The sequence below is a fragment of the Capra hircus genome, chromosome 10 (assembly GCF_001704415.2).
Source record: "Capra hircus breed San Clemente chromosome 10, ASM170441v1, whole genome shotgun sequence".
NCBI classification, from domain to species: Eukaryota; Metazoa; Chordata; class Mammalia; order Artiodactyla; family Bovidae; genus Capra; species Capra hircus.
This window is the reverse complement of record NC_030817.1, coordinates 76,287,732-76,429,159: the sequence shown is the minus strand read 5'-3', so window position 1 is coordinate 76,429,159 and position 141,428 is coordinate 76,287,732. Positions and strand designations below refer to the sequence as shown.

General features: G+C 43.7%; 7 protein-coding genes and 1 long non-coding RNA gene across 23 annotated transcripts; 3 read left to right on the top strand and 5 right to left on the bottom strand.

Moving 5' to 3' along the window:
- On the bottom strand, nt 32,418–33,145 carry RNASE10 (ribonuclease A family member 10 (inactive)). The gene has a single exon (XM_018053809.1). The coding sequence runs from the start codon at nt 33,143–33,145 to the stop codon at nt 32,504–32,506; it is 642 nt and encodes a 213-aa protein (XP_017909298.1). The 3' UTR covers nt 32,418–32,503.
- On the bottom strand, nt 66,845–73,164 carry LOC102176691 (purine nucleoside phosphorylase-like). The gene is made up of 6 exons (XM_005685401.3): nt 73,036–73,164; nt 70,971–71,140; nt 68,878–68,981; nt 68,499–68,674; nt 68,217–68,407; nt 66,845–67,481 (listed from the first exon to the last, which is right to left on the bottom strand). Exons 1-6 carry the CDS (start codon nt 73,089–73,091, stop codon nt 67,264–67,266), a joined length of 915 nt encoding a protein of 304 aa, XP_005685458.2. The 5' UTR covers nt 73,092–73,164; the 3' UTR covers nt 66,845–67,263.
- Nucleotides 81,834–88,207, bottom strand: PNP (purine nucleoside phosphorylase). Its single transcript, XM_005685402.3, has 6 exons — nt 88,027–88,207; nt 85,965–86,134; nt 83,650–83,753; nt 83,271–83,446; nt 82,989–83,179; nt 81,834–82,257 (listed from the first exon to the last, which is right to left on the bottom strand). The coding sequence occupies exons 1-6, from the start codon at nt 88,035–88,037 to the stop codon at nt 82,040–82,042; spliced, it is 870 nt and encodes a 289-aa protein (XP_005685459.2). The 5' UTR covers nt 88,038–88,207; the 3' UTR covers nt 81,834–82,039.
- TMEM55B (transmembrane protein 55B) lies at nt 104,921–108,629 on the top strand. 2 transcript variants are annotated; one of them, XM_018054514.1, is made up of 7 exons: nt 104,921–105,328; nt 105,660–105,850; nt 106,214–106,320; nt 106,756–106,861; nt 107,068–107,120; nt 107,218–107,308; nt 107,787–108,629. In XM_018054514.1, the coding sequence occupies exons 1-7, from the start codon at nt 105,187–105,189 to the stop codon at nt 107,928–107,930; spliced, it is 834 nt and encodes a 277-aa protein (XP_017910003.1). In that variant the 5' UTR covers nt 104,921–105,186; the 3' UTR covers nt 107,931–108,629. The 2 variants fall into 2 exon arrangements, with proteins under 2 accessions (XP_017910003.1, XP_005685460.1); XM_005685403.3 differs by having other exon boundaries at nt 104,921–105,349.
- Nucleotides 108,708–111,290, bottom strand: APEX1 (apurinic/apyrimidinic endodeoxyribonuclease 1). Of its 4 annotated transcripts, none has more exons than XM_005685405.2 (5): nt 111,191–111,290; nt 110,762–110,887; nt 110,341–110,528; nt 109,657–109,849; nt 108,708–109,511 (listed from the first exon to the last, which is right to left on the bottom strand). In XM_005685405.2, the coding sequence occupies exons 2-5, from the start codon at nt 110,817–110,819 to the stop codon at nt 108,994–108,996; spliced, it is 957 nt and encodes a 318-aa protein (XP_005685462.2). In that variant the 5' UTR covers nt 110,820–110,887; nt 111,191–111,290; the 3' UTR covers nt 108,708–108,993. The 4 variants fall into 4 exon arrangements, with proteins under 4 accessions (XP_005685462.2, XP_005685465.2, XP_005685463.2 ...); XM_005685408.3 differs by having other exon boundaries at nt 111,179–111,280; XM_005685406.3 differs by having other exon boundaries at nt 111,121–111,246.
- OSGEP (O-sialoglycoprotein endopeptidase) lies at nt 111,431–118,160 on the top strand. Of its 2 annotated transcripts, none has more exons than XM_005685409.3 (11): nt 111,431–111,908; nt 113,318–113,437; nt 113,618–113,793; nt 116,014–116,109; nt 116,220–116,269; nt 116,415–116,493; nt 117,070–117,135; nt 117,228–117,318; nt 117,543–117,618; nt 117,719–117,817; nt 117,970–118,158. In XM_005685409.3, exons 1-11 carry the CDS (start codon nt 111,794–111,796, stop codon nt 118,007–118,009), a joined length of 1,008 nt encoding a protein of 335 aa, XP_005685466.1. In that variant the 5' UTR covers nt 111,431–111,793; the 3' UTR covers nt 118,010–118,158. The 2 variants fall into 2 exon arrangements, with proteins under 2 accessions (XP_005685466.1, XP_005685467.1); XM_005685410.3 differs by having other exon boundaries at nt 111,432–111,908; nt 113,717–113,793; nt 117,970–118,160.
- Nucleotides 118,233–131,096, bottom strand: LOC106502531. Of its 10 annotated transcripts, none has more exons than XR_001918725.1 (4): nt 130,425–130,528; nt 129,871–130,085; nt 123,395–123,535; nt 118,233–119,592 (listed from the first exon to the last, which is right to left on the bottom strand). It is a non-coding gene; the product is annotated as an uncharacterized LOC106502531 (long non-coding RNA). The 10 variants fall into 10 exon arrangements; XR_001918721.1 differs by lacking the exons at nt 118,233–119,592; nt 123,395–123,535 and adding exons at nt 128,388–129,074; nt 129,336–129,407 and having other exon boundaries at nt 129,570–130,085; XR_001918717.1 differs by lacking the exon at nt 118,233–119,592 and having other exon boundaries at nt 122,847–123,535; nt 130,425–130,560.
- KLHL33 (kelch like family member 33) lies at nt 130,668–140,212 on the top strand. 2 transcript variants are annotated; one of them, XM_005685411.3, is made up of 5 exons: nt 130,668–130,761; nt 131,037–131,813; nt 136,387–137,311; nt 137,430–137,597; nt 137,692–140,212. In XM_005685411.3, exons 1-5 carry the CDS (start codon nt 130,677–130,679, stop codon nt 138,242–138,244), a joined length of 2,508 nt encoding a protein of 835 aa, XP_005685468.2. In that variant the 5' UTR covers nt 130,668–130,676; the 3' UTR covers nt 138,245–140,212. The 2 variants fall into 2 exon arrangements, with proteins under 2 accessions (XP_005685468.2, XP_017910002.1); XM_018054513.1 differs by having other exon boundaries at nt 130,752–130,797.

Genomic DNA, 141,428 nt, shown 5'->3' with positions numbered 1-141,428 from the left:
AGGATTGAAGAGGGGAATGGGAGCGGGAGTGCCTGTCACTCTTGCACACTTCATTTCAATCCAGTCCATGCGTGTCTTCCATCCCCTTCCTTGTCTTCAGACTCAGAGCTAGGTCCTCACTTATCAATATGGCCCTGGGCCCAGGGCTGCCAGAACCCATTCAGTGACTAAGAAAATCAAGCCTTTAGAAACCCTTCTTCACATGGAAACTCCTGGCAGTCAAAATTGTAATATCTGAGTGAATGAGGATTCCATCAGACTTTTGAGAATCACCATGACTTCCTCTAAAAGCCAACCATCTAAACATCAGCTGAAGAAGTTCTCCACATAGACTAGCTTAGGCATGTGCTCTGGACCATCTCATCTGGGCCCTGTTCATCTCGAGTATATTAGAGTTCTACAACATACAATAAATATATTTATGATAGTATAGTATAGGAATTAAGGCCTGAAATCACCATAATGTATTCATATCTCCTTTTCTCCAGATAAATGATAATATCCATATGTATTCCATAAATAGAGCCACGGAACTAGAACAATGATTATTTACACAAATTGTTCCTCTTACCTATTATTGCATAAGAAATCCAGATCCGGCCACTATCCAGTGACTTCCCTAAAATAAGTCAAAACGGTAATTTCTAGCTTTATGCATATTAAGGTTGTAAAAGATTATTGTCCTCTGCCCATTAATACTCTCTCTTTAATAAAACCAAACTAATAAGGTGAGCATTATCGATTCCTAAATTCCCATTGCAATTTATTCTTTATGTAGGTGTCCCTTGAGATCATGCACATTCATTTTGTTTAAGTATGGTAACAATTATTTATCCTTTTGTGCTAGATTATTTCCGTTAGAGTAATGTCTTCAAGTTTCACCCATACCGTAGCATATGTTAGAATTTCCTTGCTTTTGAAGGCTGACTAATATGCCATTAAAGGTACATACCACGTGTTGTTTATTCTTCCATTCACTGGTGAACACATCCACCATTTGTGAATAGCGCTGCTTTGAACATGGATGTGCAAGTATCTATGTACAAAATTTATACAAATAAATTTTAATTTGTTAGCTGTTTGAAATGTGAGAATCAAACAACACTATTTTCAATATTCAGATAAATTATAACAGGGTTAGAAACTGTGATGATGCCAATCAGGGTGCACACACACAGAAAGAAACTGAACTTTCTGTTTTACTAGGACAAATTCTGATCATTTGAGTTTTCTAATTATGTAAAAGAGCTGGAAGACACCTAAAATAAGACCTGAGGGAAGTTTTGCTGCACGCTTGAGAGCTGGAATTTTGATGGAGACACTTGAATTTAGAAAAAAAAAAAATCACACTTTTCTTGTACCTGAGTTTGAAATGCATTTTCACATTGCACATATTTTTAAACTTATTTTTATAAGAAGTTGCTGGTTTTTTAAAAATTTGTGGTGTCTTTTGCCATTAGGAATTATTATTTTGTGATTTGTTTTAGGTAAGATTTTCTTTGTAGTCATGTATATGAGTATGCAATTCAGTCTCTGTGTGTAAGCAACTCTTTCCATCATTTACTTTATGTCTGTGCTCCTCTTCTGTGTAATAAAGACATTCCTGGAAGTTTTCTGGTAGTCAAGTGGTTAGGATTCCATGTTTTCACTGCTATGTACCAAACTCAATCCCTGGTTGGGAAAATGAGATCCTGGCTGGACATGACTGAAGAAAGAATCTCTGAGCTTGAGCATATCTCAATAGAAGCATTCAAAACTGAAAAGCAAAAAGAACAGACGGAAAGAGGAACAGTAGTTACCAGGCACTTGGGGAAAAGGGAGGATGTGAAGTTATTGTTTAATCAGTACAGAGCTTCAGTATGGGATGATCATAAAGATTTGAGAGATGGATAGTGGTGACAGTTATACAGTAATGTGAGTGTCCTCAATGCCACTAAACTGTATAGTTATACAGACTCTTAAAATGTTAAGTTTTATTATGTATATTTTACCACAATAAAAATAATGGGAAAAATTTAGTATAAAAGACAAGGCAGGGACTTCCCTGGTGGTCCAGTCATCAAAAATCTGCCTGCCAATGCAGGGCACAAAGATTTGATCTCTGGTTGGATTCAAAAAACAAAGATCACAGCATCCAGTCCCATCACTTAACAGCAAGCAGATGGGGAAACAATGGAAACAGTGACAGATTTTATTTTCTTGGGCTCCAAAATCACTGCAGATGGTGACTGCAGCCATGAAATTAAAAGATGCCTGCTCCTTGGAAGAAAAGCTACGACCAACCTGAAAGTGAAAGTGAAGTCGCTCAGTCGTGTCCGGCTCTTTGCGACCCCGTGGACTGTAGCCTACCAGGCTCCCCTGTCCATGGGATTTTCCAAGCAACAGTACTGGAGTGGATTGCCATTTCCTTCTCCAGGGGATCTTCCCAACCCAGGGATTGAACCCGGGTCTTCTACATTGTAGACAGACACTTTACCGTCTGAGCCACCAGGGAAGTCTATGGCCAACCTAGACAGCATATTAAAAAGCAGAGACACTACTTTGCCAACAAAGGTCCGTCTAGTCGAAGCTATGGTTTTTTCAGTAGTCATGTATGGACGTGAGAGATGAACTGTAAAGAAAGCTGAGTGCTGAAGAATTTTTTTGAACTGTGGTGTTGGAGAAGACTCTTGAGAGTCCCTTAGACTGCAAGGAGATCAAACAGTCAATCCTGAAGGAAATCAGTCCTGAATGTTCATTGGGTGGACTGATGCTGAAGCTGAAACTCCAATACTTTGACCACCTGATGCAAAGAACTGACTCATTGGGAAAGATCCTGATGCTGGGAAAGATTGAAGGCAAGAGAAGAAGGGGACAACAGAGGACGAGATGGTTGGATGGCATCACCGACTCAATGGACATGAGTTTGAGCAAGTTGCTGAGTCGGACACGACGGAGCAACTGAACTGAACTGAACTGAACTAGGCTTCCCTGGTGACTCAGATGGTAAAGAATCTGCCTGAAACAGAGAGAACAAGGTTCGATCCCTAGGTGGGGAAGATCTCCTGGAGAAGGAAATGGCAACCCACTCCAGTATTCTTGCCTGGAGAATTCCATGGGCAGAGGAGCCTGACGGGCTACAATTCATAGGGTCACAAAGAGTCAGAGACGACTGAGCAACTAACACTTTCCCTTTTTCCATTGGGAACTAAGATCCTACATGCTACACCGGAGCAACTACGCCCACACGCCACAACTACCAAGCTGGCGCTCTAGAGCCCGTAAGCCGCCCAGTGCCCTAGAGTCTGTACTATTACACATCAAGAGAAGCTAACGCAATGAGACATCTGTGCACAGCAACTAGAATAGTTTGCTTGCTACAACTAGAGAAAGCCCGCAGGTAGCAACGAAGACCCAGTGCAGCCAAAAATAAATAAACATTTTAAAATACATGTATATTAAAAAAGAAAAAGGAAGAGATCTTTTTTATTTTTAAAGGAAGATATATCCTCTGCCTCACCATGATGTAATGGGTAAAAGCAAAACTCCTGGTATGAATCTAGCCTCTCTTGGCACTCTAGGACTGTTAGGTAGCCAGTCAGATGAGTAGGTCCCACCCTATCCTGGACAGTTTGTCTTTCACTCTCCCACCTGGACACTGGTGCTTGGAACATGCCTAGAGATCCTCCCTCTTGTGGTCAAGGAACACAACAAGATTTCCAGCCACATCAGGACTAAGCAAGATAAAACCACCAGCACAAGTTGGTGCAAGTGGACCAAGACTTAAAAGATGATTCAAGGTAATCTGAGATTCATTATGTCATATCTGTAGTAAATTAGCTTTGTGGTTTTTGCCCCCCGCCCAACCCCCTTGGTTTTGCTTGAGTGCTTATGGGTAAGGACCTGCACACGAGGAGAAAATTATATAACCTAAAGCTGTCAAAAAAATTGTCAATGCAGGACACAATGAGGAACCACCACTCTAAAACACTCAACCCTACCCTATTGCAAGCCTGCTTCTGGTTTCCAAACAACCTGCTCTCATCCTTTCTTCAGAGTGTGCTTTCCCTCTGCTTAATGAAACTCTTGCTACTTAAAACTGCTGTATACCTCTAGACTGAATTCTTTTCTTTTGAGAAGGGCAAAAACTGAGGAAATCCCCATTTTGCCAGTGACAGGACTACATTCAGATCAGCCCTCATAATCCTGTATCTCTGAGCCTTTGGCAGCTTTCCTGGTAGCACCTTCCCACCCTCAGTGATCAATAGAAAGAAGAGTTAGGATCCTCTCTTCCCATGCACTGCCTACACTGTACTAGGCAAGAACTTTCAAGTGACTACCATTGGTCCCAGTTAATGCATCCACTCCCTGTATACTTCCTAAAGCTAGAATAGCAGTGAACACCTCAGAGTTAATGTCAAAACATCAGACCCATATTGCTGATTTTTCTACAGGAAAAATTACATCGATTTATATTGTTATCAATAGTATATAAGCCTCTTTTTTCAAGAATGCCTTAAAAACTGGTTTTGTTCTTTGTTTGTTTAAATCTCTGTTAATTTGACAAGTGACACATTGTGCCTCCTTCGTTGATTTTATCTACACACATAGGATTTTTGACCCAATGACTACAGCTCTTTCAGCCAACCCTAAATGGCTTCACTTCAAAGTGATTGTAAGGCCTTGATCCCTTAAAGTTAGGTCTTTCTCTTTCAATTCTGTGAGGAAGGGGGAAGAGGACACATATTTCAGAAATTTAACAATAGGACGTAGGAGGGTTTGACCCAGTTCTGAATATCCACATCTTCCAGCCTCTACAAACTACTTTCCATGATAATTTCACAGTTGTTTCTATTTTCTCCTATGGTGTTATGAGTTCCTAATCTTCCCAAGATAGATTGGAAAATGGGGTCCTCCTGATAGCTGCTAATCTCAGTACACTTAGGCACACTGTAGTTTCAAAATGATCCTTATTTTCTCCCCCATGAAATGTTACATCATTCTAACTCTCTGAATTTCACAGGAATTTTTCTGAATTTAGATCATGAAAAATTTTTAGATTTTTCTCTGAATTTCAGAGGAAGGTTAACACCTCATTCCTTGTGGCTCCAAAACTTCACAGACCTGGCTCAGAGATTGCAATCTGGTTGGAAAGAAGAACTAGAGCATTTGAATTAAAGTTAAATTTACATAGTATGAAAGAATTCTCAATGAATTTATAGTCAGCATACATCAAAGTTTATTTTACTTTTTAAAAAAACTTTTCTTTTTTGGCTGCACTGGGTTTTTGTTGCTGCATGTGGGCTTTCTCTGGTTGTGGTGCTTGGGCTTCTCATTGCAGTGGTCTCTCTCTCAGGCTTTAGATCATGCAGGCTTTGATAGTTGAGGTGCATGGGCTTAGTTGCCCCTTGATATGTGGCATTTTCCTGGACCAGGGATTGAACTCATGTCCCCTGCATTGACAGGTGTATTCTTAATGACTGGGCCACCAGGGAAGCACGATTTTTTAAAATTCTTCAATAAGAAGCATATTATTCTGCTTTGTTCTTTACCTTAGAGTGTACGTCTATTTGGAGATGGCAGTAGTGCTCTGACTGAGATTATGAGGGCACTATCCAAGGCATTGCAAGTAAGATCTGCTGATCCTACTTAATCATATGTTCATTCATTTACTCAATAAGTATTTATTTAGTGTCTATGTATGCTGGTTACTTTAACAGCTATTGGGCACACAAAGTGAAATATGAGTGTGTGGTTATAAGTTTTCAATTATTTCTAAAACCAGAATTCAAACAGATTCAGGCATACGTGATTAACTGCTAAGGCAGTGTTTGAAAGGTTCTAGCTACAAGAGGAGAATTGCTGGAGAGAAAGGATTCACGATAGAAAAGAAAATGAAAATTGGAGTAGAGAAGCAAGAATGGTCTTTCACCTTCATCCACCTCCCCATCCCACACTTCATATCAGTTCAGTTCAGTTCAGTCGCTCAGTCGTGTCCGACTCTTTGCCACCCCATGAATTGCAGCACACCAGGCCTCCCTGTCCATCACCAACTCCCAGAGTTCACTCAGACTCACGTCCATCGAGTCAGTGATGCCATCCAGCCATCTCATCCTCTGTCGTCCCCTTCTCCTCCTGCCTCCAATCCCTCCCAGCATCAGAGTCTTTTCCAATGAGTCAACTCTTCGCAGGAGGTGGCCAAAGTACTGGAGTTTCAGCTTTAGCATCATTCCTTCCAAAGAACACCCAGGGTTGATCTCCTTCAGAATGGACTGGTTGGATCTCCTTGCAGTCCAAGGGACTCTCAAGAGTCTTCTCCAACACCACAGTTCAAAAGCATCAATTCTTTGGCACTCAGCTTTCTTTATAGTCCAATTCTCACTTCCATACATGACTACTGGAAAAACCATAGCTTTGACTAGACAGACCTTTGTTGGCAAAGTAATGTCTCTGCTTTTTAATATGCTGTCTAGGTTGGTCATAGACTTCCTTGGTGGCTCAGATGGTAAAGTGTCTGTCTACAATGTGGGAGACCCGGGTTCAATCCCTGGGTTGGGAAGATCCCCTGAAGAAGGAAATAGCAATCTACTCTGTATTCTTGCCTGGAAAATCCCATGGACAGAGGAGCCTGACAGGCTGTACCGTCCATGGGGTCACAAGGATTCAGACACGACTGAGTGCACACAGACGATGATGGCTATGAACATCACCCGATCTATGGCAAATTAGAGATTACTAAAGTAAAAACGAGGACCTGCTCACTGTGCTATCTTCTTTGTTCTCAGGAAAGGGAAAGAAAAACTCATTTTTTTCCTCTTTTCATTGCACAGAGTGGGGATAAAAATCATATGAGACATAGGTGGTTACTATTAAATGATTCCATCCATAACCTCAAACTGATGAGGCCTAAGGAGATAGAGGTAGACCAAGCCGAGGCCTCATGTGAGTTTTAAGAATTACATGTAAATATATAACAGAGGTGCAGAGTAGACACTACAGTAGAGAAATAGAGATTCTCATCTTCTAACTACTTTTCACCCCCTGATCTTCATTTCAAAGGCTCTGGCATGGAAAAGCAACAAAAGAAAATTCAAATGGAAGGATCAGTAGATACAGTTCTTACTTTGGCAATTACAGTTTTGGGTGCATTACTGACCTGTTTATGAGCTTGGAGGACCACAGAAATTATTTGCATTTCATTAGCCTCACATGACTCTTCTTAATTTTAAGACTATTACAGGCAGAAGTTAGGCTCCTTGGCAAACTTCCAGCTCTCTTAAGCCCCAGCCATGACCCAGACTGAGATTCCCAGTGCACTTCATCCTTTATATCCATCTCGTAATTTATAACCGCAGGTTACAAGGAAGCTTTGTGGGATACTCAAAATGCAGTTAAGTATTGACTAAATTTCTACAGTCCATAGGGTCACAAGGAGTTGGGCATGAGTGAGCAACTGAGCATTCAAGCACATGAAATGAACAAAAAGAATTTCAAGTTAAATTTAAAAGCCTATGGAATAACTATGTGTTTTCATTTTTTAATATATTAACCAATTTAATGAAGATAATGGCAACCTCCTTCAACAGGTCCCATGCAGTACCACACTCAGTGTTTCTGACTCTGTAGCAGGCCACCGCCGACCCACGCTTCCACCAGAGACTCCTGGACACTCACAGGCAAGTTTGGGTCAGTCTCTTGTGGGGTCACTGCCCCTTTCTCCTGGGTTCTGGTGCACTCAAGGTTTTGTTTGTGCCCTCCAAAAGTCTGTTTCCCCAGTCCTGTGTAAATTCTGTAATCAAATCCCACTGCCTTCCAAAGTCAAATTCTCTGGGGGTTCTCAGTCCCTTTGCCAGATCCATAGGTTGGGAAATCTGCTGTGGGTCCTGGAACTACGTTAACAGTTTGAGAATTTATTTGGTATAATTGTTCTTCAGTTTTGTGGGTTGTCCGCTCGGCGGCTCTGTGGTGGGGTTAATGGTGACCTCCTCCAAGAGGGCTTATGTCATGCTCAGGACGGCCCTTGCCCCTGCGGCAGGCCCCTGCTGACCTGTACCTCTGCAGGAGACACTCAAACACTCAAAGGCAGGTCTGGCTCAGACTCTGTGGAGTCTCCTGGTGCACACAAGGTTTTGTTTGAGCCCCCCGAGCATCTCTGATGGGTATGGGTTTTGATTCTAAACGTGATTTTGCCCCTCCTACCACCTTGCTGGGGTTTCTCCTTTGCCCTTGGATGTGGGGTATCTTTTCTTGGTGGGATCCAACATTCTCCTATCGATGGTTGTTCAGCAGCAAGTTGTAATTTTGGAGTTCTCACAAGAGAAGATGACCGCACATCTTTCTACTCCGCCTTCTTGAAGGGATGCTTTATCTGCTTCTGACAAGTGTGATCATCTATTTCTATGTGTGTTATGATTTCTGTTCCTAGAATAAAGCAGATAGATATCCACACACTTGAGATATACACCTGCAATGCAGGGGACACAGGTTCGATCCCTATAGGTTGGGAACATCCCCTTTCTCTTGAGCTCCAAATCAGTTCTGCAGTGCCTCCATTCTGATCGTTCTTTTGAACCTTTTGTATAAGTCTTTCTCTGACTCTTCCCAGGGATTATCTATGTGGAAACTTCTAAATGAGATGGGAATACCAGACCACCTGACTTGCCCCCTGAGAAATCCCTATGCAGGTCAAGAAGCAACAGTTAGAACCGGACATGGAACAACAGACTGGTTCCAAATAGGACAAGGAGTATATCAAGGCTGTATATTGTCACCCTGCTTATTTAATTTATATGCAGAGTACCTCATCAGAAATGCCAGCCTGGATGAAGCACAAGCTGGAATCAAGATTGCCGGGAGAAATATCAATAAGCTCAGATAGGTAGATGACACCTCTCTTGTGGCAGAAAGTGAAGAAAAACTCAAGAGTCTCATGATGAAAGTGAAAGAGGAGAGTGAAAAAGTTGGCTTAAAACTCAACATTCAGAAAACTAAGATCATGGCATCTGGTCCCATCACTTCATGGCAAATAGATGGAGAAATGGTGGAAACAGTGACAGACCTCATTTTTCTGAGCTCCAAAATCACTGCAGATGGTGACTGCAGCCAAGAAATTAAAAGATGCTTACTCCTTGGAAGAAAAGCTATGACCAACCTAAACAGCATAGTGAAAAGCAGAGACATTGCTTTACCAACAAAGGTCCATCTAGGTCAAAGCTATGGTTTTTCCAGTAGTCATGTATGGATGTGAGAGTTGAACTATAAAGAAAGCTGAGCGCTGAAGAATTGATGTTTTTGAACTGTGGTGTTGGAGAAGACTCTTGAGAGTCCCTTAGATGGCAAGAAGATCCAACCAGTTCATCCTAAAGGAAATCAGTCCTGAATATTCATTGGAAGGACTGATGCTGAAGCTGAAACTCCAATACTTTGGCCACCTGATGTGAAGAATTGACTCACTGGAAACAACCCTGATGCTGGGAAAGATTGAACACAGGAAGAGAAGGGGATGAGAAAGGATGAGATGGTTGGCTGGCATCACCAACTCAATAGACATGAGTTTGAGCAAGCTTCGGGAGTTGGTGATGGACAGGGAAGCCTGGCATGCTGTAGTCCGTGGATCTCAAAGAGTTGAACATGACTGAGCAAGTGAAGTGACTGACTGAACCAATTAAACTCTCACTGTTAAAACCAAAATAAACTTAATAGGTGCTCTGGAAAAACTGCTTTGAGGGCAGCAAAACACATCAACCCTTCCAGCTTCTGTTCCTCAATAACCTGATACCATCAGCACACCCTAGGGTGCTGCCCTGGGCTTTCTGTTTTTACTGAGGACCAGGAAAGGAGAATAATGACTCCAGTTCTTACTGGGAGATCTTGAGAAACCCCTGGGGCACAGCTGGCACATGATCAAAGGACAGAGTTGACAGGTTAAAAAAAATAATACAGAACATTCTGTGTATATTCCATGCACACCTTATTTTCAGTCATTATTCAAAACACTTAGAGGTCAACTTGAGGTAGGAGATAGATGGGCCCCAGGCTAGGTGGTTACAACTGACCTCCTGTTTACATTTTGTGGGGCAAGAAAAAGACTGGCTTCAGACCAAACACAGCTAGCCTCCTGTTCGCATTTCCTGAAACAGAGATAGACAGGCTCCGGTTAGATATGTACAACCAGTCTCCTGTTTGCTCTCCAAAATGGAGGTAACAACTGAAACAGGGTAAAAAGCCAGGCTCTGTCTCTGCAGGTATGGACATCTTAAGATAACAGTAGTGGCAGGAACAGGGAAGGACTAAACCTTGTTTGAGTAAAGGATCAGAAGTTCATCTATTTCTCACCCTTCGGGCAAGGGAGACATTTCGCACATGCAGAAGGACTCCTTGGGGGTCAAAAGGGGACACCACCACCTAATATGCTAGTACCTGACCCCATAGGCCTCTGGGCTGGAATCCATCTTGAACAAAAGTTCTGTGTGTGTGTCAGGAGGGCCCTAGGGTAGATCAGGTGTGGAAAAAGAAACTAGATAATTGGCCAAATGTAAGCAAAGACCCCAAAGAACTATCCTAAAGAAATGACTTAATCGGTTTCTTTACTGCACTTCTTACTTGTGGGGCGGGGTGGTGCGTCCCAAACCCTTTCTCTCTGGATGTTCATCTCTGCCTTGCTTCCATCTTAACTAAACAAACTGTGTCTCTGTATGCTCTCCCACTTGTTGTTGTGCTATCTTTAATAATAAACTCTGTACCTGCATTTACAGCTTTTGCTTCCAAAAGAAATGTATTTTTCACATTTTACTGGGCAAAAATCCAGTGAAAAATAGCTTCTGCCTCTAACCCTTGCTGGTCTGCTGGCAAGGATTACTGGTTTTTAATCCAGGCTACTCAGGTTCAACTCCTGAGCAGGGAGTAAGATCTCACTTCACACCACTGCCCACTGCTGCTTCTCCGAGATCAAGCTGTTCTCCTTAAGCAGGAATGGGTACTGATAAAAATCATGAAGCAGCCTGTCCAAGCTTCAGTACACTTACTTCAGTGTACTTCCAGCCTGTAAGTACAAAATAAGGTTACACTTACACTTATACACTAAAACAAATTTTAAAGATTCCAGATGCTCATGTCCCCCAAATAGGAATATTGTTGCTGTTGTTCATCCCTCAGTCTTGTCCGACTCTTTGTGACCCCATGGACTGCAGCACGCCAGGGCTTCCCTGTCCTTCACCATCTCCCAGAGCTTCCTCAAACTTATATCCATTCATTGAGTTGGTGATGCCATCCAACCATCTCTTCCTCTGTCGTCCCTTTCTTCTGCCTTAAATCTTTCCCAGCATGAGGGTCTTTTCCAATGAGTCAGTTCTTCGCATCAGGTGGCCAAAGTACTGGAGCTTCACCTGCATCATCAGTCCTTCCAGTGAATATTCAGGGCTGATTTCCTTTAGGATTGAATATTTAATCTCCCTGCAGTCCAGAGGACTCTCAAGAGTCTTCTCCAACACTATAGTTCAAAAGCATCAGTTCTTCAGTTCTGAGCCTTCTTTATAGTCCAGCTCTCACATCCATACGTGACTACTGGAAAAACAGAGATTTAGTATTCCTTTGGAAGCTATGGGGGAAGCTATGGGGCTTCCTTCATAACTCAGTCAGTAAAGGATATGCCTGCAATGCAGGAGACCCAGGTTCGATTCCTGGGTCAGGAAGATCTCCTGGAGGAGGGCATGGCGACCCACTCCAGTATTCTTGCCTGGAGAATCCCATGGGCAGAGGAGTGTGATGGGCCACAGTCCATTGTGTCGCAGAGTCAGGCACGACTAAAGCACTGAGCACAAACACGCAATGTTTGTTTAATGGGTGACTTCTGAAGCCCCTGATGGTGCTGACTTCGTATGTTCTCAGAGTTCTTTCAGATCCTTCTCTCTGCGCTCTCTGGAGGAGTCACGTGTGCTGACTGTGGTGTCTGGGGATGTCACAGGCCTGTCTTCACACCTGTGACCCTGCTTCCAACATTGTCCCAGCTTCAGGGGAAAGAGCACGGCTTCCTCTCTACCTACAGGTCTGTCTTTCCCTTAACTGTCCAGAGCAGAGCTATGACTAGACAGAAATAGACTTAAAATTAAATTTTAAGAAAATAGAAATGGTTAAAAACATAAACAATAATAAAATATTCAGGTATTAATATCCTTGTGTAAACTCTCTTTTTGCTTTTAGGGATATTTTCAGAGGGCAGAGTCCTATAAGTAAACTTCGTGGGTTGCATGAGCATTTGATTTGTTGTTGTCACTAAGATGTACATCTATGTTTTGTGCACTTTTCTTTGTGTTATGCTGCTGCTACTGCTAAGTCGCTTCAGGCGTGTCCGGCTCTGTGCGACACCATAGACGGCAGCCCACCAGGCTCTGCCATCCCTGGGATTCTCCAGGCAAGAACACTGGAGTGGGTTGCCATTTCCTTCTCCAATGCATGAAAGTAAAAAGTGAAAGTGAAGTCACTGAGTCGTGTCCAACTCTCAGCGACCCCATGGACTGCAGCCTACCAGGCTCTTCCGTCCATGGGATTTTCCAGGCAAGAGTACTGGAGTGGGGCGCCAGTGCCTTCTCCTCTTTGTGTTATACTTCAACTTTAATATGTTAATTTTTTTTTTTCTGGATCAAAGTGAAATTGCATTTAAAACAATGTGAAGCTTCCCTGGTGCCTCAGTGGTAAAGAATCTGAGACTAGGGTTCGATCCCTGATCCAGGAAGATCCCACAAGCTGTGGAGCTGCTGGGCCACAACTGTTGAGCCTGCACTCTAAAGCCCAGGAGCTGCAGCTACTGAGCCCACGTGATGCAAATACTGAAGCCTGTGCACCCTGGAGCCTGTGCTCCACGACAAGAGAAGCCACCACAACGAGAAGCCTGCACACCGCAACTAGAGAGTAGCCCCGCTCACCGCAACTAGAGATAGTCCACGCAGCAACGAAGACCCAGCACAGCCAAAAATAAATAAATATATATGTATATACAAAAAAAAAAAAGAAAGCTCATCATTGGCTGTGACTGCAATCACTGACTACGACATCTTTTGTTTACTTATGTGATGGCAATATTTTATTTTTCATCCTTCCAGTATATGCTGCAAATAAAATTTCCCTGGATAATCTGGATATTTGGGTATTTTATTTACCAATTTTTTGTGATATATTTTCTCTTCCAGAGGCCTTAAAATTTATACACTGAATTATGCCTGATAGTTTGTATCTCATTTGACATTATAAATACATTTTTTTGCATTTTCTGCTTTGCTTTTGAATTGTGATTTTTAAACAGCTTACATTTAAAATATTTAATTCATACAAGATTATTTTTAGTGTATAATGTAAGGTAGAAATCCAGCTCTACTAACTTTCAAAAGCTAGTCCAATGTGTCTTCACTGGTTTGAAATTCCTCTATTTCAGCTTCTAGCAAAGTAGAATAAGTGATTTTGATAGGGACAGAGTAAAGGGGTGAATAAATGATTAGGTAGTTAATCCCACTAGGAGATTATAAGTAGAGAAAAAAGGATGGGAGATCCCTGTAAGTTAATGATTACTCAAGAAAGCAGGTTTGCTTAACCATAAAACCAAGCAGATTTGCTTAGCAACAAAGCCATGCAACAGAAGCATGAGACAGGCCCCCAGACAATGAAACAATGGTGGAGTAAGACCTACACTCTGCCCGGTGATGTCAACAAGTTAACGACGCTTAGGACAAACTCTGTGTACACAAAAATAGTGGTTTATGGAAAGGTGGCATTTGAAAGTGAAAGACCTTCGTTATACTGAGACTTGAAATAATTTTTCCATGGTGCCATGACCATATAGGGCCCAAAACTCAACATGCAGGATGAGATAATGATGGAAGACTTGAAAAATGAGGAAGAAGATGGCCTACTCCCCCTCCCCACTTAACCTTTGATTTTAAAACTGTAGCCTATAAGTTCTCAGGGCACAGCACCCTCTTGACCACCTGCTTGTAAGCCTCACAAGCATCCTATCCTAATAACTCACCTCTTATCTATCATTTTGCTTCTCACCGAATTCTTTCTGAGTTGAGACATAAAGAACTGGAGAACCTCAGAGCTCCCTGAGACGCATTTCTGAGGTTTCAGCTTCACACCAGCCTTTTACTAAAATAACTGGAAGAGCTGCGGGGGAAAAAAAAAAAAAGGATTTTAGATCTCTTTGAGGGCATCACAGAGTGTAAAGTTAGTGATGAATTGTTGAGCCAAATTTTAGCAAAGTGCCTGTGCTGAGCCTGGGACTTGGGGTCACTTTACTGCCTCAAGGCAACGCCAGCTTCAAGAGTGGCATATGAGAAGGCAAGAAGAGCTTCACTCAGAATCGCAGGCATGAGGGAAAAAAGTTAAAATTTGAGACCTCAGGATAAGGAGACACCTGTCAATAGCTAAGATTTTTAGCTTGAAACACTTAGAACCCTGGTGAATAAGTTTACCTAGGATTGCTAATGGTCCAAGCCCCACTCCTTGCAAGAAGCGAAAAGAAAACCTCATAGAGGAAAGTAACATCTTCCAGATCTCAAAGTTATCGTCACAGCTTTTCATATGCCCTATTCAATACACCACAAAAAATAACTGTATCCAAGAAAAAAAGTCATCATGAAAACCAACAAAAGACAGAAAATAGATGATTTCTATATAATCCAATAAGCAGAGTCATTAGACAAGAAATTTTAAATTATAAATAAGTCCAAACACGTAAAAATATGCCCATTCACAAATGCAGTGTGATAGGCGCACTCCCGTTGTGCGTGTCCTGAACAATCTGCTCTCCCTGAATGTGGCAGGACTTGTGAACATGATGGGATGATATTGTGGTTTACGAAGCAGTTGACTTTCCTTGGTGGGCCTGATTTGATTAGGTGTACCGGGATCTTCTAAAAGAGATTTGAAGCTTGGGAGAGATTTGATGGAAGGGAATTTTCCATTGCTGGCTTTACAATGGAAGGGGAACATGATAGGGAAGAGCAAGTGGCCTCTGGTCTCTAAGAATGACTCCTGGCCAACAACCAGCTAAAAGACAGGGACCTCAGTCCTACAACCAAAAGGAAACAAATTCAGCTGACCACCTGGATGACTTTGCAACTTAATTCTTCCCCCAAGTCTCCAAATAAGAATGCAGCCAGCTGACTTCTGAAATGAGACACTGGTCAGAGAACTCAATTAAGCCAAATTCAGGCCTGCAGAACTACGAACTCATAAGTAGGCGTTGTTTTAAGCCATCACATTTGTGGTAATTCATTATACAGCAATAAAAAATGAATACAAGGAGGTTGAGAATTTTGGCAGGCAACAAAAATCAACGTCAAAAATAAATGGAATACCAGAACTGAAAACTGCTGATGGCGCGGGGAAAAAACCCTCAGTTCATAGGTTTAAAACCAGATAGACACAGTGGACCCTACAGTGTAGGAGGGTTCAAATTCCTGCACATTCTCAACAACAAGTTGCCAGTTGCAAATTGCAACAAGTTGCAAGTGTCAATAACACTTTCCATTTGCATAGTTTTTTTGGTGATGGATAAACAAATTGTGGGATGTACACACAATGGAATGTTAACATTTATAAAAAGGAAAGAATTACTGGTACACACTGCAATGTGGAAAAACTTGGAAAACATTATGCTATTTGAAAGAAGCCAGACATGAACTGTCAATACTTAATGATTCCATTTGTGTGAAATATCCAGAATAGATAAATTCAGAGACAGAAAACAGATTGGTGTTTAACAGGAGATGAGGAGAGTAAAGAATCAGGAGTGACTACTTAAAGGCTCAAGTTTTCTCTTGTGATGTGAAATATTTGGGATCCATAAAGGGATAGGGCTTCCATAATAATGTTAATGTACTAAATATCACTGAATTGTACATTTCTAAATGTTAATAGTGTAGTATTATGTGAACTTTTCTTCAATTAAAAGAATCAGGTGCACTGGTAATTGCCAGAAAGGACTTGAAAAAAAAATAAAAAATAACATTACTGAGACAGTTAGTAAATTGTGAATAAAGTCTTTAGCTTAGACAATATTATTATAACATATTAATTTCCTGATTTTGATAATTATAGATGTTTAGGTGAAAGTCTTTGTCCTAGGAAATTCACAGAAGTATTTAGTAATAGAGACATTATGTCTGAAACCTTCTTTCAAACCATTTCCCCCAAAATGATAGAAAAAACTGTAAAAACAAAGAGTGGTAAAATGTTAACATAAATAAAATGTTAACAAGGGCTTCCCTCATAGCTCAGTCAGTGAAGAATCTGCCTGTAATGCGGGGGACTCTGGTTTGATTCCCGGGTCTGGACGATCCCTTGGAGAAGGGAATGGCTACTCACTTCAGTATTCTTGCCTGGAGAATCCCATGGGTAGAGGAGTCTGGCAGGCTACAGACCGTGGGGTCCCAAGAGATGGACACAACTTGACGGCTAAACCAACAGCAAAATGCTAACAACTGGGGAAAGGAAGAACTTTTGCTTTTGCTTTTGCGAATTTTACATGTTTTCTCTGTCTGATAAGAACTAGCAGTCCTCAGAAGTGACAGAAAGGGTAATGTGAATTGTCATCAACACTTGAATCTCACTGGTAATATGGGAAATGGGAACTATTAAGACAATGAGATATAATTGCATCTGTATCATAATTTGGAATTCTTAGTATAGAGAAACACCATGTAGGCAAAGGAAGATGCACAGGAAAGTTCATTAAGGCATTATTTATATAATAAATATTTGGACAATTAAATGCCCATTTATAAAGGAAAAATAAACATCCCAGTATACTTGTAGAATATAGCAGTAAAAATTAATGAACAAGATTTACATACCTTAGTGCTGATAATCTCCGTAACAATGTTGATTGTTAATTGCAAATAGCAAGACAATATGCATAACAAGATAATTTACATATATTTTGAAAACACAAAATATTATACTACGTGCATATATATTGTTTACAGTACATGCATAGCTAATAAAAGCATAAAAATGTCTATGGGAAGAATAGCCACCAACATCCCTTTCCTGGTTACTTGAGGAATATGGGGAAAAAAGAATGGAGGAGTAGTGTTTGATGTATTGCTGCTAAGTCACTTCAGTCGTGTCCGACTCTGTGACCCCACAGATGGCAGCCCACCAGGCTCCCTCGTAGATGTATTTGTATCCCTTTAATTCTTTTTAAAGAAATAATTTTGTTTCCAAAAGAGGTGGGGGTTCCAGAGCTTGCCACTCAAAAGCCAATAAAAAGGCCAGATTGGTGGAAAGGAACGTTTACTTTATTTCAGATGCCAGCAACTGGTGGCCAGTGGCAGGGTGGGGGAGAGGGGTGGCAGACATCTGTCCAAAGCCCTACTCTCTTCCTATAAACAGGGCTGAGAGCTTTGGTAGACAGAGTTGTTGGGGGGACTACATGCAGATATAGCACAATCATCTTCAAATCTGTCCTCAGTGGTCTGACTGGTATCATCTTGTTTTTTTTTAGGTACAGTTAACCTTCAGTTCCAGCATCCATTTGTTCCTGCAGCCAGTTCTCAGAACTGTGGCAGCTCATGTCCTGGGTACAATCTGGTCTTCTTGTAGTTAACTTCTCCACCTGGGATTTTAATATCTATAAGACAGATCACAGGATATGGCTCAGAATACTGTCTGTAGCCCTTGAGAGAGAACCAAAGGTCTTTGACTATGCTTAATGACTACGTTATTACTTGGTCCCCCTTGACTGTTTTCCTTTGTTTCTGCATTTCTCACTTCTCTGGTTAAACTTATTTTTTGATTAAAGTTCTGTACAGACAAAAGGCAGGCAGAGGACATGGCGGGGTGCAAGGACCTGCTCCACTTCAGTTTTAATAACTGAACCAAATAAAGCTTAGCATTAACATTTTTAAAATGTTGATGGAAATGTGCAATTATTTTTTATTCTTTTCTATGTGTTTGACATTATTGTTAAAAAGAAATCAAAGAGATTATAGATTTCTTAAATGTGGAGATGGGAAATGGAAGAGAGAGGAGTGTTTAATTTTTTTAATGATATTAGAAAATAAACACTCTAATGAGTCTGGTCATGAGATTAGTTTAGGAATAATAATTTATAATAGAAACAGAAAAAAACTAGTGAGTCACTAACAATTTGTACCTATATGTTAAATTCTTTCTGTACCAAATATTAATAGCTATATATTGTAACATCTAATGTTGAAATTTAGCCACTATACAGAGACACATCATTTTGATTTTTATGACTCAAATAATTCAGATTAATTGGTAAAGACAGTGGAGAAGGCAATGGCACCCCACTCCAGTACTCTTGCCTGGAAAATCCCAGGGGTGGAGGAGCCTGGTGAGCTGCAGTCCATGCGGTTGCTAAGAGTTGGACACAACTGAAGCGACTTAGCAGCAGCAGCAAGAAAAGAGTACTATGCAAAAATTAATCACATTCATCCACAGAAAATTATGATTTATTTATTGGTTCATATCTTTCCAGATTTTATTTCGTAAATAAGTGTTGGAGCGCTCAAATTTATTACAAAAACTGAGACGGGTGAAAGCCAAGCACCTACCTCACAGATCCTGATCATGAGACTAGTGCATTGGCGCCATCTGGTGGTCAATCTCACACATGTTGTAGATGCAGGGGGGGTTGTTATTTTTGAGAAATAAATACACATAGGAGGAAAAATTAGGCTCTACCACTTCCTTGTTAATATATATACATACACATATCTTTTTAGCAACATTGAATTATCTTTATTTTAAGGAGAAATGTACTTGCCTAAGGCTACACGACGGAGAAGGCAATGGCACCCCACTCCAGTACTCTTGCCTGGAAAATCCCATGGACAGAGGAGCCTGGTAGGCTGCAGTCCATGGGGTCGCGAAGAGTCAGACACAACTGAGCGACTTCACTTTCTCTTTTCACCTTCATGCATTGGAGAAGGAAATGACAACCCACTCCAGTATTCTTACCTGGAGAATCCCAAGGACGGGGGAGCCTGGTGGGCTGCCGTCTATGGGGTAGCACAGAGTCGGACACGACTGAAGCGACTTAGCAGCAGCAGCAGCAAGGCTACACGATTAGTTCTATTTGTTTGCAAAATTCTTTTTTTTTTTTTTTCACATATTGAATCCATATCTCTTTGAAGACTGCACCTACAAAACATGAAGTAAAAGACAAAAATTAAAGCAAAAGCAAGAGGGGTAAAGTCTTAATAATTAATAATTAGAGGCTAAGATCTGGAATTAGTGTATTTTGAGTTATTTGAGAACTGTTTGTCTTTTTTTTTTTTAATAAAACAAAACCAGAATGCTTTGAAAAAGTAACAACAGAAAAAGAAAAAACACTTGGAAAATAAACATGCTGATGTCAGGAGGAACAAAGGAATCAGTAATAGGGTCAAAAGATAAGTCAAAGGAATTTCCAAGAAATTCATTCCAAAAAAAGAGAAAAAAGAATAGATAAGAAAGTCCAAAAGATCCAATATCTGACACTTTGTTATTGTTCAGTCACTAAGTTGTGTCCTATGCTTTGTGACCCCATGGACTGCAGCACATCAGGCTTCCCTGTCCTTCACTATCTCCCATAGTTTGCTCAACTCATGTCCATTGGGTCAATGATGCCATCCAACCATCTCATCCTCTGTTGGCCTCTTCTCCTCCTGCCTTTGATCTTTCCAAGCATCAGTGTCTTTTCCAATGAGTCGGCCCTTTGCATCAGGTGGCCAAAGTGTTGGCGCTCCAGCTACAGCATCAGCTCTTCCATTCAGTATTCAGTATTGATTTCCTTTAGGATTGACTGGTTTGATCTACTTGCAGTCCAAGGGACTCTCAAGAGTCTTCTCCAATAACCAGTTTGAAAACATCAGTTCTTCAGTGCTTAGCCTTCTTCATGATCCAACTCTCGTAGAGTTCCAAAAGAAAAGAGGAGAAAGAAAATTGACATTTTAATGAAATAAGTTTCCCAGATCTGAAGATTTGATTTTCCAAATTAAACCCTACCGCCAGATCAAGAATTTCCTTGTAGCTCAGTTGGTAAAGAATTGGCCTGCAATGAAAGAAGACCTAGGTTTGATTCCTAGGTCTGGAAGATCCCCTGGAGAAGGAAATGGCAACCCACTCCAGTATTCTTGCCTGGAGAGTCAGATGTGACTTAGCGACTAAACCACCAACATGACCAGTTCAGTTCAGTTCAGTCGCTCAGTCATGTCCGACTCTGTGACCCCATGAACCACAGCACACCAGGCCTCCCTGTCCATCACCAACTTCCAGAGTCTACCCAAACTCATGTCCATTGAGTTGGTGATACCATCCAACAATCTTATCCTCTGTCATCCCCTTTTCCTCCTGCCTCCAATCTTTCCCAGCATCAGGGTCTCTTCCAATGAGTCAACTCTTCGCATCAGGTGGCCAAAGTATTGGAGTTTTGGGTTCAACATCAGTCCTTCCAATGAACACCCAGGACTAATCTCCTTTAGGATGGACTGGTTGGATCTCCTTGCAGTCCAAGGGACTCTCAACACCAGAGAAGAGTCTTCTCCAACACCACAGTTCAAAAGCATCAATTCTTCGGCACTCAGCTTTCTTTACAGTTCAACTCTCACATCCATACATGACTACTGGAAAAACCATAGCTTTGACCTAGACAGACATTTGTTGGTAAAGTAATGTCTCTGCTTTTTAATATGCTATCTAGGTTGGTCATAACTTTTCTTCCAAGGAGTAAGAGTCTTTTAATTTCATGGCTACAGTCACCATCTGCAGTGATTTTGGAGCCCAGAAAAATAAAATCAGCCACTGTTTCCCCATCTATTTGCCATGAAGTGATGGGGCCAGATGCCATGATCTTCGTTTTCTGAATGTTGAGCTTTAAGCCAACTTTTTCATTCTCCTCTTTCACTTTCATCAAGAGGCTCTTTGGTTCTTCTTCACTTTCTGCCATAAGGGTGGTGTCATCTACATGTCTGAGGTTATTGATATTTCTCCCAGCAATCTTGATTCCAGCTTGCGCTTCCTCCAGCCCAGCATTTCTCATGATGTACTCTGCATATAAGTTAAATAAGCAGGGTGACAATATACAGCCTTGATGTACTCCTTTTCCTATTTGGAATCAGTCTGTTGTTCCATGTCCAGTTCTAACTGTTACTTCCTGACCTGCATACAGGTTTCTCACGAGGCAGGTCAGGTGGTCTGGTATTCCCATCTCTTTCAGAATTTTCCACAGTTTGTTGTGATCCACAGTTAAAGGCTTTGGTATAGTCAATAAAGCAGAAATAGATGTTTTTCTGGAACTCTCTTGCCCTTCCAATGATCCATTGGATGTTGGCACTTTGATCTCTGATTCCTCTACCTTTTCTAAAACCAGCTTGAACATCTGGAAGTTCACGGTTCATGTATTGTTGAAGCCTGGCTTGGAGAATTTGGGGCATTACTTTACTTGCATGTGAGATGAGTGCAATTGAACGGTAGTTTGAACATTCTTTGGCATTGCCTTTCTTTGGAATTGGAATGAAAACTGACCTTTTCCAGTCCTGTTGCCACTGCTGAGTTTTCCAAATTTGCTGACATATTGAGTGCAGCACTTTCACAGCATCATCTTTTAGGGTTTGAAATAGCTCAACTGGAATTCCATCACCTCCACTAGTTTTGTTTATAGTGATGCTTCCTAAGGCCCACTTGACTTCACATTCCAGGATGTCTGGCTCTAGGTGAGTGATCACACCATCACGCTCCAAAACAAGACACAATGACTTAAGCATATCAATACTATACTTAAGCATATCAATGTGAAAATTGAGGACACGGTCATTAAAAGATCCTAAAAGTGAAAGTGTTAGTCGCTCAGTCCTGTCTGACTCTGTGTGACCCCATAGACAGTAGCCCACCAGGCTCCTCTGCCCATGGGATTTTCCAGGCAAGATTGTAAAAGTATGCTAAACAAACAAAAAACAAAAAACAAAAAAAAAAACTTAAAGACTCAAAATGGCATTAGGCTTTTCAACAATAGCATTAGATGATAAAAGACTATGAAGCCAAGCGTTTTCACAGTTCTGAGAGATTCTTGGTGGTGGTTTAGTCACTAAAGTCATATCCAACTACTGTGACCTCATAGACTGTGGCCTGCCAGATTTCTATGTCCATAGGGATTCTCCAGGCAAGAATACTGGAGTGGGTTGCCATTTCCTTCTCCAGGGGATCTTCCCAACCCAGAAATCAAACCTTATCTCCTGCACTGCAGGCAGATTGTTTACCAACTGAGCTACAAGGGAATTCTTACCAGTCTGTAAAGCCATACCCAGGCGAATTATCCATCACATCTGAGAATAGAATAAATACATTTTCCAGTATGCAAGAACTCACAAAATGCACCTCCAAAGCACAATTTCTTATGAATTTACTTGGCAATAGAATCCAACAAGAATACATAGAAGAACTACAAGTTCTTAATTACCTCGATAACCATGATGGGGTGATCACTCACCTAGAGCCATTAGGTGAAATGTCACTCCTAGACATTCTGGAGTGTGAAGCCAAACCAGTCTTAGGAAGCATAACTACAAACAAAGTTAGTGGAGGTGATGAAATTCCAACTGAGCTATTTCAAATCCTAAAAGATGATGCTGTGGAAGTGTTGCACTCAATATGTCAGCAAATTTGGAAAACTCAGCAGTGGCCACAGGACTGGAAAAGGTCAGTTTTCATCCCAATCCCAAAGAAAGACAATGCCAAAGAATGTTCAAACTACCCCACAATTGCACTCATTTCACATGCTAGCAAGGTAATTCTCAAAATCCTTCAAGCTAGACTTCAACAATATGTGAACCAAGAACTTCCAGATGTACAAACTGGATTTAGAAAAGGCAGAGGAACCAGAGATCAAACATTCACTGTATCACAGTAAAAGCAGGAGAATCCCAGAAAAGCATCTGCTTCTACTTCTACTTCACTTCTACTTCTGCTTCACTGATTACACTAAATCCTTTATCTGTGTGGATCACAACAAACTGGAAAATTCTTAAAGAGATGGGAATACCAGACCAACTTGTCTGTCTCCTGAGTAACCTGTATGCAAGTCAAGAAGCAACAGTTAGAACCAGACATGGAAAAATGGACTGGTTCCAAATTGGGAACTGTATATTGTCATCCTGTTTATTTAACTTCTGTGCAGAGTAAGTCATGTGAAATGCCAGGCTGGATGAAGCACAAGTTGGAATCAAGATTGCCGGGAGAAATATCAATAACCTCAGATATGCAGATGACACTACCCTTATGACAGAAAGCAAAAAGGAACCTAAAAGCCTCTTGATGAAGGTGAAAGAGGAAAGTGAAAAATCTGGCTTACATTCAAAAAGCTAAGATCATGGCATCCGATCCCATCACTTCATGGCAAATAGATGCAGAAACAATGGAAACAGTGACAGACTTTATTTTCTTAGGCTCCAAAATCACTGCAGATGGTGAGTACAGCCATGAAATTAAAAGACTCTTACTCCCTGGAAGAAAAGCTATGACAAACCTAGACAGCATATTAAAAAAGAGAGACATCACTTTGGCAACAAAGGTCCATATATTGAAAGCTATATTTTTTCCAGTAGCCATGAATAGATGTGAGAGTTGGACCATAGAAAAGGCTGACTCTTGAAGAACTGTGGTGTTGGAAAAGACTCTTGAGAGTCCCTCGGACAGCAAGGAGATCAAACCAGTCAATCCTAAAGGAAATCAACCTTGAATATTCATTGGAAGGACGGATGCTGCAGCTGAAGCTCTAATACTCTGGCCACCTGATGCCAAGAGCCGACTCATTAGAAAAGACCCTGATGCTGGGAAAGATTGAAGATAGGAGGAGAAGGGGGCAACAGAGAACGAGATGGTTGGATGGCATCACCAACTCAATAGACATGAGTTTGAGCAAGCTCCAAGAGATTGTGAAGGACAAGGAAGCCTGGCACACTGCAGTCCATGGAGTTGCTAACAGTCAGACATGATTGAGCAACTGAACAATGATCAGACCAAGGAACAATGACATGGCATCCAGACAAGGGGGGTGCAGGATATCAGGTGGAGTACAGACCTACTGGGTCAGTGGTTCTAGGAGAGAAGTCTCTAAAGAGAGGAAGTACTTCATAGAAAACTCAATTTGATTGAGAGGATGGATCAACCTGAGGTCTACAGCTTGCAGAAACTGCATAACAAAAAAGACAAAAATAAACTTCAAGAGGTACAAAATGTTTTTTAAAATTATACTGTTTCTGAATCTTCAGAAACATTGTTTGCAGAGTCAGTTCAGTTCAGTTCAGACTATTTGTGTAGTCAAAATAAAGTAGATACTTTGCATTGATTTTTAGTGTTAGAGTACATGAACCTAAGCTTTAATTTTGATTACAGAATGAAATCTTAATAATGAATATTCATGACAGTGTAAGACTAAAGGAGAAATCACTGAATTTGGGAGACAGCAGAAAAAGAGAATGAAGGGAAAGATAAGATGTTAAAATCCTCATCTTGCAAAATTGGAACTTAAAGTATATATCACATAGCTGAACCAGATACTAAGAGAGTTAGTGTATTATTAGGTTAGAAAGGTAAGCAACAGAGAAACTAAAATACAGCTATATTAGGAGGAAGAGGAGAAGGGCGTGAAGTGTATTTGAGTTAAACCTTAATCTGCTTAGCCACTTGATGGATTAATAAGTAGAGAAAGAAGACTTTTCTAGAGATAGTGAGGCAAGATCTGGAAATGGTGCCTCTTGGCCCCACTTGGACTTGGACTGGAGAGTTGAAAAATCATGGGGAGAGAGACTGTAGCTTTTAATTGCGGGCATGTACTATTTTGATAAATACAAATTGTGACCTGAGTGACAGAGTTTCTATTTGGCATGATTTAAAAAAAGGTTTAAAAATGGATGGTAGTGGTGATTGTACAACATTGTGAATGTAATTAACACCACTGATTGTATACTTAAAAAATGATTAAAGTGGCAAGTCTTATGTTTACATCTATTTTACTACAATGTAAGTGTGTTCTGAGATAACATTCATCTTTTGCTGAGCCCACCTCCTATAATACCTCTGCTTAGGCAGTTGATTTGGTCCTAGAATTTCAGAAGATGGATTTAAGTGACCACAACAGCAAAGATGAAAGAATTGTGGAACCAGGGCGTTACACAAGTCATCAGGAGGATACTTTATTATCTCTGGATGTGATGCTGCCTGTTCAAATTTTATTCTCAGTAAACAGGGCCTGCCAAAGGAGAAAGTTCCCATCTTACAATTGACATTTAAAAAAAATTCTTGTCTTGAGACTTTAACTAAATATTTTTCCATTTTAGGATTAACACTAAAAGAGTGGCTTCAAAAGTAGTTGAGATGACTAAGCTAGGCAAAACAGATTACAAGAGAGGAGCCAGTGAATGAGAAGACGCCTGACTATGGGGATAGTTTGTTGAGGCTGGTACAGATGAGCTCAAGGGTGGTAAACACTGATGATGGCCTTGTCCACTGAAGGGCAGGTGGCAAGACTGAAGGCGGGTGAATGGTGGGCTCTCCATGGCACTTGCACAACCTGAGCTTGATGGTGTAATTTTCCTCTAGGAGAAATTTCTGAGACATGTTTCCTCTGTGTATCTTCCTAAATGAAGCCAGATTCAGCACCCTGAAGCCGTGATTGATGATACTATGCAGCCATTATGAATAATCCATTTAAATTTAAAGGTTTTATGTTTATGTTTACAGAGTAACAGAATCTATATGCAAAAAGAAAGTTTATGAGAGTTTGTATCAGGAAGTGGAGAGAATCTCTGGGAAGAGGAGATGCTGAGTCACTAAGAATTAGTTTAGGTGTGGCCTGTTTAATAAAAGGTATGCAAAGTTCAATGATAATGAGATGCCTTACTTTGCCTATAAACTATCAGGGATTAAAATAAAATAGTATCAAATTATGCAAAGGATGTAGAGAGGTGGGTCCATTCTGTACTCTGGTAATGGAACTAAAAGTTCAACTTATACTTCCAGAGTGGGGCGGAGTTAGAGTCAAGAGCCAGGCAAGGACATGATACAGAGATGTTACCTTATTTGACCGTAAGCAGAGTTGTCTCTAGGGTGTGTGGCCCTGGCCAATTTTTTTTTCTTTTGAAGAGTGATGACTAATGTGGCCCCTGTCTATATAAACAATTTGACTTTTAAATATATTAGAAAAGTCACAGGCCCAAGTGAAGTATAGCGACTTATCACTGATGATTTAGAATTATGGGTAGAGGACTACTGATTAGTCCTACTAAGAAACTACTACTAGCTACTTGCTTATTTGCTAATTGTCCAGTCAGTACACATACAGACTTTTGTTGCTATCCAGGCACCGTCTCTTCCTGTTGGATCAAAGAGATATTTGTTCATGTTATTTATTGTCAGAGGCATTATTCCTGGATAATTTCATTATCTCCCACCACACGAAAAAGGTAGCACAATGCCACAACTCTTCAAAAGCTCTCTGGAATCGTAGAGATCTTCCTCTTTCTGCAGTTTCCATAATGCCACTTATTTCACACCAGCTGGATCATGACTCATAACACCGAATCATTCACCGTGGTGCCTGTGAATACCAGCTCCAGCGACTCTATCAAAGGTTACTTTGTTACTCTACTGGGTTGATAATGACCACAAACGTAGGCAGTGTTTTACTTAGTCCAGTTTATGTTGTTATGACAAAATACCGCAGACTGGGTATCTTATGAATGATAGAAATTTGTTTCTCACAGCTCTGGAGGCTGGAAGTCCAAGATCAGGGTGCCAGCATGGTCAGCGCAGAAGTGGCAAGGGAGCTCTGAGGGATCTCTTTTGTAGAAGCATTAACCCCATTTATAAGGAAGGCTCCGTGTCTTAATTCCCTCCCAAAGGTCCCACCTGCTCACACCATCACATGGGGCATCAGGATTCCAACATGTGATTCTGGAGGGGATACATATTCAGACCATAGCACCAAGAGTAAACAGGAAAATGAGAATAAATATCTGGCCATGTGAAATTTGCCATCTGGAGTTTTATAGTATAAACATAAAACAACACATCTAACCATATCTTCTCCTCAACTGCTTTTTTTTTTTTTTTGAGAACTGACTTAAGAATTTATAAAGTTTTCTTTTCTTTTTTTTTAATCGGGGCACAATTGACTTACAATAGCATATTAGTTTCAGATGTACAATTTTCGTGAACTCTTTAGGCCATGATGACCACATTCCTAGAATGCCACCTCTTTCATAACTGACCGCACCATACTCCTGCCTTCCACACACTTGCCACCATCTAGGAGGACAGGCAAGGTGTCCATGAGCAGAGCAAAAGAGCAACCCCATTCACACAAGGAATGACCATACTTCATCTTGCACAGGTTAAGAGAATATGTCATCACCTATCAATCAGAGACAAGAGAGGGCATTGATCTGAAGTGCTCCACTGGCACTGTGGAGCCATTATCTCAAAAGTCTTTACAGGAGATAGGAGCAGCCAACCATGCCTCCTATGGTGTGGAGACTGCAAAGGGGTGGGGTCCACCCTGGGTGCCAGCAGTGGGGAGCTCACAGTGTAGCGAGGCGTGCTACGTTGCCCTTCATCCTCAACTGCTGTAGGCTAGAAGAAGCAGAGCAGTATGAACATGGGTCCTGGGGAAGCCTCATATATATGCACTCAATTCCAAGGGTGAATAGTGACCATCGGTAACCCAGAGTCCTAAATTCATTCTGTGTCCAGGATATATTTGAGTCACGAAAAATCAATTTGTCAGCACCATTCTGGTCACCCACTGCTGTGTGATCCCACAAAAGAAATACCACACCAGCCAGAGGGAACTGTCCACTTACCAGGCACCCTCCTGGAAACAGTGCCTAGCTTCTGGGTCCATAGGTGAACTTTTACAGGGCAGCTGGTTGGCTCAACACATGGGGTAAGGGAGCAGTGTCCTGAAGGGGAGAAATGGGACTTGGGCCCACAGAAGTCCCAGTCCAAGCTCACAGTACCTGATTCAGATGGCACTGCTGGCCCCAGTCAGTCCCAGACGCCAGAGGAGAACTTCCTAAGTAAAAGGCACTTCAAAGTATAGGGGACCCCTGAGGGGCTAGGCTCCAGATCAGGGTTCTGTTCATTCAGGTCTGAGGACTGCACTGGCCCCAAGTATGTAAATTAAATGACCATCAATGGATGGAATTTGAGGAGTTCTACAAGACGCCACATATTCACATACTAGCCAATGTGATCAAAACTGAAACTGGAGCTAATGGTGTTGCATATTGTATCACAGCGCTGCTTCCAGAAGAATATTGTCAAAATGCTTATGTTTCCATGAGCAGTGAGCCCAGCAACATCACCACCAAAAGCAGCTGCCATTCATGGAGCTCTACTGAAGGCCATTTAATCTCATAGCATTTTCATAACAACCCTGAGGTAGGTACTATCATGATCTCATTTTACAAATAAGAATCTGAAGTTTTGAGAAGCGGGAGCTGAGTTGGCTCTTTCCTCCCTTGCTATATGAATTAGTTAATAATCTGAGTAGATTACTTTATAATCATACCTAGATATTAATCTTTAGGGTAGTCCCCATGGTAAGTGTATTAGATGAACAAAGTCAGGTGAAGGGCATAGAAAAGCCTGTAACAACGTTTCTCAACTAGAAACACTAGTTCTAGAAGCTGCTGAAAACTGTGTGCTCAGTCGTGTCTGACTATTTGCGATCCCATGGACTATAGCCTGCCAGGCTCCTCTGCCCATGGAATTTTCCAGGCAAGAATACTGGATCGTGTTGCCATTTCAGAAGGGAGGAATTTCATGATGAAAAAAATTTAGAAATGCTGAATATGACCTCTGCCTATTAGAGAGTCATAAGGCATGTTAATATTAAAGGTTACGCCAACCGCATAAAAGAAACCTACTTAATTCTGTTTAACCCAGCACCTCCCAAACCATTTCAGCATCTCTATAAGCAAGAATCCTCCATTCAAATTACAGATCAGCCATTTATGAGTTGGGTGACCTTCGTCCAGGTAAACTTGGACTCTCTGAGACTGTTGCTTATTACCTGCAAAATGGAACTAATAAAATACCGCCTCCTTTCAAGACCTACATAAAACCAAGCATGGACAGCACCTGGTGTACAGTGCCCAGCATACAGTGGTAGTTTCTTTCCTGCTTGTCTTGAAAGAATTCACATAGAGTCCTCAGGAACATGAATTAAGCCACTCAGCTCTTTTTATTTGCATGTGCAATATTTGATAGAAGTCAGAAAATTTGCTTGTCTTACATGATTCTATGTTTAATACACTTTCTATAACTTCTGAGGAGGTACTGGATAATCAGTAAGCAGGTAACCATTGATCAATAAATGTATTGAAAATTAAAAGAAATTTATAACAGAGTTGTCTTCACAAAAATGCTCATGGTCTCACTAAATACTCAAATTAGTTAAGGGCTAACTAAATAGTGTATATATAGGTCCCAATCCCTTACCTGAAACTTTTAGGGCCAATGCATTTTGAAACAGAATTTTTAGGATTTTAAAAAGCAACATTGTGTGGGTATATAAGATACATTACATATGCATCCCTAGAAGAGTTTATCTGAGGCAGTATTCATAATCAGACATTTTGGTATTTCCTCAGTGAAATGTGCAATAGTCATTGTGGTTGATTAGTTGGTAAGTCGTGTCCGACTCTTAGCAATCCCGTGGACTGCAGCCCACCAGGCTCTTCGGTCCATGGGATTTCCCAGGCAAGAAAACTGGAGCGGACTGCCATTTCCTTCACCAGGGGATTTTCCTGGTCCAGAGATCGAACCTGCCTCTCCTGTGTTGGCAGGTGGATTCTTTACCACTGAGCCAGCAGGGAAGCCCCAATAATTACAGAGAATAAATAAAGATAATAATTATACTAACAGAGTTCAGTCAGACTTACATCTCACTGAGTTTGGGAACCACTCTGAAACAAAACCTTTCAGTTTTCAGAGCTTTGGGAATTTAGGAACATTGGGAAAAGGTTTGAGAACTTGTTATATGGACTAAGCATATATCCTGGAAGTGCAAAGTGGGAGATACATTGAAGCCAGAAGACTTTGTGAAAGTTCTGTGAATCCGGCATCATTTGAGCTATGTGTGTGAAAGTCTCTCAGTTGTGTCCAACTCTTTGTGACCCTGTGGATTATACAGTCCATGGAATTCTCCAGGCCAGAATACTGGAGTGGGTAGCCTTTTCCTTTTCCAGGGGATCTTCCCAACCCAGGGACTGAACCCAGGTCTCCCACATTGCAGGCGAATTCTTTACCAGCTGAGCCACAAAGGAATTTATTTTCTATTTCTGATGAGTGAAGTTCCCACACCTTATCAACCCATTACACCTACCAAGCTATGTTTTCCTGCTTAAGCCACTAGGAGCCCGCAGAAGCCTTTGTAAATTGCTTTCCTGAAATAGGAAACTGAACTGAACTTCCTGAAACAGTCTCTATAGTCAGATAAAAGCCTAACCACTGAGATTTGTGTAAAGTGGAGGACGAAAGAGGGCGATAGAGGTACTCGGTGGAGTGTGGGCACGCATAAGGAGGGGGGCTGTGGGAACCTAGGAGAGGATGTAGTCTCATCTGCGCGTGGAAACATATTGGCTTCCGTTTCTTGCCAATTCCAGTCTCCTAATAGTTCACCCCACACAATGGATCCTTTGTCTTATGGTCAAGATGTCAAACTTGGAATCTTTCCCATCCCATTCCCAATCTTCAGTGTTTTTCGTTTACCTACTGGATGGCTGATTTTCTCTAATAGCCACTCTTCTTTCCTCTCTCACATCTCACTTCTTTATTTTTCTCTCTCTTGTCTTAAATCATCTTTTATCTATTTCTCCTGGAAGAGATCCTCCATCAGGAAGGGCAGAAATCTGCCTTGTCCAGGGCCTTGCCTCTTGCCACTCCTCAACCCACCTCTGAAATGTCAGGGCAGCCCACAGCTATAGACACACTTCCTGCCGAACAACACTGCTCCTGAGAGGTCACTGCCAGGAGAGGTGAGTCAAAGGTATAAAGGGAAATATTGAAATAGGGGAATCTGAGCAGAGACTGGAGGCAAAACATTTAAGTGGTTGCTTGCCTGTAAGAACAGGAAGGATAAGGGAAATTAGGGACTAAATGATGAAAGAATAGGAAAAGAAAAGCCAGACAGAGTAAGACAAACTTTTCCTTCCTCCAGTCTCCCATTTATGGATATCCCCGACTCTTGAGTGTGTTACTGTCTAGAAGGCTAAAGCAGAAAAAACGCTAGGGAAAGGAAATCTCAAAATCAAGTTGCATAGTGAATCCTTATTGCCATTTTCAAAGAGCTCTTCTGTACCCCGGCCTGTCTAAATTATTTCCTGATAGATTTGAATTCAGAGGAAATAGGCTGGGGCAACCACTTACACCCTCTATTTAGTCAACCCCATAGCATTTCTCCTCTGAGTAGATCCAGTCCCTTTTCTGCTGAAAATATTTTTTCACCAACTTTCTAGTTTTTCAGAACAAAAAAAAGGAAAGAGGTACTGAGTAAGGATAAAATTCTCTCCAATCCCATTCATTCTACATCTACTGAGCACCTAAAGTGAGCATTATTCTACTTATTGGACATAGTTTTAAAAAGACAGTTCTCTCTTCTCATCAGTCTCCTGACCCACCCTCCCTCTAAATCCCTATGCCAAACTCTTTATAAGACCAACATCTTCTTACCTGGCATGGCATAAGAGATCAGTGTTGGCTGAATGAATTTCTAAAAGGATTCAGAGAAAGAGTAGGGAGAGCCCCAAAAGAAGAGGAAAACGAGACTAGGAGAAAGTGGCTGGGAATGAGGGAGAAACAAAGGGAGGGAAGAGAAGATGCAAAATAATAGGTAGTAAAAGATGGGAGAGAAAAGAGTTGAGAAAGGTCAGGAAAATGAATGCTGTCTTTGCCCCAGAACATGTTTGATCTCGGTCTGCACCACCATAGCGCTGTACCAAGGTGGTACACCTAAAACCAGGGGTCAGGAAAAGAAACTTTGTCCATATGGTTTTTCAAATACAGTCACAGGTAGAGTCACTTTAATTTGCATCTACAGCAGAGAAGTGCTTCTTGGGAAGCCCAGGAGGTTTATGTAAGTGCCCTAGAAGCTCATGGTGGCTAGCTGGGAAGGACATGGGTAAGGATGCATTAAACCTTTGTACTTCACACCTAAAGGCCTCCAGACCAGGGAACAGACTAATGACCAAGATCGTAAAAGAGACTGTCTTATCTTTTTCCAGGACAAGGGATAGACTCCAAGAGACAGAACCTATAGAGATCAGACATCATCACCCTCTTCTGCCACGTCTAATCCCAGGAACAAAATACAAGTTGGTTGAACCCTAGGGAAAGAAGATTTATATTTCTGTATTCCTCAGAATAGTCCAGCTTCTCTTGCAGAATACTTAAGGATGAGAACAGTAAGGAAAAGGAGTGAAAGGAAGACAAAAGTGAGAAGGTGAAGAAAAGAAAAGTGACTTCACGATTTAGATGTTATCTGGACTTTCATGTCACTACAGGACATAAGAATGTACTTTTCAAGAATAAAAGTTACATAATTACAGTGAGGAATCACTTGGCCTGATTTGGATAACTTGCAGAATGTCAAATCAAAAGGACGGGGGCTTTTGTGGCATTTGCCTCCCTTGAGATCACAGGCAACAGCAGGACTCTTACAGACAGCTTTGACTGTATCTGGTTCCTCATGGATAAATATGTACTGGGGTATGCAAGGGTGGTCTTTTGACTTCAAATTCGGTGCCATCAGGGCATTGCATTCCCTATCCGTCACATCAGATCTAAGATAGTGTTTGCTGCTCTGTAAAAGAACCTCAGCTCTGAGCATCCTGTCTCCCCCAGCTTCATCTTCATTGATGATGGTGTCTTCGGGTTGCGCCGCTTCCTTGTTGCTAACCAGCAAGGTTTCTGTGCTTTGCCTGTCCAGTCCCTCCTTGGTAGCCTCAGCTTTGTCCTGTGAGTCACTGGACAGAAACTCATCCAGTAGCTGATCACTTTCCTCCAGGACAGCTGCGGCCATCTGGAGTCCCAAGCCGAGGCCCACCCCTAGGCCCAGCAGCAGCAGCAACATCATGAAAAAGATCTGCACCAGAGTCAGCTTCATTTTGCCTGGTGGGAAGAAGGGAAACAGAGGACTGACTTTGAGATGAAACTTGGCTCCATTAGAGATCCTAAACTCCCCGAAACCCCGAGAGCATAGTCTTTGGGGCCTTCTCCTCCCCCTTCTCCACATTACCCATCCCTCACCCAAGGCCGAGACCCTTTCTCACTCTTTTCCCATTCTCCTGCCCTCTCATTCATTCCTTGTTGCTGCGGAATGATATGTGGATCCTGCAGTACTGCAAGATGACCAGGGAAGCTGTTCTGTAATTGGTTCACATATGGGGAATCAGGGGGGAAGGTGGACATCAACTGACTTTTAAACAGAAATTAGTTCCAAGTCACCAAAAAGAATAGGTAAAAAGACAAATACAGTGTCACTTTTTCCTTGAGAGAAATTCTTGTAGAAACTCTTATTCTCAATAAAGGACTAGAATTACCATAGGAGACCAGCTCCCTATTTTTTTCCCCAAATTTATTTTTGCTCATTCAAGTATTCATTATTCTCCCAGCTACCCATGTTCCCCGCAAAAGATCAAAAGGAATAGAAAAAGTACTATAGTTCATTTTCACTCCTAAGTTGAGGCTGATGGGGAAAGGCGATTGGGCAGGGGACAGTGTGGGGAGGGAGCCAAATTTCCCCTTGCTAAAACTGCATCTTGTCAAGTCAAATCTTTTCGACTATTATAGATCTCTTAGCACGTGGATATTTCCTGCTGATTAGTTTTTATACTCTTTGAGGATAGGGACTAAGAATGAAACCAAAATAAACCAAACAAATGAGCATCTGAGTTCCCTTACTAACAAGGATCCTAAAGAGGCTGAAAGAAGGAGTGTGTACCTTTGTCCTGCTATGCCAGCTTCATGCTCCTATCAAAGACAGACCATCTCTACCAGAAAAAAATCATTGCTATAAAAAACATTTTGGGGACAATTGATAATATAAGAATATTGTCAGTGGAGTAGATAGGAGTGCTATGTCAGTGTTTGATATGTGGAATTTGAAATTTATACTACAGTTGTCAAAGAGCTTGTCTTTGTTCTTAGAAAATTAATCCTAAAATATTGCTCAGGGGCACGATACAAGCAACTTACTCTCCAAGATTCAAAATAAAGATCATATGGGGAATTCCCTGGCGCTCCAGTGGTTAAGACTCCATGGTCTCACTGCATAGGGCCTGAGTTCAACCTCTGGTTGGGGCAACTAAGATCCCATAAGCCAGGTAGTGTGGCCAAAAAAAAAAAGGTAGATGATATGTATGTCTGTGCATGTGTGTTTACAGAAAAAGAAAGAAAAAAGGTTTAATGAGGGGAAGAAAAATTTTAAATATTGTAACTGGACAAAGGGTATTTAGGAGTTCCTTGTATTATTGTTGTAACTTTCCTGTAAAGTTACAAATATTAAAAAAAATTTTTTTTAACCATAATGCACAGCTCATGGGATCTTAGTTCCCCAACCAGGGATCAAACCCAAACCTTCCACAGCAAAAGCAGGAAGTCCTATTCACTGGACTACGAGGGAATTCCCTTCAAATATTTTTAATTTTTTAAAAAGAGAATTTCTCATGTTTTCCCCTGGAGAGCCCAACGACACTGTGACTTACCTACATACCTAGATAGCTTCAGAAAAGCGTGTGTCTTCTTGGTTTCCAATTTTGCCCCTCCCAGGTTTTCCTTTTCTCGGAAAAGTACCCTGGATGCTGGTCTAGAGAAAAATGGTTATCCTCTTGTGGTTCCTGTGCTCTTAAACCCAGACTTACTTCCTACACCCATTTCCACTCCCACTCCCCCTACCCAGCACTGAATAAACACACAGCCAATTGTCCTTTCTGCTCCCACGAACACTTTGAAGTAAGGCTACTTGGATATTGAAACAGATCCAGACATCCAAGACAGGAAATGTCTCCATTCTGGAAAACTGCAAATGGTTTTATTTACCCAATCAATTGTTCCACTTCTGAGTTATACCCTCTATCCTGTGGTTCATAGCAGCCTGACCTTGCCCTTAAATTTCAGTCATTTCCTTATATTTTCTACATGTATTTCCTTTCAACTTCCCCTGTCATTTCTGAAATCTCAGAATCTTTGGACTGTATTTGGTTCCTCCCTCCAACATGGCTATTTTGCTTTTTGCATTTTAGAACTGTATCATGACTTCATGAGATTTGGCTATTTGAGTCAATGATGATTGTTTACCTGTCTTTATCTATGAAGCCTATCCCAGCACTCCATTCTCCAATTCCTGTTTCCAACCCTCAGCCAATAAATTCATGTCAGGTTTTGGAAACCTGATGATTTAGTCCTAAATAAGAGAATATCCATAGCAGCTATCAGTCCCTATAGCCTTGGTGAATAAAGTCAAGAGGTTACAGTGTTGATTCTACTCATTTATTTAGCTGAAAGTGACATCATGAGATATTTTTAAAGCATCCTGGAGCTCATTAAAGAGGTATGAAAATCCTCTTTAGACATAGAGAACTTTAGGAGGATGATTTGCTGTGTCTTTCAGGCAGGAGTTCTCAAATGGTGGTCTAGGAACAGCTTCTGTGATCTGCAAAGTTTATCAGGCTGAATTCTACACTGCCGATGTTGATTCACAATAACAGTAATAACAGCGTGCATGCTTAGTCGCTCAGTCATGTCTGACTCTTTTCAACACTTTGGACTGCAACCTGCCAGGCTCCTCCGTCCATGGGATTTTTCAGGCAAGAATACTGGAGTGGGTTGCCATTTCCTTCTCTAAGGGATCTTCCTGACCCAGGGACTTAACCCAGGTCTCCTGTCACTATTGCAGGCAGATTCTTTACCCACTTAGCCATGGGGGAAGACTAATAATAACAGCAACAAACTGTTATGGAGCAGTTACTTCATGCTGGGCACTTACTGCATTTCACCCTCCCAATTTGCTCATGCTATCTGTATTTGGTGTCTGTTCCGCCCTTTCATTCTGACATGAAGGCAGAGTAAAGGTGCTTCTGCTGAGCCCAATAGCTGTCTGCAGTCAGCAGGGATAAAACATCCAACTTTATACACCATTTGTTTCTTTATGAACGTTAACTCGTGTCAGACTCTTTGTGACCTTATAGGACCTGCCAGGCTCCTATATCCATAGGATTCTCCAGGCAAGAATACTGGAGTACGTTGCCATGCTCTGCCCCAGGGGATATTCTCCTTCCAGGGATCGAACCCACATCTCCTGCGTTAGCAGGTGGATTCTTTACCGCTAAGCTATTGGAAAAGCCCCCTGCTTCTTTATAATTGGTTACTATTAGGGATTTGATGGAGAAGGAAATGGCAACCCACTCCAGTGTTCTTGCCTGGAGAATCCCAGGGACAGAGGAGCCTGGAAGGCTGCCGTCTATGGGGTCGCACAGAGTCGGACACAGCTGAAGCGACTTAGCAGCAGCAGCAGCAGCAGCAGCAGCAGCAGCAGGGATTTGAGGGAGAAGGCAATGGCACCCCACTCCAGTACTCTTGCCTGGAAAATCCCATGGATGGAGGAGCCTGGTGGGCTGCAGTCCATGGGTCTGCAAAGAGTCGGACACAACTGAGCGACTTCACTTTCAGTTTTCACTTTCATGTATTGGAGAAGGAAATGGCAACCCACTCCAGTGTTCTTGCCTGGAGAATCCCAGGGACAGAGGAGCCTGGTGGGCTGCCGTCTATGGGGTCGCACAGAGTTGGACACGACTGAAGCGACTTAGCGACTGAAGCGACTTAGCAGCAGCAGCAGCAGCAAGGATTTGCAGGAGAAGGAAATGGCAACCCACTCCAGTATTCTTGCCTAGAGAATTCCGTGGACAGAGAAGCCTGGTGGGCTGCTGTCCATGGGGTCGCACAGAGTCGGACACAACTGAAGTAACTTAGCATGCATGCATGCGTTGGAGAAGGAAATGGCAACCCACTCCAGTATTCTTGCCTGGAGAATCCCAGGGACAGAGGAGCCTGGTGGGCTGCTGACTGAAGCAACTTAGGAGCAGCAGCATTAGGGATTTGAAATTGACCCTTGATTCTATATGAAGAAAAGATCTATGTCTGTGGTCTAAGTATGACCGTTAGGCTGGACAGGTTTTTAAACTTTATTTAATTTTTTTTAGGGGGGGGGCTGGGCTGGGTCTTCCTTGCTGTGCAGGCTTTTCTCTAGTTGCGATGAGCAAGGGCTACTCTCTAGCTAGTGCATCAGCTTCTCATTGTAGTTATCTTCTCTTGTTGCAGAGCACAGGGCTCTAGGCCTGTGGGACTCAGTAGTTGCAGCTCGTGGGCTCAGTAATTGCAGCTCCTGGGCTCTAGAGCAGAGGCTCAATAGTTGTGGCACACAGGCTTAGCTCCACAGAATGTGGGATCTTCCCAGATCAGGAATCAAACCTGTGTCTCCTGTATTGGCAGGCAGATTTTTTATCACTGAGCCACAAGGGAAACCCTGGATAGGTTTTTATTCTTGTTTTTCCCTTTTCTAGGCTACAGTTTTCACATCTTCTGTAGCTCTTCATAGGGATGATATAAATACTATGCAATGCACTGCATGTAAAAGGGTAAACGTGTTAGCTTTTGTTATAATAGTTACTGACTCCTGCTGCTGCTGCTAAGTCGCATCAGTCGTGTCTGACTCCGTGCGACCCCATAGACGGCAGCCCACCAGGCTCCCCTGTCCCTGGGATTCTCCAGGCAAGAACACTGGAGTGGGTTGCCATTTCCTTCTCCAATGTGTGAAAGTGAAAAGTGAAAGTGAGGTCGCTCCGTCATGTACTGACTATGCTGGAGGTAATGAAGATGATGGCGACCTCCTTCAAAAGGTCCCATGTACACACTGCTGCACTCAGTGCCCCTGACCCGGCAGCAGGCCACCGCCAGCCCACACCTCCACTGAAGACTCCTGGGGACTCATGGGCAAGTCTGGGTCAGTCTCTTGTGGGGTCACTGCTTCTTTCTCTTGGGTCGTGGTGCACAGAAGGTTCCGTTTGTGCCCTCTGAGAATCTGATCACAATCACAGAAAACTAACCAAACTGATCACATGGACCACAGCCTTGTCTAACTCAGTGAAGCTATGGGCCAAGTCATGTAGGGCCACCCAAGACGGAAGGGTCATGGTAGCGAGTTTTGACAAAATGTGGTCCACTGGAGAAGGGAATGGCAAACCACTTCAGTATTCTTGCCTTGAGAACCCCACGAACAGTATGAAAAGGCAAAATGATAGGATACTGAAAGGGGAACTCCCCAGGTTGGTAGGTGCCCAATATGCTACTGGAGATCAGTGCAGAAATAATTCCAGAAAGAATGAAGAGATGGAGCCAAAGCAAAAACAACACCCAGTTGTGGGTGTGACTGGTGATCGAAGTAAAGTCTGATGCTGTAAAGAGCAATATAGCATAGGAACCTGGAATGTTAGGTCCATGAATCAAGGAAAATTGAAAGTGGTCAAACAGGAGATGGCAAGAGTGAACATTAACATTTTAGGAACCAGCGAACTAAAATGGACTGGAAGGGGTGAATTTAACTCAGATGACCATTATATCTACTACTGTGGGCAAGAATCCCTTAGTAGAAATGGAGTAGCCCTCATAGTCAACAAGAGTCCAAAATGCAGTACTTGGATGCAATCTCAAAAATAACAGAATAATCTCCGTTTGTTTCCAAGGCGAACCATTCAATATCACAGTAATCCAAGTCTATGCCCCGGCCAGTAATGCTGAAGAAACTCAAGTTGAACGGTTCCGTGAAGACTACAAGACAAAAGCATAGGACTAGGCATATAAAGCCATGATACAGGAGAAGACTGAGTGTCAGGAGAAGGTCGATGTTCTACTTTGTTGCTTTTTTTTTTTTTAAAGACAGGAAAAATAACAGTTTGCTTATTGATAATAAAGACCAAGCAGAGAGGGAAAACTGATAAGGCAGGAGAGAAAGCAAAGAATTGTTAGAGCAATGATTCTGAGTGCTCAGACTCTGAAGGCACCTTGCCTGGGTTTATGAGTGTAAATGTGTTATTTTATCTGTGAATCACACTACAGGATAGTAAATGGGGCATACCACATGTTTTGCTATGAAAGATTGGATCTGGTGATATGGTTGAGAACCACTGGTTTAAAAGAATTAGTGGTGGTCAGGGTTCTTTCTCCACTGTGGACAAGGGAATTTCCCCCTCATTTTTCAGTTGCAAGTGTTACTCTTTAGTGACAATTGGCTGCATATAAGAATCCAGGTCAGCCCTGGGCTGGAAGATTTCCAGTTGTGAGGAGTTTCTTAGGATGGGAGACAGAAACAAAAGAAGGGAAAGAATGCTAAACAATGTCTTACTAATAAGGAATCTAACTCTGTGTGCCAAATAAATATGAGTGGTTTTTTTTCCCTAGAGTTTTTGTCACTCACACACCCTCCAGATACACAAAAGTCTTGGTTTGGGGGGGGTCATTTTTTTTCAGAACTGGAAAGATTATTTGAGATGACCTGATATCTAAACACAGACCTTCATTAGATCCCAGAGTGCTCAAATGTGTGCAGAACTTAGCATCCGTTTACCCTAACCCACAGAACACAATGAGGTCTGGTCTACTAAGGGTATTTGGCAAATATCTTGCTAGTGAATACTTTCTTATTATATCATGTAGTGTAGTTCTTACAGAAATGATTCTAAAGGCTATGCTCTGCTCAAGCGTGGCCAGCTGAGGGGACAAGTAGACAGTGAAACCTAACGCATGCTCTGCTTGACAAACTGTACGAACTGGAAGAGAGCTGACATCCCTGAGAGGAAGTGACTTTTCTTCCAATTCATGCAAATGTGGTGATTAGGTTCTTTTCTGCCTGAGCCACCAGGGAAGCCGTTAGGTTTCCTGGAGACCTAAATAGATAGCTTTGCATTTTGGCTCGGAAATGACTTCATATGACCCTTACAACTTCTTCACAAAGCCAGAAGCTCTAGAATTTCTTCCTTCCTTCCCCCTCGCCCCCTCTCTTTCTTTCACCAAGGACTTCCCTGGCGGTCCAGCGGTTGAGATCCCTTACTTCCACTAGCGGGCGTGGGGTCGGATTTCTGGTCAGAGAACTAGGATCCCTCATGCTGCCCGGTGAGGTGCAGCCAAAAATAGAAAAACAAAAAACCGAGGCCACATTGGTAGTGGGTGGCAGGGTGGAAGAACAGGAACGGGACCCAGATCTAACGACTCCCACAGATTGTTCTTTCTCCTACACTATCCTCCTTGCCCCTGATAGTTTGTTCCAGCTGAAGTCATTTCCTCATGGATCTAGAGAACAATCAGTTACCACTGATGCCCAAAACTATCTTGCAAATGTAAGATAGATATTTTCAGCTATTGTTGAGAATCGTAACAGTTCGCATCTGTAAAATGTGATACACAGACTGGCCTACAATTTGTAGAACCCAGCGCTTCTAACCTCTGCCAGATCTTTCACTCTTATAATTCTTTTATCCCCCTCTAATCACTGCAATTCTTAGATATCAATCACTCTAATTCTTGCCTGGAGAATTCCATGGACAGAGAAGCCTGGCGGGCTACGGTCTATGGGGTTGCAAAGAGTCGGACACGACTGAGCGACTTCACTTCACTTCACTTCAATCACTGCAATGCTCCTAATTCAGGCTTTTACCTCTTCAGGTCCTGACTAGGCCTTGGACCATTTGGTAGATGACCCTATGGGGATTTTATTGCACTCTATCTTGTTCTTTCTAAATGAGTGACTTTGGCAGCTTCATGACTTTGGAGGAGTTTTGTTAATATCATATGATCCATGAATGAGCCCACAACCTGATACAGCAGGAACTTTCAGAACCAACAAAGTCTAAATAATGAGTTCCCCCAAATCACGTCCGACCTTTGACTCCTCTATCCAAGTTCTCTGTCTTCTCACGGCCTACACCTTTGCTACACCTTTAGGAAAGATGCCAGCTCACTGACATTCTGGATTGTATTCTCTACAAAAATTACGCTCATCCGTTTTTATCAATCAATGTACCAATCACTGACTTCTTTGAAACAGGTTTACAATTATCTTTTGAGACATTTTGTATAGCATTAAAAAAGTGATTTATTAACTGGTTTTGCATGCCAAAGAAGCACGTAAGTTTCCCTGTAAGTTACACTACAGTAAGTCCCCTATATACAATCCTTCAAGTTGTGAGCTTTCAAAGATGTGAACGTGTGTTTGTATGTGCAATCATGTAAGTTAGTTCTCTTGTCTGGTGTACACTGCCATGTGCATACATCCTCTAGAAGTGGTTGTGCTTTTGTGTACTTTACTGTACAGAGTACAGCAGTACAGAATCTTTCAAGCCCAGGATGTCCGAAAGCAAATGTAAAAGCAGAGGTAATGTAGCTGGTACTGCTAAGAAGCACCAAGCAATGGCGGAACTTGCTGGCCAACACAGGGAGCTAACTAATGAAGACCTGATGGAACTGGAGGCCCAGAGAAAGGATGAAGAGAGACAAAAGGAAGAAGTGACTGAAGAATCGAAGAGTTTTACAACACAGGAAATGGCAAGGAGATTTTCTCTATTTGAGGAGGCACAGGACCAGAACATAGGACGATATAGGAAGGTTGCAGCAGGCATTCATAGTACAATCCAGGGCTACCATGCCATCTGCGATGAGAAATAAAGGGCAACTACCAGACATCACTGGATTGTTTTTGCAAGAGGGTGGATAGAATTGAAGGCTTCTTTCATGGCTCAAAGGTAAAGAATCTGCTTGCAATGCAGGAAACACAGGCAGAGTTCAATCCTTGAGTCAGGAAGATCCCCTGGAGGAGGGCATGACAACCACTCCAAGATTCTTGGTGGGAAAATCCCATGAACAGAGGAGACTGGCAGGGTACAGTCCATAGAGTTGCAAAGAGCTGGACATGACTGAAGTGCCTGACCATGAGCATGACAAGACAGAACTGAATCCAGCAAGGAAGCAGAACCTGTGCCATCAGCATCAGGCATGAGTGAAATTGCAGCTTGCCCTCTGTCTCCTTTGCTGATGATCCTTCAGCGCTACCATCTCACCCCTCCTTTCTCTCCTCCAGTTAGTAGCTCTTCTTGCTTGTGCACTGGAGCCAGCATCTGTATGCCAGCTGTTGTACTGTACTACTGTACTTTTTAAGATACTGTACTGCAAGATTAAAAATGCTTTCTTCATTTTTTGTGTGTTCATTTTTCATATATTACTTGTGTAAAAACTCATATAAAAAAACCAGCCCATGGGGTCGCAAAGAGTTGAATGTGACTGAGCGACTTTTACCTCACTTCACATATCCACAGGTGCAGAAACCAGGAATACGGAAGGCCAGTTGTACGGTGCCATTCTATGCCTACAAGGGACTTGAGCATCCCTGGATTTTTATATTCATGGGGGTCCTGGAACAAATCCCCTGTGGATACCAAGAGATAACGGTACAGGTTTTAAATTAACACCACTTAGACATCTTTCATACCAAACCAGTGAACTGAGTCAGGATTTCTAGAATTCTTTTCGGTCAAAAAGCAGATAGCTTCTGAGACTGCTGACTCAAGTGTCAACAACACAAGAATTAGCTGTATAAGACCAAATGAACTAACAAGGAACATTTGTGGTTATTTGTTAGGAATATTGTTTTAATGTTCTACATTAATGTTAAGGTTTTAATGTTCTATTCTGAATATATTAACATAAATAAGGCTTTTTTCTTTCTTCTTAAACTCTCAGTAAGCCAAAGAAAACTATTAGACTCTGCTTTTTTTAACTGAAATAAACATTTAAAGATAATATTTGATTCTAGCTGACCCACACACTTGAGCCATAAATTTACCAAATCTCCTCACTTTTCTTGGCAATATAGCTATTTGCATAGATTCAGTAAGAATCTGCCCTCTTTTTTACTGAAATATAAGAAAAAAATCAGTTATGCAACCAAGACCTTGTCCAGATATCACTTCTGACAATAATGTTCATTTAATCTGTATGATTAAATCATATTTACAAAGTCTTCTCAGGGAACTCATCTAGGACCTGGCTTATCAGGTCCCAGGTTTGCAGGAGGTAGGAAGACCACTTACTGGCCACGAACTTTAAGAAATCATAAGAACCTTGAGAAGAAAGGGATTTACCCAAATTTATATGTACTATGGGTAAAATCTGGTAGAAAGAGTTTCCTAGGATCAGGCTTGGTTTTTCTAAATTCAAGATAGCAAATAATAGAGCCTTTTGAAAGTCCAATCTGAAATTCTTTACGGAAAATTCCAGAAGAAAATACTTTTGTGGCCTTATCAGTAAATAAAATTCTAGATTTATAGAGAAGACTTAAGGAACCTATATGATAAATTAACACTCTTGCTGCACCTGCACAAATAATCAGGCCAAACCAACCGTCTTGCCCTTTTGCTTTTTATATTTTCCAGTAAACTGAGAGTTTCTTAGTCTATCTGTCTTCTTTTCTCAGTACCTAGCCCAGTTTCTGGCATAAAGAAGGTAATTAACATTATTTATTAGAAAAATCAATATCAGGGGACTTCCCTAAGTGATCCAGTGGTTAAGACTCTGCACTTCCACTGCAGAAGGCATGCGTTGGATCCCTGATCAGGAAACTAAGATTTTACATACCACTTGGTGTGGTCAAAAAAACAAAAAGATCGAGTTATGAAATTGTATTTGCACCTGATTTCAACTGTGAAGCAGTCAGGAACACTATGGAGGCTGGGCGAGGAGCTGTCCACACGTGATTCTCCAATCCCACCTTTAACTCAGGGAGAAGGTGAGTCCTAAAAACAAACTCATAATTAGCATTAAAAATACTTTAGGAATAAACAAGCGCATAGTCAAAAAATAAAATGAAAGGAGAAATGAAACAAGACAGGCAAAACTCTGATTATCGTTGAAGTTGTGTGTGGTGGGCACTTGAAAACTAATCATACTTTTTCATAATAAAGTTTTTTTTTAATTACCTTGAAGGAAAAGGAAAGGGTAGCAAGGGAATCTGAGGGCTTCGTGTGGGAGGAAGTAAGCTCAGGCAGTTTTTCTGTTCTGTTTAGGGTTTTTTTCATATAATATTCAAACTACTCCGAGTCACCTCTGCTTTGCCCTGCTGACAGATGGCGGGTGGGGTTGGGAGGAGATATGCAAAATGTCAGAGGTTTCAGGGAAACTTGAGCTCTGGGAGGAAGTGCTCAAGTGGCCTTGAGTCAGCCCTGAGTGCTGGCAAGATTCGCTCCACACGGGCCTTTGGCTAAGCCAGGTCAGATCTGAAATGGCCAGTGGCCAGATATTGCCCTGAGCGAAATAGGAATGGAGTGCTCTAAGGTCTAAGAACAAGGCAGGGGAGAGGCCAGGAGAAAGAAGAGGAAAGGTAGGGAGCACTGCGCCCTCTAATTGTCATTCCCTACCTCAACAGAGGGAATCTGGAGGCAGTGGAGCCCTAGGAGAAAGCAAGCAGGAAAAAGAATGGAAGTTGTCCATTTGCATTAGACTACAAACATTCCTTGGGTTTAAAGTCAGTATCAACTTAGCCAACACAACATTGTAAATCAATTATACTCCAAGAAAAATGAATTTGAAAAAATTAAAAAAATAAAAAAATAAAGTCAATATCAACTTAGTGTGATTTCCTTTAACAAGGTACACTGCCACTGAGAGATGAAATAATAACCAACATTTATGAAGTGCTGATTAAATGCCAGGGAATTTTCTTAAGCACTTTATTTACAGTCTCTCATCTAATACTGTGAGGTAACTGATAACATATCCTCATTTTATAAATGTGAAAACAAAGCATTAGGAACTTTCAATGAAATATTCAAGATCATAGAGCTAGGAAATGACAAGGACAGCATCTGGACTTGGATCTGACTAAAAAATGATGTTCTTGGAAGTTCTAAGATAGACAGAAGAAGCATGGAGATAGACCCTCAGGTCAGGGGGGCATTCTTGTCAATTCCTGTGGTGCATAGTGGTGCTAGACACTAAGAGTGAGAAAGAAAAAACACTAGGAAAGAAATGTGTGGTATATTTGTCTCTTGGCAGGAAGGTGACCATTTGTGAAATGGCTGGAAGGTAATTGTAACACAATTCTTCTACAACGGCCACAGAATGGTGAAACAGTAAACTTCACAGAGAAAGGACCAGTCTTCAAACAAATGTCACTGTGTGGTGTTTCAGCTTGAGGCAGCCGTCAACCAAGTTTTAGTGGAACCACACTTATGTCAAATAGTGAAAAAGCCTCTGAAGTCAAAAGAAGATATACCAGTTAAACTGGTGGCTTCTTAGGACTTCTCTGGCGGTCCAGTGGTTAAGACTCTGCGCTTCCTCGGCAGGCATCACAGTTTCAGTCCCTGGGTGGGGTAGTAAGGTACTGCATGCTATGTTGTTGTTTAGTCACTAAGTCGTGTCTGACTCTTTGTGTCCCCAACGACTGCAGCACACCAGGCTTCCCTGTCCTTCACTAGCTCCCAGATAGTTTGCTCAGATTCATGCCCATTGAGTCAGTGATGTTATCTAACCATCTCATCCTCTGCCACCCCCTTCTCCTTTTGCCTTCAGTCTTTCCCAGCATCAGGGTCTTTTCCAGCTCTTCACATCAGATAGCCAAAGTATTGGAGCTTCAGCATCAGTCGTTCCAATGAATATCCAGGATTGAGTTCCTTTAAGATTGACTGGTCTGATCTCCTTACAGTCCAGGAGATGCCATGTGGTACTACCAAAACAACATCAACAACCACAATCGTAAACTGGTGGCTTCGAATCTTTTAATCACCAAAGACCATGTTATTACTCCCAGACCTCTTGCATTCTGATAAGCTACACTTGTTAAGCTACAATGATTTCTCTGGCTTAGACCAAGGTGAGTTAACAAAAGCATCCAGCAGAGCCAGATGGCCACACAGGCAGGGCTTCAGGTGGTGGAGGCAGCGAAATGACCCAAGTCACACTGGGTTCATCCTCAACTCACAGGTCCATGTTTGATTCTGTCTGTGCTTCTGGAAGTTTTCAGTCTCAAAGGACTGATTCACACCAACCAATCCCAAAGTAGAGCAATAAACAAGAGCTACATTGAGAAATTTGTGTAGTGAGAAATGAGTCTGCCTCAATATTTTCTCCCTGACTTCAGTGGGAAAGCAAACCAGGAACAGATGTTTGCTTGGTGAGCAGGGGTGGGGAGTAGTGTTGAGGTTCATTCAGGCCAGGATGAGGGTGAGGAAATATTTCTCACTCAGAATTAATGACAGAGCCAGCGTCCCACCCTTGACCAGTAGTGACTTACAAGGAAGCAGTTCCCCAAATTTAGAATTTCCCTTTCTAATCTCTAAGCTTCTCAATCTCCTCCTTAAAATACATTAGTATGCTTGTTGGTTGGCATTCTTTTAAACGCCACCTATTTCAAGGCAGGATTAAAGGTAGCTTACAAAACTATCCACAATAAATGCAACACAAATCAAATTTGGGTAGGAGTAAAAAGGCAGGATACACTTTGACTGATTATATTTTTAGTTGTGGGGATGCTAAAATCACTGTAATCCCCTAAGACTGCATTTTGGTCCCCAAACTGGAATCTGTGGAGTGGGCCACCGTTACTCCACTGATTGGAAATTTCAGTAGTTTGCTTTTACAAATGGTGGGGTCAAAGGAAGAAAAACACACAAACTAAAAGTTGCAAGCTGTGTTTTATTCAGTGAACCTATTGAGGACTATAGCCCAGGAGACAGCCTCTCAGATAGCTCTGAGGAATTGTTCCCGGGAAGTAAGGGAGGGGCTGGGGTATATGGAGATTTTTGCTGAAAAACAAACAAACAAACTGTAGTAGTACATCCAAAGATTACTGCTAATCACAAAAACAGACATCTTGGGTTAATGACTTTAGTTCTTTTCATGTATGGGAAGATAGACTGTCTAGGGCTCACTGAAATTGCTCCTTAGATATGCATCTTAACTATCTAGGGCTGGTATCCTGTACTTTTCCATCTTGAATTCCCCTCAGGGGTATAGCCCAGCTGTGGTGTCAGGGTGGTTGCACTGACTTGGCGGTGGCAACATTTGCTTCTTACTGGAATGGCAGGCGATGTTCTTTTTCCACAGTGGCTACTCTTTACCAATGACAGATCTAACCTGATTTAATTTTCAGATGGCACCCAAAATTTCAATTTTTAAGGAAAGTTTGCTGCTATTCTTACGAATCACCACAATTTACTTTTCTCATTCATATTAACAAAAAAGAAAAACTTGCCAAAAAGTGTTTGATAAGAATGAGATAACCAGGGTTGCCATAATGGATTGATATCATTCAAATAGACTTAGTTTTAGTTAGCACGTGTCTTATTTAGACTAAACTGGTGATCTTCATTAAAATTTCTGAAATGTTAAAATTAGCTCACAGATCTCCGTGTTTACCTTCTTATACCCAGGAACGATTTTAAAAAGACAGACAACAACTATATCCAAAAACAAACAAACAAAAAAGTCTAAGCCAACAAAGTAATCACAGATGCCCTTCAATTTGCAAATCAGATATCTCCTTGCACAAAGAATTGTCCCGGGGGAGCAACTCAACTAAAATTTCAGGGTAAAGGAGCTTGCTTTCTCTTCATGAGACTGTGTCTGGTGCTCTGGTCAAGTAATGATGTTCATCAGGGCAACTGTCCGTTCAAATAACACAGACTCTTCCACATGAAGCTCCTTATATACACTCTAAGGTCAGTAGATGTATAAGCCAGTCCTATGGGCATGATGCTCCTAAATAACGGGTTGCAGACCAAGGACAGAACCACTCACTGAGGAGAAATTCTACCTTTTCTGTACTTGAGACCAGGGACCAAGTTCACTTGGGTGGGCAGACTCTGGTGCAGAACGTGGCACAGAATTAGTGCATTGTAAAGCCTGGTGGAGCAGAGAGGAAGGGAGGGAGGGAGGCGAAAGCAAAACTCTCTAGTCCACAGCCTGGAGGAGAGCTGTGTAGATGAACTCAGGGGAGGGGAAGTATCCTGGACTCCTCGCAGAGATGCCCTTCTGACAGGCTTCCAGGTTCCCATGCTCTTGGGAATTCTCCTTCTTATCTCCCCTAGTACTCAGCTGCTTTGATTCAGCTGACCAGGTAAGTGATTGAAGTTCTGTCTTCAAAGATGGACTAAGAATGTCACCTGCCATATCAGTAAACAAAGAATGTTGGTGTCATCAAGCCATCAGCCACTACAGCTGCCCCTGGTGGTGAGCCTTGAGGGAGCACAAAACACAGAAAAACAGGCTGCCATCAGCCACTACAGGCACTCCCAGTGGTGTACCTGAGGGGATTCAGGATGGGAAAGAACAGGATACTGGCCCGAGACCACTGAAATGCATATCAAAGGAATGATTTCAATGAGGCCAGACTCTTGTATCTTCCCACACACAGAAAAATGCTAAAATCATTAAACTGAGGTAGTCGCTCAGTCATGTCTGACTCTGTAGCCTGCCAGGCTCCTCTGTCCATGGAATTCTCCAGGAAAAAGTACTGGAGTGGGTAGCCATTCCCTTCTTCAGGGAAGCTTCCTGACTCAGGGATTGAAACCAGGTCTCCCACATTGCAGGCAGATTCTTTACCATCTGAGTCACCAGGAAAACTTCAGCTTCCTTTAATTAACAGTAATCTTTGGAAGCTCTAATACCTAGTTTATGTTGCAAAAACTTTTATACATACTGGCTCCTCCCTTACCTCTTGGGAAGAGCTCCTCAGAGCTTATCCGAGAAGCTATCTTCAGGGCTTAAGTCCTCAGAAAGTCCACTGAATAAAACATAATTCTCATTGGACATGGGTGTATTTTTTTTTTTCAGTCAACAGAGAAATAAGAAAAAGGAAAGCATTTAGAATCTGTAGCAAAACATATTGATAACTAAGACATATGCAGACCTTACTGAATTAATCTTGATCTTGTGCTTAGCCATTCGGTCGTGTCTGACTCTTTGCAACCCCATGGACTGTAGCCCACCAGGCTCCTCTGTCTATGGAATTCTCCAGCCAAGAATGGTAGAGTGGGTTGCCGTGCCCTCCTCCAGGGGATCTTTCCAACCCAGGAGTTGAACCCAGGTCAGATTCTTTGCCTTCTGAGCCACCAGGGAAGCCAAGGTTGATCTTAGGTGAGATAATGGTAATGTTGTTACGTAGGAGAATGTCATTTTTAGAGATGCACGCCAATGTATTAAAAAATGAACTGCCATGATGTTTGAAACTATTTGATTTCAAATGGCTCAGGATAAAGAAGTATATATGAGGCTAATTGTTAAAAATTGATGAATTAGGTGTAATAAATGGACTATTGCTTGCTGTATCAGTAAACAGAGGATGTCACAGTCATCAGTGATTATAATTACAGCCAATGGTGAGCTAATGAGCCCTGAGGATACTCAGGATGTGAAAACATAGCCTAGTGGCCCCAGACAGCTGAGGTGTACATCTAAGGAATGATTTCAGTGCTCAGACTCCTATTTTCCCATATGTAGAAAAGCAGTAAATTCCTTAAGTTGGCATATCTGGTTTTCTTTAATTAATAATAATCTTTTGATGTTTAGACTATGTTACAGTTGTTGCAAAACTGTTATATATCTCAGCTCCCCCACTGGCCTCCTCAGAGCAGTTCTATCAAGGTTACTTGAGACGCTGCTTTCCAGGCTTGAGGTCCTAAAAGCTCCCACTGAAAAAAATGTAACTCTCCACTTTAAGGTTGTGAATATTTTTTTAGTTCACAGGTGGAAGTCATGCTAGTGTTCGATGCACTATCTTTCTACTGTTCTTCAGGCTTTAAGATTTTCAAAGTAAACAGCTGGAGAGAAAAAGGACTTTACAATTTTCCAAAATAAACAACTAAGATTTACTGTATAGCATGGGGAACTATATTCAATGGTTTTTAATAAACTATAATGGAAAAGTTTTTTTAAAAAGGATATATATACATGCATACGTATAACTAAACCTCTTTGCTGTAACCAGAAACTAACATAATGTTGTAAGTCAAATCTATTTTCAAAACAAAATTTTTTTGATCCATAATAAGTACACCAACCTGGTAACAGTGCTTATCTTGGCTGAGGCAACATAGGGGTTCTTTTTTGTCCTTTATATAATCTAGTTGTTCAACATTAACATATGTTGTTTTTGTAATCATATAAGATTTTTGTTTCAATTTTTAAATATGTATATGCATATGTTTTTTAAAGGCCACTGCAAGGACTCTTCCTTCGGCTCCTGTGGCCTCTCTCAGGGCCAAACACCACCCTGTCCCAAGGCCCCAGCAAAACAAGCCTCCTACACAGCATATTTCTCCACAGGTGCTTTCCTGCGTCTCACCAGCCCCATATCTCTCTTCCCCACAAACACTTTCCTCATGAACTACCGCTCGCACAAACACGCTCCCTCTAAACTACTCTCCCAGAACAAATGGCTCTTTTACCACTGACTGCACCTTTGCAAGGCTGTTGCCCATAAATCACTCCTTCTTCAAAGTTCCTGTGTAACCCTTCCACCATCTATCCTTTCTGACTTACTGCTTCAGTCCCCTGGTGAATTTCTCCAGGTGCACTGCCAAAGAGTTCTCAGCTGTTGACTTTCCTGTCGGCTGAAGTAGTGAATTGCTTCCACTTTGGTCTGAGATCAATCACAGCTCCGAGCTCTTCCTTTTCTAGCCTCCTAACTCCTCATCTCTTACCTTGTAGCTGATCAAGAAGAAATGGACATGCATAAAATTATGTATATATATTTATTGCAATTATTGCAATATAATTATGTTTTACTATATATATATGTAGTTATTGCAACATAAGTGTACAGGATAACACTGACGGAGGAGCCTGATAGGCTACAGTCCATGGGGTCACAAAGAGTCGGATATGAGCGACTTCACTTCACTTCCATATAACTTAAGTGTTGGAGAAGTGTAGTTTTGTTACTCAGGCTTTTGAAACAAGTCTTAATATTTTAACCTGTGTTGGAAAATTGTACCAGAGTTATTCAAACAAGTCCTATTGTTTCAAGCTACTTGATTTGAATAGAATTTTAGAGATTTTAAGATCAAAGAAATTCCTTTATGACTTTGCCAAATACTCACCTAGCCCCTACTTCCACACTTCAAGAATTTAATCACAAAAGAGAATATAATTTCCTTTTTGTGGAATTCTTCACAAATAGAGTGGAGTCTGTTTTCCGGTCTAAATATTTTTTTTTTTTGCCTCACTCTGCGCATGTGGAATCTTAGTTCCAATCCACACCCCCTACAATGGGAGTGTGAAATCTTAACCACTAAAGTTTTAACCACTGAAATGCCAGAGAAATTCCTTCCAGTCTAATCTTAACTTTCCAAAGTTGCGCAAAATAAATTTAACTCTTCTTTTATATCAACAATCTTTTAGAATGGTAGAAGACAGTTTTTCACTACTCTATTTCATCTCCAATTTGCCACAAAGTGGAATTCCATTGGACCTTTTCTATTAGCCTAAACATGTGATGCGTTTCCACACATTACCCTCCCGTATCACTCTCTGTAGATTCAAAGATACAGAGACAAAAGTTGTGACTATTAGTCCTGGTTTAATCATTCTTTTGCTGTATGTGATGGTGGGAAACTCAAGTGACCTATCGCTAAGCCTCTTGTTTCATCTGAAGAATGAAAATGAGAATAATATTAATGATAATTGCTCAAGTCTCCATAAATGCCCAACTAAAAAAACAAAGAATGTAAAATATTTTGTCGATTGTAAAGCACTCTGTACCTGTTACATGCTGTGGTTATTCACATTAAAGATTCAGTCAAAGCAGGTGAATCTCCCCCTTCCCCCACCTCATTACAGATTAAATTCTTCTCTCAGTTCAGTTCAGTTGCTCAGTGTCCGACTCTTTGCAACCCCAGGCACTGTAGCATGCCAGCTTCCCTGTCCTTCACCAACTCTCACAGTTTGCTCAAACTCATGTCCATTGAGTCGGTGATGCCATCCAACCATCTCATCCTCTGTCGACCCCTTTTCTCACCTTCAATCTTTCCCAGCATCAGGGTCTTTTCTAATGAGTCGGCTCCTCATTTGAAGTGGCCAAAGTACTGGAGCTTCAGCTTCAGCAGCAGTTCTTCCAATGAGCATTTAGGACTGATTTCCTTTAGGATTGACTGGTTTGCTCTCCTTGCAGTCCAAGGGACTCTCAAGAGTCTTCCTCAACACCACAGTTCAAAAACATCAATTCTTCGGTGCTCAGATTTCTTTAAGATCCAGCTCTCACATCCATGCATGACTACTGGAAAAACTAGCTTTGACTAGACAGACCTTTGTTGGCAAAATGATGTCTTAGCTTTTTAATGTGTTGTCTAAGTTTGTCTAGCTTTTCTTCCAAGGAGCAAGCGTCTTTTAATTTCATGGCTGCAGTCACCATCTGCAGTGATTTTGGAGCCCAAGAAAGTAAGGCTTGTCACTGTTTCCATTGTTTCCTTGTCTATTTGCCATGAAGTGATGGGACCGGATGCCATGATCTTTGTTTTGAGTGTTGAGTTTTAATCCAGCTTTTTCTCTCTCCTCTTTCACTTTCATCAAGAGACTCTTTGGTTCCTCTTCACTTTCTGCCATAAAGGTGGTATTATCTGCATATCTGAGGTTATTGATATTTCTCCTAGCAATTTTGATTCCTTCTCTACTTGGCTTTTTTGGCTTTTTAAATAAACTTTGGCCACACGCTTTCACATTCAGCATCAATGGATTCTTTGGAATGACTGTGGCAGCAATTGCTCTCATGGAATCGGTTTATTTATGATAACAATGGTCTAGTCTCATCCTTTTTAAGATGCTTCCACAAAATAGCTGAACTTCCCTCAGTACTGACTGTTCCACTACATTCAGTAAACTTTATAATTGCTCCCTTACCAACAGATCCCAAAGCCTAGTCACATTATTTGAGAATGTCCCAAAATCTGGAGGGTTTGAGGTCTCCAGGCTGAATTTTTGCATTGAGATTCTGGGAATGAAGGGTTATGTTGTTGTTGGTTAGTCACTAAGCCATTTTCTGACTCTTTTGGTGACCTCATGGACTGCAGCATGCCAAGCTCCTCTGTCCATGGGATTTCCCAGGCAAGAATACTGGAGTGGGTTGCCATTTCCTTCTCCAGGGGGTCTTCCTGACCCAGGGATCAAACCCACGTCTTCTACATTGGAAGGTGGATTCTTTATCGCTGAGCCACCAAGGAAGTCCAAGAAAGGGTTCAGTTCCCTAATATTTTTGAAGAGTTACATTACCCTGCAAGGACAACCTTGCCAAGCTTTCTCTGCTGCCCTCTTGTGGATAGCTATCAAGTCAAAGTCAAAGCTATCAGCCTGGACTTATTTCATCATCAAAAGTCCCTATCAAACAGTACAGCTGTAACTGTACTGTAAGCAAGTCACAGCATACTGCATCAGCGACCTACTCAAGGTTGCATCTAACTCCCAGTCAACAGTAGAAACCATCTAGTCTCCTCCTTCATATTGGCTCTATTTCAAGATGTCTACCATTGGTACAAATTAATTAAAAAAAAAAAATCAATCCTCTTTCTTTGACCTCACATGTTTCTTTCGCCACTTCTTTCCTGTGTAGCAAAATTTCTCAAATGAGTTGTTTGTACATGCTGTCTCTACTTCCTCATCTCTTATTCCTTCTGGTGTACAGTCTAATTAAGGTGTTGAAAAACATCAATACAGGGTAATGATAGCAAGACCTGACACAAACATCACCTGAATAAATCAAACACGCTACTTATCCAAAGGGTACAGAATAAATTCAGCTCAATTAGAGAGATGATGAAATCTTTCAGTTCAGACCAAAGTACAAACATCTTAGAAATCAAACTTATTGGGATTGACATATACACACTGAGGGCTTCCTCGGTGGCTCAGTGGTAAAGAATCTACCTGCCAAGCAGGAGACATGGGTTTGATTCCTAGGTTGGGAAGATTCCCTGGAGAAGGAAATGGCAACCCTCTCCAGTATTCTTGCCTTGCCTAGGAAACCCCAGGGACAGAGGAGCCTGGTGGGCTACCATCCATGGGATGGCAAAAGAGTCGGACACGCCTTAGTGACTAAACAACAACAAAAGCAATAAAAACACTACTCTATATAAAACAGAGAGCTAACTAATAAAGATCTACTGTATAGCACAGGGAACTCCACTCAGTACTCTATAATAACATATGTGGGAAAGAAATGGAAACAGAGTGGGTATACGTGTATGTATATCTGATTCATTTTGCTGTACACATGAAACTAACACAGCACTGTAAATAGACTGTACTGTAATAAAAGGGTTTTTTTAAAACAAAGAAGTACAAACATCTTAATTCCAACACCTTCACCAGAGGGTGTATTATTGCTGAAATGCTAAGTAAGTGAGAGTTATATTAGGGCCTATGGAACTCTATGTACTCATTAGCAAGGAAGGATATGCCCCCAAGCCCTTCAGGTAGAAGCACCTCATGTGGTTTATACAATGCACAATCCTATTGCAGGGTTCAGTTGGGTTCTCTAAGGTACCTCTCTCAGACTCCTCAGGCTAGTACATTCTGGTCTGAGAACATTCCTGAACCCAGTATTCTGTAACCATACCAGGGATCAGTTTTCTAGATCTTTAGGAGTCCTGCTAACAAGCCTTTAGATCAACCAAGGAGGTATACTAAAGTAATGAGCTGGTAGGTAAGAAATATTTTAGATGCTGGACACCCATAAAGAATGGCAGAATGGCAGAAGATATTCAGAGTTACCCTTACCATGTTTCCATGTTTGGTTTTTAAGCACTGGTGATTCCTCTCCATTTGTGAAGGAGAGAGGCAATTTGGGGGAGCAAGCATTCAAGGAAACCCAGTGACTTTCTTCTGTCTCCCCAGATTCAAAATCTTGCAGGTCTATCAGTGGATGTCCAGAGTGAGAACCTTCCCACCTCCAAAACAAGCAGATCAAAAACAACCACTGCACCAAACATCAAGTTTATTCCTTGATGGCAGTTAAATTATTTCCATACTTTGTTTGGTAGAGTGGGTGGGATACTAACAATGGTAGAAGCTCTACATTATTATTTAGAGGGAGCAGTGGAGATTAAAACTGTGAACTGGAATTAACCCGAGACAGTTTTTGAAGGGTAAAAGGGACACTGGATAGACCTAGAACATGTCAGGCTACACATAAAGTCGTACTAAATTCCAACTAATCTCTTATTATGAAATTATAACTAAAGTTCAAATAGAAATAGCTCAAAATAAAATAGGAAAAAGAAAGACTAAGGCTAAAATCAAACAGCTGGCTGACATTCATTTTAAAAAAATGAATAAAAGAGAGAAGGGAAAGAGAACAAGAAAAAAAGAGATTTGCAAGGGAGCTAAAGTAAACCTTCTAAATGAACATACTTAGGATGGAAGTGAAAATGAAAACCAGCGGGGGTGGAGAGGAAGGGCTCTCTGACTCCAAAACAGGAGAACAAAAACAGATTAATCCTAAACAATATCAAATCTATTTTAGGCCAAAGCTACAACTCTGGAAAAAAGATTGAAGACAGGAAATTTTACATTTTTGTTAAAATCCAAATTTACAATAACAGAAAAGCAAGGCAGATAGCCAGTATTTATTCAAAAGGTGTTCCTTAGAAACAAAATGTAATTATGAAAAGCAGAGGCCTATTTACAAGGAAAAGAGCAATGCAAATCTAAACCAGATCAAATTTAGATGCAAGGCACAGCAAGGAAGAAACAGTTTCATTCTCTTTCACTTTCTTATTTTAAAGGGACATCAGGTGGCATTATCCCTTCATATGTACTCCTAATACTAATCAACAAGCAGGCTGGGAAATAGCTAAAAACAAACAAGCAAAATCCAAGCATATTCTTCCTTAGGTTCTAAAAAATTTGACATAACAGCCCTGCGTTCTTGACAGCACTGACCTGATTCATGAAGCAAGCACATTAATTTACTAAAGGGCAAAGATCTCCAAGATATAATAAGATAACATAAAACAGCAAAGTACAGAACAATATAAATAACATGCTAGTTTCAGTGTATTATAATAATAGGGGAAAAATTGTATTTGTATTTCTTTGTATTTTTTATAAATGCTGGAAGAATACACAAGAAGCTAATAAAAGTGACTCCTAGTGGGATAGGGAAGGAAGGGCAGATGGAGGACAGAACTGAGATGAATATTTTCACTGTATACATTTTTTTCTTTGCTTAACTTTTTAGCTATGTGATTATATCACCTATTCAAATTTTAATCTAAAAGAAGGAGAAAACTAATTTGAATTAACTGTATATTTTCATTTCTAAATTTTGCCTTTATGTTTCATTTTATAATGACATTTTCTTTCAAACACTACAAAAGACTGCAACCAAATTAAAAATTAAATACGTCACACCACCCAGCTTTCTTTGAGGTGAAATTAATTCTACCATCAAAAAAGCCTCCCTGGTTCTATGTAGGCTTTAGTCCTTGAAAATATTTACTATAGTGTGATTTTCAACTAGCAGTCAGTTAAAAAGCCTTCAATGGCTGGCCATTTGCCTAGAAAATAAGATTCTTACTGCTCAGCCTGAAATCAGAGCCCTAAACAATTTAACCTCTCTCCACCTTATCTCCAACTGCTCCTTCTCATGATTTCTTCAATTTTACCATTCAATTTGTTAAATGATTAGAAACGCCTGAATTTGACTGTGTATATTGTCTTCAGTTATATCTTCCTCATCTATCTTTCCTGTAAAGCCTACCTCAAGTCCTACCAATCCTTTTCCCACTCCCAATCCTCAGTAGCACATATGATCATTGGCACTTAGCATATGCTACGTTTCACATTATTATATTGCTCTTTCAAAAACAATTTTTCTAAACAGTCATCACTAAGTCCGAGCTCACTCTGCTTGCCGCACAACAGGCCAATAAATCTGAGAAAAAAGGTTTTGAGGCAAGGAATCCAACTTTATTTGGCAAGCCAACTGACCGAGAAGATAACGGACTAATGTCTTAAACCACTAATGCCGAAGAAGATGAAGTTAAACAATTCTATGAAGACCTACAACACCTCCAAAACCTAACACCAAAAAAGATGTCCTTTTCATCACAGGGGACTGGAATGCAAAAGTAGGAAGTCAAGAGATACTTGGAGTAATCGGCAAGTTTGGCCTTGGAGTACGAAATGAAGCAGGGCAAAGGAGTTTTGCCAAGAGAATGCATTGGTCATAGCAAATACCATCTTCCAACAACACAAGAAATGACTCTACACATGATATAACCAGATGGTCAACACTGAAATCATATTGTTTATATTCTTTGCAGCTTAAGATGGAGAAGCTCTATACAGTCAGCAAAAATAAAACCTGGAGCTGACTGTGGCTCAGATCATCAGCTCTTTATTGCAAAATTCAGGCTCAAATTGAAAAAAGTGGGGAAGACCACTAGACCATTCAGGTATGACCTAAATCAAATCCCTTACAGTTAATATATTGGAAGTGACAAAGAGATTCAGGGGACTAGATCTGATACAAAAAGTGCCTGAAGAACTATGGATGGATGTTCGTAACATAGTACAGGAGGTGGTGACCAAATCCATTCCAAAGAAAAAGAAATGAAGATGGCCAAGTGGTTGTCTGAGGAGGCCTTATAAAGAGCTGAGAAATGAAGAGAAGCAAAAGACAAAGCAGAAAGGAAAAGGTAAACCCAACTGAATGCAGAGTTCCAGAGAATAGCAAGGAGAGATAAGAAAGCCTTCTTAAGTGAACAATGCAAAGAAATAAGGGAAAACAATAGAATGGGAAAGACTAGAGATACCAGGGGAACATTTCATGCAAAGATGGGCACAATAAAGGACGAAAATGGCAAGGACATAACAGAAGCAGAAGATATTAAGAAGAGGTGGCAAGAATACACAGAAGAACTGTACAAAAAAGCTCTTAATGACCCAGATAACCACAGTGGTGTGGTCACTCACCTAGTGCCAGACATCCTGGAGTGTGAAGTCAAAGTGGGCCTTAGGAAGCACTGCTACAAACAAAGCTAGTGGAGGTGATGGAATTCCAGCCGAGCTATTTCAAATCCTAAAAGATGATGCTGTGAAACTGCTGCATTCGATATGCCAACAAATTTTATAAACTCAGCAGTGGCCACTGGAAAACTGGAAAAAGTCAGTTTTCATTCCAGTCCCAAAGAAGGGCAATGCCAAAGAATGCTCAAGTTCCTGTGCAATTGCACTCAATCCCTAGCAAGATTATGCTCAAAATCCTTCAAGTTAGACTTCAAAAATACGTGAACAGAGAACTTTCAGATGTACAAGCTGGATTTAGAAAAGGCAGAGGAACCAGATATCAAATTGCCAACATCCACTGGATCATGGAAAACTTCTGCTTCATTGACTACGCTAAAGCCTTTGACTGTGTGGACCACAACAAACTGTGAAATATTCCAGAAGAGAGGTGAATACCAGACCACCTTACCTGCCTCCTGAGAAACCTGCATGCAGAACAAGAAGCAACTTTTACAACTGCACATAGAACAATGGACTGGTTTCAAATTGGGAAAGGAGTACATCAAGGCTGTATATCGTCACCCTGCTACTTAACTTATATGCAGAGTACATCATGTGACGTGCTGGGCTGGATGACTCAAAACCTAGAATCAAGATTGTGGGGAGAAATATCAAGAACCTCAGATGATATCACTTTAATAGCAGAAAGTGAAGAGAAACTAAAGAGCTTCTTGATGAGGGTGAAAGAGGAGAGTGAAAAAGCTGGCTTAAAACTCAATATTCAAAACACAAAGATCATGGCATCCGGTCCCATCATTTTGTTAACAAAAATAATATAGTCACAACCTGAAAGTAGAGAGTTATTTTATTTGGTGGGAATGTTTAGAACTCCAAGCCTAGGAGATAGTATCTCAGTAGCTCTGAGAAAACTGCTCCAAGGAGACAGGGGAGAAGTTGAGCTAAATACAAGTTTGCAACAAAGGGAGCAGGCAGTCTGAACATCAAAGATCAGGTATCAAGTTAAGAAATTTAGCATCTTATGTGTGGGAAGATACAAGCCTCTTGGTTCACTGAATTCATTCCTTTCATATTCTCATCAGCTATCTAGGGCCAATCCTGTTTCTTACATTCTGCCAGCTCCTCAGCAGTCACTGTGGGGTGTGGCAGCATCCTCTGGATCTAAGTTTTGGAAGCCCTGATTCACATTTGGAGGCCAGAAATCACTGAAGGCTGTAACATTTCTTGTTGATTAATATGGCATGAGATATTTTCATTTTAACTTCATAGCAAATAGACGGGGAAAAAGTAGAAACAGTGTCAGATTTCATTTTCATGGGCTCCAAAATCACTGCAGATGGTGACTGCAGGCATGAAATTAAAAGACTCTTGCCTCTTGGAAGAAAAGCTATGACAAACCTAGACAGTGTATTAAAAAGCAGGGACATGACTTTGCCTGCAAAGGTCCATATAGTCAAAGACTACTGGTTTTCCCAGTAGTCATGTATGGATATGAGTGAAAGTGAAAGTCACTCAGGAAAAAAAAAAAAGAAAAAAAAGAAAGTCACTCAGTCACGTCCATCTCTTTGAGACCCCATGGATACACAGTCCATGGAATTCTCCATGCCAGAATACTGGAGTGGGTTCAGTTCAATTCAGTCACACAGTCGTGTCCGACTCTTTGTGACCCCATGAATTGCAGCATGCCAGGCCTCCCTGTCCATCACCAACTCCCGGAGTTCACTTAAACTCATGTCCATCGAGTCAGTGATGCCATCCAGCCATCTCATCCTCTGTCATCCCCTTCTCTTCCTGTCCCCAGTCCCTCCCAGTATCAGAGTCTTTTCCAGTGAGTCAGCTCTTCACATGAGGTGGCCAAAGTATTGGAGTTTCAGCTTCAGCATCATTCCTTCCAAAGAACACCCAGGGCTGATCTCCTTCAGAATGGACTGGTTGGATCCCCTTGCAGTCCAGCTGTTCCCTTCTCCAAGGGATCTTCCTAACCCAGGGATTAAACCCAGGTCTCCTGCATTACAGGCAGATTCTTTACCAGTTGAGCCACTGAGGAAGCCCAAGAATACTGGGTTGGGTAGCCTGTCCTTCTCCAGTGGATCTTCCTGACCCAAGAATCAAACTGGGGTCTCCTGCATTTCAGGCAGATTCTTTACCAGCTGAGCTATAGTTGGACCATAAAGAAGGCTGAGTGCCAAAGAATTGATGCTTTCAAACTAGTGCTGGAGAAGACTCTTGAGAGTCCCTTGGACAGCAAAGAAATCAAACCAGTTAATCCTAAAGGAAATCAACCATGAATATTCATTGGAAGGACTGGTGCCAAAGCTGAAGCTCCAATACTCTAGCCACCTGATGCGAAGAACCAGCTCACTGGAAAAGACCCTGATGCTGGGAAAGATTGAGGGCAAGAGGAGGAGGGTTGACAGAGGATGAGATGGTTGGATGGCATCAGTGGACATGAGTGTGAGTAAACTCAGGGAGATAGTGAAGGACAGGTAAGTCTGGTGTGCAGCAGTTCATGGGGCCGCAAAGAGTCAGACTTAAGGAGTGAACAACAGCAAATGTCTCAAAACAACCGTCTTGTGTGTTTGTGTGTGTGTCTGTGTGTGCCGTGGGGATAGGGGTGGGGAGAGGGGGTGTTGCTGGATACCAGGGTCTTTTATAGAACCAGAGAGAGAAGCTGTGAAGAACTAAAGTCAAAAGGCTTTTGACATTGCCTCTCTCTCTCCCTGAAAGAATAGAGAGAGAGGCAATGAGGAAGTAAAGTCAAAAGGGCTATCCGTCTTGCAAAACATCTCTGGGAATGGCCAGCCTCTGGAAGTGATGTTTTAATCTCTTCTCTCTTGCAATTATTCACAGGTGGGCAGGGTTCTTTGAGTCAGGCCATTATGTATGATTATAACAATAAAAGCAGCAAAAACAAGTCAAAGAAATAGTTTCAATGTGGAGTCAGAATTGGCTCTTCCCTGCAACACAGTGACAGTATAACACACAAAAAGACTAAAAGTAGGCATAGAGGGTACAGCTAATCTACTCCCTCCCCCCGCCCACTTTTTAATGCACATATCCTGTCTTCCGTCTAAACTGCAAGCACTTTGTCTTTTCACCAATTTATAGTATGGTTTTAAAGACAATGTTCTATAATAGAGTACATGATTAATGATAGTATTGATAAAAGTAAGGATGACCCTGACTGATGGGGTGGCCTTCCCTGTGACTCAGCAATAAAGAATCCACATACATACAGGAGCTGCAAAAGACGCAAGTCCCACCCTGGGTCTGGAAGTTCCCCTGGAGGAGAACATGGCAGCCCACTCTAGTATCCTTGCCTGGAGAATCCCATAGACAAGAGGAGGCTACTAGGCTACAGTCCATGGGGTCACAGTTAGACATGACTGAAGCAGCTTCATAAGCACGCACGACTTGATGGAGTATGTGTGTTTTGACATATTCGATGAGACTCAAGAAACTAAACCCACTTCTCAAGCATTCTGTAGGCCCCTCTGGAGAGTTTTTCCCCAAGAACTACCCTTCTCTATTTGGCCCCTAACGCCTTGACTTTGTGCTTTTATTCTTTCGCTCACCTCAACAGATACATTCATTTGGGCTGAATTGGTCGACATTTTGAAATTGAAAATACTTGATAAACCAAATGTGGTGTAGCCATACAATGGAATATTGTTTGGTTATAAAAAGAATGAGGTACTTATACATGTGACAACTTAGATGAACCTTGAAAACACTAGGCTAAGTGAAAGAAACTAGTCATCAAAGTCTATATGATTTCATGTATGATTCTAGTCATAGAATCATGAAAAACAGTCCAAAGTAGTTCACTCTGAAATGGAGCAAGACCCCATGGTCCTTGAGTGCCCACTCCCCCCATCCCCTGCCCACCCCCACGATGTCCTCTGCCTGCCTTTTGTCTGTAGAAAACTTCAGTCAAAGAATAAGTTTAATTAGAGAAGTGAGAAATGCTGAAACAAAGGAAAACAGTCAAAAGAGAGTAAAAATAATAATGTAGCCATTTTAAGCACAGTCAAGGACCTTTATTTCTTTCTCACGGGCTTTATATAATATTGTGAGCTGTATCCTGTGAGCTGTCTTACAGACACTAAAACACCAGGTAGAGAAGTTAACCACATGATGACCAGACTGTACCCGGACATGAGCTGCCACAGAATTGACTGCAAAGAAACGGGAACAAATGGACCCTGAAACTAAATATTAACTGCACCAGTCTTGGTGACAATCAAGATGATGCTGGTCAGATCACTGAGGACCAGATGAAGATGACTGTTACAGAGGACTATGCTGTTTCTGCATGTAACTCTCCCCCCTCCCAACTCTGTCTATAAAAGCTCTTACCCCCCACTTATTGGGAAGGTGGGGAGTAGGCCTTTGAAAAGATGTCCACCACCCTCACCTCACAGTCGCCAGCATCTTAAATAAAGCAAATTATCCTTTCTATCAAAAGACTCTGATGTTGGGAGGGACTGGGGGCAGGAGGAAAAGGGGATGACAGAGGATGAGATGGCTGGACGGCATCACCGATTCAAAGGACATGAGTTTGAGTGAATTCCGGGAGTTGGTGATGGACAGGGAGGCCTGGCGTGCTGCAATTCATGGGGTTGCAAAGAGTCAGACATGACTGAGCGACTGAACTGAACTGAACTGACTGATCCTTTCTATCAGCCTGGCCTGTCTCTTGGCTTTTGAGCAGCCAGAGGTAGCAAAGGCTTTGACTGTGTGGATCACAATAAACTGTGGAAAATTCTGAAAGAGATGGGAATACCAGACCACCTGACCTGCCTCTTGAGAAACTTGTATGCAGGTCAGGAAGCAACAGTTAGAACTGGATATGGAACAACAGACTGGTTCCAAATAGGGCAACAAGTATGTCAAGGCTGTATATTGTCACCCTGCTTATTTAACTTATATGCAGAGTACATCATGAGAAACGTTGGGCTGGAGGAAGCACAAACTAGAATCAAGATTGCCTGAAGAAATATCAATAACCTCAGATATGCAGATGACACCACCCTTATGGCAGAAAGTGAAGAACTAAGGAGCCTCTTGACAAAAGTGAAAGAGGAGAGTGAAAAAGTTGGTTTAAAGCTCAACATTCAGAAAACGAAGATCATGACATCTGGTCCCATCACTTCATGGCAGATAGATGGGCAAACAGTGGAAACAGTGGCTGACTTTATTTTTCTGGGCTCCAAAATCACTGCAGATGGTGATTGCAGCCATGAAATTAAAAGACGCTTACTCCTTGGAAGGAAAGTAATGACCAACCTAGACAGCATGTAAAAAGCAGAGACATTATTTTGCCAACAAAGGTCTGTCTAGTCAAGGCTATGGTTTTTCCAGTAGTCAAGTATGGATGTGAGAGTTGGACTATAAAGAAAGCTTAGGGCCGAAGAATTGATGCTTTTGAATCGTGGTGTTGGAGAAGACTCTTGAGAATCCCCTGGACTTCAAGGAGATCCAACCAGTCCATTATAAAGGAGATCAGTCCTGGGTGTTCATTGGAGGGACTGATGCTGAGGCTGAAACTCCAATACTTTGGCCATCTGATGTGAAGAGCTGACTCATTGGAAAAGACCCTGATCCTGGGAGGGATTGGGGACAGGAGGAGAAGGGGATGACAGAGGATGAGACGGTTGAATGGCATCATCGACTCGATGGACATGGGTTTGGGTAGACTCCGGGAGTTGGTGATGGACCGGGAGGCCTGGTATGCTGCTGTTCATGGGGTCGCAGAGTCGGACACGACTGAGCGAATGAACTGAACTAAACTGAACTGAGGAGGGTAGCATGGAGTAGGGGGTGGGGAGGATACAGAATGATAGCTAAAAGGTACAGATTTCCCTTAGAGATGATAAAAGTGTTCTAAAATGGATTCTGATGATGGCTGATTGAGCATATCTGCATATATACTAAAAATCATTGAATTACACACTTTAAATCGGTGGATTTTATCAAATGTGAATTATATCTCAGTAAAGCTATTTTTGTTTTTTAAATTGAAGACATTTTGTGTTCATGTTTCTTTCCAACCGATATCCCCTTGAACCTAGAATTCTAGGGATTTAGAATTAATAATTATTACTATTACTTGCCTGTACCTACTTTCCTTGTCATAGCTTAGTTTGTACTATAAAGAATACACAATTATTTGTCACCATGAAAGTATATTTAATGTCCTAACATGAATACAGTAATATATACATGTATAAAGTAGGTGAGTCCTACTCTTTGTACTTAGATCTAAGTAATTAGACTTTGGAATTAGGATATCAAATGCATAATCTTTCTTATTAGCCTAGTATTTTATTATGAAACACATGACACCTTCTAAATCTAAAAGGCTAGAGGGACTTCCCTGGTGGTCCAGTGGCTAAGACTCCACTGTTCCACTGCAGGAGGCATAGACTCTATCCCTGGTTAGGGAACTAAGATCCTGCATGCTCCACAGTGGCCACACACACACACACAAAGTCTAGACACCCTTTTAAAGCTCTAGAAATGCCCTCAACTATTCCAAGTCTCTCTGGGACATATTTTTCAGAGGGCACTATTCAGGTTCCTGACCCACCACACTGCAGATCCGGGGTACGAAAGCCCAGCGCCATAAATGCAGCCCTCTTCTAACCTCCAAACGCCCATCCGCTATGTCTCCACGTCTTCTGTTCTAGTCACACCTGTTGTGACAATGGCCCCTGAACATGCCTAGTGCTCTTCATTGCTCTGCACTTTGGCTCGCCCTCATGTGAAATCCTTTTCCTCCCTTGGTCAACCCTGAAGACTAATCTCAAAGTTAAAGAACCTTTCTCTCAGTAACCAATCCTCGCAACCCAGTTTATCTTTTAGGCTCCCATAACATGTGACTTGTACCTATTTTATACCACCTTATATGGACAGGTAATAGCTTTGGAAATGTGTATTTCTACTGGCAGGAAGTGAAGAGGAACTAAAGAGCCTCTTGATCAGGGTGAAAGAGAATGAAGAAGCTGGCTTCAAACTCAACATTAAAAAAACTAAGATCATGGCATTCAGTCCCATCACTTCATGGCAAATAGAAGGGGGAAAGGTGGAAGCAGTGACAGATTTTCCTTTCTTGGGCTCCAAAATCACTGCAGACAGTGCCTGCAGTCATGAAATTAAAAGGCACTTGTTCACTGGAAGGAAAGCTATTACAAACCTAGACAGTATATTAAAAAGCAGAGATATCACTTTGCCAACAAAAGTTCATCCAGTCAAAGCTATGGTTTTCCCAGTAGTCATGTAAGGATGTGAGAGCTGGACCATAAGGAAGACTGAGCACCGAAGAATTGATGCTTTTGAATTCTGTTCCTGAAGAAGACTCTTGAGAGTCCCTTGGACTGCAAGATCAAACCAGTCAACCCCAAAGGAAATCAATCCTGAATATTCATTGGAAGGACTGATACTGAAGCTGAAGCTCCAATATTTCAGCCACCTGATGTGAAAAGCTGATTCAGTGGAAAAGACCCTGATGCTGGGAAAGATGGAAGACAAAAGAAGGGGGCGGCAGAGGATGAGTTGGTTGGACGGCATCACTGACTCAACGGACATGAGTTTGAGCAAACTCCAGGAGACAGTGAAGGACAGGGAAGCCTGGTGTGCTGCAGTCCCTGGGGTTGCAGAGTCCGACACCACTTGGAGACTGAACAAAATGTCTGTAGGGAACTGTAAGGCCCTTGAGAGGAAAAGACCATTTTTATATTCTGAACTTAACATTCTCTTAGCTCAGTGTTAAACAAGTATTCACTAACTTGATGAAAAGAAGAATGGATGAAAGGAGTCGTCATAGTGCCCCTCCAGGATGCTTTTTGTGTTGGGTTCAGCTAAGTAGGTCAGTTACCAAACAAAGGATTATTTATAAGAGTTCTGGAAAGCTTTCCTGCCAAAATTTCTCTTCCACATTATACTACTACTAATTGAAATGTTACCACTGTTGGAGGCTCACCCAGCTCTACCCTCTCTCAAAAGGCAAACAGGCCTGAGGAGGTGGGAGTAGTATGTCTTTCAAACATGCCAGTCAGCTGAATGCAAACTGAGAAGAACAAAGAGTTCAGTGAGCCAACGAGTCAAGCCTGGGCTTATGTCATGGGGAGGTTCTGATCAAGCAGAGTGAAAACAAAGGCTAATACCCAGGAAAAAGCAATAGGAACATAAGGGGTGCTCCAACAGAAGAGGCCAGGGTATGAGTCAGCCTCGCAAGGGCTGGCAGCACTCTCATCAGCAGTGGCATGGCAAGCAGCAGAGGAAAGGGTATTTGCCATTGCACTGTGAGAATGGAGGGAAGGAGTGTATGGCTGCCGTGAATTATGGCAGATGTTTGGGTGAGGGAACTGAAGGAAATCAATAGGAAATACAACTAGGACTTAACAAGGAAGTGGCAACGATGGAACACAAGCTGAGATCAGTGAACTAATTCAGATACTCACGAGCAGACAGAAACTACCAGAAAGCAAAGGGGCAGAGGAAGACTGATCCGAGGGAAGTAGCCATCAGGTGCCAGAAGTTAGCCTTTCCTTATCTTCTAGCACGTCCTCTCACTTTCACCTCTTTGCCTTTGCTTCATCCTACCCTCAATTCACATAAAACCACATCTCAGTTCTTCGCTGTCTGAGAAGCAACAGAGGCAAACCAAATGTGGTCTCATGATTGCTTTCATGTCACTCTAGGTCCATATCCCAACCTTATCCCAAACTACATAAAAATGAAGAAATTTATTTCATCTTTCTCTTTATTCTCAAAATACAATAGCATAAAAATCCAACAGGAACAGGCTGTTCCCTGTATGGTCTCCAGTGCTCTGAGGCAGAACTGAGCCCCGAGGAATGTGAGAGGACTATCTTAAGCCAGTAATAGTTGCTGTCTGAGTTTGAGGGCCGCAAACCAAATCCCTGGATGTGTGCTGGGGCTTGGGCTCCAGTTCTTGAAGAGGAATAGGAGTGGAAATCATTTTGAGATGACAAACTGACCAGAAGAGCGCTCAGCAGCAGTAAGGTCTGGTGGGAGAAGCAGCGAAGGTGACCCTCCTTTGTGCCGCCAACTAAGGCAGAGGCATGTGACTCCAGCAAGGGCTGAAGTAGGTAGCAGCTCCTCGGATCCCATAATGGAGAGGCCAACCCACTCCGGGGCTGGTTAACTGGCGTGCCGGGACAGTGGAATGCTAGCAATAAGAATGGAGACAAACTGCTCCAATCTCTGAGCAGCTTGCCTCCCAGCCTCTAGTACTTCCTCGTGATTGGCCTTCCCCTGGCTCTCATAATCCAAGATGACCTTGTTTGTGATGAGTGAGAAGCCACAGACTCGAAGTCCACAGTGTCTTGCGACTATAACTTCTGGTACCGTGCTCATGCCTGATGTGAAGAAAGAGGGAAACCAACTGTCAGAATCCCCAAATGACCCTTAGCCTCAGCTCCGTTTACCACCTTGTTGACAATTCGACACTAAGAAAACATCCAAAGAAGCAGCTAAATTAGTGTCAAGCTTAGGTTGTTCTGTATTATCTAAAAGATTTGGGCTTCAGGGGGCTTTACACATTTCTTATAATATCACCACTGCAATGCTTTATTTCTATCTCCGTGTGTGACCATTTTTAAGTCAATTCTAATGTTGCAATTCTATTTTCCAGCCAGAGGTATAGAAGGTGCCTATGATATTTATTAAAATAATCAAAAACAGTTATCACACAATGGACAGTTCTCACATTAGCATTACACTGGTTAAAGTCCTTGGTGCTGGGTGGTGGGTTGAGGCTACAGTGCAAACCTCCCAATCACCTTTAAAGTCAGTTAATTCAATCTTCCCTTAAAGCAGACCCCTACTTCAGTGTATCATCTAACGCTACAATCTTTTACTCTTTTCCAACGTATTTTACCAGGATCCTCTCTTCAAGCCTCCAGGTCAAGGGAGTTCCTTGGCAATCCAGTGTTTAAGACTCTGTACTTCCAATGCAGGGACTGAAGATTCAATCCCCGATAAGGGAACTAAGATCCTACATGCCATGCAGAGCAGCCAAAAAAAAAAAAAAAAAGACAGAACAAAAAAGTCCCCCCAAATTATGAAGCCACCAGCCAAGTTCCCCTTCTCACCAACAGCATCTGCCCCTAGTTTCTGCAGCAGGTGACACTCTGCCACAGTCTCATAATTGGGGCCCGCCACCATCACGTAGGTGCCTTCCTGTAACTCTCTCTGCTCCCCCATTTGTTTCCAGGTGCTGTGAGCTTTCTGCCTCAAATCCCGGTCGTAGGCATCAGACATGGCAGGGAAACGAACTCCAAACCTAGAGCACAGGTTGGATTATCTCAGATTAATGAAATACAGCGAGCTCTCCCAAGATGACCCATCTAAACAAAAAGAAGCAGGAGAGATACCTTTCATCATTGGGCCCTCTGAGAGGGTTCTCACCACTGAAACCAGGTAGGTTGATGTGATCACGGATCAGCATGATATCGCCAACCTCAAAGTTGGGGTTGAGCCCTCCAGCCGCATTGGTGACCACTAGGGTCTCCACACCCAGAAGCCGGAAAACTCTCACTGGGAATGTCACCTTAGAAGAGAAAAATAAACATCAGAGAGTTTTCTTTAAAATTTTACCAATACACCCAAGCAGAAAAACATGACATACATCATGAAAGAAGAGAAAGGAGGGGACCAAAAATCTACCTTGCTTAAGCAGCTAGGTAGTAAAATAGGAGATAGAGGTCTATGTCCCTTCTTCCAGACCCAGTCAGGCTTGTGCCTCTGTTTTACCTTCCAGAGCGGGTAGCCTTCATACATGTGGAACCTGCCCTGCATCATCACACAGGCTCTGCCATTCAAGATCCCAAACACCAGTCGACCAGCATGACCTGGAACTGTATACGGAAAAGAGAAGGAAATGCATGGAATGATGCTTTCATACAACACATATCCCCTGAGCACCTACACTGGCCCGACTCACCCTGTTCAACATGTGAGGGTATAATTAACCAATAGAAAACATCATCCTCTCCACTCTCAGAAAGTTTAAGTCTGGTGGAGGTGTGCTCAGCCGCATCAGTCGTGTCCAGCTCTTTGTAACCCTATGGACTGTAGCCCGCCAGGCTCCTCTGTCCATGGGACTCTCTAGGCAAGAATAATACTGGAGTAGGTTGCCATTCCCTTCTCCAGGGGATCTTCCCAACTTAGAGACTGAACCAGGGTCTCCTGTACTGCAGGTGGATTCTTTACTACTGAACCACCAGGGAAGCCACGGGTGGGGGAGACAGAAAGTAATCATAAACTTAGATACAAGTACACTCTGAGATTAGAGTGATGGGGGCAAGGATGTTCAATGTGAATATACACCGTTACTTCTTAAAGAAACTTTAAAAAGGCTATGAACAAGGAAAGGGGCCGACACTGGACCCATACGAGTCTTTTCTGTGACTCATAAAATAGTCCTCTGGGAATATATGCCCTGTATGTGACAGGTAGGGGCATGGGACTGCAAAGATAACTCCTCACACAGACATAGTAACAATTATTACTATTTCTTTCATCTACCATTTCTAAAGGGAATCCATGGTCTGGGAGAACAACCAAAACAAAGAGGGAGAGTTCAGGGGGTACTTAGAGACTGAGGAGCATATGAAAAAGTTACCTGTAATAGAGCAGAGGTGATTCAGTTAGAAAACCCAAGTAGAGTATAAAAAACAAATTGACAAAGTTTAAAAGGATTAACCACTTTTCACTGAGTGCTGTGCCCTTGTCACTGGGTAGAGTGGCAGATGGAGCCAAAGTCACTACTATCTCCCTTAGAAAACTTTGCACTCCCTTCTCTCTACTATTTCCTTCTCCAACCCCATTGCCACTCCCTGCTCTGGTCTCCTAGTCTTGTTCCAAAGGGAATGAAAAACATCTGTTAAAAGTCTTAACTCTCCAAGGAAAAGAGGAAGGAAGGCACAATCTGAAAAATTAATAATAAACCAACAGAAGTTAGTCCTGAGAAATTAATAATTAAATCAAATAAACTACCCTTGTTCTTGGCCAAGTAAATTTGGCCATTTCTCACCTGACCCTCCTCTAAGCCTCACCCTTGGCAAGAGAAACTCCCTCAATCAGGGATGGAACCCAGTCCCTGCAGTGAACTGGGGAGTGTTAGCCACTGGACTTCCAGGGAAGTCTGGCCTTGGAGCCTTCTGGCTGCTATTGAGATGCTCCATACACTCTCCTCAGATCCCTCAGAGCTCCACTGTGCATAGGGGGCCCTTCCCCACCCCCAACAAAGGTCAGTGTGAACCAAGTCTTGTGTTTTCATATAGTACCTGGGTGTTTGTCTGCAAGAACACGGCAGTCAGTGTGTTCATTTGTTGGTATGTACCAGTGTGTGCCTTATTCTAGGATTGGAACTAGAGCTGGGGAGATTGAAAATGGTAGGAACACACAGGATACGGTGAGGGTGGGGGTGTGGGGTGGGGGTGGGGAGCTGACTTTGTCCTGGGAGGTCACAGGCACTTCTTTTTCCACGTGGGATGCAGACTGAAAGAAATGAGTGAGGTGTCTGAGGATGTGGTGACCACAGTGTGTGGGGGGACAGGATGTCTAGGGGAAGTGTTGTAAAGCTTTAAGGAACTGAGTCATTAGGCGTAGGAAATATGTCATCATACAGTACCATTGACACACACATGCTGTTAAAACGTTTCTACTGGAGGAATCTCTTTCTAAAGTCATTCTGATTCTTGATGGGTTTTTTCCCTCTCTCACAACAGTTGTTGCTCAGCAAATGCTACTAGGATGCCCAGGATCAGGCATAGAAGCGTTGCCCTCCCATCACAATCCCATCAGTATCCCTCAGTCTCATCCCCTCTTCCCGTCGCCAGTACCTGTACTTTTGGGAAAGTTTGGTATTTCACTGTAGTCAAAGGTCTGGGCTTGAGTTAATCTGTTAATCAGACCTCCTAACCCAGAACCACAGATCACTGCCACTTGAGGTCGGTGTTTGGTGTGAGACAAAAGCCATTTTGCAGTGTCTTGATAATCTTCATATGTAAATCTAGGGGGAAGAAATGGAAAACCAAGGTGAGATTCACTCCCAACCCAAGGGTATCATAAAATAATAACCTTCAGTGTAGAAAGGCTGGCAGGGGTACCAAGATGACAGGGGATACAGACGTTGGCCAAAGAGCTAGAACAAGCTACTGCACAAAGAAGCAAATCCAGGCCACAGTTCTGCTTGTCAAGGGCTGGGGGAGAACTGACTGTGTAAGTTTCTCAGCAGCAGTTTGTGAACACTATAGACTCTGGAGCCCACCTCTACAGACTGATCATTCTGGGGAGAGGCCCCAGAATCTATACTTCTTACAAAAGTGCCTCAGGTAATTTTCATCTGAAAACCAGGTTTCATAATTCTGGCCTGGAGGGAAGCAGAACTCTATCTGGATTCTAGTCCCAATTTTGTCTTTTTAAGCAAGTTAACTTGTGCTTCAAATTCTTTCCTCTAGGGTAAAGCAAGGAAATGTGATTGGCCTCACCTATTGTATAAGCTCTGTTTGAAAATGAATTAAAAACTTGCTAACAAGCTCCAAAGACCTTTGAGTCCATAAAATCATGGTACAGGTCCACAGAAATTGAACCTTTTTTTTTTTTTAACAACTCATCCCCCTGCCTGTATTTTTCCTCCCTGCCGTCTCCCATCTTTCCTTCTCTTCATCAAGATCCAAGGTCCTTTGCCTTTCAGAGACCTAAAGACATAACCAGACATCCCCAACAATTAACTGAGAATTTTTCTCACAATTCTAGTCCAATTCTCTCATACCTATCTGGAAAAAACAAGGAGAAGGGAGGTGGGGAGACTGAGGTGTGACAGAGCTGAATACAATTAACCAACCAAACCTCCAGAGGAAACATTTTTCTTTCTCTTTTTTTCAAAGGTACTGCCTTGGAAACCAGATGACTACCAGACACTGGGCTACCCTCAAGTAGCTACTGGGCAAGTAGCTGGGCCAGGGACAGGGTGGGGGCAATAGGACTGGGGTCAAAGGAAGATGGAGTTGAGAGAAGAGTGAGATAGTAAAGATGAATCAAATATCATCCCCAAAAGGTGCAAAGGAAAGGAAAATAATTGTTAAGCCCTGGCGCATCAAGCACGTAGGAGCCACAGCTTACAGGACTTCTTCATTAGCCATCAATATCCCAAGAACGCCCCGAATCCCTGGGCACCCTAAAGCCACTGTGATCCCTAATGCTGGGTAGGGATGTCATAGACAAAAGCAGAAATAAAGGTTTTCAAAGGCAAGGGCGCGAGAGAGTGCGGGGTGGGAGAGTAAGGCTGAAGGAGAGGTGGCAGGGAATGGGAAGGATCTGTTAGTTTCATGAGTAGGAATTTCGTTTTCTTGGAGAGGCCATCCGCAACTTAACTGGACCTCCAACTTGGAGGGAAGAGAAGTGTTCCCGAGGGACGAGGAGTACTCTCTCCTGGGACGGACGAACACTAGATACAGGCACCAAAAGTACCTCGCGGCTTTCCCTACACACTCGAATCGGAATCTGTGACGAGCACGTGGGTTCAGAAGACCTCTTCCCCGATACGTGGGTGGAAGAGCACGCGCTCTCTATACTCACTTCAGTAAGTGCGTGGCCCAGCGCACGCACGCACACACCGGCCCTTTAAGGAGTAGTCCGCAGCTTACTGGCCTGTCCCCTTCCTGCTCTGGCGGCGCCACCCTGCTCGATTCCCGCGCGCGCCCCTGCCGGGGCCGGCCGCACCACCGCCCTGCTGCCTTGCCCCTGATACCGGGCTCCAGTGCAGGCATATCTGCATCTCCTGGGCACTCGTTCCCTCTCTTGGCCCTCTCGAGACCCAGAGTGCTGTGTTTTCAGGGCTCGAAGACAGCCATTTCCTCTCCCCAGGGGCCTCCTGGATTCCCCTGGGCCTGGTCCCCGCCTTACCCATTCTCCATGGTCCCGAAGACGCCGTCTCGATGAGTTTGCCCTTCTCCGTTCATATCGGCTCCGCTGAGCTCAGCCGGATTCAGTCACCGAGTGTTATCCACACAGTTAGCACACTGTTTGCACCGCGCTGGCTCATTATATCCCCAGCGCCAGAGGCCCCAGCCAATGGCAAGCGAGTACGCAACCGGCCTTGTCTCCATGGTGACCCGCCCCGACTCAATAGCCCCCGGCAAGGCTGTAAATCTAATCTGAGTTCTTTCCTCCCGCAGTATCTTTCTCCAGCTGCACTTTACCTTAGGAGGAGGGGGTAGGGGAGACTGTGCGGAGGGAGATGGGAGCATCCAGTGTTGTGTCCCTGCACCTAGTCCTTACAGCACGTCGGGTTTCCAGCTCGGAAGCCTGTGCGGGAAGAGGGTTAGAAGTCCGGAAGGAGAGCCTCTAACCACCTGTCTGCAACCCCATTCCTGACTGTGTCCACAGTAAATCAGGAGAGATTTGAAAAGAGAAAAATTTAAACCGCAGACCCTGCAAACTCGGAAAATTAAGTAGCCTCTCTCTGAGTTCCTTCCTGAACAAAAGAAAAAGGGTCCATTCTACTTCCCTGGTGACTCAGATGGTAAAGAATCCGCCTGCAGTGCGAGACCTGGGTGCTGCTCCCTGAGTGGGAAGAGCCCCTGGAGAAGGGAACAGCTACCCACTCCAGTATTCTGGTCTGGAGAATTCCGTGGACTGTATAGTCCACGCACTGGAGAAGAGAATGGCAAACCACTTCCGTACTCTTCGCTTGGGAACCCCGTGAACGTGTGACACTGAAAGGTGAACTCCCCAGCTAGGGTATTCCTCAGGCCTGCTTGACTTCGCAGGCCACCACATCTGGCTCTCGGTGAGTGACCACACCGACATGGTTATCTGATAGGTCACAAAGAGTAGAACAAGACTGAGCAAATTTCACTGGGGATAGGCTACCCTGGAGGTTATAGGATTTGGAAAAACATATAGCCCTACCAGAGAGACTCTAGGCTGCTTTAGGCCAAATTACAAGGAGGGAGCACAACCCCACCCATCAGCAGAAAATTGGATTCAAGATTTATTGAGCATGGCCCTGCCCTTCAGAGCAAGGCTCAGTTTTCCCCACAGCCAGTCCCTCCCATCAGGAAGCCTGCACAGGCCTTTTATCCTCATCCATCAAGAGGGCAGTCAGAATGAAAACCATAACCACAGTAGACTAACGAAAATGATCACATGGATCACAGCCTTCTGTAACTCAGTGAAACTATAAGCCAGGCAGTGTAGGGCCACCCAAGACAGATGAGTCACGGTAGAACATTTTGACAAAATGTGGTCCATTGGAGAAGGGAATGGCAAACCACTTCAGCGTTCTTGCCTTGCAAACCCCATGAATAGTATGAAAAGACAAAAAGATAAGACACTGAAAGATGAAGCCCCCAGATTGGTAGGTGTACAACAGGCTGCTGGAGAAGAGAGGAGAAATAGCTCCAGAAAGAATGAAGAGGCTGAGCCAAAGCCGAACCTGGAATGTTAGGTCCGTGAATCAAGGTAAATTGGAAGTGGTCAAATAGGGGATGACAAGAATGAGCATTAATCTTTTAGGAATCAGTGAACTGAAATGAATGGGAATGGATGAATTTAATTCGGAAGACCAACTACTGTGGGCAAGACTGTCTCAGAAGAAATGAAGTAGCCCTCATAGTCAACAAAAGAGTCTGAAATGCAATACTTGGGTGCAATCTCAAACATGACCAGAAGGGGCTCAGTTTGTTTCCAAGGCAAACCATTCAATATCACAGTAATCCAAGTCTATGTCCTGGCCACTAATGCTGAAGAAGCTGCTGTTGACTGGTTCTATGAAGACCTACAAGACCTTTCAGAACTAACACCAAAAAAAGATGTCTTTTTCATCATAGGTAGGTAAGATGGTACGTGGGCAGACACACTGAAACCATACTCACAGAAAACTAGTCAATCTAATCACATTAGGACCGCAGCCTTGTCTAACTCAATGAAACCAAGCCATGGCCACGGGGCAACCCAAGACGGGTGGGTCATGGTGGAGAGGTCTGACAGAATGTGGTCCACTGGAGAAGGGAATGGCAAACCACTTCAGTATTCTTGCCTTGCGAACCCCACGAACAGTATGAAAAGTCAATATGATAGGATACTGAAAGAGGAACTCCCCAGGTCAGTAGGTGCCAAATATGCTACTGGAGATCAGTGGAGAAATAACTCCAGAAAGAATGAAGGGATGGAGCCAAAGCAAAAACAAACCCAGCTGTGGATGTGACTACTGATAGAAGCAAGGTCTGATGCTGTAAAGAGCAATATTGCATAGGAACCTGGAATGTCAGGCCCATGAATCAAGGCAAATTAGAAGTGGTCAAACAAGAGATGGCAAGGGTGAACATTGACATTCTAGGAATCAGCGAACTAAAATGGACTGGAATGAATGAATTTAACTCAGATGACCATTATATCTACTACCGCGGGCAGGAATCCCTCAGAAGGAATGGAGTAGCCATCATGATCAACAAAAGAGTCTGAAATGCAGTACATGGATGCAATCTCAAAAACGACAGAATGATCTCTGTTCGTCTCCAAGGCAAACCACTCAATATCACAGTTATCCAAGTCTATGCTCCAACCAGTAATGCTGAAGAAGCTGAAGTTGAACGGTTTTATGAAGACCTACAAGACCTTTTAGAACTAACACCCAAAAATGATGTCCTTTTCATTATAGGGGACTAGAATGCAAAAATAGGAAGTCAAGAAACACCTGGAGTAACAGGCAAATTTGGCCTTGGAATGTGGAATGAAGCAGGGCAAAGACTAATAGCATTTTGCCAAGAAAATGTACTGGTCATAGCAAACACCCTCTTGCAACAACACCAGAGAAGACTCTACACATGGACATCACCAGATGGTCAACACCGAAATCAGATTGATTATATTCTTTGCAGCCAAAGATGGAGAAGCTCTATAAAGTCAACAAGAACAAGACCAGGAGCTGACTGTGGCTCAGATCATGAACTCCTTATTACCAAATTCAGACTCAAATTGAAGAAAGTAGGGAAAACCACTAGACCATTCAGGTATGACCTAAATCAAATCCCTTATGATTATACAGTGGAAATGAGAAATAGATTTAAGGGCCTAGATCTAATAGATAGAGTGCCTGATGAATTATGGAACGAGGTTTGTGACATTGTACAGGAGAGAGGGATCAAGACCATCCCCATAGAAAAGAAATGCAAAAAAGCAAAATGGCTGTCTGAGGAGGCCTTACAAATAGCTGTTAAGAGAAGAGAGGTGAAAAGCAGAGGAGAAGAGGAAAGATATAAGCATCCGAATGCAGAGTTCCAGAGAATAGCAAGAAGAGATAAGAAAGCCTTCTTCAGCGATCAATGCAAAGAAATAGAGGAAAAGAACAGAATGGGAAAGACTCGAGATCTCTTCAGGAAAATTAGAGATACCAAGGGAACATTTCATGCAAAGATGGGCTCGATAAAAGACAAAAATGGTCTGGACCTAACAGAAGCAGAAGATATTAAGAAAAGGTGGCAAGAATACACAGAAGAACTGTACAAAAAAGATCTTTACTACCCAGATAATGATGATGATGTGATCACTAATCTAGAGCCAGACATCCTGGAATGTGAAGTCAAGTGGGCCTTAGAAAGCATCACTACGAACAAAGCTAGTGGAGGTGATGGAATTCCAGTTGAGCTCTTTCAAATCCTGAAAGATGATGCTGTGAAAGTGCTGCACTCAATATGCCAGCAAATTTGGAAAACTCAGCAGTGGCCTCAGGACTGGAAAAGATCAGTTTCCATTCCAATTCCAAAGAAAGGCAATGCCAAAGAATGCTCAGACTACCACACAATTGCACTCATCTCACATGCTAGCAAAGTAATGCTCAAAATTCTTCAAGACAGGCTTCAGCGATACGTGAACCGTGAATTTCCAGATGTTCAAGCTGGTTTTAGAAAAGGCAGAGGAATCAGAGATCAAATTGCCAACATCTGCTGGATCATGGAAAAAGCAAGAGAGTTCCAGAAAAACATCTATTTCTGCTTTATTGACTATGCCAAAGCCTTTGACTGTGTGGATCACAATAAACTGTGAAAAATTCTGAAAGAGATGGGAATATCAGACTACCTGACCTGCTTCTTGAGAAATCTGTTAGTAGGTCAGGAAGCAGCAGTCAGAACTGGACATGGAACAACAGATTGGTTCCAAATAGGAAAAGGGGTACGTCAAGGCTGTATATTGTCACCCTGCTTATTTAACTTCTATGCAGAGTACATCATGAGAAACACTGGACTGGAAGAAACACAAGCTGGAATCAAGATTGTCGGGAGAAATATCAATAACCTCAGATATGCAGATGACACCACCCTTACGGCAGAAAGTGAAGAGGAACTAAAGAACCTCTTGATGAAAGTGAAATAGGAGAGTGAAAAAGTTGGCCTAAAGCTCAACATTCAGAAAACAAAGATCATGATATCCAGTCCCATCACTTCATGGGAAATAGATGGGGAAACAGTGGAAACAGCGTCAGACTTTATTTTGGGGGACTCCAAAATCACTGCAGATGGTGACTGCAGCCATGAAATTAAAAGACGCTTACTCCTTGGAAGAAAAGTTATGACCAACCTAGATAGCATATTGAAAAGCAGAGATGTTGCTTTGCCGACTAAGGTCGGTCTTGTCAAGGCTATGGTTTATCCTGTGGTCATGTATGGATGTGAGAGTTGGACTGTGAAGAAGGCTGAGCACCGAAGAATTGATGCTTTTGAACTGTGGTGTTGGGGATGACTCTTGAGAGTCCCTTGGACTGCAAGGAGATCCAACCAATCCATTCTGAAGGAGACCAGCCCTGGCATTTCTTTGGAAGGAATGATGCTAAAGCTGAAGCTCCAGTACTTTGGCCACCCAATGCTAAGAGTTGACTCATTGGAAAAGACTGATGCTGGGAGGGATTGGGGGCAGGAGAAGAAGGGGACAACAGAGGATGAGATGGCTGGATGGCATCACTGACTCGATGGACATGAGTCTGAGTGAACTCCGGGAGTTGGTGATGGCCAGGGAGGACTGGCGTGCTGTGATTCATGGGGTTGCAAAGAGTCAGACGCGACTGAGCAACTGAACTGAACTTCATCAAAGGGGATTAGAATGCACAAGTAGGAAGTCAAAAGATACCTGGAGTAATGGGCAAGTTTGGCTTTGGAGTACAAAATGAAGCAGGACAAAGGCTAACAGAGTTTTGACCAGAGAATGCACTGACCATAGCATACACGCTTCCTACAGCACAAGAAAGGTTCTACACGTGGACGTCACCAGAGGGTCAATATAAAAATCTGATTTTATTTGCAGCTCAAGGTGGAGAAGCTCTAAACAGTCAGCAAAACAAGACCTGGAGCTGACTGTGGCTCAGATCATGAACTCCCTGTTGGAAAATCCAGGCTTAAATTGAAGAAAGTAGGGGAAATCATTAGGCCATTCAGGTCTCACCTAGATCAAATCCCTTACGATTATACCGTGGAAGTGACAAACAGATTCAAGGGATTAGATCTGATAGAACGAGTACCTGAAGAACTATGGACAGAGGTTTGTAACATTGTACAGGAGGCAGTGATCAAAACCATACCCAAAAAGGAAATACAACAAGGCAAAATGGTGGTCTGAGGAGGCCTTACAGTAGCTGAGAAGCGAAGAGAAGCGAAAGGCAAAGGAGAAAAGGAAAGATGTACTTATCTGAATGCAGAGTTCCAAAGAATAGCAAGGAGAGATAAGAAAGCCTTCTTAAGTGAATGATGCAAAGAAAGAGAGGAAAACAATAGAATGGGAAAGGCTAGAGGTCTCTTCTATGTACATCAAGGCTGTATATTTTCATGCTGCTTATTTAACTTCTATGCAGAGCACATAGAAAATAGAAAATTAGAGATAACAGGGGAACATTTCATGCAAAGATGGGCACAATAAACGACAGAAACGGTATGGACCTAAAAGAAGAAGAAGATAAGAAGAGGTGGTAGGAATACACAGAAGAACTATACAAAAAAGGTCTTAATGACCCAGATAAACATGACGCTGTGGTCACTCACCTAGAGCCAGATATGGTGGACTGCGAAGTCAAGTGGGCCTTAGGAAGCATCACTATTAACAAAGTTAGTAAAAGTGATGGAATTCTAGCTGAACTATTTCAAATCCTAAAAGATGATGCTGTGAAAGTGCTGCGCTCACTATGCCAGCAAAATTGGGAAACTTAGCAGTGGCCATAAGACTGGAAAAGCTCAGTTTTCATTCTAATCCCAAAGAAGGGCAATGCCAAAGAATGTTCAAATTACCCCACGATTGCACTCATTTCACATGCTAGCAAGGTAATTCTCCAAATCCTTCAAGTCAAACTTCAACAATATGTGAACTGAGAACTTTCAGATGCACAAACTGGATTTAGTAAAGGCAAAGGAATCAGAGATCAAATTGCCAACATTCACTGGATTGTAGAAAAAGCAAGAGAATTCCAGAAAAACATCTACTTCTGCTTCATTGACTACACCAAAGCCTTTGACTGCGTGGATCACAGCAAACTGAGGAATATTCTTGAAGAGAGGGGAATGCCAGACCACCTTACCAGAAACCTGTATGCAGATGAAGAAGCAACAGTTAGAACCAGACATGGAACAACAGACTGGTTCAAACTTGGGAAAGGTGTACATCAAGGCTATATATTTTCACCCTGCTTATTTAACTTCTATGCAGAGTACATCCTATGAAATACTGGGCTGGATGAAATGCAAGCTGGAATCAAGATTGCCTGAAGAAATAGCAATTCTTCAGATATGCAGATGTCCCATCACTTGCCCATCACTGGATGGGGAACCAATGGAAACAGTGACAGACTATTTTCTTGGGCTCCAAAATCCCTGCAGCCAGTGAGGGCAGCCATGAAATTAAAAGATGCTTGCTCTTTGGAAGAAAAGCAATGACAAACCTAGACAGCATATTAAAAAGCAGAGACATCACTTTGCTGACAAAAGGTCTAGCCAAAGTTAGTCAAAGGTCCGTATAGTCAAAGACTACTTGTTTTTCCAGTAGTCATGTAAGGATGTGAGAGTTGGACCATAAGGAAGACTGAGCACCAAAGAATTGATGCTTTCGAATTGTGTTGCTGGAGAAGACTCTTGAGAGTGTCTTGGACTGTAAGATCAAACCAGTCAATTCCAATGGAAATCAATCCTGAGTATCCACTGGAAGGATGGATACTGAAGCTGAAGCTTTTGGGTACCTGATGTGAAAACCTGATTCAGTGGAAAAGACCCTGATGCTGGGAAAGATGGAAGGCAAAACAAGGGGGCAACAGAGGATGATTTGGTTGGACGGCATCACTGACTCAACGGACATGAGTTTGAGCAAACTCCAGGAGACAGTGAAGGACAGGGAAGCCTGGTGTGCTACAGTCCCTGGGGCTGCAGAGTCGGACACCACTTGGAGACTGAACAACAAAATGTCTGTAGGGAACTGTAAGGCCCTTGAGAGGAAAAGACCATTTTTATATTCTGTACTTAACATTCTGTTAGCTAAGTGTTAAACAAATATTCACTAATTTTATGAAAAGAAGAATGGATGAAAGGAAGAATAGTCATAGTGCCCCTCCAGGATGCTTTTTGTGTTGGGTTCAGCTAAGTAGGTCAGTTACCAAACAAAGGATTATTTATAAGAGTTCTGGAAAGCTTTCCTGCCAAAATTTCTCTTCCACATTATACTACTACTAATTGAAATGTTACCACTGTTGGAGGCTCACCCAGCTCTACCCTCTCTCAAAAGGCAAACAGGCCTGAGGAGGTGGGAGTAGTATGTCTTTCAAACATGCCAGTCAGCTGAATGCAAACTGAGAAGAACAAAGAGTTCAGTGAGCCAACGAGTCAAGCCTGGGCTTATGTCATGGAGAGGTTCTGATCAAGCAGAGTGAAAACAAAGGCTAATGTCCAGGAAAAAGCAATAGGAGGAAAGGGGGTGGTCCGAGAGGCCAGGGTATGAGTCAGCCTCGCAAGGGCTGGCAGCACTCTCATCAGCAGTGGCATGGCAAGCAGCAGAGAAAAGGGTATTTGCCATCGCACTGTGAGAATGGAGGGAAGGAGTGTATGGCTGCCGTGAATTATGGCAGATGTTTGGGTGAGGGAACTGAAGGAAATCAATAGGAAATACAACTAGGACTTAACAAGGAAGTGGCAACAATGGAACACAAGCTGAGATCAGTGAGCTAATTCAGATACTCACGAGCAGACAGAAACTACCAGAAAGCAAAGGGGCAGAGGAAGACTGATCCGAGGGAAGTAGCCATCAGGTGCCAGAAGTTAGCCTTTCCTTATCTTCTAGCACGTCCTCTCACTTTCACCTCTTTGCCTTTGCTTCATCCTACCCTCAATTCACATAAAACCACATCTCAGTTCTTCGCTGTCTGAGAAGCAACAGAGTCAAAAAAAATGTGGTCTCATGATTGCTTTCATGTCACTCTAGGTCCATATCCCAACCTTATCCCAAACTACATAAAAATGAAGAAATTTATTTCATCTTTCTCTTTATTCTCAAAATACAATAGCATAAAAATCCAAAAGAAATAGGTTATTTCCTGTGTGGTCTCCAGTGCTCTGAGGCAGAACTGAGCCCCGAGGAATGTGAGAGGACCATCTTAAGCCAGTAATAGTTACTGTCTGAGCTCGAGGGCCTCAAACCAAATCCCTGGATGTGTGCTGGGGCTTCGGCTCCAGTTCTTGAAGAGGAATAGGAGTGGAAATCATTTTGAGATGACAAACTGACCAGAAGAGGTCTCAGCAGCAGTAAGGTCTGGTGGGAGAAGCAGCGAAGGTGACCCTCCTTTGTGCCGCCAACTAAGGCAGAGGCATGTGACTCCAGCAAGGGCTGAAGTAGGTAGCAGCTCCTCGGATCCCATAATGGAGAGGCCAACCCACTCCGGGGCTGGTTAACTGGCGTGCCGGGACAGTGGAATGCTAGCCATAAGAATGGAGACAAACTGCTCCAATCTCTGAGCAGCTTGCCTCCCAGCCTCTAGTACTTCCTCGTGATTGGCCTTCCCCTGGCTCTCATAATCCAAGATGACCTTGTTTGTGATGAGTGAGAAGCCACAGACTCGAAGTCCACAGTGTCTTGCGACTATAACTTCTGGTACCGTGCTCATGCCTGATGTGAAGAAAGAGGGAAACCAACTGTCAGAATCCCCAAATGACCCTTAGCCTCAGCTCCGTTTACCACCTTGTTGACAATTCGACACTAAGAAAACATCCAAAGAAGCAGCTAAATTAGTGTCAAGCTTAGGTTGTTCTGTATTATCTAAAAGATTTGGGCTTCAGGGGGCTTTACACATTTCTTATAATATCACCACTGCAATGCTTTATTTCTATCTCCGTGTGTGACCATTTTTAAGTCAATTCTAATGTTGCAATTCTATTTTCCAGCCAGAGGTATAGAAGGTGCCTATGATATTTATTAAAATAATCAAAAACAGTTATCACACAATGGACAGTTCTCACATTAGCATTACACTGGTTAAAGTCCTTGGTGCTGGGTGGTGGGTTGAGGCTACAGTGCAAACCCCTCAATCACCTTTAAAGTCAGTTAATTCAATCTTCCCTTAAAGCAGACCCCTACTTCAGTGTATCATCTGTATCTATAATCTTTTACTCTTTTCCAACGTATTTTACCAGGATCCTCTCTTCAAGCCTCCAAGTCAAGGGAGTTCCTTGGCAATCCAGTGTTTAAGACTCTGTACTTCCAATGCAGGGACTGAAGATTTAATGCCCGATTAGGGAACTAAGATCCCACATGCCCTGCAGAGCAGCCAAAAAAAAAAAAAGACAAAACAAAAAAGTCCCCCTAAATTATGAAGCCACCAGCCAAGTTCCCCTTCTCACCAACAGCATCTGCCCCTAGTTTCTGCAGCAGGTGACACTCGGCCACAGTCTCATAATTGGGGCCCGCCACCATCACGTAGGAGCCTTCCTGTAACTCTCTCTGCTCCCCCATTTGTTTCCAGGTACTGTGAGCTTTCTGCCTCAAATCCCGGTCGTAGGCATCAGACATGGCAGGGAAACGAACTCCAAACCTAGAGCACAGGTTGGATTATCTCAGATTAATGAAATACAGCAAGCTCTCCCAAGCTGATCCATCTAAACAAAAAGAAGCAGGAGAGATACCTTTCATCATTGGGCCCTCTGAGAGGGTTCTCACCACTGAAACCAGGTAGGTTGATGTGATCACGGATCAGCATGATATCGCCAACCTCAAAGTTGGGGTTGAGCCCTCCAGCCGCATTGGTGACCACTAGGGTCTCCACACCCAGAAGCCGGAAAACTCTCACTGGGAATGTCACCTTAGAAGAGAAAAATAAACATCAAAGAGTTTTCTTTAAAATTTTACCAATACACCCAAGCAGAAAAACATGACATACATCATGAAAGAAGAGAAAGGAGGGGACCAAAAATCTACCTTGCTTAAGCAGCTAGGTAGTAAAATAGGAGATAGAGGTCTATGTCCCTTCTTCCAGACCCAGTCAGGCTTGTGCCTCTGTTTTACCTTCCAGAGCGGGTAGCCTTCATACATGTGGAACCTGCCCTGCATCATCACACAGGCTCTGCCATTCAAGATCCCAAACACCAGTCGACCAGCATGACCTGGAACTGTATACAGAAAAGAGAAGGAAATGCATGGAATGATGCTTTCATACAACACATATCCCCTGAGCACCTACACTGGCCCGACTCACCCTGTTCAACATGTGAGGGTATAATTAACCAATAGAAAACATCATCCTCTCCACTCTCAGAAAGTTTAAGTCTGGTGGAGGTGTGCTCAGCCGCTTCAGTCGTGTCCAGCTCTTTGTAACCCTATGGACTGTAGCCCCCCAGGCTCCTCTGTCCATAGGACTCTCTAGGCAAGAATAATACTGGAGTAGGTTGCCATTCCCTTCTCCAGGGGATCTTCCCAACTTAGGGACTGAACCAGGGTCTCCTGTACTGCAGGTAGATTCTTTACTACTGAACCACCAGGGAAGCCACAGGTGGGGGAGACAGAAAGTAATCATAAACTTAGATACAAGTACACTCTGAGATTAGGGCGATGGGGGCAAGGATGTTCAATGTGAATATACACCAGTTACTTTTTAAAGAAACTTTAAAAGAATGAGAAAGTCATAAGGCAAGAGAATAAAAGAAATAAGTAGGTAATAGAACAGTGGGTAAAAACAGACTAAGTGCATAATAATGAATGCAGTGAGTGTCGTAATCACAGACCTCTTTTCCAAAATTTTCAAAACTCTCAAAATGCATATTCTTATGACCATAACTAAGCTATATGCTTCCTGACTCATAAAAGGAAGCTCATGGTATAGCCTAGCTTCCTAAAAAGGCTATGAACAAGGAAACGGGCCGACACTGGACCCATATAAGTCGTTTCTGTGACTCACAAAATAGTCCTGCGGGAATACATGCCCTGTATGTGACAGGTAGGGGCATGGGACTGCAAAGATAACTCCTCACACAGACATAGTATCAATTATTACTATTTCTTTCATCTACCATTTCTAAAGGGAATCAATGGTCTGGGAGAACAACCAAAACAAAGAGGGAGAGTTCAGGGGGTACTCAGAGATTGAGGAGCATATAAAAAAGTTACCTGTAATAGAGCAGAGGTGATACAGTTAGGAAAATCCAAATAGAGTATAAAAAATATATTGACAAAGTTTAAAAAGATTAATCCACTGAGTGCAGTGCCCTTGTCACTGGGTAGAGTGGCAGATGGAGCCAAAGTCACTACTATCTCCCTTAGAAAACTTTGCACTCCCTTCTCTCTGCTATTTCCTTCTCCAACCCCATTGCCACTCCCTGCTCTGGTCTCCTAGTCTTGTTCCAAAGGGAATGAAAAATATCTGTTAAAAGTCTTAACTCTCCAAGGAAAAGAGGAAGGAAGGCACAATCTGAAAAATTAATAATAAACCAACAGAAGTTAGTCCTGAGAAATTAATAGTTAAATCAAATAAACTACCCTTGTCCTTGAACAAGTAAACTAGGCCATTTCTCACCTGACCCTCCTCTAAGCCTCACCCTTGGCAAGAGAAACTCCCTCAATCAGGGATGGAACCCAGTCCCTGCAGTGAACTGGGGAGTGTTAGCCACTGAACTTCCAGGGAAGTCTGGCCTTGGAGCCTTCTGGCTGCTATTGAGATGCTCCATACACTCTCCTCAGATCCCTCAGAGCTCCACTGTGCATAGGGGGCCCTTCCCCACCCCCAACAAAGGTCAGTGTGAACCAAGTTTTGTGTTTTCATATAGTACCTGGGTGTTTGTCTGCAAGAACACAGCAGTCAGTGTGTTCATTTGTTGGTATGTACCAGTGTGTGCCTTATTCTAGGACTGGAACTAGAGCTGGGGAGATTGAAAATGGTAGGAACACACAGGATAGGGTGAGGGTGGGGGTGTGGGGTGGGGGTGGGGAGCTGACTTTGTCCTGGGAGGTCACAGGCACTTCTTTTTCCACGTGGGATGCAGACTGAAAGAAATGAGTGAGGTGTCTGAGGATGTGGTGACCACAGTGTGTGGGGGGACAGGATGTCTAGGGGAAGTGTTGTAAAGCTTTAAGGAACTGAGTCATTAGGCGTAGGAAATACGTCATCATACAGTACCATTGACACACACATGCTGTTAAAACGTTTCTACTGGAGGAATCTCTTTCTAAAGTCATTCTGATTCTTGTAGGGTTTCTTCCCTCTCTCACAACAGTTGTTGCTTGGCAAATGCTACTAGGATACCCAGGATCAGGCATAGAAGCGTTGCCCTCCCATCACAATCTCATCAGGATCCCTCAGTCTCATCCCCTCTTCCCGTCGCCAGTACCTGTACTTTGGGGAAAGTTTGGTATTTCACTGTAGTCAAAGGTCTGGGCTTGAGTTAATCTGTTAATCAGACCTCCTAATCCAGAACCACAGATCACTGCCACTTGAGGTCGGTGTTTGGTGTGAGACAAAAGCCATTTTGCAGTGTCTTGATAATCTTCATATGTAAATCTAGGGGGAAGAAATGGAAAACCAAGGTGAGATTCACTCCCAACCCAAGGGTATCATAAAATTATAACCTTCAGTGTAGAAAGGCTGGCAGGGGTACCAAGATGACAGGGGATACAGAGGTTGGCCAAAGAGCTAGAACAAGCTACTGCACAAAGAAGCAAATCCAGGCCACAGTTCTGCTTGTCAAGGGCTGGGGGAGAACTGACTGTGTAAGTTTCTCAGCAGCAGTTTGTGAACACTATAGACTCTGGAGCCCACCTCTACAGACTGATCATTCTGGGGAGAGGCCCCAGAATCTATACTTCTTACGAAAGTGCCTCAGGTAATTTTCATCTGAAAACCAGGTTTCATAATTCTGGCCTGGAGGGAAGCAGAACTCCCAGTCCTAGAATTGGGACTGGATTCTAGTCCCAATTTTGTCTTTTTAAGCAAGTTAACTTGTGCTTCAAATTCTTTCCTCTAGGGTAAAGCAAGGAAATGTGATTGGCCTCACCTATTGTATAAGCTCCGTTTGAAAATGAATTAAAAACTTGCTAACAAGCTCCAAAGACCTTTGAGTCCATAAAATCATGGTACAGGTCCACAGAGCTTGAACCTTGTTTTTTTTAACAACTCTTCCCCCTGCCTATATTTTTCCTCCCTGCCGTCTCCCATCTTTCCTTCTCTTCATCAAGATCCAAGGTCCTTTGCCTTTCAGAGACCTAAAGACATAACCAGACATCCCCAACAATCAACTGAGAATTTTTCTCACAATTCTAGTCCAATTCTCTCATACCTATCTGGAAAAAACAAGAAGGGAGGTGGGGAGACTGAGGTGTGACAGAGCTGAACGCAACTAACCAACCAAACCTCCAGAGGAAACCTTTTTTTTTTCAAAAGTACTGCCTTGGAAACCAGATGACTACCATACACTGGGCTAGCCTCAAACAAGTAGCTGGGCCAGGGACAGGGTGGGGGCAACAGAACTGGGGTCAAAGGAAGATGGAGATGAGAGAAGAGTGAGATAGTAAAGATGAATCAAATATCATCCCCAAAAGGTGCAAAGGAAAGGAAAATAATTGTTAAGCTCTGGCCCATCAAGCACGTAGGAGCCACAGCTTACAGGACTTCCTCATTAGCCATCAATATCCCAAGAACGCCCCGAATCCCTGGGCACCCTAAAGCCACTGTGATCCCTAATGCTGGGTAGGGATTTCAAGGACAAAAGTAGAAATAAAGGTTTTCAAAGGCAAGGGCGCGAGAGAGTGCGGGGTGGGAGGGTAAGGCTGAGGGAGAGGTGGCAGGGAATGGGAAGAATCTGTTGTTCAGTTTCATGAGTAAGAATTTCGTTTTCTTGGAGAGGCCATCCGCAAATTAACTGGACCTCCAACTTGGAGGGAAGAGAAGTGTTCCCGAGGGACGAGGAGTACTCTCTCCTGGGACGGACGAACACTAGATACAGGCACCAAAAGTACCTCGCGGCTTTCCCTACACACTCGAATCGGAATCTGTGACGAGCACGTGGGTTCAGAAGACCTCTTCCCCGATACGTGGGTGGAGGAGCACGCTCTCTCTATACTCACTTCAGTAAGTGCGTGGCCCAGCGCACGCACGCACACACACACCGGCCCTTTAAGGAGTAGTCCGCGGCTTACTGGCCTGTCCCCTTCCTGCTCTGGCGGCGCCACCCTGCTCGATTCCCGCGCGCGCCCCTGCCGGGGCCGGCCGCACCACCGCCCTGCTGCCTTGCCCCTGATACCGGGCTCCAGTGCAGGCATATCTGCATCTCCTGGGCACTCGTTCCCTCTCTTGGCCCTCTCGAGACCCAGAGTGCTGTGTTTTCAGGGCTCGAAGACAGCCATTTCCTCTCCCCAGGGGCCTCCTGGATCCCCTGGGCCTGGTCCCCGCCTTACCCATTCTCCATGGTCCCGAAGACGCCCTCTGAATGAGTTTGCCCTTCTCGGTTTATATCTGCTTCGCTGAGCTGAGCTGGCTTCTGTCACCGAGTGTTATCCACACAGTTAGCACACTGTTTGCACCGCGCTGGCTCATTATATCCCCAGCGCCAGAGTCCCCAGCCAATGGCAAGCGAGTACGCAGCCGGCCTCGTTTCCATGGTGACCCGCCCAGACTCAATAGCCCCGGGCAAGGCGCTCACCCACAGTATCTTTCTCGAGCTGCACTCTACCTTAGGAGGAGGGGGTAGGGGAGACGGGGCGGAGGGAGATGGGAGCATCCAGTGTTGTGTCTCTGCACCCAGTCCTTACAGCACGTCGGGTTTCCAGCTCGGAAGCCTGTGCGGGTAGAGGGCTAGAAGTCCAGGAGGACAGCCTCTAACCACGTGTCTGCCACCCCATTCCTGACTGTGTCCAGAGCAAATCATGAGAGAGTTGAAAAGAGAAAAATTTAAACCGCAGACCCTGCAAACTCGGAATAAAATTAAGTAGCCTCTCTCTGAGTTCCTTCCTGAACAAAAGAAAAAGGGTCCATTCTACTTCCCTGGTGACTCAGATGGTAAAGAATCCGCCTGCAGTGCGAGACCTGGGTGCTGCTCCCTGAGTGGGAAGAGCCCCTGGAGAAGGGAACAGCTACCCACTCCAGTATTCTGGTCTGGAGAATTCCGTGGACTGTATAGTCCATGCACTGGAGAAGAGAATGGCAAACCGCTTCCGTACTCTTCGCTTGGGAACCCCGTGAACATGTGACACTGAAAGGTGAACTCCCCAGCTAGGGTATTCCTCAGGCCTGCTTGACTTCGCAGGCCACCACATCTGGCTCTCGGTGAGTGACCACACCGACATGGTTATCTGATAGGTCACAAAGAGTAGAACAAGACTGAGCAAATTTCACTGGGGATAGGCTACCCTGGAGGTTATAGGATTTGGAAAAACATATAGCCCTACCAGAGAGACTCTAGGCTGCTTTAGGCCAAATTACAAGGAGGGAGCACAGCCCCACCCATCAGCAGAAAATTGGATTCAAGATTTATTGAGCATGGCCCTGCCCTTCAGAGCAAGGCTCAGTTTTCCCCACAGCCAGTCCCTCCCATCAGGAAGCCTGCACAGGCCTTTTATCCTCATCCATCAAGAGGGCAGTCAGAATGAGAACCATAACCGCAGTAGACTAACGAAAATGATCACATGGATCACAGCCTTCTGTAACTCAGTGAAACTATAAGCCAGGCAGTGTAGGGCCACCCAAGACAGATGAGTCATGGTAGAACGTTTTGACAAAATGTGGTCCATTGGAGAAGGGAATGGCAAACCACTTCAGCGTTCTTGCCTTGCAAACCCCATGAATAGTATGAAAAGACAAAAAGATAAGACACTGAAAGATGAAGCCCCCAGATTGGTAGGTGTACAACAGGCTGCTGGAGAAGAGAGGAGAAATAGCTCCAGAAAGAATGAAGAGGCTGAGCCAAAGCCGAACCTGGAATGTTAGGTCCGTGAATCAAGGTAAATTGGATGTGGTCAAATAGGAGATGGCAAGAGTGAGCATTAACCTTTTAGGAATCAGTGAACTGAAATGAATGGGGATGGATGAATTTAATTCAGAAGACCAACTACTGTGGGCAAGACTGTCTTAGAAGAAATGAAGTAGCCCTCATAGTCAACAAAAGAGTCTGAAATGCAATACTTGGGTGCAATCTCAAACATGACCAGAAGGGGCTCAGTTTGTTTCCAAGGCAAACCATTCAATATCACAGTAATCCAAGTCTATGTCCCAGCCACTAATGTTGAAGAAGCTGATGTCGACTGGTTCTATGAAGACCTACAAGACCTTTTAGAACTAACACCAAAAAGAGATGTCCTTTTCATCATAGGAGATTAGAATGCAAAGTAGGAAGCCAAAAGATACCTGGAGTAATGGGCAAGTTTGGCTTTGGAGTACAAAATGAAGCAGGACAAAGGCTAACAGAGTTTTGACCAGAGAATGCACTGACCATAGCATACACTCTTCCTACAGCACAAGAAAAGCTCTACACGTGGACATCATCAGATGGTCAATATAAAATTCTGATTTTATTTGCAGCTCAAGATGGAGAAGCTCTAAACAGTCAGCAAAACAAGACCTGGAGCTGACTGTGGCTCAGATCATGAACTCCCTGTTGGAAAATCCAGGCTTAAATTGAAGAAAGTAGGGGAAATCATTAGGCCATTCAGGTCTCACCTAGATCAAATCCCTTACGATTATACCGTGGAAGTGACAAACAGATTCAAGGGATTAGATCTGATAGAACGAGTACCTGAAGAACTATGGACAGAGGTTTGTAACATTGTACAGGAGGCAGTGATCAAAACCATACCCAAAAAGGAAATACAACAAGGCAAAATGGTTGTCTGAGGAGGCCTTACAGATAGCTGAGAAGCGAAGAGAAGCGAAAGGCAAAGGAGAAAAGGAAAGATGTACTTATCTGAATGCAGAGTTCCAAAGAATAGCAAGGAGAGATAAGAAAGCCTTCTTAAGTGAATGATGCAAAGAAAGAGAGGAAAACAATAGAATGGGAAAGGCTAGAGGTCTCTTCTATGTACATCAAGGCTGTATATTTTCATGCTGCTTATTTAACTTCTATGCAGAGCACATAGAAAATAGAAAATTAGAGATAACAGGGGAACATTTCATGCAAAGGTGGGCACAATAAATGACAGAAACGGTATGGACCTAAAAGAAGAAGAAGATAAGAAGAGGTGGTAAGAATACACAGAAGAACTATACAAAAAAGATCTTAATGATCCAGATAAACATGACGCTGTGGTCACTCACCTAGAGCCAGATATGGTGGACTGCGAAGTCAAGTGGGCCTTAGGAAGCATCACTATTAACAAAGTTAGTAAAGGTGATGGAATTCTAGCTGAGCTATTTCAAATCCTAAAAGATGATGCTGTGAAAGTGCTGCGCTCACTATGCCAGCAAAATTGGGAAACTCAGCAGTGGCCATAAGACTGGAAAAGCTCAGTTTTCATTCTAATCCCAAAGAAGGGCAATGCCAAAGAATGTTCAAATTACCCCACGATTGCACTCATTTCACATGCTAGCAAGGTAATTCTCCAAATCCTTCAAGTCAAACTTCAACAATATGTGAACTGAGAACTTTCAGATGCACAAACTGGATTTAGTAAAGGCAAAGGAATCAGAGATCAAATTGCCAACATCCACTGGATTGTAGAAAAAGCAAGAGAATTCCAGAAAAACATCTACTTCTGCTTCATTGACTACACCAAAGCCTTTAACTGTGTGGATCACAGCAAACTGAGGAATATTCTTGAAGAGAGGGGAATGCCAGACCACCTTACCAGAAACCTGTATGCAGATGAAGAAGCAACAGTTAGAACCAGACATGGAACAACAGACTGGTTCAAACTTGGGAAAGGTGTACATCAAGGCTATATATTTTCACCCTGCTTATTTAACTTCTATGCAGAGTACATCCTATGAAATACTGGGCTGGATGAAATGCAAGCTGGAATCAAGATTGCCTGAAGAAATTGCAATAACTTCAGATATGCAGATGTCCCACCACTTGCCCATCACTGGATGGGGAACCAATGGAAAGAGTGACAGACTATTTTCTTGGGCTCCAAAATCCCTGCAGCCAGTGAGGGCAGCCATGAAATTAAAAGATGCTTGCTCTTTGGAAGAAAAGCAATGACAAACCTAGACAGCATATTAAAAAGCAGAGACATCACTTTGCTAACAAAAGGTCTGTCTAGTCAAAGTTAGTCAAAGGTCTTTATAGTAAAAGACAACTGGAATGGTTTTTCCAGTAGTCATATAAGGATGTAAGAGTTGGACCATAAAGAAGGCTGAGCTCCAAAGAATTGATGCTTTCAAATTGTGTTGGAGAAGACTCTTGAGAGTCACTTGGATAGCAAGGAGATCAAACCAGTCAATCCTAAAGGAAATCACCCCTGAACAGTTATTGGAAGGACTGATGCTGAAGCTAAAGCTCTAATGCTCAGCTACCTGATGGGAAGAGCCGACTCATTGGAAAAAACTCTGACTGTGGGAAAGACTGAGGGTGGAAAGAGAAGGGTGCAACAGAGAATGAGATAGTTGGATTGTGTCTTCAGCTTAATGGACATGAGTTTGAGGAACCCTCGGAGATAGTAAAGAATAGGGAAGCCTGGAATGCTGCAGTCCATGTGTTGCAAAGAGTTGGACACATCTGAGCAACTGAACAACAATCAGGGATCTAAATCTAGACCCAGAGGAAAAGAAAATGTTTCTAGTGGCAAGAATTCTGAGATCATCACAGGAGGATGCAGCAAATCCCCTTCTCTGGGTGTTTTCAGCCAAATTCCTTATGGGTATTAAGCTTTGGGATTCGGTAATGAGAAATATTCCAATAGTCGTGTATGGATGTGAGAGTTGGACCATAAAGAAAGCTGAGCGCTGAAGAGTTGATGCTTTTGAACTGTGTTGTTGGAGAAGATTCTTGAGAGTCCCTTGGACTGCAAGAAGATCAAACCAGTGAATCCTAAAGGAAATCAGTCCTGAATATTCACTGGAAGGACTGATGTTGAAGTTGAAACTCCAATACTTTGGCCACCTGGTGTGAAGAACTGACTCTTTGGAAAAGACCCTGATGCTGAGAAAGATTGAAGACAGGAGGCGAAGGGAATGACAGAGGATGAGCTGGTCGGATGGCATCACCAACTCAATGGACATGAGTCTGAGTGAACTCCAGGAGTTGGTTATGGACAGGGAAGCCTGGCATGCTGCAGTCCATGAGGTTGCAAAGAGTTGGACATGACTGAGCAACTGAACTGAACTGAACTGAACTGAATGAGAAATAGGAATTTCCCCCATGTTCTCCAAATTACGTCATTTATAAAATATTTCCATACATTCTTTACTCATTATTATGGATATATATTTTTAAAGTTGTTGAATAAAAATAAATAATAGTATTTACAAAGAATTGTAGTCTGTGACAGATAGTCAAATGCTGTAAACTGTCAGTGAACATTATTGGGTGGTATCCTAATAGCAAGCAAAATACAGCTGTCAGTCTGTTTTGGTAAATAAGTTTTATTGGAAAACACACACACACACAGAATTCCTGGATCCTTGAAACAGACAAAGGATGGGGATAGGGTGGGGATCGAATGAGAAAATAACAGACAATTTCTTGATTTACACAATAATTGATGCAAGGAATTCAGATAATTAGAGAACTTTTCCTCAAAATGAAATTTTTTGTAACAGAACTACTAAAAATAACATCTTTGTAAGAATTCAGCTATTCTCTGCCCCTACTTTTATAAGTTTAACCAAATTCACGTCAAATCACAAATCAATGGTCCTTACTTAGTTATTGGAATCCTCCACCTATTTCCACTCTCCTGAACTCAAACCTTTCCTGCTGGCCTTTTTACCCAACACCATGGCTCAAACCAATGTTTCCTAGCCCTGTTTCTAACTCATTCGTGATCAACTATGTACTAGAACTGTTCTTGTGTTAGGGACATAAGAATAATGACAATGTCGGTGCATATTCAGTTGTGTATGACTCTTTGCAACCCCATGGACTACAGCCAGTCAAGATCTTCTGTCCGTGGAATTATGACTCTTTGCAACCCCATGGACTACAGCCAGTCAAGATCTGTCCATGGAATTTTCCAATATATATAAAAACAAAAATAACATATATAAAGAACTGAGTGCAGTGTCAAATGACTGATTTATTCTATCACTATTATTGGTTTATTATTATTATTTTCCTTATTCATCCAGTAATTTTAGCAAAGGTAACAAATGGGTGGTCTAAAAGTAATGTTTCACCTTAGAAATGTGTGTACAATTGAGACATGGAAAGCATGATTTTGAATGATGGATAAGTTCAGTCATAAGAAAAAATCAGCCCAGGGATAATATCTATCAATATTCAATTGCTGAAGGTTGGTTTTTTTTTTCCTTTTAATTTTCTTGGTTGTGCCACATGGCATGTGTGATCTTAGTTCACCAACTCATATCCCTTACATTGGAAGCATGGAGTCCTAACCAGTGGACACTGGGGAAGTCCCTGAAAGGTTTTTTAATTTATTTTCTTAAATTTTATTTGTTTATTTTTGGCTGCTCTGGGTCTTCATTGGTGCACGCAGGCTTTCTCTACTTTTGTGAGCAGGGACTGCTTTTCCTTTTGATGTTTTGGCTTCTTGTTGCAGAGCACACAGACTTAGTTGCTCCATGGCATGTGGGATCTTCCCGGACCAGGGATCGAACCTGTGTCCCTTGCATTGGCAGGAAGATTCTTAACCACTAGACCACCAGGGAAGTAAAAAAATGTTCTTGTTAAACACCCCAAATCCAATTCAGTTTACTCAAAAGACAAGAACAGAACAGAACTATTATTATTTTTGCTGTGCCACTCAGCTTGTGGGATCCTAGCACCTGACCACAAATTGAACCAGGCCCTTGGCAGTGAAAGCACCAAGTCCTAACCACTGGACTGCCAGGGAATTCCCTTAATTAAGTTTGTTTTTTTGTTTTGTTTTATTTTAATACTTTTTTATTTGGCTGCACCTGGTCTTAGTAGTAGTACTTGGGACCTTTGAGCTTTGTCGCGGCATGCAGGATCTTTAGTTGTGATATGTGGGATCTAGTTCCCTGACCACGGGTTGAGCCCAGGCCCACTGCATTGGGAGTACAGAGTCTTAGCCACTGGCAACTGGGAAAATTCCTTAATCAATTAATTGTAATGGTCTCTGTCTAAAGTAAGTGAAGATGATCTTCAATATATCTACAAAAGGAAAACTGGGGAACAAGACTCAATCTTATGTAGTGTTTTTCCAGTGTCATTCAAGGAAGAGTCAGAAGTGTATATAAATATTCTGGGCACCAAAGAAATGTACTATTATATGAAAGGCAAGGACGATTTACCAGATTGCACCTTGGCCAGGGCCACATAACCTTCAGACCCACACAACATACTTTATTCTGAATTCAAGTACAGAAACCAAGCTTCTATACACAATCATTTGGACCCTAACCCTTTTAATCTCAAATTCACCAGTGGCCTAGTGAGAGGTCTCCTCTATGAGGCCCAGCAGACCTCTTCAGGACACATTTTAGTGGTCTATCCACCAAAAGGTCCCAGGCCCCAGATTGCCTTAAACCCTACCTTGGGTCCCTTCCTACCCCTAACCTTGGCTGGTTAACATCTCTCACTACTTTCCACAGGACTTTTCTTCCTCACAGGATTTTTACCTTTCAAGGGAACAGATTTAGACATTCTGTCTGTGTGTGTATTTGGGGTACTAAGAACACTGGTATGCAGCTAATACTTAATGGTCACATATGTGAAATATCTACTAAATGTCTATTATTTCTCTTTAGGCCATCACAAGCCAAGTCTCCATACTCCATTTTGATCTGTTTTCAATATCCCAGTCCAGAGGTTTCCAGTTACTCAGTTCATAGGGTACTTAGGATCTCAGCAATATTTTCACAGCACATCTAGATCAAAAGAAACACCTAAGAGTTTTGCTTGGTGCCTGACAACTTAGTAACCATTTGAAAAAAAAATAATACACATAAGTTAAAAGAAAATAATTTTTTTTTTCTTAAAGAAGCACAGATAGTTACTAGTGGACTGTGTATACCTGTTGGGCCCTGCTCAACTTCTAAAACCTTGGAGTCCAGCACTTTTACCCTCATTTCCTGTTCCATGCTGATTTTCACACAGTTCTTACTTTTTTTTTTTATCAAAGGGACCTTCTAAGTCTGGCTTTGCAAAGATATTTTATTATGAAAATAAATGTAGCACAGTCCAATGTTTAAGTTGTGAACTTCCTTGAGCTAGCAGTTTGCATAGCACACTAGAGATATGTCTGATATTGCTGTGTTTCTCTTAAATTTTTTAAATATCCCATGGTACCCCTGTGAATTTGCCCCTTGGCACGGAGTCTGAGAACTATTGCCCCATGGCCCTGGGGCACTCCTTGGCACCTTGTTCCTAAATGTGTCCTGTAAATGAATGAACTCTAATCAAACTACTTGTGAATTCCATGGAACAAATTCCATCTCCACTCCTTACCTACCAGCTGTGTGATCCAGAACAAGTAAAATAAATCTTGTTATGCCTCAGTTTTCTCTGTTAAATGGTGATAATAATGGTATTTACTCTTATTGCAAGGATTAAATAAAGTGCCAGTTAAATGCTCAGATAGGTGCCTGGAATTACAGTAAGTACATGGAAAATATTGGCTATTATTTTTTATTTCTCTAGACTATCTAAACATGAATTGGATCAGAACAAAAACTAGAGGTATGCCCAGCCCATTTGCAGCAACTCTAACCCTGAATTGTTTAAAACAGGAGCCACTAGCCAAATGTGACTATTTAAATTTAATAAAACCGAAAGGCAAAATTAAACAGTAAAAATTAGTTCTTAGTTATACTAAGCACATCCCAACTGCTCAAAAGCCACAAGTGGCTAGTGTCTACCACACTGCATAGCATAGAAATATTTCAATCACTACAGAAAGTTCTATTGCATAACACTTTTCTTATCTTTTCTAGTTACTGCTTACCATGTATCCACATTTTTAAAAGCTAGAACTATGTTTTATTCTGTATTTGTAAGGTTCCTGTAGTCAGGAACCAAACGATCATCAACTTTAGGGTGATTTGCCTCATTACTGCCTTATTACCCCTTTTCTATCTTCTTCTCATGCCTCCTTCTATTTCTGAGGGACTCCCATGGCCAGGCACACATGCAGTAACACATCCATCTTCTATGCTCAATATCAAGGAAACTGGAGAATGGAAGTGCCTGGCTCTAAATCACCAAATATTGGCTTATGGAGTGGAAAGATGTCGCGAGTTAGTGACTCCCAGCGGCAACATTTATAGAAGCAGGCTCAACATCTTAGGATGTTTTAGGCAGGAAACATGTTTATTCCTGCCTCTTGCCTGAAATTACTCATTCTCTCTGTATCACAAGATAAATGTTTCCCTGTTTAAATACCTATCCTACTATCACAACAATCTTTTACCTTCCATTTTCTACAATTCCTGAAATTAAAATATTAGTTTAGTTTTTATCCTGGTAGCAAAAGGATCACTTTCATTTCTGTGTGAGATCTCTATCTGTGCCTCAGTCAGTAGGCACAGTAGGAGTAAAGTGACCTAACACCCTCATTCCCAGATAGGGAAGCTGACTACACCCTAAAAGAAGGGACAAAGATCTGGCGCATGCAAAGGACCTGGAACAGAAGGGAACAAATGTTCAGAGTGATAAAGAGAAATAATCTCTTAAAATTAGAACGCACCCTACCCCACTCCATCCAACTCTGACACTACTACTTATCTTAACTCACTCTGCATATTATCAAAAACATTCTTTGCCCTGGAAGTGGAGTAAGGGTCTGTGTTGGTTTCACATGGGCGATAAACTACCACTTCAGTAAAGAAGAAATAGGGCACGTGGAAAAGAGAAGTCAATTGGGACGCCAGGTAGCAGAAGCCAGGTGGATATCTCCAGCCTCATTCTTGGTCATCTACCCAATGTGATAGTAGTTGCCACTTGGTTGGAAGCCTGAAGAAAAAAATGCTTCCAAATCTTTGCAGTTCCTTTCTTTATATCCTCCCACTATGGAGTCTCATGGACTATTTCAAAATTCATATGTTGAAGCCCCAACCCCAACTGACCATATTTGGAGACAGGGCCTTTAAAGAGAAAATAAGTTAAATGAGATCATAAGGGGCCCTAACTCCTTTAAAGAAGAGGAAAAGACAGCAGGAATATCTGTCTACAGAGAGAAGTCCATGTGAGGACACAGTGGAGAACGCAGCTATCTGCAAACCAAGAACAGAGGCCCGTGCTGACACATTGATCTTGGGCTTCAAGGCTCCACAACTGTGGGAGAATAAGTTTCTATTGTGATAGCTCAGTTGGTAAAGAATCCGCCTGTAATGCAGGAGACCCCAGTTCGATTCCTGGGTCAGGAAGATCCCCTGGAGAAGGGAAAGGCTACCCACTCCAATATTATGGCCTGGAGAATTTCATGGACTTGCAAAGGGTCGGACACAACTGAGTGACTTTCACTTTCATTGTTTAAGACACCCGGTCTGTGATATTTTATTATGACAGTCCCAGCAAACTAATATACTTTCAAGGCCTGATTTTTCTCAATCCAAGTGAGAAACTCCCATCCAATAAGTAAGATACCCGGTACTGGGGGTAATACTGAAACTATTTACTTGTATAGTACAGGAACCAACCAATCAGAACCAATGCCAGCCATAAAGAACTGATGCCAGCCACACTGGAGTGTCTTAGCTGAATATCCACCCTGCTTGGAACTACAGCTGACAATATTGCTCAGTATAGAAATTTACCTTCAAGATACAGCTTAAGGTAATTAAATCATTTAATTGTCATTTGTCTGACATGACTGAGTGACTTTACTTTTTAAAACAATTTCTATGGGCTAGGCATTGAGCATAAAAAGGGATCCATCCCAGATACCATGCACTTTGCCACCCCTGAATTTTTGCCCTTTTCCATCTGCCTAGTAGATGATGTGAGTGCAAAAGCATTAAACCATAGTCAGAAGACCTGGATTTTTTAAAAAAAAATTGTTTTACTACTTCATGCAGTGAGAAAAAGCACAAACCATGAAGAACTAAGGTGTTGTCAGTGAGAGGGTGCTAGAAAGGACTTGTTATACAATTAGGCTTTTGTTAAGAAATTTTGAAAGGATTTAGAGAAATGGGATTTTGCTCTGGATTGGGTGCTGTCAGGAATTAGGGCAATTCTATAATTGGGTATCTAATCCATTTTATCTAGAAGCAGAGAAGACTACACAGAGGCTAAAGCTCTAATAAGTAAAGAAGTAGCAGTCATTCATAGTCGCTGTAGGAGGGGCTACTGGGGATTTTTTGGCTTGGAGAATGTTCATGTTTTGACTGTGTTCAGACCTGATTGCAGAGTGGTCTCATTTTTAAGGAGAGCTGGACTTTTAATCCCATTTCAATCTTTGCGTTAGCTTAAATGACTAACTTACAGAGCCTCAGTTTTCAGACTGCAAAATAAAAAACAACCTTGCCTTCCCTGCTCAACTTACAGTGGGTTTTGAAATCAAATGAATATGGATATAAAACTGCTTTTTTAGCTATGAACAAATATCACTACTTTTTGCATCACTCTGCCTACTGACCCACTCAAGGCAGAGCTCAAATCCAAGTTATCCACGCACAAGAATATAATAATCCTTTATGTTTTTAAAAGATATCTTTGGCTGCTCTGGATAGAAGTGATTTCCTCTTTCCTTGAATTTGTAGACTGTTTAATTCATATCCTATGAAGCATGTGTTGCACCATGAATTTCTAGATATTTAGAAAATTCTAGATATCTAGAATTGATATTTTTCCCATGTAATAAAACATTACCTGTGTTGATATTTTATTTTATTCTCTCTCTTCTCTTGGTTGCATCATGTGGCTTGTGTGATCTTAGTTCCCCAACAAGGGACTGAACCCAGGCCCTTGGCACTGAAAGCACGGACTCCTAACCATTAGACTACTAGGAGATTCCCTAGGGTTGATATTTTATACTGTGAATTTTCACATTGCTATTCCTCCCTACCCAGAGTTTAAGTTTCTTAAGGAGTGTCTTTCACAGAGTAGATACATAACAAATGTGTATAGATGTATTGCTTGCTGAAATTCTACCGTTTACAGTAGGTTGAAAAACATGGCCATAACATTTTGCAGCTCCTCCCATCAAGAACTGAAGTCCTACGGAAAAAAAAAAAAGAATTGTAAGTCCTTTTCCCCACACCTTGAATCTGGGCAGGCCTGATGACGTGCTGTAACCCTGAATGAGGTAGGAATGAAGCTATACCAGTGCTGCAGCCTAGGCCTAAAAATGTCTTGCAGCTTCTCCTCTCACCCTCTTGGACCATCACCCTAAGTTCCACCTGCTATAAAGAAGCTAGCTGAACCAGTATACACAATTGCCAGACATGTGAAGAGTCCATCTTGGACCATTCAGTTATTTTCATGAATGAGCCCAGGTGAGACCACTGAAAGAACGGTTCAGACAACGTGCAGAATCATGAGGAAAAAAATGTATCATTTGGTTGAGTGCTACTTATTATGCAGCAAGAGATAATGGAAGACCAGAAGAGGGATTCCTCTCCTTCGCACTCATAGGAATTTTTCCTGCTTCTTTTAGGGCCCTTCTCAAAAATTACCTTGCTTTCTGGATATGTCTCTTCTAACTGCTGCCAGGTTGTAATATCACTCAGGGTGAGACAATTTACTCATCTTAGATTTCTTCTAAAGTACTATGCCTAGAACTATATGTAGTCAGTGATGAGTCCATTTGCCAAGTACATAATGGTTCCTTCCAAGGAAGTCTTGGAAATCAGGTCCCAAAGGAATTTATTAGAAGGCATTTCCAAATGAGAGCACTTAGAGAGTCATCGTACTTCCCTTGACCCTCTCTCACACCTACATGGGTAGACGATAGGCTAGCATTAAAAGAGCTCTGTAACAGGAAACATACAAGGATTATTGCATCATATCTCTCCTTCAGTGACTCACATATTAGTCAGAAAGACTATTCTTCCTACTGGTTAACACTTACCTCTTCATTTACTTCTCTAGCACATATTTCTATATTTAACCTATGATGAAAACATCACCAAGAGGCCAAACTACTGAAAAAAAAAAAAAAGCCATTCTACTCAACCATCCTCTAGGATCCTTGGTACTGTATCCAATTCTCCAACTCTCCCACATTTTTATAAACCTAGATGAAACAAACATCAAACATGGCTTTGGTGAGGGTGAGAAGAATCACAAAAGAACAGGTTGTGGAATGATGTGTAACCAAGGTGCAAGTAATGAACCCTACTACACTCTAGAGCAAACACTTGAGCATCTGTACGCCCAGAAACAACAGAAAGAACAGCAGACTGGCCTGTTACCCTGTGGAGCTACAACCCCCTCTCCATTTTGTATTCAGAGGTCCTTTAGTTCTGAATTTTCTGTGGGACCTACCTGGCCTGGGAAAGCTGTGTCTAAAAATCAGAATTCAGGTGAAGTCTCCAGCTCCTTTAGCAGCTACAAGTGCTAGAAAAGCAGCAGTTCTTTTTATTATTAAGTATTTGGGGCAGGCTGCACTTTCCTATGTTAGGCTCAATAGAGAGGCTTCTAGCTAAACCAGTCATGGTCCTCAGAGTTGTGTTTTTCAATTTCTTATTGCTTCATCTATTTAAGACAGTCACACTTTGGGTTATGAAATGGCGGAAATTGAAGTGTGGTTCAGACTCTTGTAAAAATCATATAAGATTGGAGAAGAAAGCTGGTCTGCAAAGGTTGGGTTTAGAGGTTACTGAGAGACCCTTAGGATTCTGCTTTCGTTTCTTGGAAGGGGTAAAGTAAAACCCTCATCTGAGGGTTTCTTCAGGGAAAGGCAGCCATTCAGAATTATTCTGTTAAGGAGCCCCTACGGTTAATCAGTTCAGTTCAGTCGCTCAGTCGTGTCCGACTCTTTGCCACCACATGAACTGCAGCATGCCAGGCCTGACTGTCCATCACCAGCTTCCGGGGTTCACTCAAACGCATGTCCATCGAGTCAGTGATGCCATCCAGCCAGCTCATCCTCCGTCGTCCCCTTCTCCTCCTGCCCCTAATCCCTCCCAGCATCAGAGTCTTTTCCAGTGAGTCAACTCTTCGCCTGTGGTGGCCAAAGTACTGGAGCTTCAGCTTCAGCATCATTCCTTCCAAAGAAATCCCAGGTTGATCTCCTTCAGAATGGACTGGTTGGATCTCCTTGCAGTTCAAGGGACTCTCAAGAGTCTTCTCCAGCACCAGCAGTTCAAAAGCATCAGTTCTTCTGCACTCAGCTTTCTTCACAGTCCAACTCTCACATCCATACATGACCACAGGAAAAACTATAGCTTTGACTAGACAGACCTTTGTTGGCAAAGTAATGTCTCTGCTTTTCAATATGCTATCTAGGTTGGTCATAACTTTTCTTCCAAGGAGTAAGCGTCTTTTAAGTTCATGGCTACAGTCACCATCTGCAGTGATTTTGGAGCCCCCCAAAATAAAGTCTGACACTGTTTCCCCATCTATTTCCCGTGAAGTGATGGGACCAGATGCCATGATCTTCATTGAGCTTTAAGCCAACTTTTTCACTCTCCACTTTCACTTTCACCAAGAGGCTCCTTAGTTCCTCTTCACTTTCTGCCATAAGGGTGGTGTCATCTGCATATCTGAGGTTTTTGATATTTCTCCCAGCAATCTTGATTCCAGCTTGTGCTTCCTCCAGCCCAGCGTTTCTCATGATGTACTCTGCATATAAGTTAAATAAGCAGGGTGACAATATACAGCCTTGACATACTCCTTTTCATATTTGGAACCAGTCTCTTGTTCCATGTCCAGTTCTAACTGTTACTTCCTGACCTGCATACAGATTTCTCAAGAGGCAGGTCAGGTGGTCTGGTATTCCCATCTCTTTCAGAATTTTCCAGTTTGTTGTGATCCACACAGTCAATGGCTTTGGCATAGTCAATAAAGCAGAAATAGATGTTTTTCTGGAACTCTCTTGCTTTTTCCATGATCCAGCGGATGTTGGCAATTTGATCTCTGATTCCTCTGCCTTTCCTAAAACCAGCTTGAACATCTGGAAGTTCATGGTTCACATCTTGCTGAAGCCTGGCTTGGAGAATTTTGAGCATTACTTTACTAGCGTGTGAGATGAGTGCAATTGTGCGGTAGTTTGAGCATTCTTTGGTATTGCCTTTCTTTGGAATTGGAATGAAAACTGACCTTTTTCAGTCCTGTGGCCACTGCTGAGTTTTCCAAATTTGCTGGCATATTGAGTGCAGCACTTTCACAGCATCATCTTTCAGGATTTGAAACAGCTCAACTGGAATTCCATCACCTCCATTAGCTTTGTTTGTAATGATGCTTTCTAAGGCCCAGTTGACTTCACATTCCAGGATGTCTGGCTCTAGGTGAGTGATCATACCATCGTGATTATCTTGGTCGTGGAGCTCTTTTTTGTACAGTTCTTCTGTGTATTCTTGCCACCTCTTCTTAATATCTTCTGCTTCAGTTAGGTCCATACCATTTCTGTCCTTTACTGAGCCCATCTTTGCATGAAATGTTCCCTTGGTATCTCTAATTTTCTTGAAGCGATCTCTAGTCTTTCCCATTCTGTTGTTTCCCTCTATTTCTTTGCATTGATCGCTGAGGAAGGCTTTCTTATCTCTCCTTGCTATTCTTTGGAACTCTGCATTCAGATGCTTATATCTTTCTTTTTCTCCTTTGCTTTTCACTTCTCTTCTTTTCATAGCCATTTTGCTTTTTTGCATTTCTTTTCCATGGCGATGGTCTTGATCCCTGTCTCCTGTACGGTTAATAGACCTGCTAAAATGTTCCTATTCAGAGCAGTCAGATATTTCCCAAGATTATGAGCTGGAACCAACTTCCTTTGATTTCTGGGTACTCCCTTCTTATGACAATGAGGTCTTTCCATTCCCGCACTTGCATAACTAAAGGAAATTACTTCAGTTACATTGTGAAACAAAGATCTCATTAAGGTGACTCACTTTTATTCTATCATCCATCATCAATCCCAGAGTAACAGTCTACTCACCCTGCATTCATATGACTAAAGAAATCCTTCTAAATCATTGCATAATAACTTTGTCCACCTGTACCTGCTCTACCCAGAACAGGTAGAACCTTGAATCCTCAACAAAGCTGAAACAAAAAGTTCCTTTAAGCCACAGGAGGGAACTCTACACATTTCATTTCTGTCTGGACTCAGACAGAAATGGATCCCCTTGATAGATTTGAAAAGTAGTCTTATTTGCTATGCAAGTAGAGGATGGATGACTATGGATGAAAAGAAGAATGGCTAGGTGGATTGGCTGTATGTTTAAACACAGGAGCTGCTTAAGATCTTTTCCTATGCTTGTTAGAATAAACTCTGTTAGCAGGCTCGTGGCTGGTGGTGAGGTTGAGACAAGTCTAAAGGCTGTCTCTATGCCAAACACGAACAAAAATATCCTCGGACTTGATTGGTTAACTCAGTCAAAACACTATCACGCATATCTGTTTACAACTGGGGGCCAGAAAACCGAGTAAAACGATGAGACACCCCTGTAGTAACAGAAACAGATTCATGTAAAGAAAATTTCATAATTTAACCGGAGATGCTAGGAGGGTGGATTCTGCAGGGCAGCTTTCTGGAGAAGCCGGTCTTGGGTCCTGTTCCAGAGGTGACTTCAGCGAGGAAGACTAGGGTAAACATCTTAATATTTTAATCCATTTCTTCCTGGCATATCTTCACTGTGACTTTTCAAGGGTATTCCTTTGAGTAGAGTGGCTAACTGATGCCTATCTTTTCTACTCTCCGTGCTCAGAACAGCCCTAACTTCCTCACGCGTTTACTGCCTCTCTTTGAGCCACGCCCCCAGGTTCTGGGGCTAAGTTCCGGCCAATAAAGTTGCGCCCCAAGGATCGCAGGCCCAGGGAAGGGAAGCCTCCAGCCAATGAGAGGCCAACTATAACCGCAAAGAGTAGAAAAATCTTTTAGTGGTGTCTTCAGGCCAATGAAGAGCAATGATTATGCGCCGGCTCTGGGCTACCGACAGATCACGGGCGGCTTCCTGAAACACGTGACCAGTGAGCTGAAGCAGCCCTGCCCCACCTCCTGGTCTGGAGGTAGCGCGATGGGCCACGCTTCCAATGGTTAGGAGAACTTCTCGTCACGTGCAGTTTTTGCAGGCCCAGCGGCGTCCTGAAAGTCATGTGACAGTTGACGTTGGCGCCAAGCTTCCCAATGGAAAACAAGAGCTGCCTTCACAGGACCAGAAATTGCTATGTCTCCGCGAATAGCAGCACGGCGGGGCGGGGATAGCCTATCACGTGCTGCGGGGCGGAACGGGGCGGGGCAGGCCACTGGTTGCGGGGCGAGCTGGGCGCGCGGCGCGCAGGCGCCCTGGGGACCCGGTAGCGGCGGCGGCGGTGGTGTCTGCGGTGACGGCAGAGGCGAAAAGAGCCGTATCTTTGGCCGAAGCGGGAGGCGGCGGTGGCGGCCATGGCGGCAGATGGAGAGAGATCCCCCCTGCTCTCCGAGCCCATCGACGGTGGTGCCGGTGGAAACGGATTAATGGGGCCGGGCGGGAGTGGGGCTGGGCCCGGGGGAGGCCTGACCCCCTCCGCACCACCGTACGGAGCCGGTAAACATGCCCCGCCCCAGGGTAAGCCGGGGCGGGGTCCGAGGTGTTCCCAGGGGTACTCTGACAGGCGGAGGGGGCGGGGCCGAGGGCGGAGGCGGGGCCCAAGCGCCAGGTGCGGGGCTGTTGCACCTGTGACTGGGTGAGGCTTCCTTTCCTCCGCAATCTTGGGAGCAGAAGGGAGCTCTGAAGAATCTGATGGAAGCACTGATCATAACGATCACGCTGAGCTTGTCAGAAGGGTTGAGGACCAGAAACAGTTGCCTTACTCCATGTAGCATCAGTGGGGGTGTCTGCAAGTAATGCCTGCCCTTCTTTTTACCTTCCTCTCCAGCCTTTCCCCCGTTCCCCGAGGGACACCCAGCAGTGTTGCCTGGGGAAGACCCACCCCCCTATTCACCCCTGACGAGCCCGGACAGTGGGAGTGCTCCCATGATCACCTGCCGAGTCTGCCAGTCTCTCATCAACGTGGAAGGCAAGATGCATCAGCATGTAGTCAAATGTGGCGTCTGCAATGAAGCCACTGTGAGTTATACAAATCTGTGAAACGGGCCCTGTTTTCTGGATCCTCTTTCTGATCCCTTGATTCTAGACCCGGACCTTCAGGCATTGGCCCAGGGCCTTTCATGAAACCCAGGTTTCAGTTCCAGGAGTCTCATACATCATTTCCCCAGAAGCCACTCACCAGCCTAATATTTACCATCCCTCATCTTCATACCTGTCTTTATACTTAAGCTTAGTTTTAGTTTGTAAATCTCATGTTGTATGCCTTTCATTTCTCTGTCCTGGCTAAGATTTTCTCTCTCTGATCTCTTCTCAGAAGGTATTTTTGGAAGAACAGGGATTGGGATTAGAGATTTGCTTACTGATGTCCCCATTATTCTCTAGCCAATCAAGAATGCACCCCCAGGGAAAAAATATGTTCGATGTCCCTGCAACTGTCTCCTTATCTGCAAAGTGACTTCCCAGCGGATTGCCTGCCCTCGGCCCTACTGGTGAGGAGGAATAATTTGGGGAAGGGCATTAGTAGGGAAAATTGGAAAGCCTAGGAAGGATGCATGTTTACAGAGAATAAAAAGGTGAGAGAGCCTGGTGTTTATTTAGAAGGAGAAAAAGCTAAGGGCTGCTGTGTCTCTAGAACATTATAGCCATCTTTCTCATCTCAGTAAAAAGATTAGGATAAAAGACTACTCCATCTTTAGGAAGATGGTAGTCTCAGAGACTGGGTGAATTATCCTGACGTAAAAGGGAAATTAGAGACCTTAAGTTTAAGCAGTACTCTTCCCACAAGTATTCTCTGGGGGTAGGGCTGGCAGTGCAGAGAAGCAGAGAGACTTCTAAAGGCAGGGAGTAGGGGATGTGAGGGAGGAATAATGTAGGGATCCTTAGGATTAAAAACTTTCTAAATATAATCTTTTTCTCCTATACAGCAAAAGAATCATCAACCTGGGGCCTGTGCATCCAGGACCTTTGAGTCCAGAACCACAACCTGTGGGTGTCAGGGTCATCTGTGGACATTGCAAGAATACTTTTCTGGTGAGGAGAAGTATTAGGAAGCTGGGGGTAGGGAGGGGCAGGAGTGGAAATGTAGTCATGAATGTATTTCTGAGTTATGATAATGAATCCTGAAAAGGTCTGTTCTATGAGGAACCATTTCCCCACCTCCCAATGCCCCAGGGCTCTCATTGAAAAAGACCCTGCTTCTACTATTAATTGGTTTCTGCCTTTTCCTTTCTCCCTAGTGGACAGAGTTCACAGACCGAACCTTGGCCCGTTGCCCTCACTGCAGGAAAGTGTGAGTGATTAGGGAGCAGCATCCTTGAGCTGGGTAATGAATAGGGTAAAATCTACAAGGCCATTCCAAATATCCATTTCTGTTTGCCTCCCCACAGGTCATCTATTGGGCGCAGATATCCGCGAAAGAGATGTATCTGTTGCTTCTTGCTTGGCTTACTCTTGGCAGTCACTGCCACCGGCCTTGCTGTGAGTAGACCTTGATCCAGCCCCTTTCATTCTGCAGCCTCATCTTCTAAGGCTAAGATTGGGGAAATAGCTATCCTAAAAAGAAGTGAAACTGAAGGGGGTTTTGTTTGTCTTGTTTCAACGAACAAGATGACTTAAATTTGAAGGAGACTGATAAAGTCTTCAGTGTTACTATCAGAGTTAAAAACAGCTATCTTCTTTATGTGGAGGATAGAACAAAGAAGTGACTTAGATTCAGTTGCTATTAGGAAGTTGTCAGACATGAAGAAAAACTGACAGGTGTCTGGGATTGTTTGAGTATCTTCCTGCCGAGCAGAAGGGAGTTGGACAACTGGGCCTTTTAAAACATCCCTGAAGGTGGCCACATGTGGATAGGAGACAGAAACTGAAGCTTGAGTTGTTTGTTACTGTTACTAAGCTTCCTGGAAAGTGGTGAGAGATCAACAGTAACCCCACTGTTCTTCTTCATCTTCTTCAGTTTGGCACATGGAAGCATGCACGGCGATATGGAGGCATCTATGCAGCCTGGGCATTTGTCATCCTGTTGGCAGTGCTGTGTTTGGGCCGGGCTCTCTATTGGGCCTGTATGAAGGTCAGCCACCCTGTCCAGAACTTCTCCTGAGCCCCACGACGACCCACAGACTGTGCCTGGCCCCTTCCTGGTGGGGACAGTGACACTATAAAGGGAGCCGTGGTAAAAGGCTCCCTGGGCTTCTATAAGGGGAGCCAAGCAGCTGCCTTCCTTTTCCCTGGGGAGAGGTAGGAAGGAACCAGGCCCTCACCTAGGTTTGGAGGGATAGGTAAGACCACTGCTGGCCATCTGTTTTCCAACAGTTGCTGTGTTTAGGGTGAAGTAGGCGAGAAGTTGCCCCTAAACCTGGGTCCAAAAAGGCAGTTCTAGCCTTGTCCTTCCTATATGCTCCCTGAGAGCCATTCCTGTCCCTTACACATTCCAGGGCAGGGTTGGGGTGGGTAGCCCTGGGGGGTTTCCCTCCCTCTTGTGCACCATTAGGACCTTGCTGCTGCTATTGCACTTCACCAGGGGCTGGCTCTGGTCTCAGCACCCTCAGTCTCCTCTCCCCCCGATTCTGTGTCCTGTGGGGGTGGGGTCAGCTGCTGCTCTGTACAGAACCACAGGAACTGATGTATATAACTATTTAATGTGGGGTATGGTCCCCTAGTCCTGTATTTCCCATAATTCCTCCTTTTCAACCTTACGCCCCAGTTGCAGTTATTTAACTGGGCTGGATAGGGTTGCTGTCATGGGAGAGGTTAGGGAGTCATCCTGTGCTTGTAAATAAATAAGGTCATGACTCTATTCTTTTCCAGTTGTTAATCTGTGTGTATGAAAGGATGAGGGGAATTTGTAACCCCATGAAGGGATAAAATACAGCACCACTAAAGCTGAAACTATGGCTCTTTATTTTCACAGGGACAGTTCAAAGGAAGTATCAGTAGCTTTTGTTTAATGTAAAAAAAGAAAAAGAAAAAAGCACCACCCCTACACAAACACCCTCCTTGAGAACTTACATCTGTTATTAGAAGCCTGGTTAAAGGATTCAGTTTAGAAGGGAAATACAATGCAGATTTCTCTAGACAGCAGTTATTAAAGAAGTTTGGGGTAAGAATTTTAAAGCTAGCTTGGTGGGCTTATTTCCCAGGCTCAGCGTGGTTTGGAAGAGGTGTCACAGAGCTAGGTATAGGGTAATGGGACAGTGGTCACTGCCCAGAGCCTTGGAACGGATTTTACTGTCACACAGTGCGGGCAACAGAGACTGAGATAACAAGAAATAATCAAGGCGCCAACCAACGTTTTTGGATCGCGCATTCATCATATAGGTCCAAAAGGTGTAGGCATAGGCCGTGTTGGGGTAGAGGTGCCGGAAGCTGTCAGTGAGGGGCACAGCCTGCAGCAGTTCCCCGAAGCCCTGCCGCTCTTGTGGAGTGAAGCCAGCATTCTTTTTATTTCCCTTTGGGTTGCGAAGGTCAATTTCTTCATGAGCCACGTTGAGGTCCCCACATAGCACAAGGGGCTTGCGGGATGCCAAACCCTTCAGGAATTTGCGAAAGGCTTCATCCCAGCGCTGGCGATACTCCAGGCGCACCAGACCTCGGCCTGCATTAGGCACATAGGCCGTCACCAGCACAAACGCATCATATTCAGCCACAATCACTCGGCCTTCCTGATCATGTTCTTCCTCACCTACAGAAATGATGGAACAATCAGCAAAAAGAAGTTTTAAGAAAAGGGAAAGGAGAGAATAAAAGAATCAAGAATCGGGGCTGGACTGGGATACCAGCAATTTAGTTTGGAAGCACTGGGCTTTAGAAAATCAGTGGGGTCTCACCGATGCCGTAAGAGACTTTGAGTGGGCACTGGCGGGAGAGGAGGCCCACACCACTGTACCCTTCCTTGTCTGAAGGAGCTGACCAGTACTGATGGGGTAATCCAGACAGTTCTTGAAGTTCAACTGGTAGTTTGTTCTCGGAACATTTGGTCTCTTGGAGGCACAGGATGTCTGGGGCTTCTTCCTTTATCCACTGTAAGTGAAATTAAATGTAGAAAAAGTATTATCAATTCAGCAGCCATTTACTGAAAAACCTATATGCAAAGTACTAGAAATATACAGATGAGACACAGTCTCTGCAGAAATAACATCTAGCAGCATAATATTAAAACTTAAGGGCAGAGAGGCAAGAACAGTGTTACATGCAACACGGAGGAATTGTTGTTTTCCCCAAAAGGCCCTGGATAGCCAGCTAAGATTTTTAAGCGGTAGTTATTTAAATGTTGGCTATGCAAGAAATAAAATGGAGCAAGTCCAGTAAGGAGGTTTTCCCAACATGCCAGGAAAGAGATGAGGACATTATAAATAAGAAAATGGCACTGGAAATGCTGAAATGGCATTTGAAAATTTTTCGGGTGAAAACTTAGTACCTTTCCCACAAGAAAACTATCGTGCTAGGGACTAAGATGGAAAAAGATGATTAAACCCTAAGATCAGCCTCTGCATCCCCTTAATTCCACTCACATCTAAACCTTTCTTCTTAATCCAGGCTCGAAGCCCATCCACATTCCACGAGCAGATCTTGAGTGTGGCTGATTTGCCACTGGGTGAGGTTTTCTGATCTGGGGGGTCTTCATACAGAACTGCGCCCTCTCCTACTGCCTCTTTTTCGTTCTTTTTCGCTCCTGCCTTACTCTTCTTCGCCTCTGGCTCTATAAAATAAGTAATACATAATGGGATATAAGTTGGCGGTATCCAACTTTGATCCAGAGTAAACTATAGACCCACGAAGAGCCTGCAGCTGCCGCGACTTCTTCATAAATGAGAATACTGTCGGTGTCGCTCTGGACTTTCCGTTCAACGGTCCGTACTTCCCGTTCAGCTAGGTAATTATAGACATCCCCATCGCTGCCTCTGGGGAGAGGGGCCCATTTCATTCTCTTACCAGTCTTTGGCTCTTCCGCGTCTTCGACCACCGCTCCCTTTTTCCCACGTTTCGGCATCACTGTAATGTACGCCCTTCTGCACCAGTTCCACTTCGCCCACTGAAGCAGTATTTTGATCGCGTTGCCTACAAGTGCAAAGAAGTCGTGAAACCAGCTAGAGCAGAAGACTCCACCCTCAACGCCCACGTACCAAGTACCGCCTTTGAAACTGTATTATCTCTGAATTCTTTCCCCGCCTCCGTGCACCATCAGCCTTTCAGCCCCTCACCCCTCAGACTAGATCATTTCATCGTGTCTTATACACTTCTCGCGAGATCCGCCCTCCGGCCAAACGAGGGACTTAATTGAGAGTCCCGACCTAGCCTTGCGAATCAGACGTCCAGAGAAGCTGCTAAGATGGGCAAAACAACACAAACCCTTCAGCTGACCTGCTTCGGCCCCTGTCTGCCTCCTCCTTAACCCAGCACAAAGAATGGAACACGCCGTGCCCCACGTGGGTAACTGGCGTGGTCACGTGATTTGAGATGCTCATCCAGGGGTGGAGGAATACGGGTCATTGGTCTAGTTGTACCACGTGACTCAAAAGCTTCCCGCCCTTCTGGACTCCGGGACACTGAAGGCCCCACCCTCCATTCTTGGACTGTTTATCAATATGCCAGATTCACAACTCTTTCTGCCACCCTGACTAGAAATCCCAAAGCTGTGTAAGAGAGAACAAAATCAGTGGAAAAGGCTGGGCTGGACTATCGGAGAGAAGCAGAGGAACGGATAGGAATTTAAGGAGCAGACGCCGGCTCAGCGTTCCCGGCAGTTAAGCGAACAGGCCCTCGAAGGGGTCTTGATGGGTCGTCGTAACGACAGAGGTTGGGACCGGCGCTGGCGCGCTACGTACGGGAATATTTTGGTAGTTGTTGTTCTGGATGGCGCGGCTGCTTAGCAGCCATTGGCTCATCCTCCTACTCTGCGACCCGGAGTCTGCGTCCCAGCGCGGACTGGTGAGGGCTCCTTGGCTCCAGTGCTAGCTCGGAGCCATGCCGGCGGTGCTGGGTTTTGAAGGCAGCGCCAACAAGATTGGCGTGGGAGTGGTACGGGATGGCAAAGTACTGGCGAACCCGCGGCGGACTTACGTCACGCCTCCCGGCACAGGTGAGGATTTGCGGATTTGTAACTCGTGGCGCACTTTTCCGCACAGCATCCCCTGCCATCTTTCTAAACGTTGATGAAGAGTGCGCATTGTGCCTCATAATTTTTGATCCTAGTTTCTGAGATTAGGTAACGGTAAAAGGGCTTCCCAGTTGGCTCAGTGGTAAAGAATCTGCCTGCAGTCCAGGAGACTTGAGTTCGATCCGTGGGTCGAGATCCTCTGGGGAACGGAATGGCAACCCACCCCAGTATTCTTGCCTGGAGAATCCTATTGACGGAGGAGTCTAATGGATTCCAGTCCATGGGGTCGCAAAGAGTTGGACAAGACTAAGCACGCACACACATTATCCCGAGGCTGATGGGTAGAAGAGTTACAGGCACTTGAAACTGGATCTTCTGAGTTGTTCAGCCTATACTGACCACCTTTTATGTGCTAATTATCGGCTGCCCTTAGAATATTCGGTAGTTGTTTTTGGACTTCTGTACCTTGTTCTTAAAATGGGAATGATATTACCTGCGTCATTTGGTCTGGAGAGTTAAAGTACCGGACACATTGACAACTTTCCGTAAATGTTATTTCTAAGCTCTATTGTGTCTTTCCTACCTTCCCCCCAAACACCTCCTTGCATAGGAGAGGGCAGCAGGCTTGTGTATACCTGAAAAGCCTCCCTGAACAGGTGATGTTGTAACAGGTTACTGGTTAGAAATGGATATATATGTTTAGCGCTCAAGCTTCTTGGCATTTGGCACCAAGCTGCTAAGTCGCTTCAGTCGTGTCCGACTCTGCGCGACCCCATAGACGGCAGCCCACCCCCCGTCCCTGGGATTCTGCAGGCAAGAACACTGGAGTGGGTTGCCATTTCCTTCTCCAGTGCATGAAAGTGAAAAGCGAAAGTGAAGTCGCTCAGTCGTATCCGACTCTTAGTGACCCCATGGACTGCAGCCTACTAGGCTCCTCCGTCCGGAGGATTTTCCAGGCAAGAGTACTGGAGTGGGGTGCCATTGCCTTCATTGTCACCAAGAATGTGAAGATAAAACAGGCAGTGCTTTGAGATGCTCACGGTTAAGCTGGGAAAAGTACCGATTAACTATAATGCTGTAATTGTTAAATGTTACATATAGTATGTTAATTTAAATGATGTTACCATGCACAGCGTTTGTAGAGTCTCAGGGCCTCACCAAAAAGTATGAGATAGGTATCATTGAGTCCTGAGTAGGAGTTGGGTGTGAAGAAGGGCATTTCTGAGAGCTGTTTAGCTTAGCTGAACAGGCTGAAAAGACTATATCTGAAGACAGGATATTTGAGGAAAAGGGAGGGGACTCTTCCTACTCTACTGAAATGTCTGTTTTAACTTCTAGGTGCCTTTCTGTAGGAAAATTCCTAGGATCTCTGACTTGTGTCCGTCTCTTAGGATTCCTTCCAGGTGATACTGCTAGGCACCACCGAGCTGTTATCCTGGATCTGCTGCAGGAGGCACTAACAGAGGCTGGATTAACCTCTGAGGATATTGATTGCATCGCATACACCAAAGGTATAGCTAGAAGTGTGCGCAGCAGTGGAAGAATACACCTGGAACCCAGCTAGGTCAAAATAGCCTGTAGCTCACCTTTGAAACCACCACTACATCCGCTGTACCTTCACATCCCCCGCTTCCCTCAACTGTGTTTTTCCCAATCTCTATAGGTTTCTAAGCCCTATTCTGTCCCCATAGGTCCTGGCATGGGTGCCCCACTGGTTTCTGTGGCTGTTGTGGCCCGTACTGTGGCCCAGTTATGGAATAAGCCATTGCTGGGTGTTAACCACTGTATAGGTCACATTGAGATGGGCCGCCTCATCACTGGAGCCACCAACCCAACTGTGCTGTATGTCAGTGGAGGAAATACACAGGTATTTAGAATTCTTCACCGTTCTTTTTTTTTTTTTTCCCCCTCAGATTTTTGGGTATTTTTAATAACTGAAACAAAACAGATCTAAAACCACAGCTTCTAGAAGAACCATCTGTTCTTGCTGGTTTTGTATCTGTCCTCAAACTTGACCTTGACCTCTTGTTGGGACACACATTTAAGAGCAGGTATCTGAAGACATTCTCCTTGGCCACAGTTTTTTCCGAGGGGATACCTACAAAGTACCTTGTGGGCTTGAAGTGATATACTTCAAGTTACAAACTTTCACAAAAGACTTGCTCTCTGACCTCCTGGCAGTTTTCTTCTTGCCCATGGTAGCTTTCACTTTGTACCTTGCTAGCAAGGTAGCAAGATCATAGGTGTTCATGATGACTGGCCAGGGGCATCACCACCTCCCAGGTTTCATGAACTTGCCCATTTTGACAGAAGCCATTCAGGACTACAGCAGAAAAGTTCCACCAGTCCTTCTTAATTTCTGAGGCACTGTGCTAGCAACTTTCACTTTCTGCCTGAGTGGTAGGAAAACTGGGCTCATCTGAAGCTAGAAAGTGATACACTGGAACATTGGATGACCTTTATACGTGGCTATAGAGATGAGGAATTTCCAGCTTAGAGAAGGAAAAGATAGTAAGGATTGAAGTGTTTAAAATAAGGATTTTTATTTTCATTATTTTGAAGCTTTTTTTTCCTATGAATGTTAGCAATTAAAACTAAGGGGCACTTGGCAGTCCAGTGGTTAAGACTCTGCTTTCAGTGCCAGGGGCACGGGTTCTATCCCTTGTCAGGGGACTGAGATCCTACATGCCTCAAGGTGCAGCCAGAAAAATTTTTTTTTTAAAGAGAAGAAACTAAAGGGTACTATCTCATTTGTTTCTTTACAAGATTTGTTTTGTTTTAGTAACTGATGGTAAATATATAGTTTTTTTTTTTTTGAGAGTGAAAACGTAAGTAATTTAAATAACATTTTATGAATGGTGGAAGATGTTTTAAATTTATAGATGAAGCCAGAGTTGTTTGGGATACCTTACAAGATCTTTTTAAGTTGAGATTGGAGAACTCTAGCCTTCCTTTTCCACCTAACACCTGATGGGATTATTGTCCAGACTGATTCCTCTCTCCTGAAAGGATTATATTCTAAAAGTTCATTTTGTGAAATAGTTATTAAAGATGAAGCATGAATTTCTATGAAAATGACGTGAGAACTTTAATGGGTAGAGAACAAGTAATTGGTTGAGGCCTGAAGGATATTTATTGTACAAGGTTAGAAACTTAGGGTGTGGAAAGTAACAGTGGAAGCTTACAAGATTTACTTGAGATGAGCAGTGATGGAATGTTCTCTTTTCCTCTTTCCCTTTAAAGCCTGCTTCGGTGTGAAAAACAGGATGATTGACTACAGAATTTTTCTTTATGCTTTTGTTTCCAACCTTTTATCAGTAGAGTAAGGGCTACATCAGAATGGAAGAAAATCCCTAGCAGCACCAGAAAGGGAAAGGGACTTAACGATCCTTTGGAAGTACTGTCAGAAGTCTGGAGCTTAAGTGTCAGTGGGTGATGAATACTCTCTGTGCTAGAAGTTGGTCCTATATGAAGAGTGGACAGAAGTCGGTTGCCAGTGCTGAGCTGGATGAGCAATTAGTCTGACCCAATATGGAATTTTGGGGTTTTGTTTTTGTTGTTATTGCTGCACCAAGTGGCTTGTGGGATCTTAGTTCTCCTGCCAGGGACTGAATGCATTTGCAACCAGGTTCAGGGAATTCCCTGGGATTTTTGATTTTTTTTTTTTTTTTTTTAACTCTACCTTAGTGGTTTCCAAATATTACCACCCTCATAGGATAATGTTGAAGAACTCTGGTTCCCTGCCTCCAAGAAGGAAAACTTTCCCTAGTCCACACTGTCTTGACTGCTTTTAAAGGAATATCAGCAACCTCCAAGCTAGAAAAATGTATCCAAAATGATAATTTACTTCTCTCCCCTCCTAGGTTACCGTCTTTAGACTAGAAATCCACTCTGGGAATCTTTAGGGTGTATATAGACTTCTCAGAAGTGCTATTCAAAAGTACCTGTTGAGGGATTGGGAAAGTACTTTATTTCCATTGGTTATTGAAGTTCTAGTGACCACATTGATCCTCTGCTATGTTCTTCCCCAAGCCAAATGCTCCTCTTTACAGACTTGAGGTTTCATGGACATCCTCATCACCCTTAGGTGATTGCGTATTCAGAACATCGTTACCGCATCTTTGGGGAAACCATCGATATTGCTGTGGGTAATTGTCTGGATCGTTTTGCTCGAGTGCTGAAGGTGAGTCATTGAGGCTACAGAGAATATAAGTTGTGAATGTATTTTGGGAGAGCTATGGAAAAGGAAATTTGCTTCATAGATACCTGCCTTCATCCTGTTTTTCCTTCTAGATTTCCAATGACCCAAGTCCAGGCTACAACATTGAGCAAATGGCAAAGCGGTAAGGGGAATAAGGCAGAAGGAGGCTGACTGGTGGGGTGCCAAGGATTTCCCTGTGTATGTATTAATGAGCTTTGGGAGGGCTTTGGAGGGTGAGCAGCCAGCTGACTACAGGCTTAGTGCCTCATATACTCACTCCCACATAGAGGCAAGAAGCTAGTTGAGCTGCCATACACTGTAAAGGGGATGGACGTCTCATTCTCTGGGATCTTGTCTTTTATTGAGGTGAGTGTGGGGAGGTGAGGAGATGGGCACTTTCATGCTTTTTAGTGAAGTGTGCGAGTTTTGCTCAGTGTAGTATTTTCTGTAGTATATAGCATAGTATTGGCCTATGTTAGATGCTGAATAAATTCATCTAGCAAATAACCTATTGAACATCTTTTGTGTACCAAGTGCTGTTCAAGGTAATAGTGATACTAGATGGAGCAAAACAAAAATCTGCCTACTTGGAGCATGCATTTCATGGGGCATGGAAGGAGGGAGGGAGACAGAAAAAGAAACAGACAAAGAAATGGGAAAAAAATAAAAAGGGTCAGACAGGGACAAGTCTGGAGAAAAATTAACCAGGGTGAGACAGAAGGTGAAAGGGCAGGCATTCATGATTATTGAATCTTGAAAGAAGGCTGCTGGTTTTATATATATAGATATAGCTCAGTGCCAGTGAAGAGCAAGATATATGATATACTGGTATGGGTGAATTGTGGTAAAATGCAGCAATCCTCCAAGTGTGCTAGTTTTTTGCTCACATGTCACCCCCAGACCACAGTTCACTGTTTTATCTGTTTGCCCCTGTAACTACAGGACATAGCCCAGCGCATGCTGGCCACTGGAGAGTGTACTCCCGAGGATCTGTGCTTCTCCCTGCAGGTAATGAAGTGAAGAGCTGGGATAGAAAGGTGGAGCTGACAGAACTAAACTGGGATCGCCTCTGATGTTTTCAACTTGTCTGCCCCCGACAGGAAACTGTGTTTGCAATGCTGGTCGAGATCACAGAGCGGGCCATGGCGCACTGTGGCTCCCAGGAGGCCCTCATTGTGGGAGGTGTAGGGTGTATGTATCATTGAACTGACCTTCTCTTTTGTATTTTGGGGCATGTGCATCTTGCTCCTGATACTCTAAATCTCTAAGGGTTTGGGGACGTTACTTATTTTGTTTCTGTCCTGTGCTTCCCAGTCCTTGCACCTACTTCATTTTCCTAAGTCAGTGCACATGAGGCGTATAGCTAGACTGGAGAAATGGCTAAAAATAAGCTAATCGTACCCCTGCCTCTGTAGGTAATGTGAGGTTACAGGAAATGATGGAGACCATGTGCCAGGAACGTGGAGCTCGGCTTTATGCCACAGATGAAAGGTAAAGGCCCTCCCACCCACACATACTTTTTGTCCCTCCCTCCAGTTGCTGTGATTTTCTACCCTTAGATCATGAATTGCATACGTCTTTTCCTTCCCAGATTCTGCATTGACAATGGAGCCATGATAGCCCAGGCTGGGTGGGAGATGTTTCAGGCTGGACACAGGACCCCTCTCAGTGAATCTGGGATCACACAGAGGTAAGTGGCCCCTGGGAGGAGGTAGACAGCATTATATGGGAGGTAGGCAAAAATCCAATAGGAAGAGGACCCAGAATCGTGAGGGCAAAGAAGAATGGAATAAGGGTTAACTGTCCACCAAGTTTTTCCTTTTTTTTTTCTTTTTTAAACAGGTATCGGACAGATGAAGTAGAAGTGACCTGGAGGGACTAACAAAGTTAACAGGATTGGAGTATTTGGTGCCCTGAGTGGAGCCCAAGGGATCCTAGGCCTTAATCTCTGTCCTGACAAGGCTTTGGACTCCCTTGTCTCATCATTTGAACCTCAAGAATTGACTCAGTATTAAAATATTTTTGGTTTTATATGTTGGCAATTGACTTGTGTTTCGGAAGAATATACATTTGGCAGTGGTCAAATCCTTTTGATGGGTCGATGGATAAGGAGGGCAGGGGTCGGAGCAGCACCCTGGCGGACTGCAGGTAGCCTTGGGAGCTGCTGTTCTGGAGCTAAAGTTGAGGAGAATCTCTGAGATATTCTAACCTTCCCTTAGGAATGCATTATCATTGGTACTATTTTAGCATCAGGTCTTGTGTTAATTGCTTTACATTCATCACCTTGTTTAAATTCTTTGAAGTGTAGGTACTCAGGATTTCCCTGAAAGCAGCCTGAAGCCAGATATAATTTCATACTAATTGATAACTCAAAAGTAAAACTGTCCCTCCTCCATACACTTAAGCCTACAGACATTTCCATTGGCAGACCAGAGGGAGGCCCTGGGTACGTGTCCTGCCACAACCACCAGAATTAACCTCATCATGCACTTTTATTTATACCAGTCACCAGAAGAAGTGTGACTATCAAGTCACCTCTCTTTTAAACTCTAATAACCATTACTCTCCATTCCCTTTTTTGTCCCTGTCCACCCGCTTCTTTTAACTCTTGCAATTCTTTTTGTAATCTCTGAAGTAGCAGCCAGTCATTAGCAGAAATCCCATGTATCCTCAGCATCATCTCTGAATGTTCCCTGTACATGGTTGTGCTCTGAGCCCTGGTTTCTCCTGAGGATTCTGCTGCTCCTGCCACCTGTAGTGGCGGTGGGTTCTGTCACACCCACTGTAGCTCTAGGCTGGCCTGGAGGCAGTGTGGGAGGCCGCATTTTTCCTCATGCTGCTATTAGACTACTCTCATCTCTAACATACCTCAGCTTTAAAACAATATCTGTCATAAATCTTGGTGCTTTAAATATCCATATAGATTATCTTGCTAACAGTGAACTGGTCTCAGTTCTTTGCACCTCCACTGATCTTGTCCGATAGTCCCACTTCAGCTACTCCTTCCTCTGGTTGTATTCCAGCCCTACTGGTAATCCATATCTCAGTCTCAAACATCCCACTCTCCCACCGTTACTTCCTATTTTTCCAATTGACTCCACGTGTCTTCACTTCTGTCCTCCAACTAAGTGCCAGTCATGAGCACCTCATTGCAAACAACTAATCTCTTTTGCTTCTCTTGCTTTTGTCACACTCAACTCTTGACTGACTTTATGCCTACACCCATTCAGCTGAAAGGGCTGGGGAAAAACAGCCACGTTGACTTTAAATTCATTACCAAGAAACTTCAGTGGGTCCGTTATGCTAAAAGTAGTATTTGCTAGTCTTTTCACTTGCCCTCCTTTTTGGGGGGGTGGGGTGGAACTCTGTGTTGCTTGCAGCATCAAAGTTGGGAATTCACTACTTACCTCTTTTCTGATCCTGTTTTATTCCTTCTGATCCCTCACATCTCCAACATCCCCTTCACTGTTTTTGGTAGAAAATAGAGACAGTGAAAAGGTTCACAAGCTTCTACCACTACACTTACCATAACTTCCAGCATTTATACCCATATGCTCTGCTTTCTCTCCTGTTACTGTATCTTTTTTTTTTCCTCATTATTTTTGCTGTTGTTTATATTTTTCTCTACTGTTGCTACATACCAGTGGTTCTCATCTGGGGCTGAGTTTGCTCCCAGAGGGCATTGGGTTGTAACCGAGAGGTGGTGCTCTGGGTGGAGGCCAAGGCTGCTGCAGTATAGTTTACAGTACACAGAACAGCTTCCCCCAACAGAATTATCTGGGGTTAAATGTCATTTGTGTCAAGGTTGAGAAGCGTTGCTCTAAACAAACTGCCCAGGCTCCCTTCCAAATCCTTGGACAGCTGGTCCCAAGCTCTTTCAAGGACATCTCTCATCTTTCCTGTAGGGTCAGTATTTTCCTTTCTCTTTTGGAGCATCCTATATGCTGGAGCGTGCAAATCACGCTGTCATTTTTCTCATCTTAACAAAGACCCAAATCTCTCTTGACCCCATTTCCCCTTCCAATTGCTTCCAATTTTCCTGTTCAAATTTTTAAAAACACGAGTTATTTTTAAAATTCAAGTATAGTTGATTTACAGTATTATGTTTCAGATGTATAACATAGTGATTCAGTAGTTTTATAGATGATACTCCACTTAAAGTTATTATAAAACACTACATTCCCTGTGCTGTACTAATATATCTTTATAGTTTATTCATTCTGCTCTATTTTATAGCAGAATATCTTAAAAGAGTCATCTGCACTTCCTCTCCACCAGTTTCCTGTTAAGTTGACTGCACCCAACTGTTACCATGATCACCAGGACATGCATGAACCAAATCCAATGGCATCTTCTGCTTCATCTTACACAGGCTGTCAGCAGAATTTGGCACACCCTCTTAGGAACATTGTCTTTACTTGGCTTTAGGACATAATCTCTGGTTTGCCTCAGTTGCCTTTGCTGGTTTCTCCTAATCGCCATAGCTCTTGAGAGTTCAGTCCTTGGACTATTTCCTATTTACATATATACTTCGAGTGATGTCATCCAGTCTTACACATTAAAGCCATTGCATTGTGGTGGGCTCCCCATTTTTTAGCTCCAATCTGGACTTATATCCCGAATATCTAGTTGCCCTCAGCATTTCTACTTCGATGCTTAATAGGCATCTCAAAGTTAACATATACAAAATTGAGCTTGTCCCAGCTGACTGCTGCAGTCTTTGCTATTTCAGTCAGTGACAACTCCATCCTTACATTTGTTCACATCAACGTGCCTTGGTATTACCCCTGACACCTCTCTCATCTCCAGTTCATCAGATCACGTTGACTTTACCTTCACAATCTATCCAGAATCTACTGCTGGACTTCACTGCTGCCATCCTAGCCCAAGCCAGAGTTATCTATCTCTAAGATTATTGCAGGAGCTGGCCTACATGTTTCCACCATTTCCCTCTTATAGTCAATTCTCTTCGGCAGTCATTCAGAGTGAATAGTATTAATGTGGAAGCCAGATTATGTCACTGTTCTCAAAATCCTCCCATGTGTTCCTACCTCAGAATAAAATCCAGAGTCCTTTCAAGGCCTGCGAGAACCTCCATGATCTGCCCCACCCTTCCCCCTTTACTGCTTTGACCTTATTACCTGCTACTTGTCATTCACTCTGCTCCAGCCTCCTCTGTCTTTTCTTCCTTAAACACAGCAGGTCTATCTCCCCTAAGGTCTTGCCCCCTCTGCCTGGGAGGCTCTTCCCAGAGCTCTTGGCTCAACTTAGTTTAGTGAGGTCTTTTTGACAACCCTACTTTAAATTGTACTCCTCTTGTGCTTTCTAGCCTACTCTCCTGTTTTATTTCTCTGCATAGCACTAATCACCTTGTAATCTAATGGTTGTATTTATTATGTTCTTTGTCCTCTTGTTGGAATATAAACTCCCTGAGAGGAGGAGTATCTTGTTTTATTCATTGACATATCATCTCATAGTACTTAAAATTGGGTCTGGCACATAGTGGACATTGAATTAGTATTTGCTAGCAGGTATAGCTCCATGGTGGGCTTCCCAGGTGGTGCTAGTGGTAAAGAAGCCGCTTGCCAATGCAGGAGACGTAAGAGACACAGGTTCAATCGTGGCAGTCCAGTATTCTTGCCTGGAGAAACTCATGGACAGAGGAGCCTGGCGGGCTACAGTCCGTGGGGTTGCAAAGAGTCGGACTTGACTGAAGTGACTTAGCATGCACTCATGCGTAGCTCAATGGTGGAGAATTTGACTACAATTAGTATTTGCAGAATAAATGAATAAATTTATGGGAAACTAAACCAAAGAAATAAAGGACTATAAAATACGACTTGGGCAAAAAATTTTTTAAAATTGAGATCACATGAGCTTGGAGACAGTTTCTGATTACTTATTACGTAGGAAATGATGATAAATATTCTTTCGGTTTTTTACAAAGGATAGACATAAATGGGTTGAAATGCATTTAGGGGTAGAGGTCTAAAGTGGAAGCTTTGAGATGGAAGATAGAAGATGAATTCTTGTATTTGAGAACAGGAATGATCTGTTTCTCTAGGCTCAGGGAGTTTTCAAGTTTGTTATTACACCTTAGCCTCAGGTATTTATTTGTAAATTTTTATTAATATCATGAGGTGGAATGGATTTTGGAGAAGGGCTGTCTTTGGCACTGAAGCTGCAGTTCGTATTGTTCAGTGGAGGAGGGGTTCTCTCCTTAGGAAACTTTAAAATGAAAATGAAGTCGCTCAGTCATGTCCGACTCTTTGCAACCCTACGGACTGTAGCCTACCAGGCTCCTCCATCCATCGGATTTTCCAGGCAAGAGGACTGATGTGGGTTGCCATTTCCTTCTCCTGGGGATCTTCCCGACCCAGGGATCAAACCCAGGTCTCTCGCATTGTAGGCAGACGCTTTACCATCTGAGCCACCAGGAAACGGCTGTTGTAAAACTCTTGTATGGGGCTTCCCTGGTGGTCCAGAGGTTGAGTCCACCTGCTAATGCAGGGACATAGGACCCATCTCTGGTCTGGGAAGACCCCACTGCCATGGGGCAACTCAGGCCTATGTTCCACAGCTACTGAAGCTCACATGCTCTAGAGCTCATGTTTGGTAACGAGAAGCCACTGCAACGAGAAGGCTGCGCACTGCGACTAGAGAGTAGCTCCCACTTGCAGCAACTAGAGAAAACTAGTGTGTAGCAACGAAGACCCAGCACAACCAAAAATAATAACAAAACCTTGTACGTCCAAAGCTTTGGGCTACACAAGAATAGACCCGAAGTTTGTGGAACCAGGAGATTAAAATGGCTCCTTGAGTCCTAAATTATGAACTCCTAGCTGTCTCACTTCCTGAGCCTCTTACTAACAGTAAAGGATCAGAGTGTCCTGCTGATTTTCACAGATGAAGGCAATAGGAACATGAGGCCCCTGGACAGCATCTTCAGCCAGCTCAGGTATAGCACCCCAGGACAGGCTGATGGGATGACAAGTAGGCTCCTGTTACAGAAGGCTCTGTGAGAAAGAGAACCTGTTGCTCAGCTTCTCTACCACTGAACTAGTCCAACCCCTGAGGTCTGTGACCCTGTAGCTCGGAATCTTCCCAGACTCATGTCTGTGAGAGCAGCCATAGGACTTCATGAAGGAACATGTGCCGCTCTGACTGCATGGTTAGGAAAAGCAAGCAGGACCAGGGTAAGCACCATTGTCAGTCTGTAGTCGGAGACAGCTGCCCCACTTTAATGGGGCAGTTCCTGTATACCCACCTGCTTTGGGTTTGTCCACAGGTCCTGCTCAGAGGTATAGCCTGAAGGAACAGGAGTGTTGAGAGAGGTAGACGTCGGGTCCCCCTTTGGTATGGCTTCTGGACTCCGTAGAAGGCCACCAAGTCTTCAAAGGCCTTTTGGCTACAGAGACAGTAAACCCCAGATTCAACAGGGAACAGAGAATGTGTCCCCTGAAATTTCTGTCCTTGGGAATTTAGATATAAAGGGCTTCTTTACTCTTTAGTTTTTTCTGTTTTGTTGGCATTTCTTCCAAACTGGTAACCATAAGCCTGTTCAGACATATTTAGCTGGAGACTCTAGCCACTCTCCCCACGGCCAGTACCCACCATCACAGAAATCCCTCTTTTGTCAGATTTTGGCTCCTCCTCCCTGAATCCACTTAAGTCATTACTGATTTTTGGGCATCTACTCTATGCTGGGAAATGGGTTAGGTAAGATTTATCTCTCTAATCTTCCCCTCTGGTTCACTCACCTGGTCATAGTCAGAGAGCCCACAGAGGCAAGACTGTGACTCTCAATATCTGCTGAAACACCAGTCATACTGGCGATCTGACACTAGGCAGCACCCACTCTGTACACCTACATCAGTCCTATTTCCTCAAACATCTCAGGGACTTCCCTGCTGGTCCAGTGGCTAAGACTCCACGTTCCCACCACAGGGGGCATGAGTTCAGCCCTTGGTCAGGAAACTATATCCCACATGCTGTAACTAAAAAGATCTCACATGCCACGATTAAGACCTGGTATAGCCAAAGTGGGAAGAAAAAAAAAAAGGCCCAGCATCTCAAATCATGCAGGAACCCGGAAATGAGATTTAGGACACACATCCCTTCATGCGGAGAGAACCCCCAACCCAAAGCAGCAGGACTGTCTGGGTACCACCAATGCTAAAGAGGAATAGAGTTGGGGGAGGACCAAATTCAGTAATCAGAGTACACCACACAATTCATCAGTGAAATGAAGGATGGAGAGAACTGCCGAAAAGGGGGATAGGGGCCTTCAGTTCAGTTGGTCAGTTGAGTCTGACTCTTTGCAACCCCATGGACTGCAGCATGCCAGGCCTCCCTGTCTATCACCAATTCCCGGAGCTTGCTCAAACTCATGTCCATCGAGTTGGTGATGCCATCCAACCATCTCATCCTCTGTTGTCCCCTTCTCCTACCGTCTTCAATCTTTCCCAGCATCAGGGTCTTCTCCAAGTTCAGATTTTGGAGTCAGTTCTTTGCATCAGGTGGCCAAAGTGTTGGAATTTCAGCTTCAGCATCAGTCCTTCCAATGAACATTCAGGACTGATTTCCTTTACAATTGACTGGTTCAATCTCCTTGCAATCCAAGGGACTCTTAAGAGTCTTCTCCAACACCACGGTTCAAAAGCATTAATTCTTCGGCACTCAGCTTTCTTTATAGTCCAACTCTCACATCCATACATGACTACTGGACCATAGCTTTAACTACACGGACCTTTGTTGGCAAAGTATGTCTCTGCTTTTTCATATGCTGTCTAGGTTGGTCATAGCTTTTCTTCCAAGGAGCAAGTGTCTTTTAATTTCATGGTTGCAGTCACCATCTGCAGTGATTTTGGAGCCCCTCAAAATAAAATCTGTCACTGTTTCCATTGTTTCCCCATCTATTTGCCATGAAATGATGGGACCGGATGCCATGATCTTTGTTTTCTGAATGTTGAGCTTTAAGCCAACTTTTTCACTCTCCTCTTTCACTTTCATCAAGAGGCTCCTTAGTTCCTCTTCACTTTCTGACATAAGGGTGGTGTCATCTGCATATCTGAGGTTATTGATATTTCTCCCAGCAATCTTGATTCCAGTTTGTGCTTCATCCAGCCCGGCATTTCTCATGATGTACTCTGCATATAATTTAAATAGGCAGGGTAACAATATACAGCCTTGAAGTACACCTTTCCAGATTTGGAACCAGTTTTGGTCCATGTCCAGTTCTAACTGTTGCTTCTTGACCTGCAAATAGATTTCTTAAGAGGCAGGACAGGTGGTATTCCCTTCCCTTTAAGGGTAGGGAAGGGAAGGGTATTCCCTTCCCTTTAAGAATTTTCCACAGTTTGTTGTGATCCACACAGTCAAAGGCTTTTGCATAGTCAATAGTAGATGGTTTTCTGGAACTTTCTTGCTTTTCTGATGATCCAGTGAATGTTGGCAACTTGATCTCTGGTTCCTCTGCCTTTTCTAAAACCTGCTTGAACATCTGGAAGTTCATGGTTCACTTACTGTTGAAGCCTGGCTTGGAGAATTTTGAGCATTACTTTGCTAGCATGTGAGATGAGCGCAATTGTGCAGTAGTTTGAACATTCTTTGGCACTGCCTGTCTTTGGGGTTGGAATGAAAACTGACCTTTTCTAGTCCTGTGGCCACTGCTGAGTATTCCAAATTTGCTGGCATATTGAGTGCGGCACTTTCACAGCATCATTTTTTAGGATTTGAAATAGCTCAACTAGAATTCCATCACCTCCACTTGCTTTGTCCATAGTGATGCTTCCTAAGGCCCACTTGACTTCACATTCCAGGATATCTGGCTCCAGGTGAGTGATCACACCATCGTGGTTATCTGGGTCATGAAGATTTTTTTTTTTTTTGTATAGTTCTTCTGTGTATTCTTGCCACCTCTTCTTAATATCTCTGCTTCTGTTAGATCCATACCATTTCTGTCCTTTATTATACCCATCTTTGCATGAAATGATCCCTTGGTAACTCTAATTTTCTTGAAGAGATCTCTAGTCTTTCCCATTCTATTGTTTCCCTCTATTTCTTTGCATTGAGCACTGAGGAAGGCTTTCTTATCTCTCCCTCATTGTAGGCAGATGCTTTACAGATGTTCTTTGGAACTCTGCATTCAAATAGGTGTATCTTTCCTTTTCTCTCTTGCCTTTAGCTTCTCTTTTCTCAGCTATTTGTAAGGCCTCCTCACACAACCATTTTGCCTTTTTGCATTTCTTTTTCTTGGGGATGGTCTTGATCACTGCCTCCTGTACAAGTGTCACGAACCTCTGTCCATAGTTCTTCAGGCAGTCTGTCTATCAGATCTAATCCCTTGAATCTATTTGTCACTTCCACTGTATAATCATAAGGGATTTGATTTAGGTCATACCTGAATGGTCTAGTGGTTTTCCCTACTTTCTTCAATTTAAATCTGAATTTGGCAATAAGGAGTTCATGATCTGAGCCAGCTGATCTGAGTCAGCTCCCAGTCTTGTTTTTGCTGACTGTGCAGAGCTTCTCCATCTTTGGCTGCAATGAATATAATCAGTCTTATTTCAGTGTTGACCATCTGGAGATGTCCATGTGTAGAGTCTTGTGTTGTTGGAAGAGAGTATTTGCTATGACCAGTGCATTCTCTTGGCAAAATTCTGTTAGCCTTTGACCTGCTTCGTTTTGTACTCCAAGGACAAATCTGCCTGTTACTCCCGGCATCTCTTGACTTCCTACTTTTGCATTCCAGTCCCCTGTAATGAAAAGGACATCTTTTTTTTTTTTTTTTTTTGGTGTTAGTCCTAGAAGGTTTTGTAGGTCTTCATAGAACTGTTCAACTTCAGCTTCTTCATCATTACAGGTCAGCTTCAGCTTCTTCATCATTACTGTGATATTGAATAGTTTGCCTTGGAAATGAACAGAGATCGTTCTGTTGTTTTTGAGATGGCATCCAAGTACTGGGGGCCTACTAGCATACAAACTACTTTTAATATAACTGATGAATTCCTCTTGCTCATTTCATCACCTAAACCTTCAGAGAAGCAGAAACCAGGGTTCTAGGTCATTGTACACTGAAGGCAGAAGTGGAGGACCTATCAATTGTGGCACAAATGCTCAGGTAGGAAAGTGTGGTCCATGAGATGGCAAGGACAGTTCATGTGGGGATACCTGTAGTAGGGTAATATTAACAAAAGTTTACCCATTAGTGGAGAGAAGAGGGGCAATAGAGTGTGCTCCAAACCTGGACATCCTTCTCACCCTGAGATCCCCAGAGGTTCTGGTCCTGGTGAGTACCCCAGTGGCTGAGAAGAAGATGGAAAACACACCAAGGACACTGCCCTCTAGACCACACTCACCACTGTGGAACCATATTTTCTAAGAAAATGCTTCCTATGTAAAGGAACAGAAAGAAGATATGAGGTTTTGAGGCGCTCCTCCTGGTTTCTTTCATTCAGTCCAGAGTATTACCCCTCTACTCAGTTGAGTGTTGGTGACTTAAGTTAGGCTGGGAAGCATAAGGGAATTTTGGCCCAGGGACTTAACAAGGACTCTGAGTGGTCTGCTGGCCAGCTTGTGAGTGACACAGAGAATCAGAAGTCAAGGGGTCTTTTCTGAGGAGGGTACAGATTTCTCGGTCAATTTCCCACTGTCTCCCCTTGACACCCAAAGAAGACAGTGACTTGTTGGCTGGGGTTTGTGGGGAGAAGTGTCCCCAGGAGGTAGTTGATAAAGGAGAGGAAGATGAGGCAGAAGATAATCTGCACCTGGAACCTGACGGGTGCCATCCCCCACGCCCCGTCCCCCAGGGAGATAGAGAGAGAGAGGTGATGGAAGAGAAGGAATAACTCTTCCTCCTCCCTCTCTGCGTCTCATCTTCACTGTTCTCTCCAACCTCTTGTTCCCTTTCCTGCCAGCCTCTTTCCATAAAGGGTTGTGGCTGAATGGTTGTCCTTTCCCTTCTTGCCTCAAACTGCAAAGCATCCCTTCCCATGCTAGAGGTGAATCTGAAGATTATAATTATCTGGGAGCATGAAACAGGGCACCTCTCACGTGGTAATCATGTCTAGGGCTCATCCCAACAGATCCTTAGAAGGAGTCCTCTTTACTTTCCCCTTCAAGAACTGGCATGGGGAGTCTCTCCTTGCAGAACTGGCTAGTTTCAGGCTTGTGTCCCTGGAAATCAGCTCTGTCAACCACACACACAGACACACACAGACACACACAGACACACACAGACACACACAGACACACACAGACACACACACACACATCTCCCCACATCCAGTCTGCTCCTGATCTGTCTAGCTCTCACTGCTATCCCCTTAGTCTTTTCACCCCCAACTCAATTCCCCTTCTCCTGCCTTGGACTCCCACTCCATGCCTGCCAGTGCCACACCCAGAAGGATAGTCACAGTCACCAGGCCCACCACCCAAAACTCATTTACAGGATCCGTGTTTAGTAGCTGTGCTCCATGCTCCTGGAAGGGCAGAACACAGAGGTTGGGGGTCACAGAGACTTTATTGGCTGATTTGATGCCTCCATCTAATTCTTAAAATGAATTGCCCAGGGCACTGTGATGACCTAGAGGGGTGGGATAAGGAGTGGGTGGGAGGGAGGCTACAAAGAGAGGGGGTATTTATATACTGATTCGCATCATTGTATGGCAGAAATCGACACAACATTGTAAAGCAATTATTCTCAATTAAAAAAAAAATTGACTTGCCCCGGCTGAAGCCACAAAAGTATAAGCTGGATGGTCAGTGGACTTGAGCAAAGGGCACAGCAAGGAAGGAGATGGGCTTTATCCAGAACAGGTCCAAAGGGTCTTCAGGTAGCCTACCATAAACACAGCCATGGCTACTGCATTGGAGAAAGCAAAGATGCTTCCATGGAACTGCTAAACTCAGAACGCGGGCTGTGCTAGACAGGGAAGTAGGTGCCACTAGAGAGGAGAGAAGAGTCAGTCAGTCTCAGCAACTCTCGACGGGACTGGGGGCCCTGAGAGATCATGGAGTCACAAGAGACTCTCCACTGGTGGGGGTGACTGAGATATACAGGCTGGTGATATTAGCGGCTAAAGCTGACAGAAGTATCATAATGAGCCATCTGAGCCCTGGAGTGGGATAGGAATGGGTCTCCTTTAATTCACCCAGGCCGAGTCCTAAAGCCCTTCCTACTGTCCCACAGAGTGATGAGCCCATACCTGTGCCTGAGCAGTGAGCCAAGGCAGCAGCAGGTAGAGGCTAATGCCCTGGATGTCCAGCATGCAATAGATCTGAGGAAGCAGGGTAGGGAGGGAGGAGTCAAGGTCATCCTCAGCCCTCTCACCCTCAGAGGTACCCTTGAGACTCTCCTCTGGAGCAAGACCCTCTTTTCATGCATGCCTCCCCCATCTCAGGCATTCAACCTTTGAGAATCCTGAGCACCAATCTGTTACCATGACTTCCGTGGTCCAGCTAACACAAACTGGGACTTGCCAGGTCTGGACTTGTCAGTCCCGAATTCTCCAGATGATCTTTTTAGGAGCATGGTTACACATGGGGCTCCTGAGTAGAGGTGGAAAAAATAATGTCCCTTGAATGAGATGCCAAGACCCCTCCCCAGCCAGCATGTCAGCAACAAGACCTGGAGGTGCTATGGAGGGAGGTCAGTCCCAAGGAGTTTAATGGAGGATGGATCGCCCAGAAGAGGGGATTTCATCCAACCTTTGTGGATTCACTGTGAGCTATGAGTCTCACCATGGCAGAGCTGAGCAGAGCTTCCTGAAACATGTGGCTGTGATGGAGCTGTCCCAGGACCATGGAGATGGCAGAGAACTCAGGGTCCAGTGTCCTTGTCCTTGTTGGCAGGGGAGGGAAGAGGCTGACCTGGGGTTTGTCTCTGCTGGGTAGCACTTCCTCCTCTTCCTGGTAGGGGCTCAAAGTATTGGCCACCTTGTCTTGTGAAGGGGAGGCTGTAAGAGGATCCACGTGGAGGTTAGTCACTATCACCCATTTCACAGGCCAGAACAATCAGAGGGTGCCTCTCTGTTGAACCATCTGGTGGAGAGCAGCCCCAGGGTTGGGTTTGGCTTTCTCACCACTGACTCCACCTCAGGACAAGGAAATCCCTCACTAAGGGTAGGTTACAGTTGGTAGCCCTGACCCATACCCCTTCACCTCCCCCAGCCCTCTGCCCTTCTTGGACCAGATGGGTTATATCTGAGATTCACCCCAATACTGTTCGCCCCAGGGTCTCAGCTTTAGCATGCACAGAAAAATCAACAAAGGCCAGGACTGACCCCTAAACTCACCCTTCACTCTCTCCCAACTTTCCCCCGTATCAGTCCAGACTTTCTTCACCCGCTTCTCCAGCCCAGCCCAGTGGACACTGGGCTGGCTCACTCCACCACATCCCCTCATCCTCCTTGGCTTCCCAGTTTGCTTTGCTCAGCACCAGGACGTCACCTCCAAGTGGAAGAGCGGAGGAGGTAATCTCAGGTCAGGCCCAGGGGATTGGGTGTTGGAGTTTGGGCACCCAGAGACCAGCCCCTCGCCTGCCAGCAATGGCTATAATTAGCCAGGTGCCACCACTGACAGGGACAGGGTTGCATTCCCTGTGCCACTCCGTCAGAAGTAGAGCAGGCCCAAGTGAGAGGATAAGTGGGACGCTGGTGTCTTAGGAGGGTGACTACAGGGATGGCGGGGAGATGGGTGGGGTACAGTTTCAGGCACTGGATCTTTACTCACTGTTTTGGCCTTTGCACCCCCAGTGCACTTCCTAGTTGCCTGGTGTAGCCTAGATGCTAGAGCCTTGGGATAGGGGGAGACGGTTGAAGTAGGAAACGAGGCTGGAGGCAGGGCTTCCTCTGGCCTCTGTGGGTCCAGCTCTTACCCTCTCTTCTCTTTCCTCTTTCTGTCTGTAGCGATCCAGCGAACTTGGGCCATGAGCCTCTCGGACTCCACACGTCATCCCTCTGCGGCAGAGGAAGTCTCTCTTCTGGTCCAGAAGGACGACCTTGACCTCCCTTTGCCCACCCACAGAACCTCCTCCTGGCCTCCGTCCCCGGATGAAGATCCTGGTTTGCCCCCTTTTCCTCTGGAAGAGCCTGGCCCCAGGCCCATGACCCCAGGGAGCCTTCCTTCTCCACCCTTGTCCCTGGAGGAAGAAGAGGAGGAGGAAGATGAGGAGGGTGGAGAAGACTCTGCGGAGCCCGAGGGGCTGTGCAGCGAGGAGCATCCCAGCCAGTTTTTCGCGGAGGCACAGCGGCTGCGAGAGCAGGGGTTGCTGCTGGACGAAGAGGTGTCAGTCGCGGGGAGAGCGTATGGGGTGCATCGGGTGATCCTGGCCTCAGTTAGCAGCCTCTTCAGAGGCAGGCTGCTGGGCGGCAGAGGTCCGCAACCCCCCCTCAGCCTGGACGTAACCCCGGCGGCCTGGGAGGCCGTGCTGACCTTTGCCTACGAGGGGGTGCTGGGACCCGCCTCACGGGAGGATGTGCTGGTCGCCGCGGAAGCCCTGGGAGCCCCCCGGGTAAAGGCTGCGGCCCAGTGGGGACGCCAGGGGACTGGAAGTGGATGGGAAGATGAAAAGCAGCCCAGCCAGGCAGAGGAACTGAGAGAAAACCTGCGCAGCATTGAGCTTCTGTACCAAGAAGGCATCGGGTGCGACCTGGAGCTGGAGGCAGGCGGCTGCCGGCTGCGGGGTGAGGGCCTGGGGGGGCACTGCATTGAGGCAGGTGCATATGCCACCTGGAATGGTGTGTGCAAGCAGTAGCTGATTCGATCCCCAGCATAGTGCTTTTGATCCCTGCTGAAATCAGAATTTCCCGGGGCGTGGCCTTGGCGCCTCTCTTGACCCACTGAGAATGGGGCATGCGCAGTTGAGTTGTTTTCCTAGGCGCACTGACAGATTTATGCTGTGGCTTTTCCTGTGCCCAGAAACAAGAAACTTCCATTCAGCTGGCAGGCGCTAAGATATAGTCCATGCCAGCAGAACAAGCAGAAGGTGATTGACTCAAACAGAGATTAACCATAAGGCCCTTCTTGGCATCTTCTATTTAAGACATAGGAAAAGCTGGAGGAACATGGTGGAAAAATTTATAGTGTGTCCTTCTGCCTAAGTGAGCTTGACACCATGGCAGACAAGGACCCTACAGCTCATGAGCAAGGTCTGGTACTGTTTTCCCAGAATCTAAGGCTACCAGGTTGTGGCATTTTGAAGTTAACTCCGCTCATCACTAGGAAAGCTAAAGTGAAAGTCGCTCAGTCATGTTTGTGGAATTCTCCAGGCGAGAATACTGGAGTGGGTAGCCTTTCCCTTCTCCAGGGGATCTTCCCAACCCAGGGATCGAACCCAGGTCTCCCACATTCCAGGCAGATTCTTTACAAGGGAAGCCCCAAGGAAAGCTAAAGAGGATTGAATAAGTTGAGAATTATTCAGATTCTATTAACATTTAGTGAGGTACTGGGTAACAGAATTTTTTTTTTTTTTTTTTTTTTGCACATGCCGTCTCTTTTAATCTCAGGTATTTCTAGCTGCAGATAAAGAATATTAAATTCAGAGATGCTGGCTGGTGAAAATCAGGATAGAAGCCCACATCCATTAGCCCAGTCTGCTCTCACTAGTCCATACATTGCTTCTTATGCAGCCAAACCAAAGGCACATAGCACCTGGCAAATGGAGCCACAGTGTAGACATATAAAAGTTTAAAATTAAAAAGGATTAGTTTAGATATTATCTAGTTCAGTGCTTACACCTTACTGATAAGGAAATCAGACTTTAAGACATGTCCAAAGTCACATAGCTACTACCCATTAGAAAATGACTAGGACCCAAAGTGCTTCTGGGATTCCCCAAAGGAAAAGCATCCTATCTTAGTCAACTTGAGTTGCTATAACAAAAATACCATAGACTGGGTGTTTTAACAACGGAAGTTTATTTCTCTCGGTTCTGGAGACTGGATCAGGCTGCCAGAATGGTCAGGTTCTGGTTAGGGCCTCCTTTCCAGTTTGTAGATGGCTATGTTCTCACTATATCTTCACATGGCAGAGAGAGACACAGAGAGATTGATGATCTCATGTCTTCTCTTATAAGAGCACTAATCCCATTCATGAGTTCCACCCCTCATACTTAATTACCTCCCAAAGGCTCCACCTTCAGATACCATTATGTTGGGGATTAAGGCTTCAACATATAAATTTGGGAGGGGCCCAAATGTTTAGTCCATAACAGATTTTGAAGTATTTGTTATAATTTCTGATAGCACTAGATGGACGGGGGATTTAAAATTTCATAGTTATAAAGTTTTCACTAGGATTTGGAATTTAAACATACTTATATGGATGCTTTCACTTGCTTAAGAAACATTCCAACTTAATGGTGGGAATATGTCACATAAAATTCTGGAGAATAATGATGAGTAAGAAGGGGCACAAAATACAAGTGGTTGTAACTCCTTTGACAGTTGGCTGAGCTATAGGCTGATTGATGGTGTGGAAGAGGAGATGGTTTACTTGAGGAATGCAGATTTTCTCAGGGCAATATATATGTGAAAGCTGTCCCTAATGTTTACTGCTTGGGAAGCACTGAGCTACTACCTACTGCTTAAAAAGACAATGGAGAGCCATGCTGACATCACTTGCCCTTTGAGAGAGGTGGACATGCTGCAGCTGGTCAAAGTAGCCTGAGGTTCATAAACCTCACTGGGAGCTTGGGTCTGTGTGACCTGCCTCAGAGGACTTCTAGCAGCATTTTCCCGCTTTTCTGTAATGAAGCATTTCAAACACAGCAAAGAAAAGAGAGTATTAAGATGACCACTAAAACACTCATCACCCAGACTTAACAATCAACATTTTACTATATTTGTTTCTGGAAAAAGGAATGGCAACCCACTCCAGTATTCTTGTCTGGAGGATCCCATGGACAGAGGAGCCTGGCGGGCTATGGTCCATGGAGTTGCAAGAGTCAGACACAACTTAGCAACTAAACCACCATATTTGTTTCATCTATTTATTTTTTGGTGAAGTTTAAAGTATTTCACTCATAAATACTTGGGTATGTGTATCTCTAAAAGAGGACATTTCTCATATAACCACACTATCTAACAAAATTAATGTGTTAGTCAGTCGGTCATGTCCAACTCTATGCGTATGCAACCACATGGACTGTTGCCCACCAGGCTCCACTGTCCATGGAATTCTCCAGACAAGAATACTGGAGTGGGTTGCCATTCCCTTCTCTAGGAGATCTTTCCTGACCCAGGGACTGAACCCGGGTCTCCTGCATTGCAGGCAGACTCTTTACTTTCTGAGCCACCAGGGAAGCCCTTTTCTCAGTATCAACTTATCCACACTGAAATGTTCTCACTTGTCCAAAATAGTGTCTGTTAGAGCTGTTCTGCTCAATTCAGGAGCCAATCAAGCTTTATACTGAACTCAGATGTCTCTGAAGCTTCCTTTACTCTTGTCCAGTCCTCTTTCCCTTTCTTTTTCCTCCCTTTTTTTTTTTAACGATTTGACTTATTGAAGAAACAAGATTAGTTTTCCCATAGAAAGCTCCAATTTCTAGATTTGTATGCATTTTCCTTCTGTGTTTTGTTTTTAACTTGTTCTTTTATCCTTTCAATTTCCTAGATAAACTTGAAGTTAATCTAAAGGTTAGATTAAAGTTAAATATCTTGGTCAGAATACTTCATACTTGATGCCAACTGCCTCAGATTGAGTTACATTAGGAAGCATATGTTGTTGTTCGCTAAGTTGTGTCTGACTCTTTGCCACCCCATGGACTGTTGCATGCAAGGCTCCCCTGTCCTTCATTAACTCCTGGAGTTTAGATTCATGTCCGTTGAGTCAGTGATGCTATCTAACCATCTCATCTTCTGCTGTCCCCTCTCCTTTTGCCTTCAAGCATATGAGTTCTAGTTATTTAACAATTTAAAAACATATTTATTTGGCTGTATTAGGTCTTCGCTGCTACACGAGGGCTTTCTAGTTGTGGTGTGCAGGCTCGAAAGAACATGGGCTTAGTTGCTCTGTGGTACGTGGGATGTTAGTTCCCTGACCAGGGATCAAACTCACATCCCCTGCCCTAGAAGATGGATTCTTAACCACTGGGCCACTAAGAAAGTCCCCTAACAGCATTTTAAATAATTTATTTATTTTTAATTTTTAATAGGACATTTTCAGTGTCATGAGGGCCATGCACATAAGCAGGGAACTGATACGCAAGTATCCTCAATGCAGCCTGGCAACAGTCACAGTGCATGACACTCTGCCCAGACAGCTACTACATGGAGATAAAAAATAAGTCACTCCCTTTCGCTAGGACTCAGTTTCCTTATCTTAAAAGGAGCATTGAACTAGATGGTTTTTGAAGGCCTCCAGTTTACAGTGTCGTGATTCCATAACACTGTCAAGGAGGTGGATATGCAAAGAAAAACTATAACACGTGGGAAGTATTAAGCACTAAATCTTGGGTAAGAGAAGATGACAGTTAGATGAGGTTGAATCATAGCCATTCCTGAGTGTGGTAACATTTTCTAAGTAAAATCTGACTAACAGAATGGCTGATGTCAGTGGCTCTTCTAATTGTAGAGGAAAGAACTTTATTCTGTGCACAGTATGGAAAGACATATATAAGTTGCACATTGGTCTTTGCAGTTTATTTTTTACCCCCTTTTATCAAATGTTCTTTATAGCCTCTTCTCCACATAATCAGTCAAGACCCTTTTTCTAATTGGCCTGCATCAAAAAAACTAAAGCAATGTTTTTCAAGGGGCTTCCCGGGTGGCTCAGTGGTAAAGAATCTGCCTGCTAATAATGCAGGAGACAAGGAAACACACAATTGAACCCTGGGTGGGGAAGATCCCCTGGAGGAGGAAATGGCAACCTGCTCCAGATTTCTTGCATGAAAAATCTCATAGACAGAGGAGCCTGGCAGACGACAGTCCATGGGATTGCAAAGAGTTGGACACGACGGACCACATGCACACAATGTTTTTCAAAGTGTCTTCAGGTCACTAACGTGAGAATCATGCAGGGTGCTTGAAAATGTTAAAACACAAATTCGTTGGATCTCCCTCTGGAGCTACTGGGTCAAAATCTCTGGGGGTGGGTCTGTGAAAATTTAATTTTAACGAGCACCTAGTGGTGGTCTGGTGCGCATGTCAGTTTAGCCTGTGGTCTTGGGTGGTTAACGCAAAGTGGGGGTTGTGAAATTGAGAGAGTGCCTAGTGGTTTGCCACACTCTGGATTCCCCTCTGCTTCTCCCTCTTGCAGTGCACCGAGCAGCCCTCGCCTGTGGCAGTGAGTTCTTTGGGGCCATGCTGCTGAGTGGGATGAGGGAATCCCAGGGCACAGAGGTGTCTCTGCACACCATCTCTGCCCAGGACCTGCGACTCCTCGTCTCTTTTGCCTACTCTGGGGTTGTGCGGGCAAAGTGGCCAGGACTACTGAGAGCTGCCCAGGCTGCTCTGCAGTACCAGAGCTCCTCCTGCCTGGCTCTGTGCCAGAAAGCCTTGGCACGAGGCCTCAGCCCTGCCCGTTGCCTGGCCCTGATCCCCATGGCAGAAGCCCCAGGGTTGGAGAGGCTCTGGAGCAAAGCCCGTCACTACCTCCTCACGCACCTGCCGGCTGTGGCTTTGTGCTCCACTTTCCCTACTTTGCCGGCAGCCTGCCTGGCTGAGCTCCTGGACAGTGATGAGCTACACTTGCAGGAGGAGTTCGAGGCCTTCGTGGCTGTACGGCGTTGGCTAGCTGCCAACCCTGACACCGAGGAGTCAGAGGCCAAGGCCCTGCTTCGATGCGTCCGCTTTGGCCGTATGTCCACCAGGGAGCTGCGGAGGGTAAGGGCAGCTGGGCTGCCTCCACCCTTGAGCCCCGACTTGCTGCATCAGCTGATGGTGGAGGCTGAGGTTCCAGGACAAGAGAGACGGAGGGAGCCTGACCAGGCACTGGTGGTGATTGGCGGGGACGGGCTCAGATCAGACATGGCCGCCAGACAGCCATCCCGAGGAGTGTGGTGGGCCCGGGCCTTTCGCTGCGGCATAGGACTGGTTCGAACTGTGGAGTGGGGGCAGCTGCCTGCCCTGCCTGCCCCCGGGCGCTTCCGGCACGGGGCTGCGAGCCTAGCAGGAAGTGTGCTCTACGTGTGTGGGGGACAGGATTTCTACAGCCACTCTAACACCCTGGCTTCGACTCTCAGGTATGGATGGGCTCCAGAGAGTGGCAGGTCCCAAGGTGGGCAGCTGAGGGAGTTTGTGGGCCAGCCAACAGCAGACTCCCAGGGTCACTCTTCCCATCTCTTGTCCCACTGTCTCCAGGTGGGACCCCAGTCAAGAGGACTGGGAAGAGATGGCACCTTTGTGCCAGCCTCGGAGCCTTTTCCCCCTCGTGGCGCTGGATGGACTGCTTTATGCCCTGGGTGGACGAGACAGTGGTATTGCCCTCAGGTCTGTGGAGACTTATAATCCTGAGCTCAATGTCTGGAGGTGAGCAGGGAAGGTGGTGTTTCAGGCATCAGGGGTCTTGGCAGAGGAGAGCTGAAGATGACTGATGCCTGACCACGTGCTCTGTTCTCCACAGGCCAGCACCTCCTCTTCCCGCGCCATGCTTTGCCCACGCAGCTGCTGTTTTGGAGGGCCAGCTGTACGTGAGCGGTGGCTGCAGTGAGACTGGCCAGTACCAGGCCTCGTTGCTGCACTACGATCCCAAAGTTGAGAAGCCGGTGACACTTCTGAGCCCTATGGGGGTGCCTCGGGCTGGCCACGTCATGGCTGCTCTGGGTGGGCGGCTGTATGTAGCAGGTGGGCTAGGTCAGACTGGGGATCTGCTGAGCTTCGAGGCCTATGATCCAAGTACTGGTAGCTGGACTCACCTGACCCCCTTGCCCTTCCCCCATGTCGGGGCTGCAGGTGCCGTGCTGCAGGGGGAGTTGCTGGTGCTGGGGGGCTACAGCCACCGTACTTATGCCCCCTCGCACCTTATCCATGCCTATTGTCCTGGCCTGGGCCGATGGCTGTGCCTGGGAACTCTGCCGAGGCCTCGGGCTGAGATGCCTGCCTGCATCCTGACTCTGCCCGCTGTGCAGCACGTGGCTTTGGTTCCTACACGGCATCAAACTAAACCTGCTGGGTGAGAGGGAAGCAGTGGTGGATGGAGGGAGGAAGGGATAAGAGAGGACAGAGATGATGAGTGCAGGGAGAAAGAGAAGGCTTTTTTCATCACAGCATTTCATTCTAGCGCAGTGCTTTACAACTCATAAATTGCTTTTGTATATATGATCTGCGTTGAGGAAAAGGTGGTTCTGGAATTCCTAGGGAGAGTATGGGGGAAGGAGAGGCGGTTGAATATCTAGGTAAGGAGAAGAGACCTAGGGGCGACTCTACAAGGTTTAGGGACCCTGGCTCGATTCTTGGTGGGGAAAGTGCATCTAATTAGGAAGACAGTCATGAAGCATTGGTAGCAAAGGTGTAGGGGCCATGAGAGAACAGTCAGGGAAATTATGATTCTGACCAATGGATGAAGGAGAAAAATGAGGAAAGGTCATCTGTGAAAAGAGTTGAGGAGTATGTTGGGAGGACTGTAACTGCTGCTTCTTTTTACTCTCCAATTCCTGGGACACCCAAACCCTCTTGATGATGTTCTTTCTCAGGTAGCTGGTAGACCCAGTCTAGCGTTTGTGCAGCCACACACCGCAGGCTGCCCCTAAGAGCCTCTTGGATTTAAATCTGAGGATGAATTTCCCTTCTGGACCCGGCATAGCACAGGGGCCTGAGATGCCAGGGCAACCAGGCAGGAAGGCTGCAGGTGGGGAAGATGAGGAGAAAGAGGGAGGCGTCCATGTGGAAAGGGATGAAGGATTTGAGGGCATGGGGTGGGAGAGGTCAGGGGCTGACTGGCTTCTTTCCTCCCCTTTGGGATGAATCGAGGGATCAGGAGGGAAAACGGTACAGTTGTGGTGTGTGGTGTGAGAGGAAGCGGCAGAGAGGAGAGAGGCAGAGAAGACCCCGAAAAGTGGTTTATTTCTCTGTTCCTTTCTTCCAGAGTGTTTTGAATCCATCTCCCTTTCTCCTGGCCAGGGAAAGCTGAGTCAGATGTTTCCTCTCTCTCTTCCTCTATCCTGCTTTTCCATCCCCTTTCCCCTTCTCTATCTTTTCTCCTGTCTCCCTCACAGTTAGAAATTATCTACTGTGTGCCAGGTACACTGTGAGGCACTAAGCACCCCAAGGTCAGGGATTTTGACCAGAACACAGACTTGTAAGCAAATACAAGTTTTACAGTGGACTTAGAGGTATGGACACTTGCCTCATAGTTCTCACAAGAGCCTCACACCCCACAAGCCTCACAGTTGAAGGTATGAAAGCCCAGAGCACAGAGAGGGAACTCTGTCCAGGAAGCCTTCTTTGAGGGAAGGCATCATTTGATGGGTATAGATTGGATCTTGAAGGTTCCCTAGAAACTCACCAGTCTGAGGAGGGAGGCATTCCAGTCAGAAGAAAGAGGCAAATGGGATGTATGGTGCCCTGTGTCTCCACAGCAAAGGGGAAGTCAGTATTCCAGGGGTTCTTCAGGGAATTCTGCTGCTATTCCAGCCTACTCTCTTCCCTGAAAGCTTCCTGAAGACAGGGGCTTTCAGTTAACAATTGTGTGTTCCCTTCCTCCACAACTCCCCTACATCTTTCCTGTCTGGTGTTTCCACTTCTGACCCCCGAGCCGCTTAGGGCGAAGGAGGGCCAGTTCTTTGTACAGGTCAATTTTCTCTTACCGCTGCTTATTAAGATTCTTACTCTGCTAAGGTCAAGACGAGGGAGCTTCCCTTGCTTCTTTCTTCCTCTTCACGTGTTTTTGTTTGTTTTGAGATTTCATTATTTTGCTAAGGGTTTTTTTTTTCTGTATCTCTGTTTAGGAACATAGTTGAAAATGAGGAGGGTTATGTAGAATATATAACAGAACAGAGAAGAAAGATTAAACAGGACAGGGAAGAAGGAAATTGGAAGCGCTGAGAAACTACAAGGATTGAGTCTTTAGGGTGAACTTCTGTGATCAAGTTCTTGGTGATTTGTATGCAAAGACAGACTTAAATAAAGGTTTCACCATGACTGAATCATTCTTGTCTGTGTTTTCCATTAAAAAAAAAAACATTCCATATCCCTTGTAATTTGGTTTTTGTCTCCACTGTACTACCAAAACCATTCTCCCTCATGTCACTATGACCTATTTCCCACCAAATTAAACAACCTAAGGCCATCCTCATTCTCTTTCATCTTTCTGTAGGAACTGGCTGGCTTGAAAACTGGCTTTTGAAAACTAAAAATTTCTCTTTCCCTGTCTCCAGAGATGGTGCACTCTCCTATTCTTATTTCTCCAATCCAAAGAGGCTGCAGAAAGTCAAATCATGGTGTCCAAGAGGGTATGGTGCCATCCCAGGTGGAGCTGATAGTCCAAAAGCATGTAGAAGGGGGGAGATGGTTGCAGAAGGCTCTATCACTAGGCTTTTAAATTTTTCATTAATTTTATTTCTGGCTGCGTTGGGTCTTCGTTGCCTTGCAAAGGCTGTCTCTAGTTGCGGTGTGCAGGCTTCTCACTGCAGTAACTGCTCTTATTGTGGAGCACAGGCTCTGGGTGCACGGGCCTCAGAATTTGCAGCACTTAGACTCAGTAGTTGTGATGCAGGCATTAGTTGCTCCGCAACATGTGGAATCTTCCCACACCAGGGATTGAACTTGTGCCCTCTGCCTTGGCAGTAGATTCTTATCTACTGCACCACGAGGGAAGTCTGCTAGCCTTAGTTTTGAAACGGTGGTTGGAATGAGAAGAGAGGAAAAGGTTTCTGATGTGAAGGGGGACCCTGGCCAATGGTCCACTCTTCAGTGAGAGGGTTCTGGATTAAGCCAGGTAACAAGATGGGGCCTTGGGCAAGTGCACTGAGATTCAGGGCAATATTTCGCCTCCAGAAGGGAAGTGGAGTGAGAATCAGAAATTAGGACAGAAATCATTCCTATAGAGTGGGCAATCATGGCAATCCAGGAATTAGGCAACAGTTTGGTGAATTCCTAGAGGTGCAGGATTCTTATTTTGGTAAATCAGATAATGAGCCAAAGTGTTGTATATCCTCCCCTACTTGCTGCCTCCACAGTCTTCCTTCAGACTCCTTTCTGGATGAGGGTAGAATTTGCACACTTGCTCTCATCTTTTCCAGGTTGATACTGGATAGGACTAGGAAGTGTGCAGTTTCAGTACCGTTAAGTCTGTTAGACTATAAGAGTCTCCTATGCCTAATTCATGGACAGTGGAGCCTGGTGGGCTACAGTCCATGGGGT

What these genes read in the sequence shown, in the direction of transcription:
- TMEM55B (XM_005685403.3), top strand. Translation starts at nt 105,187, where the DNA reads ATGGCGGCAGATGGAGAGAGATCCCCCCTGCTCTCCGAGCCCATCGAC. An exon ending in TAAACATGCCCCGCCCCAGG is followed by an intron (nt 105,350 to 105,659) that starts GTAAGCCGGGGC and finishes CTTCCTCTCCAG; the next exon opens with CCTTTCCCCCGTTCCCCGAG. An exon ending in GCCTGCCCTCGGCCCTACTG is followed by an intron (nt 106,321 to 106,755) that starts GTGAGGAGGAAT and finishes TCTCCTATACAG; the next exon opens with CAAAAGAATCATCAACCTGG.
- KLHL33 (XM_005685411.3), top strand. Translation starts at nt 130,677, where the DNA reads ATGGCTATAATTAGCCAGGTGCCACCACTGACAGGGACAGGGTTGCAT. An exon ending in ACCCTGGCTTCGACTCTCAG is followed by an intron (nt 137,312 to 137,429) that starts GTATGGATGGGC and finishes CACTGTCTCCAG; the next exon opens with GTGGGACCCCAGTCAAGAGG. An exon ending in CCTGAGCTCAATGTCTGGAG is followed by an intron (nt 137,598 to 137,691) that starts GTGAGCAGGGAA and finishes TGTTCTCCACAG; the next exon opens with GCCAGCACCTCCTCTTCCCG.
- RNASE10 (XM_018053809.1), bottom strand. Translation starts at nt 33,145, where the DNA reads ATGAAGCTGACTCTGGTGCAGATCTTTTTCATGATGTTGCTGCTGCTG.
- LOC102176691 (XM_005685401.3), bottom strand. Translation starts at nt 73,091, where the DNA reads ATGAACGGAGAAGGGCAAACTCATCGAGACGGCGTCTTCGGGACCATG. An exon ending in AAACTTTCCCAAAAGTACAG is followed by an intron (nt 68,982 to 70,970) that starts GTACTGGCGACG and finishes TTCCGTATACAG; the next exon opens with TTCCAGGTCATGCTGGTCGA. An exon ending in AGAGGGCCCAATGATGAAAG is followed by an intron (nt 68,408 to 68,498) that starts GTATCTCTCCTG and finishes CCTGTGCTCTAG; the next exon opens with GTTTGGAGTTCGTTTCCCTG.
- APEX1 (XM_005685405.2), bottom strand. Translation starts at nt 110,819, where the DNA reads ATGCCGAAACGTGGGAAAAAGGGAGCGGTGGTCGAAGACGCGGAAGAG. An exon ending in TTAAGAAGAAAGGTTTAGAT is followed by an intron (nt 109,850 to 110,340) that starts GTGAGTGGAATT and finishes TTTCACTTACAG; the next exon opens with TGGATAAAGGAAGAAGCCCC. An exon ending in CAAAGTCTCTTACGGCATCG is followed by an intron (nt 109,512 to 109,656) that starts GTGAGACCCCAC and finishes TCATTTCTGTAG; the next exon opens with GTGAGGAAGAACATGATCAG.
- OSGEP (XM_005685409.3), top strand. Translation starts at nt 111,794, where the DNA reads ATGCCGGCGGTGCTGGGTTTTGAAGGCAGCGCCAACAAGATTGGCGTG. An exon ending in CATTGTGGGAGGTGTAGGGT is followed by an intron (nt 117,319 to 117,542) that starts GTATGTATCATT and finishes CTGCCTCTGTAG; the next exon opens with GTAATGTGAGGTTACAGGAA. An exon ending in CTTTATGCCACAGATGAAAG is followed by an intron (nt 117,619 to 117,718) that starts GTAAAGGCCCTC and finishes TTTCCTTCCCAG; the next exon opens with ATTCTGCATTGACAATGGAG.
- PNP (XM_005685402.3), bottom strand. An exon ending in AAACTTTCCCCAAAGTACAG is followed by an intron (nt 83,754 to 85,964) that starts GTACTGGCGACG and finishes TTCTGTATACAG; the next exon opens with TTCCAGGTCATGCTGGTCGA. An exon ending in AAGGCTACCCGCTCTGGAAG is followed by an intron (nt 83,447 to 83,649) that starts GTAAAACAGAGG and finishes TTCTCTTCTAAG; the next exon opens with GTGACATTCCCAGTGAGAGT.